A 142,490-nucleotide genomic window follows, 5' to 3' on the forward strand; every position below is an offset into this window, starting at 1 on the left:
TTTCTGACTCATTACTGTAGCACTTCATTCCTTCATTCCATTTCTTTTCTTCTTTCTATTTGATTTGTAGAACTGTCGAAAGCAGTCTGTGTAAATGTAAGCCTGTCACAGTGGTGGTTAGCCTCAGGTCATCACACTGTTGAAGAGGACTTATTCTGGTCTATTCAGGTCCTGCTGTGATATTAAAGGTTGCGTAGGTGATTTCATTCTGATGCACTTTTAGTTAAATTAGTGTAACTTCTCTTTACAAGCAACCGATCAGTTCGGCAGTTTCGCTTTAAAAAGAAGAATATGAATCATCTGTGGAAGCTATAAAACACTAACAACATCAGCCAATCCTACGAGGCGCCCCTGCGCAGAGTATTGGCTGGTTGTCACTGTCTTCCTGCTCTGTGCACCAGAGAGGTACGTGCATGATGGCCGAAGTCACAGACTGGTTGGGAGGCGTGGCTTCGGGGTGAGCTCCGAGAGAAAGGGGCGTGTGTTTACTTTCAAAATCTGGCTGACTCTCACCGAGTTTACAAAATCTCCTACCCTACCTTTAAATAAACACAAATGAGCACAGAGTGGGTAATATAATGAAACTGTATTGTTCATACAATATGCTACAATGCCCATGTGAAGCTATAGTGCAAACATGTGTCTCCCCTCTCTGGTGGTGAGAGTAATTACACAAACACTGTTAATATGCATTCGGGTAAACTCTCCCCATTTGCTCACAGACAGCCCATTGTTTCTAAAATGTATAAATACATGAGGGTACATGACAAAATTGTTTTCATTTAAAAATGTTTTCCATAAACACGGCATCATTTCAATAAATATGTGTGTCCACATACTGTATGTGCACTGAGAGTGTGTATATGCTGGGCATGTTTCACTACTGCCGAAACATGCTGAAAACAGAAAAGAGTACATGGGGCATGCACACAAAACTCACAGAGAAATCACAAAAGATGCGTTTGGGGTGTAAACACTGAAACATGGAAATGGCATTCTGAAATTTATCCACTCTGGGACCCACAATGTTACATATTTAGGCTCCTTAATGTCAGTTCCATGTGGAGGAAACACCCATAGAAACACTTTTGTGCATACACCTAAGCTTGTGGTGGACAAGGCCACAGTCAGTGGTGCAACGGGCCACTGTGTAATTCAAATAGTAAAGAAGTAGATGGCTGTAAATGGCTGATTTTTGAGGATGTCTAATAAATCCATCAATACATATGATCACCAATAATCTTTTCAGCTGTTAATTGGCACAATAAACCATAATGGGTGAAAAACAACAAGTAGTGTTTGTATACATGATGTGTCTTTCTGTATTTGTACAGCTTTAAGCTGTGACAGCCACATTTCAGCAGCGGTGTTAGTCCCAGTCAGGTCGGGTTACTATTCTAGTTTAGACACAGGTCTCTCCCGGCTGCTGTCATACAAGTGGGGTTTGCGTTGCTTTCTCCGATTCATTTTGGACAGGTCCTTGTCAAACACCTCTCCAGACCGCAAAGCAGACACCAAGTCGTCAAAGTCCCCACCCTCCTCTTGTTCATTCTCTTTGGCTTTCCTCGCCTTCTCCCTGTCTTTCCGTAGCTGGGGAAAAATGCACACAGATGATTATTTTCAACATATGGCATGTAACATCTTGTTTGATTTCTGGCAACAAAGTTCAAATGTATGCATGGTTTGAAATGAATAATTCTAGCCAGCCTGTTTACCGTAGCCTCCATTGAAGCCCGCTTTTCCTCCTCCTCCTTACGCCTGGCCATGTTTTCGTTGTCCTTTTTAGTGTCTGAGAAGGAAATGAGGAAAGTGTCGAAGATTCCAAAGAACTCATCTGGCTGCAGGTTAGACGAGTCTTCTCCAAAGTGTTTCAGTGCCTTTCCAAACTTCAACAGTGGACATAATAGGTTAAGGCTGACATCCATTCTCTCAAGTCTCAAGGCTACAAACAAACTTTGTGCTATTCTTATTGCAGCTTTAGATATGCAGAACTATAGAACTGATGAAGCTGCTTGGAGGAGCAACAACACGGCTCCACGAACTCTACAAGCCCAGTTGCCTTACTACAAGCCCTTGAGTGAAAAATGATCTCAAAGACTAACAATATCAACATATTAGTATTATTCAGTTGTTGGCCAGAGAGAGCCAGCATGTCAATGAAGGTCATATGTGTGACATGTTATATGTAAGGATATGAATCAGTTGTCAGTGTGCCCCCCACGGCCTCTTAGTGCTGTGGGTTATCGGTATGTGATGATGAAAAGGACACACTCACCAGTTCCTTGGCCTCACTAAGTGACTCTTCTACATCAGTAAAGCTGAACGAGGCCATAGTGATGAACTGGCTGACCACAGGGACAAACTTGTCACCAGGACCCTGAGAGGTCTGAGCCTGCTGGTACTGCAGCTCCTGCACATCAGCAAAAACAGAATAATGATCCTGAATCATACATGAATACATTTTTTTTTGCCGTACAGTGGAGGTACAGGAAAGTGAAACATACTCACCGCTTCAATACTCTTTAGGCCAGATCTCAGACTGCTGATGTCCTTCTCCAAATCTGTCATACTGGATAGACAGTGTCATGTTTGTCAGTCAATATAGTTAGGGGGAAAGGATGGAACCAAACTAAAATAGATACAGTTTGTTTTTTGATAGACTTGTATGTAACCAGCCATTTTCACACTGTGTGTATCTGTTCCTCCTTACTTGACTTTTGAAGCTTCTGGCACATTCTGTAGCTCTTCACTGAAAGATGCCACCTTAGGGTACTTCTTTTCTAGGACAACGATCATGTAATGGAGCAGAGTGATGTTTCTGCAGCGACAAGCACATTTATAATTTATCACTTTTCCATTCTAAAAATTACTAAATAGTTGTAATGACTGAACCTAACCACAAGTAAATAGCCACCTCCACCCCTCTCACCACCTGTTACTTCCTGCTGTCCATGTGTGAGGATGTGTGAAGATAACACAACACTAATACTATCATTATCAAGTGAGGAAGCATATGTCAGAAAAGGTTTGGCAATGATCATACTTATCAGTGCTCGACTTAGTGTCAGCGATCTTGTTGAGACTGGACACTTTAAAGCCATAGGCATTTCCTCGCTGTCCTTTGTTCATGTAGTTTCCAAAGGCCAGAACGAGCTCTAGGAGCTGACGCAGTGATCTGCTCTGTACCACCTCCATAGATGCAAGACTAAGAGCTGTAGAGGGGAGAGAAAGAAATATCATCCAATTTCTCCAAACATAGTGTATTTTCAGCAGAATAAAACATAGCAGAAGATCAGTATTTGATCAACCTAAAAGCAATGGGAGAAATGCATCCTTTTGATAAGTGCCTCTTATGTGACCATTTAGTGCAGACAATAGTACCTTTGATTTTAGGTTTGACCTCAGCCAGTCTTTCAGCAAACTTCTTCTTGAAGTAGAGAGACTGCAGCCTCTGCTGGTAGTGGTTGATTCTGGACAGAGAAGAAAATGAAACCAGTGAATGAATATCCTACTCCACAAATGTCATGTATTCTATTAAAGTGCACATGTGTGCAGATCTTGCCCGTATAAACAATCAATGTTTAAAAGGCGATGCCTTTTCCTTCTTTGGAAGGTGGTATGTTATTGTTTAGATATGGACACTGCTGGGTACATTTACCAACAGCTACCCAGTACTGTAGTTTCTGGTGTGTACCTGCTCATGTCATACAGGAAGCGGTCAGCTTTGGCCATACGGTCCAGCTCATGTTTGTGCTCTTCTAACAGTTCAACATCACTCTTCTCAGGAACAAACTTAAGGAGCTACACACACACACACACACATAATTCAGTTACAATCATTTCATTTCCCCTCCTGTGTTAATGTTCTTATTGCTCTGTTAGATTTAGGTGTGAGTTTCTGATACCTGCTCCAGCATATCTTTGGGAAGATCCTCCTGTTCATCCATTGTTAGGATTGCATGACTGATCTCTTCATTGGTCAGTTTCAACCTGTGACCGCAAAATTAGGTTTGTTTTTTAAACGTGCAGTTTTTGTAGGATGTAAGGACGTTTTATATATAACTTAACTGATAACAGGGTAACACCTGATATATATCATTTAACAGTTTTACAGATCATTGTAACACCAATAAACTAGTATGTAGGATGTAATCACATCATGCTCACACTGACCTTGAGAGCAGGATGTTACAGTTCTGTGCTCGGCGACCATCAACCACTGACAGCTCCTTGACTTTCCTAGATAAAATGTAGTCATCCTCAGTGTCCTTCTGCTGTAGAAAGGTTTTAGATAAGAACTCATTCAAAAGCAGGAAGATACCACAAGAAATGGAAAATTGAGGAATTTGCATTCTAATAATTTCAAAATCACAGAAAACAAATCTGTTGAATCATATACACTACCGTTCCAAAGTTTGGGGTCACCAGGCCATTCTATAGCTTCTCTGATCAGTATAACAGTTCTGTGTGCTAACTTCATTTCACAGACGTTTTCTAATCATCAATGAGCCTTTTTAACACGATTAGCTAACACAGTGTAGCATTAGAACACAGGAGTGATGGCTGCTGGAAAGGGCCTCTGTATACCTTTGTAGATATTCCATTAAAAATCAGCCTTTTGTAACTAGAACAGTCATTTACCACATTAACAATGTCTGGACTGTATGTCTGATTACTTTAATGTTATCTTCATTGAAACTTTTGAACGGTAGTGAATGTTGTATTGTCTAACATAAAATATGAGGAGAGCAATTTTCACATGTATACAACTGTTTCCTAGAGAAGTGTCAGTGAGGCAGAGATGTTACATGCTCAGAGTGAGTAGTGATGTTACTTGAGGCTTTTGGTAGGCTGAGAAAGTCCTCTGGAACTCTTCAAGGTCCAACACTCGATATACATTCAGATCATCAATCCCTTTCCATATGGTTCCTTCTATTTTACTCTAAAAAAAAAACCAATATCCCAGTTTATTCACGGTCCACTTACTAATCAATAAAATGTATTACTTTTGTTACTTGTGTGTAAGTTTGTCACTCATTTGCATTATGAACACAGAAAAATTACAAAACGTATTGCATACAACAACAGCATGCGTTTGATGTGGATATATGTGGCGGCCTGAGCAGTGTGTCTATGTGTGTAGACAAATAAACAAGCAACACAAAGCTGAAAGCTGAATCCTATTTACTTGCAGTCTTATGTCTGTACATAAGACACATAAGATACAATACCTAAGCAACGGTAAGCTTTGAGAGCCCTGACAGTTAGTGTACCTCAGGCAGCTTGCTCCAGTTGAATGACTTAAGTGGGTTCGATGGCTGAGGAATATTCTTCTTCTCCACAATTCCTAGAGGTGCTCCCGGTGGGGGTGGGGGGCCTATTGCAGGAGGTGGAGGTGGAGGTGGAGGTGGAGGTGGAGGAGGAGGAGGGATGGATGGAACAGAACCAGAAGAAAACGAACCACTAAAAACTGGAGGCCCTCCTGGAACTCTGGAGGTCTGACAGTGGAATGGCAGAGAAAATAAACACTCAATTGACCTTATTATTTAGCATTTAATAACTCTTCTTCATCAGAAAGAATATACAAAATAAAAGTTTATGTACAGAATGTAAGACTGTAAAGCTGATAGATCTTTTTTTTTGCTCACAGGTGCATCTTGTGTTGAGCTTAGCTGCTGGAGTCGGGCAGACAGCTCTGCAACTTGTTGTTTAGCTTGCTTGTGGTCGTTGCTTTCTCTTTCCAGCCTGTCTTTCATCTTGTTCAGCATCGCCATCATGTCTTCTTTCTCCTTATTCTTGGCTTCACACTCCCTCTCTTTCTTTTCAAAGCGCTGCTGTAAGTTGTGATGTTCTGAGAAGAGAAGATGAAAGGTGAAGTGATGGATTTATAGGTTGATGAAGGGTGCTTAGATGACTAATTTAACATTTTTGATTTTGAGTGTACAAAAAGGGCCAATGTGTACAAATGTTAATAAAAGTGAGTATCCAGGGTCACTGACAATGACATTTTGTAATGGAACCAACACGACATGCAGGGACTCAGTTAGTTCATGGCTGTATGTGCTGTGCTTACCTTTTCTCATTTTATCAGCTTGTTCTTTCCATTGTTTGACCTCATTCTCCTTGACCAGCCTACACAAATACACACAAACATGACTTAGATAAGTTTGAAAAGCCGATTCTCCAACATCTGTAGATTATATATGCAACATATGTCATGAATCACTTTTGGTTATTTAAATGTACTATTCTGTTGATGGGCCTAACCCACTGGGTCTGGATGTGTATATTGAATGCCTAAAAGTCCTTAGACTCTCTAGTATCAATATAATCCCTTGAAACATACATGGAGACAATATTTTTAACGTTAAAGTCCTCCAGCGGCGCGACATCAGGGTTTTCACCTTTCTCCGTCTGCAGAACCAGCTGCTGAACAATCCGGTCCAATAACACCCAGTACTGAAGTGTTGTATTGTTATGTTTATCTGCAGGCAGAGGAGGATCACATCAGGGATGATTTCATGGTCAAAGACAAAATGATGAAACACATTTGGGGAAGCCAGTCTTACATGGTATCATCAGACAGTGCTGCAGTATGGACAGGAGGTGGGGATAAGCTTCACTGTGGTTCAGATTCTTCTTGATCAGCTCAAACATCTGGCTGGCACTTTTGGTTTCTATATGGCCCTGAAACAATAAACGGGGTACCATCACATTAACACATTACTCATCAGACAGCATTTTTATATTTGGTGTAAAAGTTACATTTTAACTTTATGGAATTCATAAAATACCTCTTTAGTGAAGTTTGAAACCAAAAATGAGTGATCTGTTAAAGGATGTGATCTAATGAAAGTCTGAAGAGACATAATTGATTTTTAAATAACATACAGTGTCAGTAAACCGCTTGGATATTTCAAGCTCATCTTCATTCCTCAACATCTCAAAGAAGTCCAGATGCCTGAAAGACAATACCCAAAATCAATACATGTACAAATAAGGTCCCCTAAACTGTAAGTTCCACTTTCTAATATGTTCCAAAGGTTTTTGGTGCACCTGTCCAGGGTGGCATTTTCATGAGAGCGTAGTTTGTCAATGACCGGCTGAATGCCCAACATCAGAAACTCATAACGCACATGAATACGGAACTCCAGTCTAGTCTGAAAACACATATATATACTTGTTATTCAACTTTAATTTACAAGACACGTGACAAAACAGGACATTTCTGTGTAGATGAGCAATTGAACTCATTTTTCTAGTGCTAATAACATATTGCCACTGTTGGTCACCTCTCCTGCTCCCTGGCTGAGTATAGCATTGATGAAGGACATGATGGCAGTCTTTAGATTAACCTCATCTCTGTAGCGCCCTGTGGACCTGTCCAGGTCAGTCAGCAAGTTCTGTACAAAAAAAGTGGTATTATTAGAACATATTGTTTTAATGCTTCATTTTTAAAATGAGTGCCAAACCTTTGTTCATGTTTGCAACAAAAAGCAGTCTACATATTCATCAATTTTCCAAACCATTTAATCCATCTAAGTAACAGGGGAGCAGGGGAGCTGAAGGTTTACACTCACATGCATCTATATTTCCTTCCCCATTGGCTAAATAAGATTGGAAATAAGGTTCAGGGCTGTGGCACTGAACAAGTGGAGACTGAATCCATAAAATCCACACACCATGCCAACACAGTTTTTATCTAAATTTGGTGCTCCTGCATGGGAGGCTCATCAATGGGGTCCAAGAGTTGCTTAAAGTTCTTATTCCAACAATCAACAATGTTGCTCGAGTCGAGTCGAGGTTAGAGTGCTCTGCTTTTGTTGAGTGTCTCTGCATTCTCTCCTGGGCAGTCAAATCTAGCTTCTGCCATGCTGTAGATTTTGCTTCCCAGAGCAACCAACTTGACAGGCTCTCTCACCTCTGGTGTACGAAACCCCAAAATTGTATGCCTTTGGGCAGGACACACATTAAAAAAAAAGAAGAAAAAAAAGCAAACCTGAAATCGAGTTCTCTCAGAGGCATATTGCTGGTAGTGAAGCATGGCTTGTAATACTTTTTTATGGCCTCCTGGCACCAAACATACTGCACCAAGGATCTCTAAAACTGCAACCTATGAAAAAAAAAAATAATGGTTAATTTAAGGGACACTTAGCAGCCAGCTATTCACATTTTCCCAAGTCCTGGCAGTTACGTCATCTACAGGACCAGATGCAACGTTCTGGTTTCCAGATCATTCATCTGCTCCTCCTTTCCAATAGAGAACTAGCTTTTTATTTTGTTTGTACTGGGTTGTTGCCATTTCCTCTTAGAGCAGTAATTCTAAGTAAATGCACAAACACTCATAGCTATTTTCTATCATGTTCGTATCATCAGGCTGTTTTTATGAATCTAAATCTACCAACAATCTCATTAAGTTCTTACAGGTGTATTACCTTGGTTTTGATGTTTTCACTGGCAAGACTTTGTGCAATAATGTTGATACTCTCACAGTGTCCCAGAACATGTGCTCTTCCCTGAGAGTTGTTCATCAGAGCTTTGATGCAGCCGATCAGTGAGGTGTGAATTTGAGATTCAGTTGTCTCGTAGTCCATTGACTTGAGGAAATTTAGAATACAAGACAGGCCATCCAATTCCATGAACCGCATCACAAAACTGGATTACAGTAGAATGGGAGATAATTCTTGGGTTATTCTACAGTACACGTCAAATGCAGGACAAAAGTCTGAATAGAATTTGGGTATCACCTCATTGGCTGTGTCCTTAGTGCTGTTTTCAGACCTTCTACAATCTTTTGCCTTCCCTGATCTTCCTCATCCTCAAGAGCCAGCAGAGTCTTCCTCTAAAAAGAGAATAACTCAACAACTCAAGTCATGCATACATATACAAATACAACCACTTGAGGGTGACAAAACTTTTTCATGATTTATATTATTATTTATATATATTTTGGTTAAATATTAAAAGACTATATTTTAATAAATGTAATATAGATGGAAACTTACAGCAGCCATGGAACTGAGCCAGTCAATGTAATACTCTGGACAGTTGGCTGCTCCTTTATTCTCCTCTGCGTCCTGAAACGCATGCAGGTACAGACAGGATTATGATTCTCATTAGTCTGATCAGTCAAGCTGAAAAAAACCCACAGTTGTCATCTAATAGCTTTATAAATCAGCAGCCCCTGATGTTAAACATTAATGAAGTGTAGTGCACAATGACTTTTTTTTTCAAGAGGCTGCATGAAGTAATGCATTTCACTTATCCACAACAGCTAGTAAAGTACAAAATACTCTACTCTTTAGCAAAATTAAGCAATAAGTGGAGGCAAACATGGTATCATAGGTGAAAGTTTACTGCAGGTCCAAACCCCTCTCACCACCTAAAGCAGCCACATCTGTATATAACAAAAATGAATAAGTATATGATCCACATTGGTGTGAAAGAAACAATATATCTCCTTATGTGACTATTTCACATGCTGTAATAGTAACATTATTTTATTATACATGACAAACTCTTGCAGTGAGCATTATGTTAGATATAATACTAATATAGAAATCAGAGGTTGGGGTAAAATAGAAAGTGAAAAGTCTTTGTGTTACTGAGGACAGTGGCTGAGACACCTTTCCCCCTGAACACGTATAATATTTTAATAATGATTTCTTTTACTTAATAAGCTGTGAAATGTTGATGGCAGTATGTGTGTTTGTGTGTTGCCCTGTGATGGACTGGTGACCTGTCCAGGGTGTACCCCTTTCTGCATGATTCTGTCAGTCCACAGGGTGAGAACACTATCAGCAGCACTGCTTTTTAAAGTAAGAAGACAGTTTACAGGTATTGTTACCAATGTCTTTACCCCTTCTCACTTTAGGGTCGCTGCCACTTTCTCCAACAACCACATAATCACCCTCACTTTACACATGACTGACAAAGATTTTATTTTTATATAACACAGCACCTGAGAGCTGTGCTCTGAGAATATCTGTCAGTATACTGTATTTGCATGACTGTATGAGGATTGTCGATTGGTATGATAAGTACTGCTGTTTAGAACAGGTTAAAGCTTTTTATCTTTGTATAAGTATATGTAAGTATAGGACGCTTACCAAAATACAAATGAGATATAGTTATTCTTACCATTTTCTTGCTACAATAGATGTGCCATTTTTTCTCTGCTGGCAAAGCAAACATTGCAGCTCGGTGCTCCTCTGTGAGGTCCAGTTCATCCTGGGAGAGAGAGATGAGACAAAAAGTAAGCTCAATAATCCTGGATGTTTTTTACAAAAATACAGATCGTCATTGACATTGTGACTCACCACCAGTTCAGTAAACATCGAGTTCAGCTCCTGGGTGGGAGGCATGGGCAGGGTGGGCTCCAGTACAGCTACAGTGTTGATGCTGTCATGGCAGTAAGTGATCTCTGGTTGGTCACTTTTTCTGAAGCAGCATGAAAACAGAGCTGACAGGCCACGCCCCTCAGGCTGCTTCACCCGTGTAACCATGGTTCAAGCAAGGACTTCACCTGAAATACTGACCATAAAGAGGGTGATGTGAAATGTCTGGTTAGCTGATGAAACCAGTTTTGAGGTTTTTGGTGCAAAAAGACTGCAGCCAAAGAGACTTTTAGGATAATACAGATTTTAAGAAACCACACAACAAACTACCATACATTAATCACATCCACATGTATGTGTACTGTTTGTGTATGTACACACAGTACATGCTGGGCGCCATTAACAGGCCATAACAGCTCCAAACAGGAGTGTTTTTTTTGTTCAAAGCTGCGTCATGAGGTATGGCTCAGTGCAATGACACCTGCGTTCTGACACTGATTTATGATTGAAACAGCCTTTTGGTATGTTGCACCACAAAGACTCTATCATAGAGGTGATATGTAATGATGACATTTCCAATTTTCCGCTGAAAGTAGTCTTGGTGACTGCATCTAGTTAGACTGACTCATTTCTCACTGACATGAGAATCTTAAACAACAGAAGCATAATGGCTTATGGCCAGGGCCCATGGATGATTACATAACAGCATGTCAATAGTCCCTGTGATCATGTCATGTATAGATTGATGTTAACTTCATTTGTTTTCTCACTCAGCTCAGAGTGCAAAGGTTTGATCGATATATTATATTTATCCCTGTAGAAAACAGAGGTCAAAGGTCTGTGACTACAGCTAGAGGGAATGCACAGTTTCACTCAAGGACAGTCCAGGCAGCCACTGTTTGCCTGAGCTTCATCTTTCCCAGCATAGAAGTGTATTACCAATGTAGCTCTTGTTAATGTGTATACAAAGATAACATGTTACATGTTACTATAACCAAACACATTAATGCTGGTATTTACCGTATGAACATTTACACTACATTTGAAATAGAAAGTCATTCTGGGTTTATCACTAAAGATGTGTCCAAGCAGCACAATTAGGTGTGTTTTAGAACTATTACCCCTCTGGTGTCAGACTGATGATCTTTAAGACTATTGTGTATCCAGCTCTAACCTTCCAAACCTCTTTAAAATTATTTTGCTGAAACTGAACCTCACAGCCACCCTGCTTACAGTTTATCTGCTCACCAGATATTGTCTTAGACAGAGATGAAGACAACCAAAAGAGACACAAGACAGAACAGCCTTTTAGATTACTGTCAAAGACAACAAAGTACTTGCAAAGAAGTATCCATTTGTCTTTTGTCACATTTTGTGTAATAAAGACATTTCAGCAATATTGTGTAGTTCAGAAACTGAAACAATACATGAAACATGAAAGCAAGTGAATCCTGGCTACAGGACAACATGGATCTCTCCACACAGTCTGTGTGACGAAGATCGTGTCCTTCTCACCTCTGTGTAACTTCTATGTGATGCAGTGTGATGACATTGTCCAGCAGTCAGTTGTCAAATAATTATTTGTAGAGTCAGGGCAGATCAAATTCAATCCACCATCATAACAGCTGATTATCACTGGAGACCACTTAGAACTTCTTCTTAGAATACATCGTCCATTTAGACAGAGTTGGAGATTCACAAATTATCCCTCCTACAGAAACAACACCATCAAGGTAAAAACAAGGCTGAAACAGGGTTGGTCACAGTCCACAGTCATGATCCACAAAAAAACGTGTGCACTTACAAACCGGGTGCTGATTCCACAGAAACTTCACTGGTTTTTAGAGGGATCTTCCTGATGATGGTCTGACTGTCCCATTCTCTTCAACTGTTGTCACTGTGTGTCCTTCTGTCCCTCTGCCCCTCTGTCTGTGGAGTGGAGCAGAGAAACTGACAGATCAGCCCGGCTGAGAGTGTACAGGGTATGGAGAGCACAAAACACACATAACCGCATTCCTGCTGGGGGCAGTCACACCCAGACCTCACCTACTGCATTGTGTGTATGTGTATGAGTGTGTGTGTGTATGAGTGTATGAGTGTGCGTGAAAGAGAGAGAGAGAGAGAGCAAGTGAAATAGAGGGAGATGGTGTGGGTCAGCAGCTCACCATCTAAATGGTCAGATAATAACCAGTGTAGTGTAGTGCTTTACTCTCATGTTAGTCCTTTGTGTTCTTTCCTGCAAACCCTATTTGCTAATGAAGACTGGGACATATTAAAAATAATATCAAGTTGAAAACCATAGCAGCTTCTGGGCATGCCTGTACAATGTAAACAAATCCGTCAATGTTGTCAATGTCTTTTACATGTCTTTTACCAATGTATATACTCATTAGTGTTGTTGATTGGTTTAAGTCAGAGGATGACATCCTTCCTGAAGAAGAATTTGATTTGCATGATATATGTGCACAGTGCTTGCTGATGGTGGGGTAAATGGAGGCAGCATCACCAGGCTCAGAAGGTGACATAATAAATCATTAAATCCATATCTCTCCAGTCAGTCTCTCTGTGCACATGTTGGTCTTTGTTTTCTATCAACAGCTGCCTGTGCTGTTCATCTATGTAATACTGGTATAATTAACCCAACAGTATGTCAGACAAAACAATAATGTATGTAATATATAATTATTCTGCATTTACCATCAACAACCTGCCATGTTTGTCCTCTGTAATGTGTGATGTTCCTCTCTCTCTCGCTCTGTCCCGTCTCCCTCTTCTTCTATGCCTTTATCCGGCCGGCCTTCCTGTTTGAAGGAAGTTTTTCCACTGCATGCTCTTAATGTGGTTCAGGCTCTGAGCACCTTGAAACAATTCAGAGATTACTGGTGACCAACAACAAATAAATTGTGTAATTGTTGTTGTTGTTTGTTTGTGTTGTGTAGTATAAGTGTATTTTTCCTATTTAACTCATTTTTACAATGCTACATAGACAACAAAAATATACTCTTATGCACAGAATCGCCTGACGTCAGGTCGTTTTCAGATATGCCCCATTAAACTCTCAAGTTTGAGAACATATCAGAATGTCAGCTGTTATCTCTCTCTTACATCATCAGTGTGAGAGTGCCATAAATATCTACAAGTGATCATTCACTCCCGCTGTCTGTGTGAGGTATGAAGCCAGGTGACATTCCAGGCATGTTGTTGCAGACCAGTAAAGGGTGTTGTTCCTTTGTCCTCGGTCAGCTGAAGTCATTATCTCTGAACCTGTTATGTAAAAAGTTAGTTCTTCACTTTGTGATGTGAGTAGTTAACCACTGTGTAATCAGCACAGAATTCTCTGTAATGTATCCTGTTTGCTGCATGTTTGTTCCTCTCTCTCTCTCCCCTTCATTGTCTTCCTCTTCCTCCTGTATTAGTCTGTGTGTTTCCCTGCACTCCCTGCCAGATTATCTTGTGTGATTACTCAGTGTTTAAGCCTTTGTTTTCGAGTTTAGGTATCAGTGGATGACTTTGCCTGGGTCCTGGTTTTTGCCTTAGCCTTTTTCATTGTAGGTACTGTAGCCATGCAGTAGGAAGAAGGTTTATACCTGTCACTACGCTACAACTGATGAAAAACAATGACAATGCATTCTCTCACTCATCTCTCATGCCAAAGATCATTGACATTGGTAGCACTTGCTCCGTCTGTGATACATGATGTAGTGGCCAAGTTAGCACAGGAGGTGGCAGCAGCTGTGAAGACCCCCTGCTGCTTCTGACCAGTAGCCCAGATTTGGGTCAGGAGTACTGGTACCCAAATGTACCAGGAAGTTACTTAAGTTACAACTTCAAGCTGTTCCATTTCACTTTGGAATATGATCTCTGTCAATGCATTGAAACAAATTTTGGCCACAGCAACAGCTGACAGTTTGGGGCTTGTTAGCAGAAAAAGCTCATACTTTCTAAGAAGCATGGTGGCACAAAAAATAAATACAAATTTGATGGGTTGGGTTTGTTTCATAGCCTGAGGACTGGACAACCTGCAGTTATAAACTCAACTACAAAACCTGCATAACAACAATGAGAACTTAAAGATAATATGACTGTCTGTCTGTCTGTCCAGGATGTCTTAAAAGAATAAAAAGAGGTTATGAAAATGGCTTGAATCCTGCTAAAATGTTGTTGAGGCATTTCAGAGGGGTAGTGCTTAGTTTAATTGTTTTAACAAGAAAATATGAGGGACTGGTGGGGACACTTGCAAGGATTCACTATTTTTGTTGAATAAAAACCACATGTTCTTGTCGGCCTCAGGCCACTGTTTGAAAGAGGATCAAATGTTTGCTTGAAAGAAGCCAAAAACAACAATGGCATATACACCATGTACATCCATGTGTTACTATTGTTATGATACTGTTATTAAGGGGTAATTAATGTAGAAATAGATGCCTATAGCTATAGATACAGAATTTCATTGAAATGAAATGGTTGATATACTGACAGCTCACAAGCAGTCCTGTAAGTTAAACATTTTACATTTACATTTAGGGTCATTCTTAGGAGTTAAAGGTCAAGAGGTAGACATGAATTAAAACCTGCCCTCATCCATACAGCTGGCTGTGTTTATTACTAACAAAACACTGTGTTACTCTCTTCTATCCTTTATTTGATCTCCTGTGTGTGTGGGGTCTGTCTATAAATAGTGCTCTACAATAACAGTCTTCAAACACAGATGACCTTTAGGTACCTTTCATGACCAAGACCTATAAAAAAATAAATATAAAACCCCGTCTGGGTTTAAAATAAAACTAACTGCTGTCTGAGTGAACAATCTAAGTAATGTGTAAGTGTTTGTTTCATTTATCTGCAACTATGGAAAGTTACACAAATTAAGGTGCATTATTAGCTCATCTCCGGGGAGTAAAAAAATAGATGTTACATGACAACATACATCTACAAGAATAAGGACTGGATGTGAGTGTTGATGAGGACATGAACTCAGAAAGAAAACCATTGATTTATTTTTCATTTAGAAAATGCATTTTAGTAAAGATGCTCATTTCATTGTAAAATAAAAGACAGACATCAGGCTTCTCACATATAATGGCTTTTTATTTTGATGCTTTCCAGGATGACCTGTTTACTCTTGATGCTTTGATATGCTAATTAAAGAATGAATAAAATCTGGTATTTTGTACATAGTTTGAATGAATTTCTTTTGGAAATGTGTGCATCTGTCCATCTACCTAAGGGGTTTGGGTACAAAAGGCAATCAAAGGCCTGTAAGCACCACAAGATAACGATTATTTCACCTATATGTGTTTCCCCCAGCCAAAACAAAACACATCACAGCATTGACAGCTAACATTCACTGATATGACATAAAATGCTGATATGCTACATATTTTAGGCTCAGAATGTTTTGAGCATATGTATGTGTGGCTTGCAGAGTTTCAGTGGCTGGGTTGAATATTGATCACATGTTCTATTCAAATGTAATGATGTAATTGGTTTTAAAATGCATTGGTGCATTTATGATCCTGATTGCACTGCTGTCCACATCTGTCTCTTGTCATGTATGTGGATTGAGCTTTTGCTACTTCCACTGCCTCAGACCAGCAGCTGTGTTTCAAAAAGGCTCACTAACAGCTATTAGAGTTGGCCCATTCCAACATTCTGCATTGCCCTTCTCCAGCATTGGATCTCTGTCAAAAAAAAAAACCATCATGTCCTGATCTGACTGATTTTCTCTCTTTTTATTTTTACATTTAGGGTGAATGATGAGCATACAAGAGAAAAAAATTACATTCCAGATGACACGGCAGCACAAATTTGACCGTTTTGATCACAGTGTAGGTGGGGGTTTAAATCCACTAGTCTTAAGTCTTTTTAAGCACATGTCCCTATCTGTCTCTCCATGGTCCATTATCTTTCTAATTTCTACATGCAAGCATAGGCGTCGCTACCATTATATCAGAGGGGACGTGCCCCCCCCCCCACATTTTAAAACAGCCTGTTTGGACCCCCCAACATTTAGTGAGTAGGAAACTCCACCTAACGCTGTTTCGATTGCTCGTGAAAAACTCTGTTCCACCCGGTTCATAAGAGAATAACCTCACCGCTGAAATCCACTCCATGTTTGGTTACCACAGCGCTGCAATACCGTTACTATAGTAACAGACCTAACAAAGCCAGTGGCTTTCTTCAAGTGAGCATAAAACACCGTAAAGAGAACCGTCACTGCTGGTCGAAGCTGGAGGAGGTAACGTCAGTGTCATCCCACAAAGTCCAGCTCATGCTGAAGTCTTACTGCTTTGTCACATGGCCCCAGGTGAGGTTAGGTTGATGTTAAATCAACTTAGAAACATTGGGAGGAAGCTGCTGTTTACTGTCAGTTACAGTAGCGGTATTATTTGTCTGACGACATGTTGTTGCCTTTTCTGCTCCCTCCCCACACACAATGGACATGAGGAGATTCCAACAAAGACACGGAGAGTTAGAGTTGTTTTCAGCATTAACCCATATTGTAATGAGGCCAGGTTAGCCCCTGTTAGCCTGCTAGCTTCAGCCTCGCCGAGCCAGTGCACACAGACACCTGCTCCTATTCTTATCAGCAAGAATAAAACACATGTGATGGACCGTCAGGACACAGTGGAGCATTATATGAACAGGAAACACTGATGCAGCAGATGAGGCAGCGCATCATTATAAACACATCCACAAGGTTTGTTGTGAATTGAGCAGTTTTATAAGCAAATAAAGATAAAGACATGCATCTTTTTGTAAGTTAGTATTTTTAGTGTTTCAGTATTATCTGCATTAAGCAGTTTGGTTCATTTTTCTATAGGATTTGCCAGTTTTTTGTCTCTGTAAATGCGAGAAGGCCTCAGATATGGAGGCTGTTAGTGTAGCAGCACCAGTATGTTTGACAAAACTGTTGTTTCACTTGGAATTAGTTTCTGTTTGTCACAGAGTTTTTGTTGAATCTGTCTCTGAAATAGTCATTAAGTGTTTACTTCTGTAGGTAAAATAGTTTAACAACCTGTTAAAATCCACAGGAAATCGCAACTACTTCATATTATTATATTTCATAATATACTGATGTACTTTTTTTCACCACCCACCCACAGAAGGTGTCCCCCCCACATTTTTAATGCTTCCTACGCCACTGCATGCAAGTGACGTGATATACTTCATAAATCTTTAACTTATTTAAATATAATGGCCTCTCTTGCCTGTTGATTTAGTATATCAACACCCAGAAAGATAAAGATAGAAAGTTAGAAAATGTTTTTCTACACATTTTCTCTGCTTGTGTATGTGACAACATGCTATCAGTCAAATATATTTTCCAGAATCAATTGGAAGATGTGTTGCCACTATACTACAAATAAAAGCTTATCTAAGTATGCCTTTCCAAATCATTACTCTAAACTCCCTGCAAAACCCAGCTAAAGAGAATACTCCTACTGTTGGTGGCAATACTGCGGTGAGACAGTCTTTGCTTATACAGTAGGAGACAAAAGTATTGGCAGCCCTTTTAATTTAACATGTTTTGCATTAAGCATTAGTTTAATGCAAATTGTTTTTGAAGTAAACAGAGTGTTCTCTGTACAGTTCTTGTGTGTACGAGTTGTATCAGATAGTTTCAACTTTTTCCTGATGTCCCTGGCTGTAAGTGCAGGATTCTTTTTGACCTCTCGCACAATTTTTCTGGCACTGCTGTTGTCAATTTTTGGACCTCCACATCTGGGCTGGTTTTGAACTGTGGCAGTCATGTTGAACTTCTTTATAATTCCTCCTACTGTTGACTTAGGGGTTTGAAACTTTTCTGTAATTTACTTATAGCTGTCCCCTTGCTGGTGGTCAGTTACAATACACTTTCTAACTTGCAAATAGATTTATTTAGACTTCACCATTATGCTTAGCTAGTGGGCAAGTTGAATGAACCTTGGCTGATTCCCTTTTTATCTCCAGGGAAAGCCTTCTAACAACCTCTGACAGGTGTGTCAACAATTACCTGACCCTTCCACACCTGTCCGCATGATTTAGTCTTGAAAAAGTAACAGAATATAATGAGTGCCAATACTTTTCTCACCAACCAATTATGTTTTTTTGTAAAAATTGTAAAATAATGTATTATTTTTGATCACATAAATGTTTATTTAGTTAGCTTCAATAAAAAAAAAATAAAATTAAGTGTAATTAAAGCAATGCTTCATGCAAAACATGTCAAATTGACAGGGGTGCCAACACCTTTGTCTCCTACTGTGTGTTACCTTGAATCATTAGCTTTATTGTAGCATTCTGGAACAGCTGCATCATCAGTTGTGACTTTTTGTATTGCGAACAGTGTCTACTTCTGCACCAGCCTCTTGGCTGGATTGCACTTCCACTTTGTAACACACTTTTGCAAGACTACTTCCGACAGAGTATAGCTCAGAGACAAAGATTATTGGTGTAAATCTGTCTCAATGAATCATATTGACAGGAGCAACATAACAATACAGCATTAGGTCCATATGAAAAAAACATAGAAAAATAAATGTATAATAGTCAAACAATAATAAGACATAAAATACATTTACAAGGAAAATCTGGGACATATTTTGATATGACAAAGTTGCCAATTCGTGAGGCTACATGTTGCTTTTTGTAACTAATCAAATAATCAAATCATACTTTTAGATTTATTTATCAAGAAAAATACTAGTGACATTTGGAAAATGTAGGTCACATGCATTTCAAGACACAACATATTTTCTCTGTGGAGGACAGTTGTGAATGTTTTAAGCATGTTAGATGTAGGAAATGCAGTCCCTTTATAATGTTTATATCCATATGCTGTATTTACCTATAAGACTTCCACACCAACCAGTTACTGTTAAATGAGTCCAGAGGTCTCCAGGTGGCTGAAAGATGTTATTTTCTTACAAGACTAATGACAGATGATCATTTTGATTCTTGTAGTAAATTGTGATATCATTTAGTCTAATCTTTAATACTTCTTGGTATTTAAAACTTTATCTGCACCAATCAATAGAGAATGCAGAGTGTCACAGGCTGGTGTCTGCTGTCTTCATCTTTGGAGCACATACAGAGTTGGGTAGTGTTGTGGTGTCATGTTGTGCATCCCTGCAAAAGAACACAGCAGGGTTTTTACAGGCCCACATTGCCACCTCTCCTCCTCCTGCTTTTCCAGGACTGGAACTGGAAAGTCGGCTGTTATTATTCACCCCGACACGACTCACATAGCGGTCCCTTATCCTCTCTGCTTGGTTAAGTCGGATCTCCCGGTTCTGTGTTTGGCTAGAGAGGTATGCAGCAATGTTTCTGGTCCGATAGCCCTCCTCTCTGCTGCGCCCCAGTAGCATTGATATGTTGGGGTTTCTCAGAGCATAGATCAGAGGGTTTATGGCTCCGTTAGCCCAGGCTAGCCAGATGGCCACCATGTCCATTACAGGGTTGAATGTGTAGTCTGCTATTGCTGTAACCAATCCCATCAAACAATATGGCCCCCAGCAAAAAATGATGAAAACAATCATAATCAGAACGGTAGTGGCTGTTCGCATTTCACTGTAAAACCGCAGCAAGTAAGCGTAGGTGGTGACAGGTCTGACTCGTATTTCAGAGAGCCGAACAGTCTTACAAATGTTGTAGTGACAAAAACACATAAGGGAAAAGGGCAACAAATAACACACAATGATGAGGCAGATGCTGTATGCTGTCCCCATGCGTGAGGTACCAGAGTGGAACACATACATGCAGTGGTAAAAACCTTGCTTGTGGATATCTGTAGGTGTATGGACCAACAGATACCAAGGTAGGGAGAAAATGACTGCAGTTAACCACACTGCTATCAACAACTGAGTAGCCTTCTGGCGACCTATTTTGGCCTGTGGCTGCCTTACTATGGCATAGTACCTGTCAAAGGAGATCAGCGTCATAGTCAGGGTGGAGATGATACCAAAGCAGGTGTTAAAAAAGCCGTTAGCAACACAGAATTGATCCCCAAACATCCAGATCCCATCCTTACTGAACAGCATCACAAAGGAAAATGGTAGACATAAAACAGCCGTAAGAAAGTCTGATAGGGACAGAGACATGATGAAAGCATTGGTCACAGTTCTGAGCTGTCTGTGTTTGATGATAACAATGACAACAGCTGAGTTACCCAGACTGGAGAGGAGAAAAATGGAGAGCAGCACCAGGGCCTGAGCTGCCACTGTGATTCCCTGTAGCAGAGAGTTACTCTCAGCAGCAATTAATACAGATGGGGTTGATGCTTGATGGGTGTGACTGAACTCATCCCCTCTTTGGTCCCTGAACGCTGAAAGGTTTCCTGTGGTTTGCACTGTAGCCTCTGTAGTGGCAGTCATCAGGCCAGTCACTATGGAAACAACCCTAAAGAAGAACAAAAAGAAATCATAAACATGAGAAAGCCACTGTAAACAACTAAAAAATGTGCCTGTGCTGCACTGTTGTCAGGGTGTAGCTAAGTGCCACCATCTATGGGCTGTATTCTCCTGGATTTTAAACAGGCCCATCATGGGAGCTTGTTCGGAAGCCTTCTCTTATATCTTATAATGTGTTTAAAATAAAGTTTCTGTTGTCTGGATGGAGGTTGTGAGGTGTCAGCATTATGAAAATGAGTAGCAGCCTGGTCAATCATAATGCAAGTCACTGCAACCACACAATACATAGCACTGCTACTTAAATAGAATGAAAGGGAAGTGTGTGAATGACAGATCCCGCACGCCAGCCCCAGTGTGAAACAGGTATACCGGTGTAGGCATTTAAAACTCAGAGAACTCAGTTCTATGAGCAAATGAAAAAAGAAACTAAATGTCAGCCCCTGCTAATGTTTTGTCACATTTTGAATTATTGTTGGTGATTGTAGCACAACATTTGGCAAATAAAGCAGTGGTCAGTCCTTCGGCCTGGCTGGTCATATAAGCTCATGTCCACGTCATTCATGCTAAAAGAATGTGGCTGATTAGCCAGTTTCTCTTGTATCTCTAGGTTCCACAGTGTTGCATTTACTTTTATGTACTTCATTACAAGTTGTATTATATATGTATATATATATATATCAGTCTTCACTTGCCAGGATTTTACTTGAATGTGTATTAATGTTTAGAATTTATTAGGTTTTATTTTTATCTTACGCTTACTACTTTACCTTATTTATATTTCTAACCTGTCTTTTTGAATATACATGGAGCACCTGGAATGAAAGCAATTTCCCCCTGGGATCAATAAAGTATTTCTGATTCTGATTCTGATTCTGATTAGAACCCCTCATGAACAGCAGTTCAGCATGTGGCTATATTCTGGTGCCATCCAAATCATTATTTGCACAGTTAGGTCTTAAAAGATGGAACTGTAGATGGACAGTGTGTTACCTTGGTGAGGCAGTGCCCAGCTGGGTGATGAAGCTTGAACCCAGTGAGTCAGCTGTGTAGTTGTGGCCACCGCTGCCCTGCTGGGCTGTGCTTACAGGTGGATCCATTGATGAAGCGCAGAAACAACGCAACAACACTCATGCCTTGGCTTATACACATTGATTCAAATTAGTCCGTCTGTGTTGCTTTCCTGGACTCAATTGCAACCACTTGAACACACAGAAATGACAGGAGAGGTCTGTCAGCACAGGACGACACCGGCAAACTTATCACATATGAGGCATACCAGTGTCTAAAAGGGTCCATACCTGGCTGGTGAGTTACTATATTAATTTCCTCTTTGGTATGCATAATTCCACAATACTCCCCAGTGATCTTCCTGTATTGAAGGCTAGCTCAGACTGAGGGCTCATTTCTTGCTTGACCCACAGGACCCTACCATAAAAAAGTATGTGCACAGACTTAGTGGTAACTGGGCCACAAACTGGTTTGATTAGAGTATAGGATCCTGTTTATAAGCAGTAGTTAACAAATAGTCTATTAGTAATACAGTATACACCATACATGAATTAGTTATATGTTTTCTACAGTACATGTATCTGGAAGGTAAACAGCAGCTGTACTGTGTTCACGGGGTTCAGTCCTTTGTTGTCATCCCCTCTCCTGTTCGCTCAGTCTGTCCACGCACCTCTGTCAGCGTCCCCTGTGGCCTCCGTGGGATCACCGTCAGCCCGTGTGTGCTGCTCAGATTTCGGCCTTTAGAATCCTTTGATGGGAAAAGAAAACGAAGTCCGTCCATTTCTTTTTCCTCCGCGCCACTGGAAGTAGACAGCGGCTCCCGGCCTGTTGATGTGGGCTGTGTCTGCAAACATCCAGCCTCGTGTTTGTCTTCACCTTTACGGTGCGCAGACAGAGCTGCTGCTTAAACCACACGGCTGAACAGAATCCTGTACGCGCTCATGCACATGCATCTCTCTCTCGCTCTCAGCTCTCCTCCTGAAGTCACGCCTTCTGTGTGTGCTCACATTTTCTTATGACGTTGAATAAGGTTGCCATAGCAACTGGCGAGTAATTATATTGTGTGTCCCTGCAAAGTGACACTGTCAGTGCTCATCATACATAATGTGTGATCAGACCGTCTTTCAGTGCTGAACATCACTGGTTTCTGTGGGTGCTACAGGCAAGCTAGAGGAGCTGTAGCACCCAAGAGACCTTATTTAGCCTAATCAAACATAATAGTCAGGTGTGTTTCACTTATAAATGTATAAAGAGAACATTCAAGTAATTCAACTGAAAAGAATACAATCCAAGTCTCCTTTTTTGGCCGAAGATAATAAAATAGAGCAGCATGCAGATGGCTGGAGAGCAAAGATCACAATCTAATCAATCATCCAATGATCATGGAGCAGTGTACGGGCATGAACAAGGAGGCTCAGCTACATGGCATCAAGGCTTATTAAATGTATGTATATAAGTTATATGAAGTATTATATTTAAATTCTAGGATAACAAAGCAAGGGAAAAATGTAACATTCATGTGGGTGAAACACATACAGGAATCCCAGGAAATGAAAAAGCAGACAAACTAGCAAAGAAGGCAGTTAAAAGGGAAAGAGTATGTCAATATCAAACTCTAAAGGAAATCGTAAACAGACGGCAACATCTCTGGAGAAATTAAACAAAGGGATGATTTGTTCAGTATTTAAAATAAAGCAGGAGGGGCTGAAAAGAGGAACAGACAGGAGGGAGCCAACGTTTTTAGCAGATTGGCCACAGCACACTCTTTGTCATGAAGAAGCATCCATCTGGCCTCTGTGATCACTGTGAGGAAAGAGAAACAGTGCAGCATGTGTGGTAGAAGGACTAAGCTGAGGAAGAAGTGAAATCTGAGTTAAAGATGTTGTGGACTGTGGGGACACAGGCTAGTGGAAGGGAGCAAACGGATTTGTTTCTTTCTGAATGAAACGGGTTTAATAGAGTGTAGGATTAAAGGGATGTAGGCTATATAGCAACAAGCCCAAGAGGGGGCAGTAATGCGCCATTGCAGATGCCGGCTTCCGAAGAAGAAGAAGAACTGCAGGATGCGTCCGCAATGGTCAACACAACAACACATTTTCATCCGCTTCCGGTTGGGTACCGGGTGAAGACACGGTGGACCAGGGAAATCACTTCTAGGTCCTTGTGGGGCCAGAATGGGTAAGATAAAGTCATGCACATTCGCCTGCAGGCTGTTAGCTCGTAACGATGGGTTAGAGAGTCTTACATAATATCGCGTTGTTACGAGACTATTCGTGAAAAAGATAGCTAAGCTAACAACTATCCATTGTATCCGTCATAACCGAGCACTGTTTTGATGGCAGCACAAAGACTAAAGTAATAATGTCTCCCAGCTTTCTAAACGTAGTATTGTTTTCCTCGTGTGATGTTAATACCCTTTCCGTTTTCCCCCATAAACTCTTAATGGGCTATTCGTGTGTTATCCATAGTAGGCCCCACGCAGAGCATCATCCACTGTCCTAGTCTCAGGATGTGAAGGAATGGAGAAGACATGGACAATGGAAAGATGTAAGAAAGACGGTGTGGACAGTGATGTTGAATTGTGTTTACTGTGTCCTTACAGCTGTGGCAATGAGTTCAACTTGTCCAGGACTGTACTGTGGCAGGATCCTGGTCAACGGATCGGTGGAGGGAGAGTGTGGAGTGAGTATTGAACATGAGTCTGGCTGCCGATGGGTAGCTGCGCTGTGTGCCTGCCTTTCACTCACAGTGTAAAAGAACCACATGAATGGATGTTTTACAGTGATTTCTAAATATAAGACCGAGCGCCCTACCGTAATGTCTAATTTAGGCGCTCATCTAAAATTATACGTGCGGCTGACGTGACTGCAGTGGGATAGGGGTATAATTTTGTTTTCATGGGTTTGTACTAGGTCTTATGCAGATTTAAGAATGTTGTAACATCTTACAGATGTTGTAACAGGTTCAACATACCTACAACAATGTTTCTTACAACAACACAATCACACAAAAGTAATACATGACACAGACAAAATACAACATCTTAGCCAAAAAGCTAGAGCTCTGATCTTTGGGCCCACTGCACAACACAAGTGTTTCCTAGCAGATGATCAGATTTATTCAAATTTTACCCAAACAAAAAAAGGGAACAGGCATTATAGCAGGCACACAGGTAGGAGAAATTAGAGATGTCCTACTTCCTATTTAAGCTCATAATTTATCTCCTTTTTGGCCAATACAATATTAAGCAGAAATTATGAGGATATGGTAAAGCCAGACATCCTTTAATCTTTCTGACAGGAGGTGATTTTGACCATAACCTGCTGCTAATATGCTGCTCAAAAAATAAAGGGAACACTAAAATAACACATCCTAAATCTCAATAAGTGAAATATTCCAGTTGAAAATCTTAATTCATTACATAGTGGAATACGTTGAGAACACAATAACATAATGAAAGCTGCAAGTAGCATTGCGGGCCCTCTATACTGTCCTCTCCTCTCCTCTCCTCTAATTTCCAGAGACTTACAACAAAGACATGTTTACAACAGAAATTTCCTGCTGCCAGTAGGTAGCGCTGTGACCGTATCATCCTATTAGCATATATATATATATCTGTTCAGACTCGGGTCCATAGCAGTACTGTAAGATTTTGTCCACATTGCATGAAGTATGTTGGTGGTACTGCAGAAAATACAGTGTTCCTTTGTAATGGCGAATGGTCAATTTTGAGGCCACGCCCCTGCCACACCGTAACTCTTTTGAAAGAGTTTTGGAATGCGTCTATTCCCTATGGTGTCCTGAGTGGACACAGTGAATTTCAGCTCAATTGGATGAAGTATATGAGGCGTGACAAGTTTTATAGCAGGGTCAGAAAACGACAATAATGACCACAAAATTCAAGATGGCGGACTTCCTGTTGGGTTTGGAGGGGATGTCCAAGAGACTTTTTTGAGCGTCTAGGTGTAACACACAGGTGTACCGAGTTTCATAATCCTACACAAAACAGGCCACAGGGGCAGGCAGAAAAACCTATGAAAACACAACATTTTGTGTAACCAGTAGGTGGTGCTCTGTCAAAACCTCAATATTGTTAAATAGATGTGTTTAGGGTCAGACTCTGATCATACATGTGACATTTGGTGCAGATCAGACAGTGAACTCAGAAGTTATAGCGACTTCCTGTTTCCTGTGAAATCGCCAAACTTTGAGGCCACGCCCCGGCGTGGAATGCATCTATTCCCTATAGTGTCCTGAGTGAATTTCAGCTCAATTGGATGAAGTATGCGAGGCGTGAAAAGTTTTGTAGGAGGGTCAGAAATCGCTACGCTACGCGTTAGGTGGCGCTATAGAGTCATTTTTCCATGTGCATTTCAAAAGTCAGCAATTTTCAAAATTTTTCGGGGGGATTAATTTTTCTTCCGAGTTTGGTGACTTTTGGGGCATGTTAAGGCCCCCAAAAATGTGATCAAAGGGGGGGGGGGGGGCGTAATCCCTAGGGTTTCAATAGGGCTCTTGCACCGTTCGGTGCTCGGGCCCTAAAAATGATTAATGTAAATCAAAATTATTATGCCATGGAGGTCTGGATTTGGATACATACTCAAAATAAAAGTGGAAAATCACATTACAGGCTGATTCAGGCAGTCAGTAGTGTGTGTGGCCTCCAGGTGCCTGTATGACCTCCCTACAATGCCTGGCCATGCTCCTGATGATGTTTTCCAGCCTTAGCTCCCCAGGACCTCTTTGTTTTTGAACTACTTATAGGCTTTTAATGGAGTAATGTGGACATCCTGATAAAAGTGAGTTGCAGTAGTCCAGTCTAGAAGTAACAAGAACGACGAAGAAGAAAGACGAGCTTTTCAACATCACTCTGAAAGAGGAGGTGAAAGAAGGCGGTCTTAGAGACCTGTTTAATATCAGAATCAGAATTACTTTATTTATCCCCATGGGGAAATTCTTTTTTGTTACAGACAAATAGAAATCAAAGATAAATTGAAATATGAAATTGAAAAATATTATATTTAAACATAATAAATATCCCTCTCCTCCCTGTACTGGACAGACAATGGAGCGCCTTTTCCAAAAGGCTCAGACAGCTTCGTTGTCACACAGAACGCTACAGGAAATCTTTCCTGCCTCATGCTGTAAGACTGTACAACACCTCATCTCTGTGCCAGAGATAACACAGACTCACTGCTGTAAGGGACACGTTCTGCACAAGGTTTAGGTTTTCTTACTTCCAAATTGCACACTGTTGTTCTTGTATATCATATCTTATCATATCTTCATACCAAATTGCACAATCTGTGTCAGACTTATATGTATACCTGCACTACAAACTGCACACTTTTGCTTCTGCACCTGTGTTTATATTTATCTTGCTGTAAATAATGTTTATACTGTTTAATTTTTACCGTTAGAGGTATGTTTGTTATTTTTTTGGTTTGCTTGAGTGACTGTATTTGGCTGCTGCAACAGTGAAATTTCCCAGCTTGGGATGAATAAAGTATTTCTATTCTATTCTTAATACCTAGATAGCGTTTAAATCCCTGAGCTGTATCTAAAGAAGAAGAAACATATTTACTACTGTATAAAAACCTTTACATAGTAAAGAGCACGAATGAATGAATATGAGAGATAAACGACATGTCTTGATCGAAGATAACTCCGAGGTTCCTCACAGTCGTACTGGAGGCCAAAGTAAAGCCATCCAGAGAGAGAATGTTATCAGATAATCTAGTTCCAAAAACAATGATCAGAGTTTAACAGTAAGAGATTGGAGGTCATCCAGTCCTTTATGTCCTTTAGACATGCCTGAAGCTTGACTAACTGCTTTTTTTCTCAGGCTTCATGGACAAATTCAGACAGTGGGACTTCCTGTCATGTAGAATATCTCTGGCAGTCTACTTAAATTATGATTTTGCCAGAGTATTTTATTATAAACATAACCATATGTCTGTTCTGGCAGGTCTGTCCTCGGGGAGAGCGAGCCAACATCCAGAAGGTGTGTGAGCGTTGCACTGAGTCCCCTGAGCTCTATGACTGGCTTTATCTGGGCTTCATGGCCATGTTACCTCTAGTCCTGCACTGGTTCTTCATTGAGTGGTACTCTGGAAAGAAAAGGTGATTACACACACCACTCAATATGAGTGACTGAAGAGTTTTTGTTTATGGCCTTGATTGCATTTGCGATTCATTTGTTTGTTATTAGTTGTTTACAGTGTATTGGTTTGTTGTGTGTTTGCGGTGTCTGTTATGTAGTTCCAGTGCTCTGCTCCAGCATGTGACAGCGATGATGGAGTGCGGTATATCTGCAGTAGTCACTCTGCTTGTCACAGAGCCAGTGGGGATTCTGAGTATCCATTCCTGTCGTGTCCAGATGCTGTCAGACTGGTACACCATGCTGTATAACCCCAGTCCAGACTACATCAACACACTACACTGCACACAGGAAGCTGTCTACCCACTGTGAGTACTAAAAAAAAAATAGTTTTTAATTTAAAAGAAATGATAATAAAACAAAATATATGATATTTTCTAATAAAACTATTATTATGCAAAGTTACATTAAAATGGAAATAAAATTGTTAGAAATTGAAAGAGTGTAAGTCACATTTTATAGATGGGTCACTTAGACCCCGTTCACACTGGGAAAAGTTAATCCAGTTAGAGTGAGATAGAATCCAGATATGTTCAGACCTATTTTCAAATCTGACTGTGCACTCACGTGTCCGTGCTCTATCCAGTGTCTTTGCTATCCTCCAAACCACTAGATGTTGCATAGCAAAATTCAGACCCCTTCAGACTGCGGTAGAACTGAGTGCATGCATGGTTTTGTATCGTTTTTTTTTTTCTGGTCCAAAACACAGTATATTCCTTTATAGCCATGTTGAAAATAAACTCCAGGCAAAGCTTGCGTAGTTGAACAAATGTTTGCACACTGCTTTTGTACATGACCTGGATACTGGTTTTTACTGTTTTTTTATACTGGATTTATTCCCATAGTTTATATTTTTTTACCTTTTTGCTCTTCAAATTGCTCTTTTGCAAATTATTCTATTTTGACTTCTTAAAACTTTATGGCATTCAGTGTGAGCAGCAAAGTAAGAATTTAATTCAGGGTTTTGTACATTGTACAGTTTCTATACTGTGCATATGACAATAAACGCTTTGAATCTACTGTCCCCCTGAACCTGGACGTATGACGTCACTAGCCAGATTCAACGTTGTGGCGGTCGGAATGTCCCGGAGCCTCCAACCGAGCCTCAAAACAGCTCTTCAGAAACAAACGGGTGACGTCACAGAAGCTTTTAAGCGAATTGGGTGAAAACTGGCTTTAACAGGATTTGTGCTATTCAGACTGAGGAAAAAAACAACAAATTCAGCCCGAATCCCGCTTTAGCCAGATTGATTAAACAAGTCTGAACAGGGTCTTAGTTGGAAAACACCATATTAAATGTATTAATTAGACAAAAGGTGGCAAAATGTATTGCTATATGCTATGTTTAAAACCAGAGGTCTAATCAACGGTTTGTATATGAAATTTTGCTCCTGGTTATGCCTTATTGATCAAATTGTGTTGAGATATGGTAATGCAGGCAAAACAAGTACAGATATGTTGATTAAATTACAAAAAGGAGCTATTAGAATAACTAATAAAGTGGGATAGTGTGCACCAACTAAAATCATTTATTCAAAGAAATGCTTTAAAATTGAGGGATATTGTGTATATATATAAAATAATGGAAATCATCTACATGGTATTAAATCTGAGCCCATCAGTTTGCATTTAGGAATTCTGTCAATTAAGAGTAGATCATTATAATTTAAGAGGTCTATTTATGTTTGAATGTTTAATAACTGTTTTCAAATCAAGATGTGTTTTAGTTCTGGTGTGAAATGATGGAATGAACTAAATGATGAATAAACACTGTACTTGTCTCTTTCTCAGATACACTATTGTGTTAATCTACTATGCTTTCTGCTTGGTGCTGATGATGCTGCTACGTCCTCTGCTGGTGAAGAAAATAGCATGTGGTCTGGGCAAATCTGATCGCTTTAAGAGCATCTACGCTGCTTTGTATTTCTTCCCCATCCTCACTGTGCTGCAGGCTGTCGGAGGAGGACTGCTGTGTGAGTGTTAATGTGTTACTGTAAGGAAGAGAAGTTATGCATCTGCTAGATAGATAGAAAGATGTACTTTATTAATCCCTAGCCTTTTTTTAGATACTAGATACAGGGTTCATGTCAGAGACATGTCTTTTAACTTTCATATATTATAAGCAGGTTACAGTTATTCATCAATTTTGTTAAAACAATAATGTTTGTTACTTGATATTTGCACCCCTGTCTCTTTGTATGTTTTAGACTATGCTTTTCCCTACATCATACTGGTGCTCTCTCTGGTGACCCTTGCTGTGTACATGTCTGCCTCTGAGATACAGGTAACTATAGTCAGGGCATTGTGGGTAACTTTTTAATATTTAACAGAAAGCTCATCTTCACCCATCTGTACAGCTCACCTGGTAGTGATTTATACAAGTACATTATATGTGTGTATGTGCAGGCGTAATGGAGTAAAACTGTCAATTATTAGTTTAACCTGAAGGCAGTTGAACTCCAGTGTTCCTCAAAGAAGCAGCGGTCAACAAACACTGACATGTAGCCAGAATTTGACTTCCTGACATTCCTGACAAAATTGTTGTCAATACACTTGGCTATTCTCTTTTCAGATTTCAGCAGTCTGAAAAACAATATCTCATGTTTCATGTTGAAACTATTTGTACAGTGAACTGCACAATAGCTCTTTATCTTTTAGATGTGTGGGCAAAATGCTTATGATTTTTCATTAGCCGTGGTTTGAAACGCACTTTGTGCCACTCAGTGGAAGTGCTTTCTGTGATGTCATGTGCATACCTTCTACTTAAATGACCGTGGCCAAGGACAATTAAAGTGCTGGCTTGTATTGAGATTTGTGTAGGTAGACATCAGGACCAACATGGAAGCAAAACACAAAGAAAAGAAGAAAGAAGTTACCAAATTACAGTGGGTTGACTAGTGACCAGGCATCCGTACAATTAAATTGTTGATTGTAAAATTAGGTCACATATTAAAATCATACATCTTTTTGGAGGTTATATCAGGAACATTAGCCCAGTTTCAATACAACTCTGTCTTTTGCTCTTTTTTTAAAATAAGTTTTTAAAAACAGGTCTCTCATTATTGGTAATTCTGTCCCCTCTGTGTGTTCCCAGTCTTTTAAGAATCTGGTCACCAAGAAGAAGCGTCTTGTTGTCCTGTTCAGCCACTGGTTGCTGCATGCATATGGCATCATCTCCATTTCCCGGTTGGACAAGCTGGAGCAGGACCTACCGCTGTTGGCTCTCGTGCCAGGTCCTGCCCTGTTTTACATCGCCACAGCCAGATTCACAGAGCCTAGCCGCATCCTGTCTGAGGGTGGCAACGGACACTGAGGAATCCTACAGAAAGGATGTTCTATTCATCTTATAATGTTTAAATATATTGACTGAGTTTCAAAGAAAAGCTGGACGGCTGACCCCAGACAATGCTGTTTTCTGTATGTAAATAATGTAAAGTTGAATGGATTGTACCCCTTCATTTAAATCCTGCTTTTGGAGTAAAATAAAAACATGTGTATTGATGCAGCCAGAGAATGACTAATCAAGCTCCAAATGATGTATGATAGGCATGAGGTGGAGCTGTTAAACCTAGGACCATGATAATGTGAGGTGAAGGTAACATTATTACATTATCACCGCTGTGCGCCTCACTGAACATAATCATGTTGGCTTCTAAGGTACTATATGGTGATTGCATATTGTAAATATATTTATGTCAACATAAGTTTAAATTGCAAATGAATATTAGGGAATCTTGTCAGCATGAATATACCCCTGATCAGTACGCTTTGTAAGCCTAATAAACATACACCTGCTGTCAAAGTCAAACGGTAACAGCAGAGATGCTTGCACTTAATAAGGCAAAGGTCAAACTGGTATTACTGTTGGCCTTAGCTGTTACTGCAGCTCTAGTATCTATTATATTTTTTCCATCAAGGTGAAGTTCTCCGGATAACGCCAATCAGGCTTGCAAAGACTCTGCATGTTAAACATGTTAAGTGATTGTGATGTGATGTAAGATTCATTCTCACTCTGTTTTCCTCTCCTTGCCTTCTGCCGCTGCACATTAACTCTGGATACCACAAATACATGATAAAAAACTTGTCTGACTACAGTGTGCTTTACTGTGGCTAAAATCACAAGCCCCACATGGCTTTTGCGATTGAAAAACCAAGAAGTTCAAATTTCTTATGAGCTGTGTTATATAGATGGCCATATGATTTACAAACCGGTACTCAAGCCCTTCTCTGGATAAATTACATATCCAAAATTCTGCATATATTTTCTCAATAGCCAATGGCAATGCCTTTATTTATTTCTGCTGTCCAACACTTTCAAATGTTGGATTCTTCTGCATAAATCTCAAAGTTCTTGATGTTAGGTGACTTCCTTGCTGTTACTCTTTCAGGTCTTTCAACAAATTTTCCTTTGGGTTCAGGTCTAGACTGAAGATGTTGATTCTGTTCTCTGCCAACCATTTCTTACCACTTATTTTGGGTTGTTGTGTTGGAAGGTCCATTGTGTCCCCATGCAAAGTTTTTCTGCATATTATCTGATGTTTTGTTTCAGAATTTCGATGTAGACCTCTTTGATGCCGTTGACTTTAACACGGTTCTTTGCCCTATTGGCTGAAAAACAAGCCCAAAGCATCGTGCTCACTCCACCAACAATGACTGTAGGGATGATGTTGTAGGCGTGTTTTTAGTTGCTTCCCCCTTTCTCTTCCACACAAAAGCAACATCCCTGTGTCCAAACAACTGTAATTTTGTGGAGACCATTGAATCAATGGTCAAAAGCTTTTGTCTTTTTCTATATGCTTTTGCAAAGGCTAGATAAGCTTTGGTGTACTTGTCTCTAATGAAGAGTCCTTCTGGGTCGGTGTCCACAGAGGTCAGCTTTATGCAGTGTCTGCCTTGACATTTTTAAACCATTATCACTAAAATCATTCTGAGTGGCCTTGGTGGGGATCCCTTTGTTTCATTATTAAATATTACATTATTTTGTTTCCTTCTGCCAGTGCAGGGGTGGCTCTTGACTAGGATTTTGTACAGTGTGAAACTTCTCTAACTTTCTAATAATGCGTTGCACTGTGGCTACTAGTACTAGAAAAGCTTTGGAAATATCTTTAGATCCCTTTCCCTTCTTGTGAACAGGGCCCTCACTAAGTTACTTTGTCTTAGTTGTGACTTACAATTGAAAAGAGACTGACAGTTTATGGTTGATATCCTAGCACATGCTAGAAAGTTAGGATAATTTAAATTGATGCAGAAGATTGCATAATCTGAACATCGGGCAGTATGATCAAGGGTATAAATAATTGTGTCAAAATAAATAGTATTTTTAACACAATATCTTAGTCCTTTGCCATTTAGTTACGGTAAGTCATTTTCTGCTGGAACAGATCCATTAACTGAGTAGATAACACCTTAACACTTACTTATTATTAAACACAGCTCTGCCCTTACAGGTTTTTTTTAAATCTTTTGTACACTTAGAAGTTTTAACATCACCTCTTTAGTAGTTTCTTGGCGTGATGCAAGCCAAAAATTACATTTAAACCATTATTATTTATTATTTCAACATATTTGAAAAAGATTATTTTGCAAGAATGAAAATTTAGATGAAATGTTTATAGATAAATACAATTTAGAGAAACAGCCTTACAATCATGTTTTATATAACAGACTAGACTCATCGGTTAACATGCATGGTGGTATGACCACAACCAAAACTGATCTCAGAGAACAGCTGATATGGACACGTGGTCCCCTGAATCTGCCGGAAAAAGGTACACACAGGGAATATGTCTACCTCCAAAAGCTGCCAGTGACCAGAAAGGAAGAAAAACAACAATACCCTCTGTTAGTCTCATCCTGATATTCTGCTGTGATACAATCTTCAGCATTTTTAATGTTAGATCCTGGAATCATTTGTTATGTTTCAATTCTGAACAAGTTATGAACATCTGCATTATGTAATTAAACTCATGTCTTAAAGCTTGTTCTTTTGGACAAAATGTAATAATCCATCCACTGTATTCACAAATGCAATGTTTCATTGTAGAACTTCCATGTCACACTTGATATATCCCAGTGATTGTTGGCTTATAAGAAACTTGGTTGAACTCTCCAGTGTGACTGTATGCAGTAGTAATGCAGCTTTAATAAACTGGAAGATCGGACTTGTTTTGTGCATCCAGTGTGGATGATTAGTTTTGTTGTATCATGATACCATGCAAGAAATCTGCAAAACAATGAATAAAGAACCCCACACCATAACATTTCCACCACCTGCACTGGCTTTAAATCCAGTGGCTGGTGGAACTTATTTAACTGCAAGATAGGTTGTACTAACTGCACAATACACTTTGCAAAATCAAAAAACACAACTGTATTTTTGGTAGACACGGAATACAGACTTCTCAACTTGACAAAAAACTGGCAGACTATTATTTCCTGGCCAGCAGTCGTCAATCAGATGGCTGTAACCTAAACTGTATGGAGACTATAAAGCTACTGTCACCGTGGACACTGGGCACTGAAGACATCTTCTTCTTATCATGATCATAATAAATCATTAATTTGTTTAAATATTACACTTAAAATTATATATTAATTATATTATTATATTAATATATTATATTAATATTATATTATATTATATATTATCTTAAATTTATTACACTCAAATATTTTAATACTAATACCGCTTGTAGTAGAGGCAACAGTGTGAGTCTTTTTGTGTTTAGAGTTCCAACCATTCTCCTACAGATGTTTAAATATTTATTTTAGAACTGCATTTATTCTAGTAATTATCATTTATTGTGGGGAACTCAATTACTTTACTTTTTTCTAACCACTGTATTATCTGAAGTGATTAATGCCTGCTCAGTCATGTTATACTTTGACAGCTGCATGTGTGGTCTTAAAACAGTGTGATCTGATCAGATGTTATTTGTCTGTTTTTGTCTGTGATAATTAATTTATAAGTATAGACTAGTTATTTGCAGAAATGCCTTGAAGGACGAGTTTGACCCCACTCTGTGCCGTTGTCATAACTTCTCTCTATCCATTGCTACCCTACTCTTTTTGCTGTTCACTGTTTACCACACACTGATACTGTGCAACAACAATGTTTACATCCATTTTGTTTTTTTCCCAATACAGTTGTTTTCTTGAATTTGCAAAGCATTGTGAGTATGCAGTTGAACCCGTCCATCCCAGTCACCACATGAGTACAGCAGCATCAGCAGCATCTCAAACTTAGATTTACAGCAAAGATGTTTCACAAGAACGCATGTGGAGAACTGCAGGTAAGCTTTACATTCATTAACATTCACACACTTTCTTTGATTGATTACTGAAGTTATTCCTGAGTGCTGGCTTTTCCTGCTTTTGCAGCTTGCTTGGAAATGCAAATGTCCAGCCCAATGTAGATTCTTTTGACTGAAAAACCTCCACACCCTCCATATCTACAGTACCGCCCTGTCTACGGCTGCCTCTCTAAACGCACAGAACCAGCAAAGAGCATGAGTCTTACATGTGTTAGCAGTGCAGGCTCCACTCTAATCAGCATTATTTCTGAATATAGATGATGATGATGCACAGAGTTCCCACTAATCCCAAAGCCTGGATACCCAGGAACCAGAGCAACAGCCAGAAGAAGACAATCACTACTGGTTCCACTATCTTGTCCCCAAAGTACATCTGGCTGAAGCCTATTCCCCGCAGACACTTGTTGAGCATTCCAAACAGAGTTCCCATCCGCTCACAGTCATCCAGCTGAGGCTCTCTGGTGGTGGGGTCATCCAGGTGGGGCCATCTGGTGCTGGGATTGATGAGAGGTCGAGGTAGGGTGCGGCTGACATCGACCTGTGGATGCAAGCTTTTTTGTCAGTTACACTGAGACACGATGACTTCTGAGGTACCACCTTATTTACTGGTCTTTATAGCCTTGATTTTTTAAATAATAATTAAAAATAATTATTAATTTAATAATAACTTGATAGTGCACATACGTTTTTCAAGTTAACAGTTAGCTCCTATGGCCTTGATGGTTTTATTTGGTCCCTGTATTTCACAAAACAGTAGTGTTTATCATAACATAGGTTTTCATCGCATTATTTCTTTTAAAAGTATCAATTTCAGCTATTTTATTGTCAACATTTGTTTCATCTGTGAGATCTGCTTGTTGCTGCTTGAGATTCGAATTTTCTGATCTGTCAGTCAATATTTGTTATGAAAGTTTCATTAGTGGTTACACTACAGCTGTAACAGGGCTGACACTTCACTACACAATCACTTCAGAAAGCTGACGCAAGCAGAGAAAAACAGCAGCACATTAAGAAAAGAATCATCAATTTGGAATCACCACACAGCACAACAGAAATGTTCTCAAGGATCTTGAAAGGTTCTGGACTTGCCAGGAAACTGTATAGTGCATGGTTGTCTTTGCTGTAATAGCATGCTGTTATAGCAAAGACCTCATCTGTGGAGATGAAAGCATAAACATTAACCTCTGCTGGATCATCCAAGCCCTGACCTGTAACAGCAGGTATATTTTGTTGCTGCCTACAATCCACTCTGTTTGAGGCTATCTACTATACAACTGGATATATATTCATATAAAAATTCATGTAAAAAAAAATGCTAATACATATGTATCATATTTTTTAAGATAAGATAAGACTTTATTAAATGCTGTAAATGAGAACTGTCAGTGAGTGGCAAATGAAACACTGAACGATGAAATGGTCACTTTGTGTGGTGTTTTTCATTTTACTTGTGGTACTCTTGTGGATATGTAACTTTATTCTGTTATTTTTATTTTATTTTTATTTTTTTTTTTGGGGGGGGGGGGGTCCTTTTGATAATGTCACAGTCAGTGAGTGCACGACAGGCACATATTTCAGCGTCTGATCCTAAACTTCAAACAAACAATGTCAGGTCGCACTAAAAGACACGAACCTGCCACTAAGCTCGTTCTTACAGCCATCAATGAATGTGCAGTGCCAGAGGAAACGCCGGCTCTGCTGGAAACAATGTTCGCCTACAGCCACTGACGGAGCGGCGGCCGCCCTGTGGCCAGCTTCACTGTGTACCTGATGTTGAAGTGCAGTCTGCCTCTCCACGCTCACGGGCTGAGAAGTGTGCCCTCTTCTCTGATTTTCTGACGGCAGTTCTTCAAGTGCACGTCGATGGAAAACACACCGGTTGTTTACAGGCGGTGTTACGGTAGACATGTTCCAGCCGGGACCCTGACAGTAACTTTAAAGACAACTATTGTAGTGAAGTCACGTGATTGAGATATTAGTCCGAATTTCATACTACATACACACGGTCACCAAGCAGTAAGTAGTAAGTGGCGAACTTGAAAATATCCGGTATGCTCTGGGTACCCGGATGAAATCTGCATCCCATGGTGCATAGGGTGAGCCACGCCCCTTCCGGTGGACTCCGTGGCGCTTTCATTCCGAAGCACTAACTGGGCTCCATTCTGCGCCACATTTGTTTGACTCTGGTCTGGTCTGCAAATGTTCTAAGCTAAGACAACAACGCAAAGAAAATAACTTTCAAAATGCGGAATAACATTAGACTGATGGTGTCGCATATGTGACGACATCATATTACCAAGGGCACAGTGCTGTCAGACAGACAGTAGAAGAACAATGATGTGAAACGTACGATTGCCATGTTCGTGTCAATGACGTAGATTATGCGCGACAAAAGATGTAGTTCACAATACTATTTTCATACAAACACTTTTTTACAGTTTTGCAACAAACTGCCACCCTATTTTCTTTTATATTCAGTCAGAAGCAGCGTGCACCCGATCACTGTCGTTTTTGTCTGTTTGTATTGGTGGACTTCCCTTTAAAGAGGCATACCGCCATCTAGTGCTCAGAGAATAAACTTAAATGAATATATTATTTCTGCATTTTGTGTTATTCCCATCAAAAGAACAACGGATTAAGTGACTTTCATGAAAACAAACACAGCAATAACAGTTGCTGTGTTGCTGAGTGAGAACCTATCACGCAGTTTGCTGTATTTAAGGTTTGTAAGATGTGACTCGACAGTTAGACAGTTAATCTGTAGTATGTCAGAAATCTGGGCCCTACAGTAGCTGTAAGGTTCACAATACTGTTTCATTTTCAGTTATAAACTACTAAAATATCAAAGTTCAAAGTTTGGGTTAGAGGACTGGTATAGTGCAGATGATCATACCTATTGGTTAACTAGTGAGCTAATCTGGAATTTGTTTCTTCTTCATGTTTTAGGTAATTTGCCCAGTGGCTGTGATATTGTGATTTGTTACTCTGAAACTGAGGCATGGGATTACATGTTGCTTGCGGTGTAATCCCAGCTAATCTGGGATTCACTGTGCCATGGACACAGTCTCAGACTGGATTGCACTGGGAATATGAAGATTGATAAAGCCTGAATGAGGCCAGAATTTGTTTGATGAAGGATGTAAAGATGTATCTGCTGGTCTTGGTTCATATTTTGCATTCCTCCTTGCTGGGAGTCAACTCCTGCCCGGTCTTGTGTGCCTGCACGCCTTGGAACAGTGGAATAGCAGAGCTCAGGTTGAGTGAGGTTTTATTTTCCATTGTCATTCTTTTTGTTTCCTGTGTGTAATTATCTGAAACGTACTTATCACTTGTCTTAACACGGCATCTCATTTTGCTAGAAAAAGGTAGTTTAGACTGCTCCAGAGTGCAGTTTTTGTAATTAGCATTCAAAGGACCAGGACTACCGATGCTGGACATAAGAAGTGTTGAGTAATGTAGTTATTTAGTAGATCATATTCCATTACATACTGCTGATTCTCAAAATAAATACATTTAAAAAAGGCTCTTCAGTTGTGTAGGCTGACAATTTTGTAATGGAATAAACACATTTATTTTAAGTAAAACAAAAACAAAAGAAACACATGTTAATGGTAATTTAATTAAGTCTGAACATTTAAATATTTCTGTTTTGAAATTTTCTTAAGACATAATTTTCATTTTATTAGGCATATTAAATACATAATTAATTTTAAAAATTAATGTAATTTTATTACTAAATTATACCATATTAAATTCATTTAATTTTTTAAAACATGGCATATACAGTTAAATTTGCCCACAAACAAAGAAATGATCAGTCTATAATTTCAGTGGTAGGCCTTCGACTGCCACCCAATCCACTACGCACCGGCCTCTTATGGTTCCTCCCACCAGAGCTGAGCCCATGGGAGGACTTTTCTAGTCAGTGGTGTTCAAGTCCGGGTTGAGTTGCAACTTTTTACATTTTACAAGTCATCAAATTTGCATCTTTAGTCAAACCTATGTGACTCGAGTCCACACCTCTGCTCTGTGGCATACCCATGTTCCATAATAATGATGCATGCTCTTCAAAAGTGTAACCAGTGTTGCATTTCATTACAGAAAGGCATCTTGGAATCACCTTGTGTGCCAGAGCTCTCCGATTTTAGAGCACTCGAAGTGCTCGGTTTTTCACGTTTTTTTTGTGTTTCCCTCCTGGTGAGCCTCCATGATTGGTGATCTGTTCGCCGTGCATCCACAGAATGCAGAGGCACGCGAAAGATTGGAAGTGTACAGAGCCCCTCTGATAACATAGTCAAAAAATAAATAAATTGTGGCCACAAATTATATATAACTTGCACAAGAAATACTAATTTGTGGCCACAAAATACTAGTTTGTTCCCATAAAATACTAATTCATAGCCGCATGGGAGCGGGCTGCCCGGCCAAGAAGCACCCTTTCTGGGCAGCAGGGAGCAATGATCGTCCCTCTCCCTGTCCATCGTGTCACTTTAACTCCCCTAATGGCTCTCGATCATTGCTCCCTGGTGTGTCCTGGCTGGGCACTGCTCCCCTGTGCTCCTGGAGCTCCCATGCGCCCCGTCAATAACAATACTAATTCATGGCCACGAATTAGTATTTCGTGCAAACAAATTAGTTGTTAACACCTATTAAGTAAATTCTAAGTAAATGCTTAACTCAATAACTGTTTCAGACATAGCTTCAATGTGCAGATTTTGTCAACCTATTGGTGGTACAACACTAGCAGATTATTATATCAAAATAGGTATAGGTGTAGGTATAGGTATACAGATAGTAATATCTATTACTGTGTGCCACCATCATTTTAACCACAAAAATTATATCACTGCTTCACTGTATTCCAAATTACACCATCAACTGGACTGTTCAATGTTAGAGAGAAGACTACACAAAACAGATCAGATTAACAGATTAGAAAACACAATTTTTTTTGTTACTGACTTGTAACAGTAACAGCACACTTCAGTCCTCCGTAGACTCCACTGTTTCTTCATATTGGAATATGACAGCTAGTATGCTGCTAAAAGGCTTTACTAGTGACACACAGTTTGTCTTGTTATATGTAAATACTGATGACTAAAGACTGATCCTGAACTTACCATCTGTTTCCAGATTGTTCTGCCAAAGATATCACTTTCTGGCTGACTGCACAGAGCCCCACAAGTGACTTGCAGCAGATGTGTAGCATATCTTTTTAACGCAGAGCTGTCTGCAGCTGTCGGCCTTACCCCGGACGTGTCCATGAAACGGGTCCTAATTATTATAATACACAAAATCTGTTTCGTTGCATACACAACTGTATAATTTCCTGTGTTCAGCTTTAAGTTTAGGGACTCCACCCCACCTTTCTTCTTCTCTGGTGCCCCCTAAAAATGATGGCAATCCTTCCGCCTCTCTCTTTTTGTAGTTTTTGTGTGGGACAGGTGCGTGCCTTATTTTCTGATATAAACAAAAAAAAGGGAACACTTAAACAGCACAATGTAACTCAGAGTCAATCACACTTCTGTGAAATCAGCCTGTCCAGTTAGGATCAACACTGATTGTGAATCAGTTTCAGCTGCTGTTGTGCAAATGGAACAGACAACAGGTGGAAATGAGAGGCAGTTATCAAGACAAGCCCTATAAAGGAGAGGCTCTGCAGGTGCTGACCACAGACCATTTCTGACTCTAGCATAAACTAAAGAAAAGAAGGACTTGAACTAAGGTAACAAGGTAACAGAGAAACATGGTGTCAAGCTAGCCAGGGTACAAACATGGCTACAGACACATGACCTGAAAAGACACAGACAACAAGACACAGGTGAAAGCAATCAGGGCAGGCAATCACAAAAGGCGGGAAACACGGGGGAAGTAAAAAAACAAGGGAATACCATTGACGGTAAAAACTATGGACAGAGCTTCTGTGATGTCACCCGTTTGTTTCTGGAGAGCCGTTTTGAGGCTCGGTGGGAGGTTCTGACCGCCGCCATGTTGGCAGCGTCACGTCTACCAAAACTCCAAATATGGACAAAGAGGGGGAGCACGAGCGGGGTTTAGGGGGGCGGGCGATCGTGGAAGCAGGAAACTCACGCTGTGATACGTCAACCGTCTGTCACTCAAGCGGCAATGCCCATAATTATGCGTAATTTTAAGTCAGAATACCATTGAAACAAGTGAGTTGTAAAAAAATTCACCCCCCCTACAATTGACACTAGAAGAGAACCTATCATCTGAGACCAGAATGGTTTTTTGTACCAGGCTGTAAACATGTTTATTTCTGCTGTGAAGTCGGCCATTTTAACATGGGAGTCTATGGGAAATTACTCGCTTTTGGAGCCAAACCCCAGCAGTTGCGGTGTGAATTACAAGTTTTGACACTTCCGCATGGGCTTCAACTTTGAGCCCCGAAGGCTGCCGCTTGGGGAATACACAAGGAAGACAGGACTTTTAAAATAAAACAGGAAACAATACTAAACCACAGGAAACAAAACACACTAGACAGCCAGAAACAAAACAGGGAACATCAACACATCCAGGAAAACCAAACACTACAAAGATAACAAGGCAACAAGGAATGGAATCCCAAACATGGAAATAATCAAGAAACAAGAACATGATCTGTTTAATTAATTGACCAATTTACGTATTTGTGTATTTATTTATGTATTTATTTGGAAATGCAATTTTTGAAAATTAAAATTATGGATGTCCTACAACCAGTCAATTAACTGAGGCGTGACATTATAATCCAACTATTAAACGCTACTCTGATTGGCTGAGGCAAGACGTTGGCTCTCCTCAAAAACTCGTCTTTCAGTAAGCTAATTGTACATCCACTTGTTTTAGCTGAATTTGCTGTGGCTATGACTCGGCCAATGTTTAGCTAACGTTAGTAATCACTTGTCTTTTTCTGCTCGTGCAGATGGACTCATTAAGATTGATGACACAGCCACAGAGGGCTTCATTAGGATGTGTGCATCAGAACATCTGAAGCATGCACCACAAAGATGTGGAGGTGGAGGACTCAGCCATCTCTCAGGACTAGAAGTGTTTTCAGTACAGTTACTGGTTGTTGGCAGGTGTACATGTTTTTAACAGTGACTATTAAAAATGAAGATGGAAGGAATTGAGTGGGGATTGAATTGATTTATTTGTAAAGCATAACTGTAACGTTAACTAGTTCCAGAAGGTGGAGGACCTGTTAACTGTACCAGTGTATTTTCCTGTAGCTTCATGTGGATGAATGCTTATTCTTATATGCATTTCCAGTTATGTGCTGCTGAGACAATCAAATGAAGCTGCAGGGAAATTAACTGGAATGCTTAGCTTCTAAAATGGCACTACAGTAATGCACAGATTAGTAGGCCTATAAAAACGGTGTCAAAAATGAATTAAAAATGTATGTACAAAAGATGTCTACAACAACCTAATTTGGACTAGAATTAGTCCTTATCCAGGGGTACTGGGGACATTAAAACTGGACATTCAGAAGTAAAAAAAATACGACATCTGGCGTGACTTAAACACGCTGCATATGTCTCGACATGTGCGCACACAAACACACACAGTTTACATAATCAGGGAACTGTGTTTATTCACTCAAGGCTCATTGTAAATTTAGTTAAGCAGGTGGTAGTTTTAATCAGTCTAAATAGCCACAGCATTAGTTACCTTCTGACTAACAGGTTTACCACACTACTGTAATGTAGGTCAAGGCCTCGCTGAGACACTGTGGTGTTTTCATATGTGATATGTCAAAGAGCAGAGTTTTTCCAGACAGCACAATAACAAAAATGCAGCTCTGTTAACTGATTTTAATGGGTCATATAAAATATTTCAAAATAACTGCCAAATCGACACAATCTTGACAATAGCAGTTGCAATAGACAATATGCAGCACATAAATTACATTGCATGAAAGTAGTTACTTCCAAACACTGGTCACAAGCATATTGTATCTCAAGCAAAGTACAAATACTTCAGAGAGAATGAGTTTAAATGTTAGATTAAGTTGTTGAAGGAATGAACAAATAAGTCATTTTCTTGCAAAGTGGCCACTTTAAGTCTGTTTTGCTGGACAGAGCCAGATAAGTAGTTTAGAATTAAGGAATGGCCTTTACTGACATTGTGCTTCACACTGGTATTTTGGCAGTTGAGTGTTGGGAAGCTAAACATATAACAAGCATTAAACAAACACAATCATGTAAAAGTATTTCATGTGTATGGCAAGCTCATGCATTGAAGTGCATAACTGCATTTAGAAGGTACCCTACATGCCTGTGTGATTATCCAGCTTTCAATAATTCTGTTTAACTTGGCAGGCAGGTGCAGTGCAGTGATCCTGGAATCTCAGCTGTTCCCATTAACGTACCCGCTGACACAGTCAAACTTCGTCTGGAGAAGACGTCAATCTCCAGAGTGCCACGGGCAGCCTTCTACAACTTGTCAGAGCTGCGCTTCCTATGGCTGACCTACAACTCAGTAACATCCATCCACCCTAGCAGCTTTGTCAACCTGAAGGCCCTGCGGGAACTACGTCTGGATGGGAATCTCCTGACATTCTTTCCCTGGGAGGGGCTCAGAGACATGCCCCGCCTCCAGACTCTAGGTCTCCATAACAACCGTCTGTCTAGCCTTCCTGCCCATGCTGCTCTTTTTCTTCCAAATATCACCTACCTTGACCTGTCCAGCAACAGGTTGGTCAATTCTACATGAAGCTAATAAAATCAAGAGGGCTGTCAGTGACTATTATCTGCCTCTCTCCTGTGGCCAGGCTGACTATATTACCTGCTGAGCTGCTGGACCTTTGGTTTCCCTTTCCACGACAAGGAGAACCAATACAAAGACGGATTTTAGGTAACATAAGTTACATATTTGCCACCTGCTTTATGTGCAATATGGTATTAAAATGCTTTGGAAACGTTATGTAAACATTATGGATTACACGGATTGTCATGTCACCTCATTGACCATCCAGAGAGCCTCTTTGTTAATGAATAATACATATTGAACAGACAACAATGTAAACAAGTCAAATTATCCTGGACACCTAGGTCTCCATGACAACCCCTGGTTGTGTGACTGCCACATTTCCATGCTGACATCCCTGTCCATGTCCCTGGGGAGTCCTGTAGTTCTTGTGGACCAGGTCCTGATGTGCAGCAGGTCTTTGGGTGAGTCAGGGATGTTGACCCAGGCTCAGCTGTCCCACTGTATGAGGCCTTCGGTCCAGCCTGCAGCCACCAGGGTGATCTCTCCACTGGGAAGCAATGTTATCCTTCGCTGTGATGCCACTGGCTACCCAACACCAACACTCACGTGGATCAAAACTTCAGCCTATTCTGGTAAGCAAGTAAGGGGGATTAATGTCACTCACATTCAAGCACCAGTCAAATCACATTAATTTCCCCTACAGATTGTTGCCAACAACAAGACCTCATAGAAGATCCTGAACAACTTCCCAGGACTTTGGAGAGTTGTAAGTAAAGGCTGTTACATACTCCATGAGAACAGAGAAATTTGCACTCTCAGTGCTCAGACAGGAAAATCACATTGTTTACTTCACAGAGCACTGGTTTTGGAGTTCTCGCAACTTGCTCTCAACACCTCCTGTGAGCAGAGCTTTTTTCTTGGTTGTGTCCTTGAACTATTGTGTGATTGGTCAGAATTTTGGAGATAGTGTAGTGAACGCAGAAAGTGGAAAAGCTTCTCCATGTTCAGCATAGAATCCACACATTCCAGAGGTCAAACAATACTGTCTGCCAGACCTGTTGTACAATCTCCCTCCTCCTCCGCTGTAAACATGTTCATCTAAACTGCTACTTCTGTTGTCGTTCAGCCACAAAACGTTGTGTGTGTGTTTGAGTGTGAGTGAGAGAGAGTGAGCACTCGTGCTGTGTGCTGCAGTGGGAAGAGTCCATATGAGGAGTTCTGCACATATGTTTCTCGTTAAGTAAGAAAAGTCCTGGCTGAAACAAACTTTGTTTTTGTTCTTGCCACAAATTTCTCTGTTCTTGTAGACTATGTACCAAAGTCCTGCACCTCTTGAAACAACACAATCGTGAGTATTTGTAGGGAGAACTCAAACATGCCTTTGTGCAGTATAACCTACTTAGACAGAAAACAGGAACCTGGGCCTAGAACCAGTATGAGGGGGTGTACTACAAAGCAAGATAAGCTTGTTTGATCTGCTGAGCCTGAGAGTTTGCAGGGTTATGACCGTGGTTCTCTCAAAGACAATCTATTGGACCTAAAGGTACTGTACCTGCAGATCAGGCAAATACCTTGTTACACAATCTGTATTGTGCAAACGGTTTGAGTTTTTTAATTAGACATGTAGAATCTAGTAGCATAAAATAAGTTTAGAGAAAGATCACGATTGTAAAATTAAAGCTGCAAGCAGCGATGATGGGCCCTCGCACCCCTTGCAGCCAGCGCCTCCCCTATCGTCCCCTGACCTCTCTCCCCTGATACTGGCACGAGCTGTGGTCAGCAGGGCAGAAGAGAAGAAGAAGTCCTCCGGCCAGTAGGTGGCACAGTGACTGTAGCATATCAATGCATGCAAAGTCAGATGTCCAGCATGACTGTAAAGATTCATCCACATAGGATGAAATATGAGGGAGATACAGCCACAAAAAACATCTATTTCCTGTGCGTTAGTGAAGGTTCAAATTCGTGGTAGCACCACAGCCAGACTGTATGACGAAGTGCTGCGTTTTTGATAACTTTTTGTCCCTAATGCCTTAAGAGTAACCAGTCCAATTTTCAGGTGGCTTAGACAAATCCCCTAGGAGGAGTTTGTAAAAGTGCGGGGAGTGAAAAATGCAAACTGCACTTCCTGTGCCTTTTTAAAGGATACCTCCAAGAGACTTTTTTCCTCGTCTAGAGGTGATACATATGTGTACCAATTTTCATGCCTGTAGGCCAAACAGGGACTCAGATCTCATTCTAGTGGGTGCTGCTAAGCCATGTGGCCCATGACCGCATATGATGATAAGGTGATATGAAAAGGTGCACAGGGGCTGATGTCATGATAGAGTAAGAGGCAGGTAAGATTAATAAATCAAGAAACACAGCAGCTTTCTCTATGGCAGCGAAGGGTCATATTCGTGGCGTTGCCCCGCCCACATGGTGTAACGATGTATCGATCTGCGCTTTTGATTACTTTTGCTCAGCCATACCTTCAGAACCATGTGACAAAATCTCAGGTCTGTCAGATTATTTCCCTAGGAGGAGTTCGTTCAAATATGAGGTGTGGAACATGGAAAATTAGCCTGAACACAATTGATATTGGCAGTAGGTGGCGCTATGAGTGTATCAGCTCATTAGCATATCAAAATGTTCAAAATGACAGCCTAAGCATGCCTGATTTTTTTCATCCACATTGGATGAAGTATGTGGGAGATACAGCCACAAATACATCCATTTCCTGTGTGGCGAAGGGTCAACGTCGTGGTGGCACCACAGCCAGACCGTATGACAAAGTGCTGCGTTTTTGATAACTTTTGGTCCCTAACCCCTTAAGGGCAAGGGCACTAATTTTCAGCCCTATTGAGCAATTGCCCAATTGCCCCGCTGCAGAGGCATTTGGCCACGCCCGCCAATTGCGACTGTCAAGTCACGATTTTCATCGGGGGACAAATTTGGTGTTCGTGCTCGGGCCCTAATAGTGAGATATCAAGCATGTTCAGGGGTCAAATGTGCGTCGAATGACACAGAAGAAACATAGGGAATAATAATAAACACTTGCATTTCAATAGGGCTCTTGCACGTTTCGTGCTTGGGCCCTAATGAGCTTTGGTTTGATTGTGCAGCAGAACCACATATTACACATGGTGGCCTAACTGTACTGTTTGTAACTGTTTTAGTATCTGTCTGTGATGATGAATGAACTCTTTAAATATTTCCCACTAATAATTTTGGGGGTTTCACATTCCACCCTCTTGGACATGATCAATGTCTATAATAACAATAATCATGTTAAGAAGTTACACATTTTTTATATAAATTAAAACAATAAATGTCATCAAGTTGATGATGATTCTCTGTCATCCATGTCATATTTGTAGAGACGATTGAAGCAAGGCATCTGGACTTGTAGAGTTTTCTTGAAGACGCAGTGGACAACAACATCAAGTTCACCCAGGAGGACACCAGGGACAACAATCTGGCCTTGGACTGCACAGTACACATTGAGGAGGACAGAAGCCTGTGAAAGTGTACATGAAACCCACACACATGGTCCCGTACCTGCCCCCTCCGGTAGTCTCATAGTCGTCAGCCAGTTTTTAGACACACCAGACACAGACAGTCAGACCAACAGTCTAAGGTTCATATGGAGACATTTAGAGCTATTGTTGGTGAGTTTCACTCAGACTCACCCACTGAGGTCCTTTACCACATCTAACCATGATTCACCACCGAATAGTTAGAACTGATGAAGCTGCTTGGGTGAGCAGCAAAACATCTTAAAGAAAACGCTACAAGTTCAGATGCCTTGCTTCAATCATCTCTATAAGTCATAAATGCCCCCTTTTTTCTTTTATTATGTTCACCCCTATGGACAGCCCTTTTTGGAAAATCTTCACACCTCTTTATGTTTCAGTTTTACAGGAATCTCCTAGAGTGGGTGTACGCTGGTCGATAATTAGCCTTAATGGTTTATCGTACAAGGATGCTGGTGAATACCGCTGCCAGGCCCGGAACATGGCAGGAATATCTGAAGCCCCAATTAAACTGAAGGTTATGGGAGTTAGAAGAGTATCCCGTCTTCCAAAGAAGTCCCAAAAGACAAAAGACTCATCCAAATTGTCATCAAAATTCAAGGGACCTAACCAAATTCTTGTTACTTCCAGTGCAATATCAATGAAGGATGATCAGCTCACACCACTATCCAGTACACCGCTAACCAAAGTGTTGCAAGTACGCAGGTACAGTAAAAAGCACAAAACAAACTTACCAGATACAAAGAAACAGACTCGGACGTCAGTTACTATGTCAGAGCCCTCTGTCAACTCTACAAACATTCTGCAGCCAGACAGAATTGTGTGACATATTATTTTCTAAGCTTTCTGTTGTATTCTGTATGCAATTTGTAAAAAAAATGGCACTAAAACTTGGATATGATGCTGTTTCCTGAAAGGTTTGTTTGGGTTTATATAAGGAGTCTCAAAATGCCACACTTTTTTATGAAGCCTTCTTATTGTTTCTCTCATATTTGAGTGTCAAAAACCTGGTTTACTGCTGTTCGGCCTTATATCTTTTGTCTCTCTCAATCAAGACCAGGTGAAAACAGCAATTATTAAGTAAACTGTTTGTTTTGAACTTTGAAAAAAAAAAGAAACAAGTCTGCATTCTAATGTCCTAAACCAGCCACCAAGACAATGTTGCCATTGTATGTCTCTGCAAATCCCAGGCAGGTACATTTCGTACATTTTCACAAGTCATATCAATTTATCAATACTTTAGATGTCGCTATGTCTTTTTAAGGAATTTCTGAGCTACCATTCAGTCTGCAGTGAGATGTATATTAAATGTTCTACTACATTCAGTTGTGTTTGATGTATAGTCTTCTAGCCATTCTGACCCACAGTCTTTTGTTGGGTTTTTGAACTGTGCTCTCACAGACTCCTGTACTGTTGCCACTGTGGACTGATATTCTGTGTACCAACCCTGGTTCATATTAAAATCTGTGATTATTTCTTACTGCCTGTGTCTGAGATCTGCTTCCGGAGTCCTGCCACAATGGACACAATGTGAAGGTGAAGGTGGGTGAAGTAGACAGCATGAGACCAGCATGAGACCACCAAAAAAAATCATGACTCGTGTCTTGGTTACTCCTGACATCTGTATGACAGGGATAGTACCCTATCATACAACTGGACAACAGGAGCAACCAAGACACGAGTCATGATTTTTGAAAACAGCAGGACAAAGTGGAACATAGAAAATGAAAACAACTCATGAAGTTGCAAGGCACCTGACAAGGATTGAACCTGGGTCTCTCGGTTTAAGATCATTGGACTGATTCTACCAACACTCATGCACCCTAACAATGACCTTAGAGGGACTGTTGGGTGAACTTAAGGGCTAGTTGTCAGGGTAGTAGTGATTTTACAGGACCCAAATGCAGACACGAGTGCGAATAGGGGTTCAACAGAAGGTGAGCTTTTATTTAAAGCCAAAGTAAAAAAAAACAACAAAAACAAATCAAATACAAGAGGAGCCAAAATGAAGACAAAAAAGAGGAGCAGAACAAACTAATAACCAAGGTAATTCTGGGGAAGGACAGGAGGATGGAACCACACAGGAGGACTCAGGGACCAGGAAGAACATAGATGACATGACACCAGGGTAAACAGGCAGACAAACCGACAAGAACAAAGGGGAGCACAGGACTTAAGTAGACAAGGGAGACAAGACACAGGTGAACACAATCAGGGCGGAGCAGGTAATCACCAAAGGCGGGAAACCACAGGAAGTAAAACACAAGGGAATACACAAGGAGGACACAAGACAACTACAGACAAGCACAGGAGGTCAGACAGGACTGGAAAATATTAAAAATAACTAAGCACAGGACTAATACAAAGACAGAAACAGGGAACAAATGACAAAGAACTCAGGATCATGACACTACCATGGTCAATGATCATTCATATATGGTACAAGCACAGTGTTTTATCTGCATCACATATGTGATGCTATGTGTTCTCAAGTGTGAAAAATGTTTTATCAAGTGTAATGTCAAGTGAAGGTCAAAGATAAGGGTGCTATAACCTTTATGAGGTTATAGCACCCTTATCACCCTTATATTGGTTATGTCTTATCTCTATGATACTGCACAAACAATAAAGACACAAAAATGCTTATGCTCTAAATGCTTTGACCCTTTAGCTAAGGAAGCTAAAGTTAATATAGAGGAAGTGTTGGATAAAAACAACAGAGAATAAGTAAATATATAGAAAGCATTGCTTTCATTACAGGATATTTCAGGACTGCTCTATGTGAGTACACAGAGCAAGGGGTGAATACATAAGGGGGGTTTTAGAATGCTTTCCGTCATTATCCTCAAAATGTTTCATAGGATGTCTTTGAGAGGTGAGACTTGGCCTTGCTGCTACTGTGCTAAAGAAAAACATGAATATTTGCACATAGTTAATCCTTATTGGTGGTGCAACACAGTGCAGCTATTGTTTTGATTTTCTGTTTCTGTTGCAATAACATATGTTGCCCAAAGTCTGGGCACAGTTGCGTGCCTAACAAAAGTGCTATTCTCTCTTCTCGTGTATTCACGTGTATTCAGAGTCTTCTGTATCCAACTCAGTTTGATTATCCTCTATCGTTTTTCAAGGTTTGTTACTGATGTGTCAAGTTAATGTTTTATTTACAGTTAATTACACTGAGAACCAAATGTAGCATTTTTTGCAACACATTGAAAGTTTAGCTGCTGATTTACAGGCTGATTGTAGATGTTTTACAGGAGGAGGTGTGTTAACAGCACCAAGGACAGAATAAATGTCTCAGTCAGTGTGTAAAATTCTCTCTGCTGTCTGAGAGATTTCTCTCCTCCTCTTTCTTCTCTCCACCCCTCAGCACCACAGAGCCAAGCTTTGGAACAGCTCACAGAGCTAATTTAAATACTGTAGAAGCCAAAGCGTGCAGCCTTCACTTTAGGTCAGCTTTTAAAACAGTTTAAAAATCTGAGGGTTGGTCCAGCAAGGTCTTCGGGTTTAAGGGTATAATGGTTGAAAGCATGGACTTTGAGAAGCAACAGAAGCGCTACTGCGTTCGAGGTAAGCATGTAGTCATCATTTGTATGACTGTGGTGGTGTGCTCTGTTGCAGTGGGCCTTGGGGTAGGCCTTTCTAGAAAAGATACCACTACCACTCCCTCCCCCTCTACACCAGTCCCTACAACAGGACCTACCCAGCCCCCTCAACCTGGCAGAGGACCCTGCATGCCTTCCACTGACTCTAGTGGGGAATGGAGGAACTTCCGTTTGCCGAGCTCTGTGAATCCGATACACTATGACCTGCACCTGGAGCCAGAACTGGATACTGACACCTATACAGGCACTGTGGATATCCAAATGTTGACCAGTAAGCCCACCCGTTATCTGTGGCTCCACATCCGGGAGACTTTTGTCAGTGCCATGCCCAAGCTGAAGCTCCAGAACAGCCAGGGAGAGCAGAGGGAGATTGCAGTGAAAAGGTGCTTTGAATACAAACCTCAGGAGTATGTGGTGGTGGAAGCCACAGAAGAGCTGCCCATCACAGGACCAGGAGAGGTGTATGTGCTCAGTCTGGACTTCCAGGGTTGGCTCAATGGCTCTGTGGTGGGATTCTACAGGGTTATCTACACAGAGAATGGGGTCACTAAGTAAGTCCTGCATTTTAACACTTACTATCTCACATGTTCGTGTATGTGTTCATGTAGACCAGGCAGACATAGCAGCATTTAAGGAAAGGCTGCTAAAACTTTAACTTCCTGAATAATATCCCTTTCAGTTGTTTTTTTTGCATTAGAAACTTTCTTATGGTATAATTTTATCCCTGAAATATTATTTGGACTCTGGAAGAAGCTTCTTCTGTATGTAGTGCATGAATATCTAGATACATCTATCTATGTCCACACAGAAAGGACAGCAGAAATGTGGAGTTTTAAAAAAAAGTTGGTGCTGTATCTCATTTCGGATACTTCCATCGGTACACTTACTACACATGTACAGCGCACACTGTCCACACTATGCACTTAACATGTGAAATGCAGGAATTTCAACAGAAAAGTTTTGATTTAAATTGTTCAAGTTGTTCACTCACCATAGCTCACCCAGCTGACACTATCCACTGCATTTTCCAGAGGCAAGTCAATAAATTATGACAGTAAACAGTAGCTTCTATATTGCATTATAGTGGCTCTGTTGAAAATGAAGACATTTTTTGATTCAGATTTTATGCTAATTCTTCTGCTAAGTTCACACCTTTGAATAGTAGTAGTGATCCCTTCTTTACCACTGTGTAGCTTTGTCACTGAGCATTAATCAATTTATTAATTACTAATTTTGATTTTGTGAATGAAAACAATAGAAAAAAGGTGCGAAACATACCGTTTCAAACACATAAGTCAATAATCTGTCCTTTAACTGAACAGAAAGATTGCTGCAACAGATCATGAGCCAACAGATGCCCGCAAGTCCTTCCCCTGCTTTGATGAACCAAACAAGAAAGCCACCTACACCATTTCCATCACCCATGATAACAAATACGGAGCTCTGTCCAACATGCCACCCCAGGTAGGATTCAATTCATCAATGTCAGACAGTGATACCAAAAATCAAGCTGTGGGCAACCACACAAAATCAAATGATTGTGCTTAAGGTGGCATTAGTTTGGCATTCTGTTTCACTGGGTGCATCACAGCAATATAAGAGACAAAAATGCCATATACCAATATCAGCATTTTGGCATGTAAACTCATGCTATGTAGTGTTCAGTGTTGAAAATCTGCAGCTATATAGCAAGCAGGATTACAGGACAGCCACACATCAGCTGTTGTGTCTCTGTGAAATGAAAAATAAGGAAGGTGCAGCATAGGGTATATTATTTTATATAGAATAATATATATTATTATACATAAGTATTTGCTGCATGCCACTTGAATAGAAACATACATTTTTCACCAACTTTCAAACCACTTAGTGAATGTTGTTTCTGGCTCCAATCTCCCTGCCTCTCCTAGGGGATTCCCAGCTGCTGCCAGGCCAGCTGGGAGATGTAAACCCCTCCAGTGAGTCAAAAGTTGGCCTCTGGAATTTGTCAATTTGGCAATGCCTGCTAGACTTCTCCCTCCAGGGATCATCCTGCCATTGCTCCTTCAGACTTCTCACTTTTCCATTTGTGATCTTGTTTTTTCAGTCATGTTGCAGCTCTCTCTCTAGCCATAAATGTGCTATGATGTTTCATTGCCAGTATTTTGTTTCAGTTTGAGTGAACCACTAGCCATTTATTTGTATTTTGACACATAACATTCCTCTCAGTGTCTCAATATAAGAGTCATTTATGTAAAATACAGAATGTTGTTTTAGCATTTCAGGCAGAGATTGACCAAAGCTCACCTGTGGTGACAGCACTATGTACTAAAATTAAATATGTCATTTCAGCTCCAACAAAGCGCTTGTGTGACTACTGATGCACTGGAGCCAGTTTTATCCTCTCAGATGTTGAAATCAGGGACGTTATTGAACCTTTTAGTTTTGGGTAATCAGTGCATGTCGAACATACATTCATCTTGAGAAACTATTTTAAACCAGGTTTAAACTTTTCATGGCACTGTCATGTGACACACATAATAATATAATATTATGTATAAAAATATAATGATCATTATAGAGCATGTCTTTTTTCCATTTAAATTTAATGCTACAGTAAATAGCACCATGAAGTCCTAACATATTTACAGAATGATCATTCTCATGATAGTAATAGAGTTTTTACTGCTGTATTACAAAGCACAAACTTTACCTTACCCATTTTCATACAAGCTTTGAATTTGTCATGAAACAACCCAAATGTCTTTCATCTAAATATATATGACCAGAAAGTTTTATTGTGCAGAGCCTTACATTCTTCAGAAGAGGTATGTTTCTGATTCCAAGAAAAAAGACAAGAGGAAAGAATTCAGACTGGAAGTGAACTGCATAATAAAAGCACAGGGATCATTCTTTCGCCTGTGTTTTTGTGCCAGGGGATCCAACCAGCTCTACAGGCTGAGTGACGTCCTCATTAACCCATTAGCCTTTTGTTTTGCCTTTACAGGGTTCCCCTCAGCAAGTGTCTAATAACAAAGTGAAAACCTCCTTCCAGAAGTCAGTTCCAATGAGTTCCTATTTGGTATGTTTTGCTGTGCACCAGTTTGCTTTTGTGGAAAGAGTTTCAGCCAGTGGAATTCCTGTGAGTAAACCATCATGTGTCAGTGCCCTCACGAAAATGATGACTACTACTAGATGATTACAATAACATGCACTTGTATATCTTTGCAGTTGAGAATCTATGCCCAGTCAAGTCAGATAGCAACTGCAGAATATGCCGCTGACACAACCAAAGTCATCTTTGACTACTTTGAGGAGTATTTCAACATGACATACTCTATCTCAAAACTAGGTATGTTTCCACACACTCTGACGTATGCTTCATTACATATTCAGACACTCACTGCCTCCCTATTTCACAAGAATGAAGACCACGATACAATAAAAATATATAAAGGATTTCACAATTCCAGACATTACCAGGCCCAAATTTCTAGGCTTCTCTGTCATGTCTTCAGACCATTATTGACATCAAGAACAATTAGGTAGTAATTATTTGGACAATAAATGTTTTAAATCCTAACACATTACCAAGCAATTCACCTCTGTGAATGACCAAATTATCTTTGTAGGTGGGAGCAACCAAACCCTTGTGTGTGAGATGGAGAATTACTCACACATATGAACACAAGCACTAAGCAAGTTGTCCATGCAAGTGACACTGGCACATTGGTGGTTAATGGTGCTTTATTACACTGTTTACAAGACCAGTCACTATTGCAAGTCATCCTTGTGTGGGCTATGCCGACAATGATTTACTAAAATGGATCATCCAATCCGCTAAAGTGGATTTAAGCTGTGGTCTATTACACAATACACAAGATTTGTTATAAAACACCAAGTCACTCTTTTGAATTTTATATTTTACACAACTTTCTATTTTGTTTATTCTGATCCACACGTGGCAGTTACCAAAATCAAATGGACACTGTGTTGGAATCTGTAAACTCTTTGAGTGTTTTTGATTCAGATAAAATTGCCATCCCTGACTTTGGTACTGGTGCCATGGAGAACTGGGGCCTCATCACCTACCGAGAAACAAACCTACTGTATGATGAAAACCAGTCATCCTCCTACAACAAGCAACGTGTGGCCAGTGTTATCGCCCATGAGCTAGTTCACCAGGTAACAGCCTACAAATATGTACAAAATGTGCACAGAATATATAATTCAGAAAATCAACAATGCACCTTTTTTCTCCTTTTGGGCGAAGACTCAAAAGAAAGTGTCACCACCATGACTGGAACACAATGAACTAAGAATTATTCAAAGTATTTAAGTGACTCATATTTTCAAAATGTGGCTCCGACACCAGTGCTCCTTCAGACTTCTACTGTATGTGATGTCTTTGCACGTATTCTATTTTTGTTAACTACTTAAGAATTAGAAATATTTAAAGTCTTTAGGGTGTTGCTGTTCTTTGTGCCAGTGCCAGTATTTTACAGTGTCAGGAGACAGTCCATAAAGTTTTATTATCTCACCACAGTTTCAGGAATAAAGCAGCTGTTCCTGTTGAACTGCAGTAAACCAGGCATTGAAGGTCCTTTTACTTAGTTGTTACTTGTGTGATAAAGTCTCAGTCCACATAAATGGAGCACTGCCAAGACCACATTAACAGGCAGCAATATACTATAACCCTCTAAAGCTGAGTTGGCCTGTGAAAAGTTGAGAAAAACAAAACATTCCTAAGTGGCTACAGCAACTCTCAATAGACAACTTAATAGACAACTGACTAAATCCAAAGACATGGCTTTACAAACCTGTGTGATTTCATGGTGCCCATGTAAAAATGTTAAACTTAGTGCTTTTAGTGCCTAGTTTTAGGGGGGTGATGATGAGGGGCTTTCTTTGAAAATCTTTGTTTGTATTGGACTGTTTGGGGAAGAGGCAGGGAAGTGCGGTGCTCTGTTTGAGAAACTGATATAAGACAAGTGTAATTCTCCTTTGGAAAAACTATTATCCTTGAGCAGGTCTTAGAACAGGTTAGAGAGAAACTTCATGTCAGAAATCAGTGCATGTAAGTGGAGATAATCACACACAAGGCTCAAACACAGAGAACAAACCATGTTTAAAAACCCCTGTGCACAATACAGATGTTCAGTAGAATCTCCAATAATGTCATAACATGGCAGTTAGAGTAATCTTAAGATAGAAGCAGATGTGTTTAGTATGATAAAGTAGGAAAACAGAAGATAATGGAAACAAAGGCAAATTATAAATGTTGTAAATTATATAACTACAGTCATATTGTTTGTTGTTTTTTGCCTACCTGCAGTGGTTTGGGAACATTGTAACTATGGATTGGTGGGATGACCTCTGGCTTAATGAGGGCTTCGCTAGTTTCTTTGAGTACATCGGAGTAGAGAAAGCTGAACCTACCTGGGCTATGGTGAGTAAAGGCATAACAAAGATTTAATTTAGTACAGATGTAGTCAATATTATGATGTTTTTACACTTGAAATTTGCCTTGTGTCCTCCTGTGGATATACAGCGAGACATCATGGTCATTAGTGATGTTCTTCCCGTCATGGTTGATGATGCCCTCCTTTCCTCTCACCCCATCATTGTGAATGTGTCGACACCGGCAGAAATTACCTCTGTGTTTGATGCTATCTCATACAGCAAGGTGTGAAACTATAAAAATGTCAATGTAACAATTTTAGAAAGAGACACATTTTAGAAAGTTACATTTTACAAAATGTATAGAAGATCCATGGTATAAAAAGTGTGTCTTTGTCCAGGGAGCATCCATTCTCAGAATGTTGGAGGACTGGATTGGTAGAGACACATTCAGAGATGGCTGTAGAGTAAGTTACAGGTTAATGTGTTTCAAAATAATGTATATAGGAATGCCTAGTCCATCCATTTCCATTGAAATGATAATAATCTGTTTGCTATTCTTTCAACAGAAATATTTAAATGACTACCACTTCCAGAATGCCAAAACAGCTGACTTCTGGGCATCTCTTGCTGATGTATGTTTGGGGACTATGTGTGTTTAATGTGTATGCTGTCTTTCCTGCTTTGACATTACTTAAACTAAGCCTAAACTAGGCTAACCGTGTTCAGACTTTACTATTGTCACAGAACAAAAAAATTCCAAAAGTGTGCAATGTCAATGAACTTTTCTGAAGACTAAGCCAACTTCTTTCTGTGCCCAGGTGAGTGGTTTGCCGGTTGCACAGGTCATGGACACATGGACCAAACAGATGGGTTATCCTGTGTTGGACCTGTCTGTCTCAGAGACAAATGCTTTTCTTACTCAAAAACGTTTCCTCTTAGACCCTAAAGCTGATCCCAGCCACCCCCCTTCATCTTTGGGGTAAGTGAAACAACGATGCTTCTAACAAGTGGTTACTTACAGTTTTTTCTGATTGCTTAAGCACATTTCTGTAACTATTGGCTATTTGTGCAAAACTCTACACACAAATAAAAAACCTTACACCAAATCAGCAAAACATTGTAGATCTCTTGCAAAAGCTAATACATCTTGCTTAACTCTTCAAACCTTTGTAAAAATTGTATTTTTGTACCACACAATTAACACAAACCATCATATTACTAAGCACACAATGTGCCAACTACACACTGATGGTATTAACTGAAAACACATCTGGCTTTTGCTTTCTCTGTGCACAAGGTCTGTCCATTTGAGGTCAAACCTTTGTCATAAATAGTTCTATAAACACACAGGGATTCAAATTTCAAGTATGAATGTTTATTCACACACATCAAAACAAACACAAGAAAACATTCAATTTCACTGAAAGAGAGAGAGAGAGAGAGAAAATCATTGTCTCATTGTCTCTCTGGGTCCGGCCACAGAATTTCATCAATGTCGCATGCAATGTCTTCTAGTCCAAGTCACCGGGGAACATGTCTCCTGGAGTGCCATATCCAGGCCTGACATGATGCCTGGTCCATATCCTCACATGCCTCCTTCCAGATGCTGGATGTCTAGTAATTCTGTGGAGTAACAGTTTCAGTTTTACATGTACAGTATTGTTGTTTTTCTCATTAGAGTATGGTACACCTACAAAACTTAGAGTGAGGGAACTGTACTAACCCATTCTCATCAATATGTCCTTATGATGCTTGCTACAGTGTAGCGGCTCAGGCTGAACCTGTTGTCCAGCTTCCCTCAGGGTCATTCCATGGTTGCTCACATGATCCACTATTGTAGCTCCGATGACATCAGTAATTCTGTTTCTTCTTACCCTTCCTCCTTCCTCTTCACCTCCTCGTCCTCTTCCTCTAAATTCACCTCCTAGTCTTCGTCCTCCTCCTCTTCCTCATGTTCCTCCTCTAATTCTCACTCTTCTCAGTCTTCTTCTCCCTCCATTGTTCTCCACACTGAAGCTTACCTGTGGCTTATTCACAGAGCTCATGCTGATTGCAAAGTGAACTAATGATGTAAAACAGTTCTCACATGTGACAGTGTAGCCAGACAGTTGGCAAAATAGTGTAAATACCAGCCATAAATGTGTGTAGTTTTACTAGGAGTGTGTTGATCATTTGGAAGTTGTGTGTAAAGCAGTGAGTTGTGTTTACAGTTCAGCAAAAAGAGTGCTGTGAAGTGGATTATATTTATACATTTGCAAATTGTGTGTTACAAAAGTGCAAATTGAGTGTAAAGCAGTTTTTTTGCTTTTAGTTTTGCAAAATCAGTGAGTGATTTTGTTAAAACTATTAATAGTTTTAGAAATTGTGCTATAAGAATCATAGTTAGTGTTTAAGCAATCAGAAAAAACTGTAAAAGTAAAACAAAAAAGCGGCCACTGGGATCAGCTTTTTTGAGATGAATGTGTTAGAGTCTCAGTGGGGAAAATTGTTAACATGTACCTGCAAATTTTTTTTATAGTCACTGGAACTAATACAAAACTTTGGAGGTACTTTGTCCAGGCTTACAAAAAATCTCTGCAGTATGTTGGTTACTTTGACTTTATGCAGTTTTCACTATTACCTGCCATATAAAATAAGAATCGAGCCAAACAACTTCAGATTTGCTTGGTGTCAGCCACATAAATTTGTCATCCAATTAGGACATCTCCTGTAGAGAATAGCACATCTTTATTTCAGTCATTGCAAAATCTAGCAGCAACACTAAGTCAGCTTTAAGTAACAATCATCATCTAATGAAAATGTTTACATTTACATTATCATGTGTACATGATAATGTATACATGAGTACTTTGTGCAAGTGTTGTGACTTTGGCTTTGTGTTGTAGTTACTTCCTATTTTTAGTTTGTCGGTCACTTATCAGTGTGTCTGTTAGATTAGCTTTAGAATACAAATGGCCAATGTCAAAGTCTTTGAATGCCTTACACCAATGAGTGAACACAGCTGGTAGTTGGCTGGAGGCCTCCCACCACTGAGTTTGCTTGCCTTTTTTTCAGTTTCATTTTAATATGAGAAAACCAATAGAGGGAAACGGCCCAAATTATTAGAAATATTTAGAGAAAACCAGTGCACAGATCATAAGGTGTCCAGCTATCATTACATAGTCCTATAGTAGCTCCTACCAAGGAGTGTACAGAAAAACACAGATATAAGCATCGTGGAGAATTTTGAGGATTAAAGTAAAAATAGTACTGTTCTTACAGGTATAAGTGGACCATTCCAGTCAAATGGCACTCTGTGAAAAGTGACCAGAATATGTTGGCTATGTTTGACAAGACCAGCCCAGGTAGTATCCTCATCTTATAAGTATGTTATATACATACATACATTCACAATAATAAGAATACACTGCATTGGCTGACTTGTACCCCTTGTGGTACAAAATAGTATTCCATGAGGGCATGGGCAGCTAGCTGCATGTTAGTTAATGTTTAGATGTCTTTATAACAAGAGGTCTAAAAGGGCATAATGAGAGCTGTTACTTTGTAATGTTAGTACTTAGTTTGTAATCTTAATATCGTTTTGTATTTTTAATATGTGGTGTGTATAGCTACTGCTTGGTCAAATCTACATTGAGCTTCAAACAGTCTAAACAACTGTACCGTCAAACCTATTCCCACAGCCCTCTAGTATTCTATTATAAGCAGAAATGACTAATCAAAGCAAGATGTCCATTTTAACTCTCACATTAATACACTTTATGTAATTGCTTTATTGAATTGCAGAGCATGTCATCACTAACTACTCACTGCCAGAGGATGGGCTGCTGAAGGTTAACAATGATCACATTGGATTTTACAGAGTCAACCATGATGACAACATGTGGAATGTCATTAGTCAACAGCTTCAAACCAATCACTCGGTATATGGATTTATGTCTGTTTTGATTTGATTGTCACCTATTTATAGTAATACTTAATAAAAGTGTGTACCAATACTACCTGGAATACTATATGATAGTTGTAACACAACCATAAATGTAGTCAATGCAGGAAAATATCCCAGTGACTATGAACATAATCTTATCATAGCATTAAATTAAAAACCTGTAAACAGAACTATTTTGTATCCATTGTAAATAATGATCATAAATGAATAAAAATATTCTCTTCCCTTCTTTCCCAAATAGGAGTTTGATGCAGCTGATCGCACAAGCTACATTGATGATGTTTTTGCTTTTGCAAGGTAACACGCACACACATTAATTTGACTGATTTGACTGAATACAGACTACCGTATACATTGTATTTCATATCACTGCTCAGGGCTGACATTATAGATTATGGCAATGCCTTCAATCTCACAAAGTACCTGACAATTGAGTCTGACTACATAGTCTGGGACCGTGTGGCTTCCTCTATCGCCTATGTCCGGGACATGCTGTCTAACAATGCTGAACTCTACCCAAAGTTTCAGGTAAACACGCTCTTGATCAGCGGTATAGTATACATTTATTAATCATCTAAAAGCCATGACCTTTGTTTAGTTTTTTTCATTGGCCCTAATATTAATCACAAATCAAGTCTTTGATACAGCAAAATAATTTGTCTGCTAGCAAAGAGCTCAGTGTGCTTAGACTGTACATGTCAATGATATCTTGAACAACCCGTTGTTCCTAACCCTAACCCTAACTACCAGCATATGAGGTAAATGATATCCTTGCTACATGTATACAAAACAAAAAAACAAGTATGAAACTGAGTTGCTTACAAATACTAGTATACTTAAGAAAGTTTTCTTTTGTGTTCTTTTTTGCAGAAACTGTTCCGTGATCATGTTAAATCAATCTCCACCCAACTTGGATGGAATGATGTAGGAACACAAACACAGAGGTACAGCAGGAACACTGTATAGTTATACAATTAGGACTGAGCTCTATTGAGTTACCACCAGTGTAAGTTTTAGTTTGTGATGGCTGGCCATTGGATGTGTCTGGCAGGTTAATGAGGGAGACTGTGCTCGGTGTAGCTTGTCAGATGGGAGATCAGGAGGCTCTGAATGAAGCTTCCCATATATTTGACCAGTGGATTAATGGAGGCATAAGGTACCATGGCTGGTGTTTTTATAGTAACAAATGAACTACTGTAAGATAAACTGACTTGACTTGACCCTTTGACCTGTAGCAGTGTAGCAGTGAACCTCAGACTTCTGGTGTATCGATATGGCATGAAGAACTCGGGCACTGAGGAAAAGTGGAACACAATGTTCCAGAGGTACAAAAGTACATCTTTGGCTCAGGAGAAGGACAAGCTGCTGTATGGACTGGCATCTGTGGACAATGTTGAACTTCTGTACAAGTAAATACAATAAAATATATTGTGTATTAAGCAAGCATTGCTACAAATGTGAATATGCTGTAGAGGCATGAAAACTGACACACAGTTATTGTGGATATTTTTAGATATTTTGAGTTATCTGAGTCTGTATAAGAGCTAAATTCAGATTTATTTATTTATGAATTTGAAGCTGCACTTAGCTCATTCATTGGGGAAAAAGAGACTCCTTTTCTAATGTCCAACAGGCTTCTTGAGGCAACGAAAGATGGGAGCGTAGTGAGGAGTCAAGACTTGTTTACAGTGGTGCGATACGTATCCTTAAACCCTCTGGGACAAAGCATGGCCTGGGACTGGACCACACTTAACTGGGACTACCTGGTCAATAGGTCAGTGCAACAACAAGACACAAATTACATGAGACATCTAAATATATTGAATCTTCACAATGACATGGCTGCTTCAGCATGTTCCATGTTGTAATGCTTCCCACGGTATCTGTTGTCAGGGTTTGTGGTGTGGGAGGACACAGTTTGCAGAGCTGCAGGCAGAGCAGTTAAATTAAGTTCCTTTATTTATCACCAGGAGGGCAAAGGGCAAAAAGTAACAAACTAAAGATCACACTTGACGTGGTAAAAAGCCAACAACAGGACAAAAGCAAAAATCAAACGAACATGGCAAGGTCGAGGCCTGGCATAGTATAACCTGGATCATGTGGCTGTAGCATGGCATGGCAGAGACGAAGACGAGACTAAAACACAATCCCCTTGGGTGACGACGAGACAAACTGGCAGGGAGTGCAGGGAAGACAAAGACTAAATACCCAAGGGCCAGGGCAGACAACGAGACACAGGTGACACACATGGGGGCAGGGCAGGTAATCAAACAAGGAGGGAAACCACAGGAAGCAAAACTCAAGACAATACACAGGGAGGACAGGACTACCAAAGTAAAACAGGAAGCCCAAGACAAGACACAAGAACTAAACAAAAACCCAGAGAAACAAAACAGATTAAACTAAAAACCCGAAACAAGGAAAACAAAACCACAAACAAACACCAGGTCGTGACGTCTGTAGTACACATATGTGTTTTAAATGACTAGTTTTCACCCCTAGTGGACACTGGCCTATGTTAATGTTTATTTGAATCAGTTTATGATTTGTTTATGTTTGTTTGTCCTGTGATAAGATGTGACAGTTTATCAGCTTTTAAAGACTACGCTATAATAAGGAAGCTATTGATGATAAGAAAAGACAGATTACATTGTTTAAAGCTGCATGCAGCTTATGCACTTATGAACATATGCATTGGAAATGGAATCAAGGTCAGATCTCTTTCACCTGAAGCCCCTCCCCTCTACTAAACTAGTGGCTGTGTCCAGAATCACCCACTCATTCCCTATTTCCTTCTCCCTGCATTGGGAAATTCAGTGTAGGGCACTATATAGTAAATGATTAGCTGATTAAAAGATCACAGTATGACGTTTCTGTCTTAACAGGTATACCATCAATGACAGGAACCTTGGTCGCCTGCTGAATAGAATTACCACCACCTACAACACAGAACTCCAGCTGTGGAAAGTAAGTATTTTTTATTTGAATTTTCTTTTGCACCAAATATGGTTTCTGCAGTTTCTTTTTCTTTGGGCTTACTGAAGTGTCACCAGTAAATATTGTATGTATTCACAGTAACTTGAATAGATCTGAATGAGAACTGAAAACTGTGGACTGCTTAGATCAGTGTTCCCCAACACCTTATTGAGCCACTGCATATATTTTACATTACAAAACTCCCATGGTAGTTGGTCTTTGTCTTGTTGTTCTTTTATTACACTAACTAAATAGCTTCATGATATTTGTCTAATTTACATGAGTGTGTCTCTGTGCTGTGTGTCTCACTTCTCATTGCTCACTGATCTAACTCTATCAATTGTTCTGCCTGTCACTATACATTCAAAGACAAATTGTTTACAGTAAATGAATAATCATTTGGCACACCTGATGATCTCTAATGGCACACTGGTTGGGAAACACTGGCTTAACTGTGTGAACACAGTGATGACAGCTCTTTCCAATGCAACTAGGGAAAAACTAAGCCACATTCAAGCTTGATACAGATTCCAACAACAGTCAACAGCTGCTCTTGCAGTATTGTTTTGTATGTGTGAGGTATACCTCTTTAGATTTTGGATAGTGTCCACCGATGAGACACCTCCTATACTTTTTGGGCTTAGGCTTACTGTAGTTTACTGTTCTTTCAGATGCAGCATTTCTTCAGTCTAACACCAAATGCTGGTGCTGGGGAGATGCCCAGAAAACAGGCAGTAGAGACAGTGAAAAATAACATTGAATGGATTAGGAGGAACGAGAAGGAGATCAGAGTGTGGCTGGAACACAACGTTGCCTAAAATACTACAGGAATACAAACCATGAAGAGAACCGCAGCATCAGCAGTCCACTGGAGAAACATTTAGATATCCTATTTTCCAGTATATTCTGGCGAGTAGTGCAATTCTGAGTGACAAAGCAAAATATTATCTTTTTAACTATTTTAATGGGATTCAATGAAAGGCATAAAAATAAATGAAATTTTGCAGTGGAAAGAATCCATCTATCTTTGATATTTAAGTGTTTGAGGAGTCAGCTTGATTGATTTTAATGCTGCATTCCTCAGGAAGTCACTGTTTTTACAGACACCAATTTCTATTCAACAAGTCACAGGTGTACAGACCTTCCTCTGAACCTTTGTGGATATTATCAATATAAACATTTGTATAATTTGTGTGATCATTTTGGTGATTTCAGTTATCATTGCGCATTTACATGATAGGACATACTCTAAAAACTTGCCAGCATATGGAAACAGCATAGCATGCTCGTTTTAAAGCCAGAGGTTAGGTGCTAAGGTGCAGGATGGTTTTTCCACCTATTCTCCTAATAAAATGTCATTCACATTTGTATTAATCTTTCTCTAAAATACATAACAAAAAACAACAAAATACAACTGGACCTTAAAAAGTAAATTACTTTATTATTATGCAGTCTATGCCTATATATAACCTTTTAACCTTTTCACTATGGATTTTGCAACTGCTTAATAGTGGTTATACACACCTATAATGGAAAGGCTTATTAAACTTAACTAATAACGAAATAAACCAAATAAAGAAAACCTTAATCATTCTACATGAAATGCAAATCTTTAAATGATATGCTGTATATTAAAAATCATTTTAAATTTGTGTTGAAATGCAGATACTGTGATACTGTGCTACATCATGCAATGTGCACTTCCTGTTGTCACCTTTTTCTCAGCCTCTTTGAAAATTTTTACGGGCATATATTAGCAGGCTGTCTTGGAATCATTCAGGAAAATTGCTTTAAAACGTCCTTCCATTTGTTTATTACTGTTTTTATCTCTTCACCTGTCGTGCATGAAGATTTGCCAATAGAGGTGCAAAGTGGTCTTTTCCTGACTTGTGTAAAATTTGCAGGCAGTTTAACTGTGTTACTGTGCTTCATGTATAAAACACACAGGGATGAGTGGTAAGCGAAAAATAACAACAAAAACCACAATACAAATATCTCACTATTAGAATCTTACTTTCTTTAAAATAAATAAAAACAAACAAACAAACCCTGGCTAACTACAATACTCTGACTATTCAAAAAGGTAAAGAAAAATAACATCAACTGTTAACACTACAGTACTATACACATAATACTCGTTAACAATGCTATCACGAGCCATAGCACCTAATAAAGCGAAATCAATGAAACGACAACCACACAATGGGCCAGCTGTTGAAGGCACAGGGCTGGAAAAGACACATACCCTAAACCCAACAAAAGTCCTTTTGATTAACTCAATTCGGGTGTCATTTTAACCAGTTACCAGATATTTGCTTTAATAAACGTCTGCGGTGTGGCTCTTTTGTTTTTTTTTAGCAACATATTGTCAAAAAAATGATCTGAGAGCGATGAGGTACCGTAAGATTACTCTTGCTATAATGACCCGAGCAATAGTTAGACCGGCATATACATATTCAACTACAATTATTCTATTAATTCATTTTTTATTTACATATTATATCATATCATATCAGCCAGTGGAAGAACTTCCTAATTCTGCAATGTGAATAGAAATTAGAACATTCTCAATGACAAAATCTATATTTATCCCACATACCAATATGTAGAATTTCACAAAGATGTCATAAAAGCACTCAAACAAAAAGCAGTGTCCTGCTGGATAGGAGCAGGTGGAGGAAAGCAATCCATTCAGATCGATTTTTTTCTATACTGAGTTTGTTAATGAGGTAATTGCACTGTAGCATTGACTACAGTGTGGAATTTACACAGTAAACACCACAGTGCATTATATTATTCAGTAATATGGCTACACAAATTATTATTATTATTATTATTTGTGATTGATGTCATTACTGCAATGTTCTCTATAAGGTTTTCATGTTAAATTGAAGCACCCTAATTTTACTGGGTCAGAGGTTGTTGGGAGGTTGTCATAGGAACCTGGCTATTGATAGTGATTCGTTGTCTCGTTTGACATCGAATCATCCCAATGATGGCTCTCCTGAACCTGTTGAAAAAAATACATTCCACACCATTAGAGTGAAAGAAATAAATAAAAAGAAAAGAAAGCTCTCTTTTATATAGAGCATAATAGTATTATAAACATCATTATAGCACACTTTATTAAGGCTTTATGATAAAGAGACAAAACTCACTTTTTGTTGGCAATCACGTAAATGCATGGATTGTAAAAAGTGGAGGACTTGGCAAAGAGTGGAGCGATTATAGCCATGGGGGCAGGGATGGTCATAGGATCGCCAAACGATGCCCAAAGACACACCATGGAGTACGGAGACCAGGCAATCAGGAACATGACAATCATTACAATGGACATCTGTCAACAGCAAACATAACACAGCATTTATTCAATATCGGCAGAATACTGTAGCATATGGAGATTAAACAGTTAAAACTCATCCATTTTTCCCAGTTGGGGAACCACACATCCCTAGTGGTCTGAAATAAATGTAACAGTGGGAAATATGTATATATGTGTATGATACACTGGCAACAAACTGGCAAGATAGCTGCATTTAGATATTGATTATGCCTAAATTGATATACATAGGATCCTGTAATCCTGTGAGGCCTAGGTTTCACCTTGGTGACGTCCATCTGATCAGACCAGTCAATGTTGATGCTGTCCAGACAGTTGCTGGCTTTGTATCTTTTGACTGTAACTGACACATTGTAGTAGCAGTAAAACATGGCCGACAGAGGAATCACAAAGTTCACAGCAATCACTGCCATAGTAAAGGAGATGAAGGAGCTGTGGAGGAGAAACAGTAAAGTGATTTGTGCAACATCAAGGTATACAGTATGCATTAAAATTGGTTCAATATTAAGAATAGGATTTTAAATATGACACAGTTGAATTAACTATGGAATTCTTATAACAATCTGTACTGGTTGTCAATCTCAGATAATGACGGACAGTGAGGAGCAGCCAACAGTATCTGCAGGCCCAGGGGGATCTAGAGAGAGCAGTAATGTGGCGGCCCTTAATGCTCCAAAAGGACCTCATGGACAAGGTCTCAATTTGTCCTAATGTGCACTTTATGTACATTATGTAGCCTCATATGTAGCTTTTATTATTGTTTTGAAGCACATATTGCTGTTGGACGTTCTTTCAGAAGCAATAAACTTTCATTTGTTGATGATACCCAGCTGTATTATCCATGAAGCCTGGTGAAACAGAGCCATTAGTCAGACTACAGGGATGTCTAAAGGACATAAAGGACTGGATGACCTCCAATTTTTTACTATTAAACTTTGATAAAACTGAGGCCATTGTTTTTGGCCCAAAACATCTCAGAACTAGATTATCTGATAACACTCTCTCTGTGGATTGCATTACATTGGCCTCCAGTACGACTGTGAGGAACCTCAGAGTTATCTTTCATCAAAACATGTCGTTTTTCCCTCATATTAAATAGGTCTCTAAGACAGTCTTTAATATTTAAGCATTATATTAAAATATGTTAATATTCCATTAATATATATATATATATATATACACACAACAACATCGTCCATAAGTGGGGCTTGTGCTTACAGCCCAACACTGTGCAGGACATTTGCCAGAGAACACCAAGATTGGCAGATTCACCATCCTGTGCTCTTCACGGATGAGAGCAGGTTCACACTGAGCACGTGTCAGTTGTGACAGTTGAGTCTGGAGACACCGTGGAGAACCTTCTGCTGCCTGCAACATCCTCCAGCATGAGCAGTTTGGTGGTGGGTCAGTAATGGTGTGGGGAGGCATTTCTTTGGAGGGCCGCACAGCCCTCCATGTGCTAGCCAGAGGTACCCTGACTGCCATTATGTACCATTTTTGCTAGTTGATTCTGCCTTGTTCATTGGTGACTCAAGTACATTGTACTGTAAGTAGTAACTTTAACTCACCATATTCAAAAAAATGTGAAACTTACGCATCATTCTGTCTCCAGTTGATTGTGCATGTAGCTCCTGTAGGGTCAGGGGCATAACTAGCCCAACCCACTATGGGCATGGAGGACCAAAACACAGCATTCAGCCATGCTGCCAGAATAAGAAGGTTATATGATCGCACAGTCATTTTCTGCCCTGAAAAGTATGATATAGAAAATTATGAATGATCATATACACACATAATGACTAATATCAATAAATTTGAAAAAACTTCTCCAAAGGTTACGAGTATTTCTAATAGTTACATTCAGCTAATCTGGACAAAGTGGAACTAACCAAAAATAGGACATGACATCATAACTGCAACTTCAATACTTGCATAGTTGGACAGCATAGAAAGAATGTGCCATGTCATAACAGCTGTCCAATCAGGTTATGCCTGGGCTTGTGTCTAAGTAGCACTGTCTGTGTTTAGCAGCCTTAGGCTGTAAAAAGAGGTTACACTTCTTCCAGGACTAGCTGTCACCTGACCTTGTGTTGGGTCTTGATGATCACAACCTCAGCCAACATGTTACTACTACACCCATCAGCAGCACATGTTTCAGCTTGAACTCAGCCACCAACTGTCTGTTGCAAGAAATCTTGAACTCGAACTTTAAGGCTGCTGTTTATTGCTCTTTTCATAGTGTACTATACTGCTGTTTATAAGTTGCATGGTACAATAGTAATACCTACAATCATAACCTGCTGCTGATCTTCTTCTATATGGCCTCCTGTGTGGACATGTTCACTTTGCACACCAGAAAGGGGCCATAGGACATAATAATGGCATTGATGGCATTTTCACCAAAGTGTAGAGGACAAGATAACATGCCTGTAATAACAACACTTCAAGGGAAACAAATTGAACTGGTCAGCAGCTATAAATATCTTGTTTTTTTACTTGATTCAGAGTCATTCAAAGCACATATCTCAAACTTAGTCTGCAAACTCAAGGTGAAGCTTGGGTTTTATTTTCGGAACAAATGTTGTTTTTCTCTCAGCGCCCGCAGACTTCTGGTATCAGCAACCTTTTTACCACTGATTGATTATGGTGATGTTGTATACATGACGGCGTCGTCCAAATGCCGTCAATCTTTGAACACTGTTTACCACTGTGCCTTGAGGTTTGTGACTGGATGTAACCACCCCACCCACCACTGTGAACTGTATGCCAAAGCTGAGTGGCCTTCCCTGAGCACAAGAATGTCCACTCATTGGATGGCCTTGGTCTATAAGACCGTTGTTGGTTTGGCTCCACCTTATCTGTGTACTCTTCTTCAGAGAACTATCAGCCACTATGCCTTACGATCCAGTGGCATCAGGTTCCTCATGTGCGGACTGAACTGGGAAAACGGGCCTTTAGCTTCTCTGCTCCTTCAGCCTGGAATACCCTCCAGACTGAGTTAAACATTTATGAGCTTATCTCATTTAAAGCTTTTCATTCTTTATTACGCAATAGGCAAAAAGCATCCATCCATCAGTGCCTGTGTTTTTACTACTTCCATTTACTACTTTTTGATTCTTTTAATTGTTCTAATGTTCTTGACGTGTGCTACGGACCACTTGGCCAGGTTTTTTACCTGGTTAAATAAGGTTAAGTAAAAAAAATAAAAATAAGATGCCATGTTGGTATATCTGAGCCTTGTATCAGGCAGGTTGGCCTGAGACCCCTTTGGATTTGAGCTTATGAATGGTTTTTGCATTCCTGAGGGTGCAGGTAAAGTCTTTTCCAAGGCAACTGATCATATCATATCATATCATCATACCAAATTGCACAATCCGATTTAGACTTATATTTATACCTGCATTACAAATTGTTTTGCTTCTGCACCTATGTTTATTTTTTATCTTGCTGTTAATAATGTTTATACTGTTTAATTTTTACCGTTAGAGGTATATTTTTTTATTTTTAAGTATGCATGAGTGCCTGTATTTTGCTGCTGCAATAGTGAAATTTCCTATCTTGGGATGAATAAAGTATATTCTATTCTATTCTATTCTATTCTATTCTAACCTTTCTCTCAATGTCTGCAAAACCAAGGAGATGTTCATTGACTTCAGAAAATGTAAGGGAAGAGGTCATGCCCCTAATTTATTTTATTCATTTCATTGCTTAGATGACCCCATTGTCAATACTATGCATATGACAGATAAAATTCTTTGAATCTTTGAATATTTCCAGACTTTTGAAATGACTATTGTGTATGCCAAATGCGCTGGGATTCCTGACATTGGCAAACACAGAGGCAGTGGCAGTTTTGGGCACGAGCAGTATTTTGTTTTATATTATGATCATATCACTGTGTGGAGAAATGGCAAATTAGCACCCCCTGCAGCTGCAGCTGCTTGCTGAGAAGGTGCCGTACACAGAAGCTGTGAGAGGAGAGGAAGGGGCGCGGGGAACAGTTCACCTCTGGGTCTCCCAAATGGATCGTCAGGGAGTGACACTCTGTCCTGATAGTGTGCATCACTGCATGTTTGTGTATAGTAGCGTGAATGATTGAAGGAGTGAGACCTCTTACCATTAATACAAGATCATTAAACAACATGGAAGTGTTGGGGCCATGACAACAAACCAAACAGACAGCAGAGCTGCAGACAGAGGACTGTAGTCTGATGCTGGACTGAGAGTTTGATGTCTGTGTTTTTATAACGTCCATCCATGATGCTCTTCAGTTAGCTAACAGGGTAGCTACATTCTGCTAACATAAGTCCGTCCATCAATGACAGGCTGATTAACGTTAAACTAAAGTAAGAATACTGCTTGCTGTCAGCTGGTTTTATGAGTTAAATATGGGGTAAAAAGTGGGGAATGATTATTTTTCATCCATATTTTTCATCCATTCAGCAGCCTCTCTCTTCACTTGATGCCCACAGCCTGCACCATCATACACACAGGTATCAAAATGACTAGTTTCCCATAACTGGTCATGTGTACAACCGCCACTGCAGAGAGGTCAGATGTTTCTTGAAGTTTGTGCACATCTCAGAGGGGATTTTGGTCCACTCTTTACAGATAATAAATCCTGAATGTTTCAAGGCTGTGGCTTGGCAACTTGCAATTTCAGCTCCCTTCATAGATTTTTCTATAGGATAAAGGTCCAGGAACTGGCTAGGCCTTTCAATTATCTTAATGTAAGCCACTCCTTTGTGGCCATTTGGCTTATTGTCATTCTGGAGGTCCCATCCAAAACCCATCTTTTTCACCTCAAGTAGTAGTAGTGCAGTGTGGTCCATAACAGCAAAGTGTGTTACTAATGGTTTTGTTGGTGAGTGTGGTCCCAGCTTCCCTGAGATCATTTACAAGCTCCTCCAGTTCTGGGCCAATCCCTCACCTTTCTAAGAATCCCTACCGCATGAAGTGAGATCTTGCATGGAGCTCCAGTCTTAAGTTACTATAGTGCTTGCTGTGCTGTTTGTTAATTACTGGCCTAAATGGTATATATTGTTTTGAATAACTTACAGGAAAATATTCAAGATGTTACTGTTTTTGTGGCCAACAGGGCAAAATGCTGTTTACTGGGTATGATTCAGTTGCATTTTTTAACCCTGAATTAAAACTGAGGTTATTTATTTGATAATATTTTTTTTTATTTATTTTTTAAATGTATTATCAGTTTAACAAAAGGCTTGAGTTAGATTTATATCTAGATAATAGATACAGTAGATACAGTTAGGCTATGAAATTTATGAGTTTAAAAATGAAGACAATAGAGTACAAAGTACAGTATAAAATAATAAAAATGAGTCATAGCCTCCCCCCCTTCTGACCTACCAGCTCAGACTAGAACTCTTTTACAGCTCATGCAACAAGCGTTTTCACTGCCATGACTCACGTTCCAGTCCCGATCAATGAATAACTTTTTTGCAACCACCTATGTCACCTAGTACTAGTACCTAAATCCTAGTACTGTTAACTATAGAAGCTGACAGACCACCCTATAACCTCCATAAAGGATACCGCAGGTGGTGTTTGCTCTCTGCTGGATTTAATATGTTTACCTCGGACTGGCTGTGGATGAGGGAGTTCACACTTAAGCCAGAAGGTGTTGTCTCTAAGTTCATGTTCTGCTTGTTCAGCAGTTGTTCGATAAATTGATTAAAAACACATTCAAAAAGGATTTACATTGCTATCTTTATTCTCAGCTGATTAATTTTATTCCTTCAATTTACAAGATTAAGAACAGTGGGGTTAATTTACCATTGCTTATTCCTTGCAAAATCTTCTTTTTGCTGCTTTTTTGTGTGTGGCTATATTTAAGCTGAGTTGAATCCCCAGCTCTAAAAGTCACTGTTCACCACTGGTATATATTACACATTGTACATAAATCCTAAATGATAAAGCATACATGAGGAGAAGAAATGGTTACCTATGTCTGGTCTGCAGATTGTGAGGTATCGATCAATAGCCACCACAGTCAGCAAGCCAATACTGGCCATGCCAAAAAAGATGTTGAGAGCTGCATAGATCTGAAGGAGACACAGAAACAAAGAAAACAGTTGGTTTGCCATCTTGTTACCTTAATACCTGTCCTGATGTTACTTGCATTGTCAATAATAATTTGTTTGTTTGTCATAAACATTTAGATATTGCTGCACCACCAGTGACACAACAATATAAAAATATAATTGAGAATTGAGAAAAAAATGTATTTTTGTGCAAGATTTCTTTAACACATAACACATTCTTTTAAACTTTAAATTTGGAATGTAATTCTTGCATTGGTTTGTGGAAAACTGAATGGTTACTGGAGGGACACCTCTTAGAATAATATATTTTTCACTGTACTTTTACTGAAAGCAAACAGTGGTTTGGCTTCAAGTTCTAAACACTCCTTTGCTGCAGATTAATATCACATGGTTCAATGTCACAGTGCAAGTTGAAAAAAACCTAATCTGAAACACAGCCTTCTGCACTGCACTGGTTGAAGTAAATCTAAATTCTACCTACCTGGCAACCAGTATATCCAAATTTCCAGCTGCCATGGATATCTGAAGCAGCTGACATGGGATAACCAATACCAGCTACTCCAATGTCAGTAAAAGCCAGGTTGATTATGATGAAATTGGTGGCAGTACGGAGCTCCTTAAACTTCACAAACATCAGCAGCACCACAATGTTGCTTGCTAAACTGATGACACCTTGGAAAAGAAAAGAAGTGTTGCAGTGTGAAGGCCAAATGAAACACTTAATTCCATATTATAGTATATAATAAATAATAGTTAATAAATTATAGTTGTGGTGTGCTTGTCTTTTTGCAGTATTAAGTAATTAACATAAGCATTCTGATACCAAGTAAGCTGACTACAGAAAAGAGTGCCGAGAAGATTTTCTTCACTATTTACATTAGAATGTAACTCCCAACCTTGTATAGAATACAATAGAATAGAATAGAAAAGAAGCTTAGCACAAAAAGAGACAAAAAGGAAAAGGAATTAGCCTGATATACTGCAACTGCACTGCAACTTTATATATAATGCACTTATAATAAAACAACCATGTTGACCAAAAACATATAAAAGTGCAATAAATATTAAACATAATAGTTAACTAATTACCATCAACACTGCTAAACTTTTTTAACCAGAGAAGAAAGGAAATGTTCTAGCAAGTGTCCCCCATTTTATCTAGAAAGTGTAAGTAAACGAGTTCTACTGCAGGATTCAAATTTAGAATTTAGAAAAAAATCCACCATGAGCCATTTTTTTTCTTCCAGTCTTTCAGTGATCACTATAAATGTGATTAAATATCTTGGAATGTGTGTAGAACAGGCCACTTTGATTCAAATGATTAGTAATGAAGACTTCCTAAATCCAGAATAGAAAGACTGTTGGCTGAGAAGACATGTTTGTAGCATGCAATGATTATTTTTGAATGCATTCACTTCATAATGCATTTGTAATTGGGTTTACATAGAACTGTTGAAATATTGATAGCACTGTAAAAAAGATCATATATGAAGGTTGTGTTGTGAGAAAAAGATGCCACTAAAAAGTGCTTAAGCCTGAACTTCCTGGTATTGTATTCCTCCTTACTTCTCCAAACTCTAACATGGTTCTTTGTTTTGAGTGGTATTTGGTATGCCTTAACGAGGCCAACATCAAGCACATCTGTTTACCTAACATAAACAAATATCACCAGACAACATAATAACCAGTTAAACGGAGCAGCCACTAAAACCAATGAGGGATGCCACTGAGATTAGTACGTCCCACTCGAACATCTATACAAACTAATGTATATGTATAATGCAGTGCTAGATCAGACTGTCCAAGTGATCAAGTCCAAAATGGTCATTAAAGGGCTACTAAAACATCCCAAAAAACAGTAGAATGGAGCCACAAAGCGGCACATACCACTAAAACAGCAAGCGATGACACTTTAAGACGCGTACCACTATGTGAGTGACACGTACCACTCCTATATGACCAGACATACACTTTGGGATCTCGCCCCTACTGCAAGAAACACTGTTGTATGTGAAGAGCACAGATCAGAGAAATAAGATGGCTGTCATATTTGTTACCTGCAGTAATAAGATATCCAGCCACTATGTTGTGCTCCAGTTGGGTAAAGGCACTTTTCCCATCATAAGATGCAACGTCATCTGAAATATTTACTCCAGTGTCAATCCCCATCGCGAAATGTGTCAGACAATAAATTAAAATACTGGAAAATGTTATACTTTAGATCCTCAAGAGTTTTAAAATCTGAGAAGCAGAGAGAGTATTTTGAAAAGCTAACTAAAATCTGTGGGCTATTGTTGGGGTGGGGGTAAATGCGGAGGATTATTGCATACCAATGCTTCTCTGTCCCTCCTTAGCAGGCAGTAGTCTGCACGTAACATTGGCAGCAAAGCTCCACAAGAGAGGATTACCACTCACGAGGAGGTGCTTGCAAGTTGGCCTTTGGCATATAAGATTTGATATTTTAAGACTGAATTTGAATCTGAAAGACGGCAGACTGCAGGATATACTGTAAGTAGCAAACAGGGCATCTGTGTCAGAAACCCCCACCCTCAAGGTCTACGAAGACATCCTATGGGCCAATGTGCAGAGCGATAACAAAATCAATTTATTATTAACATACAATTACTACAATTGCATTATTTCTCTTTTCATACTGGACAATGTTTTACATATGGATTTGCTACAAATAGTCTCACCTTTTGATCCTGAATGATGGCCAGTCTCCTGTTACAACAGTACTGCTATGTCACGGAAACATGATGCCTCTGACCAATAAATTTACCTGTGGTCTTCTCATGGCTTTTTTGTGGTCTTCTTAAGCATCGGTTTGAAACAACACACATTCCACCAATAAACTGAAAGAAACTCAGAAACTGAGATCGGATCCATATCCCTGAGTGCCTGGATATGCAGTAGGTGCTGTGTAAGCATTTCATAAACCACCATGAAGACCAGGAAAAAGGACAGGATAATGTCTGTAAAATCATTGACACTGGCTGAATTCATGTGCATGGCATCCTGACTGCTTTGCCTGGTTGCTTACTTTATAACTCTCAGTTGTCCCAAGGAAGACATAAAAAAACTACTTTAATGCTAGCTAGTATAGTGCAGACTGCAAAGTCTTAACACTCTCATCTAAATTGCAGTGAAGGTGGAGGAGTAAGGGAAGTGTTAAGTGGTTTTAAAAATGGCTAATGCTAAACGTCATTTGCATGTAACGGTGGATTGGATGCATGCACAACATCTTCCGGGACAGTAGATGGCACTGTGCGGCTCGCTCGTTACTTAGACAGAGAGCGAGAGCGGGGAGGAAGTCCACTAAGCTGAAGCAGTTCCGCCTTATTCGAGACATTTTCTGTGAAGAAGACGGTAGCTTTCTCCACGAAAAACAAACATGTCGGGGATTTTGAGGACCGGCTTTAGACGCGCTGCTCCTGCCCTTCGTGGACACACCATCACACAGACAGCCAATATTAGAAGCAAACCGGCTAAAGCACCCATCAACGCAGTTGTAAGTCTGTTGTATGCCGAACCACCTTGAACACATGCTAACTGCATGCTAGCTAGCAGCTATGCGCTGTCCTTGACTAACGAGGTCGCCAGACTTCAGTCAGCGGGGACTGTAAAAAGAATATTGCCTGTTGCTCACTTCAACAGAAATTAGTAGGTTTACGTTTGAGACTTGATTCCTGTTGCATCAGTGTAACTATCTTGCATGACTGTTCGATGCTGTGCACTTCGGTCAATAGTGACATAACCATGGGGACAGTGTGTGAGACAGCCCAGAGAATTCTTGTCCTCTTGTTGAAGTCTTCCGCTGTCTGCTGCTTTTGTTAAAGGACATCTCCAACATCTGTTTGTGTGGAGCGAGATGTATATGTAGTACATAAAGATATGCGGTAAACTAAAGTACTTTGGAATTCAACCATACACATGCACATGTTTAATTCACTGGTATACTTGCTTCTTAAAATGGCATCACTGTTGTTTCTGTTAAACACTTCTGTCATCCTGGTGATGTGCTTATGAGGCAGGACAAGAATTTATAATTATGTCACATTTACCACACACAGTAATACTTATAGTTAAGCCTTTCCAAATTACTCACAGAAGTACTAAAGTTCTAAAAAGCACATGTTAATCTGTTGTGTCTTTTGTGTTTAGGAAACTACCATTGGCCTGGGCATGCTCTCTCTGGCCATCCTTGGACCCTCTGGGTGGATCCTGGCCCACTTGGAAGACTACAAGAAGAAAGACTAAAGTGAATATTTTAGCGGTCATACTTGGTGGATCAGGTTTCTGTCTCCAGCGACATCATGGGACCATCACCCTCATTTTCTTCTACAGAAGAGACTATAGAACAAACCTTAGATCTACTCTTCTACCTCTCCGGTTCTACTTAACATCACAGATTCAACCTAACTCTGCTCCAAGTGGGAAGTTGTATTGTATCATCACTGATAAGAAGTATGTTACAGAATTAAATTATAAACACGACTCTGTTGATGTGTATGTTTTGTCTTTTTTTTTGGATAGAGCCTTATGTTTAGAATATGAACATTTGTACTAATTGGTTGCAGAGTTTAAAGGTAACAGAGGATTTAAAAGGATTGGCTGGTTGTCAGGATAACTCAGAACATAGTAACTGTATTTACAATATAATTACATAAAGGACTGGATGACCTTGGAATTTTTTTATTGTTAAACTCAGATAAAACTGAGGTCATTGTTTTTGGACCAAAACATCTCAGAACTAGATTACTGATAACATTCTCTCCTCGGAACCTCGGAATTATCAGGACATGTTGTTTATCTCCCATATTAAACAAGTCTCTAAGACCGCCTTCTTTCACCTCCGTAATATTGCTATGATCAGGAGCGTCCTGTCTCAGTGATGCTTAAAAACTTGTCCATGCTTTTGTTACTATTAGACTGGACCACTGTAGGACCTGATAGTATAGAACAGTCAGATCTCACAGTGCAGGTCTGCTTGTAGTTCCTAGGATTCATAAAAGTAAAATGGGAGGACAAGCCTTTAGCTATCAGGCACTGCTACTATGGAACCAGTTACCAACCTGGGCCTGAGAGGCAGACACTGCCTCCACCTTTAAGACTAGACTGAAAACCTTTCTGTTTGGTAAAGCGTACAGTTAGCCTTAAACATAGTGTGAAGGGCTGATAGGTATAGATACAGGAACTTGTTGACATGGCCTCAGCCACAGGTAGAATAGAATACTAACTCGTAGACTTTAACCTTTTAAATATCTATGCTGCTCTAGGCCTACGCTGCCATGGGACACCACCACCATCTGTATTCTTTATTTTACATCACAGGATTTTACATGAATGTCCTGGGTGTGGATTGACCTCGAGGCAGCAGGAAGCATGTAGTTCTTCCAAAGTGGGGTGAGGTACCCGACTATCTTCTCAGCTGCCTCAATGACATTCTGCAGAGCTTGCCTCTGAGCTACTTCGCAGCTGCTGAACCACACACATACAGTACATTAGTACATACTATAAAAGGACATCAGCATCCTATGTGAGATGTTATTCTTCCTGAGCACCTTCAGGAAATGTTGTCTCTGCTGTGCCTTTTTCGGTAGGTCAGAGGCTCAAGACAGATCCTGCTGGATGTGGACTCCCAGGAAGCGGAAATCAGGCAACCTCTCCACACAGTCCCCAATAATATAAAGCATGTCCAACTCTCCTCCTGAAGTCTATGATGACCTCCTTAGTTTTCGAGGTGTTCTCGCCCACTCATTAATCACATTTCATTTTGAACATTTAAAATCTCATACCAGACATTTCTGGTGCCAGGACACTTCAGCTGTCTGCTGTGATGTGCGCACGTTATTTTTGGACAAAACGACTTCCATACATTCCACTGAAATCACTTGACCGGAAGTTGGTCATGTGATCGAACAGGCTCTTACTCTGCGTGTGGCTAACGGCACTTTGCAGGTAAAAGACGTGGTTGTATTTTTAGCGTCACGTTATTATTATTGGGAGGTTCATATTTATGTTGTCATTACCTGACATGGGAGCTCCAGATGTACATTCATGCAAACCGTCCACTCTCTGCGAGGCTTCGTTTGCTAGCATTAGCCACGGACCGTATGCACGGGTCCCTGACTGTTCTTCATAGAATCAACAGGTGTTTTGTAGGTGCGTTTAAAAAGGGCCACATGTTCAGTAATAGTTGTCACTATCAGCTGGTAGGGCGCAGTCGATTTGTGTAGTTTCAGCACAGTATGTGATCACATGACTATATCAGAGTAAACGCTCAGGTTGGAAGCGATAACTGTGTCTGATCATTCAGTGATGAGGCTGGTGATCCTGGACGAGTATGACCAAGTCAGTGAGTGGGCAGCAAAATACATTCGCAACAGAATCATCCAGTTCAAGCCCTCTGCGGACAGATACTTCACTCTGGGTTTGCCGACAGGTGAGCACCTTTCTATAAAAAGTCATGTACATTTTTATGTAGGCTACTAATCACAGTGTGTTTTCCTTTAGGGAGCACTCCTTATGGATGCTACCAGAAATTAATAGAATACTACCAACATGGAGATATTTCATTCAAATATGTGAAAACGTTCAACATGGATGAATATGTGGGTGAGTTAAATGAACACTAATGCCTGAGAGTTGAGAGGTTATTATTTTGTGTATTCAGTACTTGTAAAAAATGATATGCAAGTATTTCTAAAGTTCTTTATGAGTTATAGTCACCTTATTTCCTGATAGAGGATTAATGTGCTATGTCTTTTGCAGTCTTTGTGTAACATGTCACGCTCATACATTATATTGATACATTACGAGATCTTTGAGATGTAAATCAGAAAACTAATAATAATAATATAATAATGCATTGGTCTTATATTGCGCTTTTCTGCTCTGTTGGGCAGGCACTATTTTCAGATATTGTACTAAAAGCCTCATATAGTACTGTATGTAAGTGTTCCTTGTGTCTAATGATAGATATAGAATTTATGGATCTTCTCATTTTGGGATAGCTCACTCTGGCATTTGGGACCCATGTTGTATCACCTTAAAATTTTTAAATATTAAGTATTCAGTATAAGGCCCATTTTGATTTTGATTTTGATTTTTTAGCCTGCTGTTTTGTTTTTTAAAAAACAAGTAGCTTATATGTCCACATGTTTCCCAACCAAGAAATGAGAATGAGATGAAAATAACTTTAATAATAATAGTTAATAATAATTTAATAATAAAAGAGTATCAAACTCCAAAGCGCATAGAAACATTTACATGGCAGGATATACAGAGAAGTGTGTAAGTATGTATGAACAGAGTTCAGTAGTTTAATAGCAAATTCAAACAACATTTCCATTTCTCTGTTCTTTGTTGCTGTCCCCTTCTGGTGGTTTTTCATTTGTGCTGCTGCTGCTCCCAGATTGACCTTCACAGGGATAATTAAGTTCACCTCCAACTTTAAAGGTTTTGTTCTCCAGGTCTACCTCGAGCTCATTCAGAGAGCTATCACTCCTACATGTGGAACAACTTTTTCAAGCATATTGACATTAATCCTGCCAATGCTCACATTCTGGATGGAAATGCAGATGACCTGGAGGCAGAGTGTCAGGCCTATGAGCAGAAGATTACAGAGGCTGGCGGAATTGAGCTTTTTGTTGGGGGTCAGACATAATTTTTTATGTAGATGTTATTTGAAATCTTGTGGTTATAAAAATATGTTTATCTTTTGCCTTTTTATGATTCCTGTTCTCTTTCTGTAGGTATTGGCCCTGATGGTCACATAGCATTCAATGAGCCTGGTTCCAGCCTTGTTTCCAGGACCAGAGTAAAAACTCTGGCAAAGGACACCATTGTGGCAAATGCTCGTTTCTTTGGTAACAATCTCTCCAAGGTTCCCACCATGGCTCTGACTGTGGGTGTAGGAACTGTCATGGATGCAAAGGAGGTCAAATTGAAATGCAATGATATAATCCACTCTGCAAACCTGACTGTCTTTTCTGTTATTCTGTTGAAATTGCATGGTGTTATGTTTCAGGACTTAATAACAAAAAGTGATTAATCCTTAGCAGCTCTTAAATTAGGTAAATACAACCTCTGAAAAACGACAACACATAACTATACCATGTCATTATTAAACAAAAATTAAGCCAAAATGGAGACCAAAGTGCCCCTTCCATAGAGGTTGAGAGGGTAAATAGCTCCCAGGTACTGCGTATCAGATGCTCTTGATTAATTGATCATCAGTACACCCTGGGATTCAGTAGTTTGTAGATCCATCTTTAGCAGCAGTCACATGAAGATATGGTTTTCTGTGTGACCTTATCCCTCCCTCACATTATTGTAGAGGAATTTTGGCCCATTTTATTGATGTTTGTAAGCATATTCTCCTGCCACAGCCTTCTAATCAGCATTTCAGTTTATTGCAACACCCTGATTCTTCTCTTAGCTATACTGCTTGGGATCTCTGTCAAGTTGTGACCCAGATTAAACCAAGATTTAGTTGTCAGTAGATGGGATCACGTTTGAATCTAGAACACTGTAATATACAGAGGAGTTCATGGTTAATTCATTAACTGCCCACATCCTGGAGCAGCAGCAGTTTGTGCTGATATATTTGCTTTTGTTGCTGTCCTTTGCCTAGGTCATGATTCTGATCACAGGAGCACATAAAGCCTTCGCTCTGTACAAAGCTATAGAGGAGGGTGTGAACCACATGTGGACAGTGTCAGCCTTCCAGCAGCACCCACGCACCATCTTTGTCTGTGATGAGGATGCAACCCTGGAGCTCAGAGTTAAAACTGTAAAATACTTCAAAGGTACCGACAGATTCCTCCTTCTTTCTGCCAAGAGAAAAGTATTGATTGATTAAAAATGAGAAGATAGAGAAAATACATTTTTTTCAAACTGCCACAGTTTGAAAAAATGCTGATACAGCACTGGCTAAAATGTTTCTCATAATTCTCTCTACAGTGACAGCTGTTGTCTTGTTAGAATGTATTTATCTTTTGTTTTGCAGAACTCTTATCTAATCAGTTTTTTATGTTTTCATTGTAGGTTTAATGCATGTTCATAATAAACTGGTAGACCCAGTGCTCAGCATAAAGGACCAATAAAAGACAATGCTGAAGATCCGAAGATGGATAAAACCTGCTGGATGCAACGTGACAGATATATAATTCTTTTATAGACCTGAATACTGTTACCTATAGGCTTTCACCAGTCTAATGTGTGGTAAATGGTTTTAGAGACTACTTGTCTTGTATCTTGTAATACCTTTGCTTTGTCTGTCTAAGAACACGTGCTCTTTTCTGTTGTGGGTGGCCAACTCTTATTTTCTTAACCAGTATTAGAACTTTGATTTGGTCTAAGATACCTAATGTTAACTTAGAGGCTGTCAACAATTATTCATCCCTCAATTAGCAGTAACACTATATTACAAATATTAGTGTCACTTGCAGCATGGGATGCTGAAGATATTAAAGCACTAATGATCACTGAATGAATTGATGATTGAGTTTCTTCTTTCAGCATCTTGTGACCTAGGATTGACACATTTGAGGCACATGATGTGCATTGCTGACAGTAACAGGCTGGGCATTCTTTTGTACAAACATAAACCTTAGCAGTGCTGCCCTGCTTTGTTTACTGATTATTGTTATTCCTTTACAGCAACATTGTTGATCACTGCCTGTTGTCTTATTGTCTAATCAACAGTAAAAGTTCCTTTCAAGGCGATGAGTATCTCGATTGATGATGCAGCTACATATTTCAGTTTAAATTTTTATTTGTAATGTTTGATTATAGGATAGACAAGACAGAGAACTGACAGTACATACAGAAGCATCTTGTTTTCATTTCTCTTCAGTGTTGAGGCGTGCAGGTCGGATCACAGCTGACCCTTCTCACCCTGGACATGGACTCTATGAGCCACTCCCTTCAGGCAGAAGGTTACCGTCCATTTGGACCAGAACTTCACGCCACAAGAACACCTTCTTCCCCTCTGCTGTTGGACTGTTGAACTGTAATTAATACACTGCTCTGCACTGTCACTTCACAATGTGACGTTAGTATAGTCACTGCCAATGATGACTATTTGCACTGTTACTTCCATCTTGCCCTTGCCTTTGCACACTAGTACCACCTCACCGATCCATGTGGTACCTGTTACACTCTTATCATATCGGGTTTTTGCCGTACAACCACCAGTCATGTTCTGCTCTGTTCATTGTATGTCTGTAATGTCATGTCAATTTATAGCCTTACTTTTAGGTTACATTGTTTACCTTGTTTACTTGACCTTATTTTCCTTATTTTTATCTTGGTTTTATCTTATTTTATGTTAATTATTATATGTTTTATGTATGCACCAATCACTAAGGCAAATTCCTAGTAATGTGAATCCTCACTTGCATGGCAATAAACACGATTCTGATTCTGATTCAAATAACAACACCAGCAATTCAAACCGTAATTGTAATTGTAATCCGGAGATATTTTTGATGAACCATCTTTAAAATGTAAAATAACTATATGCAATACTGAGACTACTGCTTTATACATAAAGGCTCAATAAAACCTAAAAATCTTGTCAAATGTTTTTGTTTATTATGTCAGCAATCAGAAGGCAGGGAATAAAAACCCAGGGGTCTATGAATTCAGTTTGCCAAAGTTTGCACATTCTATGGGTGCAGGACGCTAAATAGAACATTTGCATTTTTAATTTTTGTTTCTTACAAGTACAACTGACTGACATCTGTGTCAAAAGAATGCAAACTGCTCTGTTGTTTGCTAAAATTAGTCTTGGATGCTCCACCCTGTCTAGTCTAAGAGCCACAGATATGAGTGCAGACTGTAGTTTAACCACCAGGGGATGCTTTAACAAAAATCAAAATTGAGCTTAAATGCTCCAAGCCTGGTTGGCCTGTTTTTATAATATGATGCTATCTTTTAAAATTAGAAGATACTTTACTAGATGTAAAGATAACAGAAGTGAATGTTGGAAAGCCTAAGGGCAGAAAAAACGCAAGCAAGAAGATCACTGCACCAAAAGATAAGAGTGATGTCTGGCAGGCCTCCTTTTTAGTTTTAGTTTTTTTTTGTTTTTGATTGATTGAGCAGGTTCAGAAGATGCCATCTCAGCCTTCAGTGGTATAAACATAGGGCACTGCTCCATCTGCTTCAGTGATGAATCCTGTTTCAGATACAGTTCTGCCTGCATCACATATTCTTCAAAGATTCAAGATTCTAAGAGACTTACTGTCTTATGTGCAGCATTGACCAAGGGTCATCTAAGCAATTAATGAAATGCTTGTAACGTAATAGGCAGACAACTCAATACTAGATTCAGTTCTGTTTTATTTATAAATTGTCTCTAGTTGCTTTACATAAACCCAGAGCCCAAACAGCTGAGCAAGCAGACAGTGGCAAGGAAAAACTCCCTTTTAACAGGAAGAAACCTTGAACAGGACCAGACTCATAAGAAGAACCTTCCTGCTGACAGTCGGCTGCGTAGAGGAGGAGAAGAAGAGGGAGACAGGACAGAGAGGAAGAAGGAGAGAGAGAGAGAGAGAGAGAGAGAGAGAGAGAGAGAGGAACAAACATGCATTTGCATTTTATCCTGCTCAAGGTTTCTTCCTGTTAAAAGGCAGTTTTTCCTTGCCACTGTTGCTCTTAAGAGGGTTCGGGTTCTGGGTCTCTGTGAAGTGATTTGAGGCCATTCTAAATGTAAAATGCACTATATAAATAAAATAAAATTGAATTGAATTGAATTTATAATTTGTAGTCTCCTGCAGTCTCTTCAGGCTTTGTTGGACACCTTTAAGCATTTGCAATTTATCTTTCAGTGTGTCCATCTTTCCTTAGTGTACAAATCTGTACTCTTGTTTCTTTTTTTTTCTAGAATTCATACAGTTTTTTAAGAAAGGGATTGTGAACACAAATTTGCAGTTGCTTCCAAATGTTTGGCTTGTATTGGCCTTGCTGCCAAACCTTTCCATGTAGTGTATCTATCCTGTCATTTTGAATAAATTATCTCCATACAGAGCAGGATTTGCTCTGATTTATACATCCCTGTGCTGGGTATGGAATGCTGCAGAGCATTAGGCAGGAGATTGTATTAATGGGATATTTCCACTTCATTCCTTAAAAAAGAAAGGGCACCTAATACAGCACTTCCACAGACATATATGTGTCATACATTGTTTATGAAGCATTTTACTAAAAGAAAGGCTCACTGTACTTTTCCCCTGGGCACCACATGAAGTAGGACTCAAAAAGAGATTTCTATTTAAATCTTCAGAGAAGTAGATGGGCTGCTAAGATTAGCTTTATTATTTATTAAAGTCGATAGATTCTAAATGTCTTCATGAAAATGTTCTAAATCTATTTTTATCTATATGAGGGTTCTTATATCGATGGCCTTGTAAGAGGGAAATAAGTTATAGGCCTTGCTTGCAATGGAAAAATTGTAGATACTTATTTTGTTTGCATGATACAAACATGCTACATGCTATGATAGAAAACGCTCAATACTTTCATTTCTGACATTGGTTTTATCTTTTTAACACAGCCAGTGATTGCATCGTTCCTTTATCGCTTCCTTGAACACCTCACCTTTGTTGCATCTCTTTATTACCCGGGGGGCAGACCAGATCCATATTGACTCATTAGAAAACATTTTGGTACAAAGTGGTATTACATGAGGGCAGGACCCAATTTGCTGGATAGCACATTTCAAATGACTCCTTCAATAAGTGTGTTGTGACCAATTCAAACAAAAGGGGGCAACAGTTGCGCAGTGGGATAGCAGGGTTGTCCAATAACCGGAAGGTTGGTGGTTCGATCCCAACTCACCCTAGCCTGTGGCGCGCCTTGCTAGTCATTGTATGACACTGCTTGTGCAGCAGCCGTAACGAATTTCCCTCTGGGATTAATACAGTATCTAAAATAAAATAAATAAAAAATAAAAAGGCCATGACATTTGACCCAGCGTTGTGCAGAGACAGTGTAATGTGACATAGTGATCTTGTTATTATTCTGTGTTTCTTTGATTTGTTTTCTGTTAAGCCTATTTTGATATTATGGTTTTTCATTACTAGTTTTCATTCCTGACCTCAGGCTTAGGTTGAACATGTGCTCAAAGATCACACAGCTGTTCTGTACAGGGCTTTAGAAACCTAGCACTGATGCCATCTGGACCTGTATCTTTCCTAGCCTTGATCTTTGCCACAGTCAATGCAGGCACTGGTGAGTGCTGCTGGGGAGACATGGCTGGGGGAGGGCTAAATGGCTGATCAAATCTATTAAAGATGTTCAGGTCATTCACCTACTTCTGGTCCCCAGTCGGCTGGAGGTTGTTCTCCTTGTAGCCAGAGATGTTTTTCAGGCCAGAATAGGGCCGATAAACCCTCAGCCTTTAGCATATAGCTATGATGTTATAGGCCTACACTGTCGAGAGACATGGCAACTGAAAAAACAATTGTCTGTTGAGAAACATCTAAAACAGTGTTCAAATCATGACTCTACTCTCTTCATCTGTATTGTCTTGTAATTTTGTATCAGACTCACTATGGCTGAGATGCAACAACCTTGACATTCACCACTTGGACTTTTCTCAGGCACTGCTTTAATTTTTCACAGTGTGTTGAGTTAGTAGTCACTATTGAATATAAGCAACATTTACAGAGAATGGCACTGTACACAGACATGATGTGTTTCTGTGGCATGTAGAATGGGGCACAATAGCAAACATTTTTGCTCTCTGCACATGATAATGTCACATGTGTTTGAGGTTGAAAAATGCAGTATTTAATAAAGTCTTTAGGTACTTACAAGGAAGGTTATGCAAGACAATGTCTTAACTCTTGGACTTTTAGAACAGTATGTAAATACATTTAAATGAAGAATTAGATTAATCAATAATGGCAAGCAATATACTTACACTTTTTTAACATATATCATTAAAACAATTTGGGGGAAGGAGATGACACTAGGCTTTGACAAAATGCTCTAAATTCTTTAAATTATACTTTACAATTGATATAGATATCAATATATATATACATTTTTTAGAAATGTATGGGCAATATTTCAGCAAACAGCGCAAATAGTAAAATGATCTTTTACATGAACATATGAGTCTTTAAAGTATGAGCATATTGATATGATAAAGTTTACAAAGAATTTTCTTTAGGTTCCCCAAGCCTGCTATACATGCTACATTTTTTCACATCAGTCACAAGAATAGTTTGACCACCAGCATCGAAACTTAAAGCAGAAAAAAAGGACCTATGTGCGATATTGGTTTAAGAGACTGAAGAGGTAATTTTCTTCTCAGTTTAGTTGAAAAGACGAAAAGATGAAAATCCAAAACAAAGGGCAAAAAAATATTTCAGGAAAAATACTTCAGTATTCTGTTTCTACATTTCAGCATTCCATCACTTCATACTGTCAAATATCTCTGAAGCTGCAGTGAGGTTGTGTGCCTTCAACTTATTATAAGACAACTTCGGTGTAGGTCATGTTTTAAACTGTAAGTGGGAAGTATATGAATTAAGAAATAAAATGCTGAACTTTAGTTTGGTCTAGCCCTCACTACGCATGACACCCTTCTCTGTTGCTACACATGGACGTCACAAACAATATGTAATGTTTTGCTTTGTACTAAATTTGAAACAATGGAATAAATTGTACAATACTCATTTAGACCAAAGAGAGTAAACTTGAGTTGACACAGCCAAATGTTTGCATAGATTGTGTCTTCCAGTACATTCCTTGTTACATACTGCATGGCTGAGAAGGACATTACTTTTAAATTGATGTGGGTTAATTAATCTCCATGACACACGATACTGATGGGAGCTTCAGCATGACATTTATACAGGGCATGCTACTGTCTGACAGTTTCTGAGAAATGAAGCCCATCTCAAAAACAAATTAGACACACAGTGTGCTCCAAGCAAACAAAAAGCTGCAGATGTAAAAGAAAGGCAGGTGTTTGAAGACTGAAAGCTTATATTGATACTGATATATTATTTTATAATGACACAGGTTCATTATTTCCATTTTATGTGTATGATTTCTATGATTTATTATGATGTATTACAAGGTAAAGAGGGGGTTGTCCCCTCTCGGAGGGGACAATTTAGTAATCGCTGGACACTGGTGGGGACGCGTCACCTCTGTCCATGCTAAAACTAAAACCTTGGCTCAGCACAAAGCAGAGAAACAGAATTGAAGTGCAGGAAAATAAGATTGATTGATTGATTGAGATTGATTGCTTTGCAGCAATCAAACTAACAATCAACATAATTTCCTCTTTGTAAATTGGAGACTGCATGCTACTTGAAGGCAAATTTAATCTTTTGCTAATGTTAAAGAAGTTATTTACTTTGGATGCACCACACAGATGTATTGTTAATCAATGATATTGACACAATACTTTTGGCAGCAGCCCTTTAGATGTTAAAATGTTGTGCAAAGTAATTCTACAAAGATGTTTAAAATATTTCAGAATGGGGTTAGGGTTAGCAAGTAGGGTGGCAAAAGGAACTGTAAAAAATAAAACTAAAGGATTGTAAAATCGCACTGTTTTGAACTCTGTCCAGGAAGGAAAAATATATTATGGATATATGTTCTTTTGCTTGGACAGTGCATTAATGAAATTCTCTTATTTTACTTTATATCAGAATATAAAATGTAGCTGTTGTAAAAACAGTCACAGTTGTTCATGGGGGTTTTATTTAAACGTTATTTAATTCATTTCTTTAAGCCCTGCTTCAGTCATCAAACTCCAGTTGTACCTAGTAGTTTTTTTTTTATAAATAGAGATAACCTATCCAATAAACCAAATTGAAAAGGCCAAAAGCAGTAGGAAAGAATATTCTAGAATAAGAATCAATTTTGGAAACCCGTACATGCATCCTGTTTTCGCGCCAGGCACCTGAGCGGCAGTCATCAAAGCAGCAGAAAAAGCTGGCACAGTCTTTTCCATCTAAACACTCATAGGCATAGTCATCGTCCTCATGGTAGGGCACAATGTTATTCATCTGCAGCAGGGATGTTCCAGGTCGGATATTCACCATGCTGGATGCTTTCTGCAGTGGGGGGAAATAGGCCAAAATATGACAGTATGTCAACATCATCATCATCATACATTGAAGGGATCTTGAAAAGAAAGATGAGACAAAGGGAATGCTTGGTACCTGTGTATTATTGTTAGCTTTGGCCTTCTTGGTCTGTCTGTTGCTGGTGAAGTAGTGTAAAGTGCCGTACTCCATGAGAGCAGCAAAAGTGAAAATGAAGCAAACAGAGACAAACAAGTCCATTGCGGTAACATAGGAGACTTTAGGCAGGGACTTCCTGGAGATGGTGCTTAGAGTTGTCATGGTAAGGACGGTGGTGATACCTGCATGGATTGTGAGAGACACATTTCTTAGTGTAATCTCAAAAACTGTGTGAAAGCACAGTTTCTGTAATGGGTAGTATGAAAAAGTTAGACTAGGTGTTTTAATTAGCTTGGGTATTCCTTGCTATAAGTTATTTATCTGGATTGTGTCTGCGGTGACCTAGGTGAGACTACAGTGCGCCACTCTGACATAGGTATTCATTTTGCCTGACCATCCGCTCCTGCTTCAAACATCAGTCCAGCCATTAGATGCAGCTCTCTACTTGTGACAGCACCCCTCCCAGCATGTGACGCCTTAGGTGACAGCTACCTGTGCCAAGATCTGGCTCTGTCTGGACTTACTGTATGCTAATGCATACAGAATGCATACAGTGCCACTGTACTTATCTTTAGGGCCCGAGCACAAAATATGCAAGAGCCCTATTGAAATGCAAGCATTTATTATTATTATTGGTTATTCTTCGTCCATCCATGGTATCATGATTTTTACCCCCTGAATGTGTTTAAAACTCACCAAATTTGGCACAAAATTGTCCCCCGACAAAAATCGCGACTTCACACTGTCACCATTGGCGGGCGTTGCCGCATGGCTCTGCAGCGCCCCCTAAATTGTGAAAATATTCACCGCAACTGCTACAGACTTGAAACTCGGTACACTGATGTATCACCTCTTGATGAGAAAAAAAGCCTCTTGGACGAAAATTCCACAATGTACAGGAAGTCCGCCATTTAGAAAAAAAAAATACCGGGGGGAGAGAGGTCGTGGGATGATAGGGGAGGTGGCGGCTGCGAGTCACATGGACCGCAAGGACTGCAAGCGCCTGTCATCGCTGCTTGCAGCTTTAATTTGTATTACTATTTTCTATAAATAATGTCTATACTGTTTACTTTTACCATTGGAGGTATATGCCTATATGCTGCCTGTATATTGCTGCTGCAATAGCGAAATTTCCCAGCTTGGCATGAATAAAGTATTTATATTCTATTCCATTCTAATGTGCATTCTTGTATCCTCTATCTGTCACCCTCCGTCAATCAATTTCAGCTTATTGATAGATGAGTTTTATGGCCTTTAAGCCATTTTATCATCATCCAAAAGACCTGAAATAACATAACGTCTTCTGGTGTTCACACTTAGGCCTATTAAAAAACATTCAAATTTATAGCAGAGATCCCATGTTACTAACCAGAGGCGATTCCCTTGGGGCCCTATGGAAAAATTCTCTGTACACTGTGTAGGCCTATGTGCATGCAAAAGCTTCCAAATAGACCGCTACAGCAACCTATAATTACTCCTTTGGACATCAGTTGACATGTTTCCCTGACTACATTCTTTATTATGTTGAAATATTTGAAAAGCTAATAGAAAGTTTGATTGTATGTGAAATTAAGAAAATATCACACCAAGAGATGTGCGAGCTGGAACAGCATCCTTGTTGATCCAGAAGGAGACCCAGGACAAGACCACAATCATACTGCAGGGAATGTAGGTTTGGATGGTGAAGTAGCCCATTCGGCGACTCAGGTCAAAAAAAATTGTCATAATTACATATTCCCCTGAAAATTGAATAAATGCAATGAATAAAATCTATTCAGATTTACATTTCTTGAAATACTTGTGTTAAACTGGAGATTTGGAACATGTCAGAGGACTCTGACCTGACTGTGTGTGTGCCACATCTGAGGTGTTCCTTAGCCCTACAAATGCAAACTGGTAGAGCCTCCAGTACCGCTGATCGGCCACCTCCACTGCACGTCTCTGCCACCGATACATGATCTCGTTCTTGGGATAACCATCTGTAAACCCAACAAAACCCCACACACAGACACATTATTGATCAGTTAGAAGCCCAGTACTTGCAACATCCAAACTGCGCACACCATCACAGGACACACTGCACCATGGCAAAGCAAAAGCAAGCATTCAAGATGTAGCTGAAGTTCCGTTTTCTTCAAATGAGCAAGATGTCATAACCTCCACTATTTTGGAAAAGTTACATAAATGAAATTTTTATTAAAATGTAAATTTCGTTAAACCATTCTAATACCTACAATAAAAACATGTAGTGATTTAAAATATCTCAGGTTATAGGTAAGTAAAACAATATTGTACAAAATCTCAGATCTTTAAGTAACATGCTTTGACTCAGAATGTCACTTTGCTTTCATCACTACGCCCAATAAATATGTACAGTGTACAGTGCTACATCTTAAGGGGCTATCCTTTAATAAAAGAATAAATAACACTCTTTCTCTGAAACATGTTTTACTGCAAATGTGTGCTCATTTGATGACATTTAGTGTGACTGTACTGCTTCTCACATTGTCCTCAACTGCATGGAATGTATTTTGCAGGTTTGTGAAGTTTTAACATCATGATAAAACAAAAGACAGACCAAAGCAAGATGCAAGAAATGAATGAAGGGTGGCACAGACATCATGAATCAGACTAGAAAAAAGTTAATTCATTAAGTCTGTCTGAGAAAATGGCTCTCTCTGCAGGTGGATCAGATGAAAGTCTGGTACAAGCTCAGAGAGGGCAGCCTCAAGCAGATGGACCACTGGAGATGGACAGGGAGAAAAGTAAGGACCTAGCTTCTATGCTAGCCCACACAGCCCCATTTTCTGTGCATTTTTTTTTAATCTAAGTCAAGATGACGGGTTAAAAAAATGACAGAGGATATATTTGACCACCTACAGCTTGAAAACTCCAGCGGACACGAGTGCTCATCCATTGGAAAGTTATGCAGCTTAAGGTAACACTCCGCATTAATAGTCAACCTGATAAAACAGAATTGTGACAGAGAAAATCAAATTTCAGTTTTTCCTCACCCAAGTATGACTGATCATAGTAAAGATACTCCATGTCCTCTCTATGTAATTACACCAACATATAAAATAATGACCATCAGATCATGTCTTCAAAAATCAGGGTCACTTGGTACAGAACTACATGACAAAATATACATGCAGCAGTACCGCTGCACAAACAAACAACAAATGTATTCACAGAGTCAACGTCAACACTAAAATGGCTGTTAAAAAGTTAGCAAATGGTTCCCTAATCATCCTACCTCAGTGTGTACATGACTCTTCCATTGCTCCACAGCCTCAGCAGGCGGTTGGGAGTGGTGATCCAGTGGGCATCTGACTTTCGGGAATTCCTAAAGAATGTGTCAGGAATCCAGATTTTTCCCACCATGTTGCTGTTGAGCATGAGCAGCTTCATTGAACTATTAAACTTCAGTCTGCTGTCATACCATGTCTGGGCAAAAAAGATATCAATCGTGTATTCCTGCAACAGAAAAAAAAAGTTAGATCACCATTATGTAAGTGACCAGATGGTCAAAAAACAGGCTGAAGTGACGAAAGAGAAATCCTGTTCATGTGTTTCACAATCCAGAACAACGCTGTGAACACTGTGTTTTTTCAACCTCGTGCTTAATCTGATGTCAGACTGTGAGAACCACCCTATATATGGGTTTTCTCCAAACTCAAGCATTGGAGTTTGCAGAAAATTCTCCAACAAAATGTGAATTCTTTCTGGGAAAAGCAAGTGTAACATCATTAATTTATTAGAAGAAAGGATCAGACAACCATGGACACACTTTCTTTTTGGAGACCAGTATAGAGCTAGAATTGTGACTATGATGCTTAGGAGCACTTCATCTGTGCACTGGCCAGGCTGAAATGTCAATACGGCAGGCTGTTAGTAACACTAACATGTTTGTCTTGTGATGAAGACTGAACCAAATGGCAATACATCCATTTGTGTGCTTGGCGAAGGGTCAAATTCATGGCATAGTTACAATAGCATAAAAACATTTTACCGGTGGGTAAATGGTCAAATTTGGCTCATTTTAAACTTACTACCAAATATTTCAAGTTAGACATGGTGGAACTGCATTAAACTCATAAATCTCAGCTCCCCAATGTTGTCTATTTATTAGCATAACCATAAAGTACAAGACATGCATGCAGCCATGCTTTAGGTTTAGCTTTTGTATTAACAGAACAGGTTTTCAACCACAGACTGCCTTTTACTGCAAATCCCACTGGTTTATCATTACTTTTCAGTCAGGAATGACAAATGCAGCTTGTTTAAAGTCACTTCTCCTTTGCTGCATCCCCCTGAGCTCAGAGTACTGCCCCTTCCAACCTTACCGATCAGAGGACAGCTAGACCTCAAACAGTCTGTTTTCGGCCAGAGGTGGGTGGGTAAGGGGGTCCATGAAGGATGAGTTTAGAACAAATATGGACTTTTTGGAGTTATACAGGGTGGAAAGCTAATCAAGAGGTGTCCAAGCTTAAAGTTAAACAGCATGAGGGAAGCATAATAGCATAATGGGACACTATACTTACTGTTAATAACTATAAATTCCAAAATTCCTACATTATCTATAGTTAATGGGAATTGAAAGCCCTGGACAGAAACTGGAAAAATATGGACTATCTCTTAAAATAACATTCCTAAAAAACAACAACAACAACAAATTAAAAAAAATACCTTTCAATTTGTTGGTTTGATACCATTGAACTTATAAAATGAAAAAAACGATAAAATAACAACTGTAAAAATGCCTGTTGCTTCATTGTTATAGACTGTATAAACACAACTAGATTAAACATTATATACACAGATAAATAAACTAATGATAAAAAGGTATTTCAAAAATAGCCTAGGAATATGAGAAGATGCTCCCTCACCATGTTGATTGGGTCCACTGGTCCAATGCTGTTTACATACACAGCTGTTTCAATCACTGTCGGCCTCACTGAAACACAAAGAAAAACCCCAAGCTTTCAAGCTTTTGGTAGAGGACCTGAGCCCGAAATAAAGAATGACTATCCACAGGAGGATGACATGGAATTTCTTTTATAGAATTATGAGGAGACATAGATAGCATAATAATTACTATACAGATGTGTGGCTGTACTTGTCAGGTTGTTTTGTCTGGATGTGTTTCACAAGTCACCATTTCCAAACAACAATGATAAATTCAGCTTGTTTTCACTGTTTATAGATGTTTCTTCAAACTTTAATGCTGAATGGAAAGCTGTTCATGCACTCAAGCTGCCTGTACCACTCCCTATGAGACCAACCAGAGGATAGCTTCATATTGAAGCATTGACATTGAATGTAGAGTAAGCACTTGCATAGAACAGTGAATAGTTAAAGCATAATTTAAATAAATGCTCTCCTCAGACTGCAGCAGAATTCATAAAGTCGCATGGACTGACTCACACATCATCCACATTGCCTAGTCACACAAACATATAGCCTTTACATATACTTAGGCGCTTTTTGTGAAGATGAACTTGACTTGCCTCCAATGTCGGGCCTCAGTTTGTTGTCGTAGCCCTGCAGCAGCTTATTTAGGATCAAAGTCACATCACTTTCATAGACCTTTGGTGATAAGACCCAGGTTTTATTTATGGGCACATCTTCATAGTCCTCTTCTTCTTGTTTACTGGGCCCAAAGGCAGAACTGTGGATTAAGGACAGACATTGTAATAAGTAAGTGTGCATGAATCACTCTGCAGTAAGACTTGTGCTATAGGTGAAGACACATCTAAGCCTTCAGTCTTTATTACAGCTCTGAGAGTAAATTCAAGTAAACTGGCATCTGCCTATACCTTGGCAGGAGCCTGTCAAGGGGATGTGTGTCCAACAAGGTTAAGAATTCTAAATATACTATATACTAAAGCACAGACTCTCACACTTATCTAAAGGACAACATTTCATTAAGCATCAGATTTCATTATTGCAGACAAAGCCTTTGAACATTTGCATTTACTACTGCACTTTGATAAAGAAAGAACACATTTGAACTTCTGTGGTATTTTTTCTCTTGTGGAGTGTCAGGGTCACTCTGAGATAATAATATACATTACATTGATGTGTACACACTTCTCTCAAGGGCACAGTTCACTAAGTTAAGAGAAATTTAAGAAGACCCTTGAAAAAGTTAAAGCTACAGACAGAGATCAAAACAAAAATACTCTCACTGCAGATATATGGACAAGTGTTGCCACACAGGCACACTTACTGTAGGAGGCACATGCCAATGGTCACATACTTAATAGGGTCTGAAGTCACTGATGTTGAAATTCTGCATGTTGAATACAAAGCAATGCTTCCTAAATGTTCCTGTAAGATCTGGCAGTACAGTTGCCCGAAAAGTTCTGTGAAACTGACCTTGCTGTTACTAAAATTTACAGTTCACTAGTTAGAGCCATTAGTTTAAACGTTTTACAGTTGTATACTGGCACATGAATATGATTTTACATCAATATATCAACATATATCTTTACGCTAATGCAGCACTATATGCAAACTAAATGACTTCAATTGAACTTCCTACCATGAGCAATGTTTGATCTTTTAAAAGAGAAAGAAACTGCAATGTCTTTGGTCAGGTTAGTTCATTTAGCTGTGAATATCAACCTGTCCCACGAAGTGCATGCATGATGGTCTTCTGACAGCTGAAGGTCTGACACACCACGGTAGCTTATAAAAGCTTGTGTTGGTTCTTTGTGCTTTCAAAGCAAATAGAGACTGAGTAGACAGAGATTTGGTTTGACAGTGTTACATTCAGAATGACGGATCATTGAGCTATAATGTTACTCAAATTGGTGAAATGACGTGACCACAAAATAATGTGACGAACTTGTAGTGCATCATGAAAACCAAAGTCCTGCACCGTTGAGTCAATTCCTGGCAGAGCTGAGTATTATTTAGTTAATCAATTAAACAGTTAAAATGAGATAGATAGGTTACATTGTAACATCGGTTCTCTGAGTGGAGGGCTACATATTCCATATGTACAGGGACTGACCCTCACAGATACAGCGCAGCCAAGTATTTACACTGGCTGCGTAGCAACACGTTTTCAAAGCATCCCAGAAGCGCAGTTACGCAGTTCTATTTTGGAGATGTGTCGCGCCCAAGACGTGTCAATTTTCTCCCAGGATTAATCTTCAAGCTAATGTTTGGTACCGTTTTTGCTATTTATTGAGAGACTGTAATGTTTGTGTCTGCCCTCTGTTGGTAAAAGGCCCCCAAAGGTTCACACAGGAGACATTATTTGACCGTCAAAGATTTTTAGGCTGCTGCAGCACCAGAGATAACCTAGAGTATGGTAGCTGGTGACATTAAGAGATGATGCGCATGTTGTCTGTATTACAGCAGCTACCTGTGACCCAAAGCATTGGGGGATGATTTGTTATAAGGGCTGAAGGAGCCCAACTTTTTGTTTGATCTCTCACGTTGTCATTTTTATTTATCAACTGGCACATCTGTTTGCTCCAGACACGATTAAAAGACGTCAGTTAATACTAAGCTTTGGCAAGTGAAAAGATGCAGGGAAAGCAGTGAGAACAGAAGAGACGGAAGGTGACTGAAATGGCAGGAAGAGCAGCTATTCCCCTCTCAGTCCAGGAATTTCCATGCCCCTGTTCTGTCCACAGTCAAATACAGAAGATCTCATAACAAATACGTACACTATAAATATATTTATGATAAATGCTATATCATCTGAACCTTTACCCTGTGATCTTATCTTGTCATAACAGGTGTCCCTATTCCTGTAAGTTTTAAATCACGAACCAAACCCATGAACTCCTAATTCATATTTTTTTTTAGTTTTCTTTTAAACAATACATTTTCAATTTGTACTTGGACCACAAACTGGACTGGAGTAAGAACGTGGACACTGTTTACAGGAAGGGCCAGAGTCACCTCTACTTTCTGAGGCAGCTGAGGTCCTTCAACATCTGCAGGACGATGAGGATGATCTGAGGATGTTCTGTCTGTGGTGGCCAGTGCCATCATGTGTGCTGTTGTCTGCTGGGGCAGCAGTCTGAGGGTGAGGGACATCAACAGACTCAACAGAATCATCAGGAAGGCGACTATGTTGTGGGAGAGGACCTGGACTCTCTGACAGAGGTGTGTCAGAGGAGGACGTGGTCCAAAGTAAAGACCCACTCCAAAGTGTGGAGTGGGTGGGAGGGACTGGACTGTCCCTCCCACCCACTCCACACTGTGCTGACCAGCTACAGGAGCTCGTTCAGCAACAGACTCTGACTCCCACAATGCACCACTGAGAGACACAGGAAGTCTTTCCTGTCTGTCTCAATCAAACTACTGAACTCTGAACTGTACATTCATACTGGTACATTCATGTCAGGCTCTTTACTATGTAAAGGTTTTTATACAGTAGTAAATATGTTCTTTAGATACAACTCAGGGATTTAAATGCTGTCTAGGTATTTAGATATTTATTATATATTTCAATTTCATACTTCAATTTATCTTTGATTTCTATTTGTCTGTAACAAAAAAGAATTTCTCCTCGGAGATAAATAAAGTGATTCTGATTGATAGCCCTGTCTAACACCTAAAATCTGAAAGTTGAAAAAACAGCTACACAAAATTAAAATAAATCACATTTTGACCTAACTGAGTGAGGATCAATGTCTGCATGAACAGGCAGAGTAAGACTCTTCCTACAGTGGACACTGACATTTATTTTTATTTAATTTCTTAGCTTGTTGTGGTCAAAATAACATGCACACACTTGACAAGCTAGAGCTGAAGCTGTCTGCCCGGAAACGACCTCCATCCTTACTTGCAGCATCTTTAGGCTACTACAAGAGGTAAATGAGTCTCCCTCTAAAATTTTAATAAAACATAATGAATATTAATGAAACACCACGTTACATACACGTTTCAATATATTAGACAGGTCAGTTTTCATAATGGCTCAGAGGATCTTGCCTCCTCACATCTTTCCTCCAAGGCCAGAGCTCTGTAATGCAACTACCAGAAGAAAACAACATCAGGATGATGCAAAAACATCTGCAGCCATTTGTCCTGACGCCTGTTCCTTCAAGGTACATGTTTTTCACCATCTTTTCATCGACACTTACCAGAGACCGAGTAGCGCCAAGAGCAGCCACGGATTCATGGCTTTGTCCTGCACGGCTCTGAAAAAGCGCAGCTTCATCCTCTATCCCCGCCTGGGAACTGATTTTAACGAGATTCACTGGGTTTCTGTTTCGGTTTGCGTCTAAATGCAGCCGATGATGATTAAAAACAGCGACAGTAGAACGTGACAAACAGCTCCATGGTGTGTGTGTGTGGAGGGGAGGAAATGAAGTGAGCGAGGCGGCTGGTGCAGGAGAGCTGACTCAGCTCCAGTGTATCTGCAGTGCCGCTAACAGGCTGCTGTGATACATGCTGCTCACGCTGAGGTGTCAGGAGGCCCACACTGCTGGTTTACGCACCACAGGAAGACGGTCATTCACGCTCTGGGTTGCGTTGTCAGTGATCAGCTCATCTCACAGCGGAAATATATTTGTCCTTATAGGATAATATAGCCTACTAGCCTAACCTAACCCTTCAAGCACAAAATGGGATGGAAGTGAGAATATAGATGAGGATGAGATGCAAGACATGAGCTCAGTTACATGGAAGAAAATCATTTATTCATTTTTATTTTATTTCAAAAAATACATTTTTTAGATGCAGATTTAGTTGACACACAAAAAGCCTCTTAGACATGATGACTTTATTTTGGCACTAGTTCAGAGGGTGCTATTTTGTCTAATGTAGGGATATGTTGAACAAAAGATTTAAACCTGACATTTTTACAGGATTTGAATGATGTTTTTGTGTATATATTTGCATAGAGTATATGCATTGTTCTATGACTTGGGGAAGTCAAACAGCTCTGCTACCAAGCTGCACATTCACAACAGTCAATAATGTTATTAATATGCTTGGTACACTCTCTTTTGCCATGATTCCATTCATCTATTTAAGTATATGTCTATCTGTCCAATTGTGGTGTGGCTACAAAGGGCAAACGTGCACTGGGAAAGTTTATTCCATCTTTAATAGATCTATATGTGTATTCCCCATATCTATTCAAGTATGGCCCCAATCTTTGTCCTTGCTCCATCCATTTTATTGAGAATGAGGGTGACTTCAGACGACGAAGTATCCCAGAATGCATTCTGCACAAAGCAGTAATGACAAATTCAACTGTAAGTTACTTCAAAAGAGTAATGTTGTGTCATACAACATACACTTGAAGACTGTTTCAGTGTAGGTTCTAAGTTTAATTATTTATAAATCAGCATTGTAAAGCCTAAACAGTTTTTGGAGACCAGTGTACATATGTGTGTGTGAGGAGAGAGATGTTTTCTGGATATGTTTTCTCTGGAAGGGTGTGTGGTGAAACCCTCCAAGCACCAGCAGGGCGTAAGTGTTGATAGCCCAGGCCTTGTTCCTTCCTTTCAGCTTAGAACCCTTCTTATCCTCTGCAGGTCGTTGCAGTTGTTGCTGTTTTCTTGTAGCTTCTTCAGGTATTTCATTTACCTGCTGGTTTCCCAGGGACTTGTAGATGTGCTCTGTGTCTGCTATGCTTCCTCTTGGTAGTTTAATCCCTTCAGTTTTGACCTCCTTTCCTCACCCTGCTGCCACCCGTACCATCCAGACAGAACAGGTGTCATCCCAGTGTCATTACTGTATATCCTGGAGTGTAGAACAATGAGTCAATGTCTTGCTCACTTCTGGCATACAGCTTGATGTCATCCATGTAGGTGGCTGATGGTGGCTCCATTCCATGGTTTATATCCATAGCCAGTCTTGTTGATGATCTGGCTGAGGGGGTTCAGACTATACTAACTGTATGCATGTGTACAGAACTGTAGCCTACTGCACTTGATGGTGATTTGGGCAGTTTGGTTAAAGTTAGTTATACTCCAGAATCCATGTGGGCAGCATTGAGTGTTAGACTTTCTTGTAATCCATCTAGGCAGTGCACAGTTTGGCTAGTCTGGTCTTGCAGTCTTGAGCTCTGTCTGCCAGTAGCTGGTGTGTGCTGTTCAGTCTCCTGTCTCAGTGGATCCACTTTGTGTTATTGATACCCATCTACTAAGAGTACACTTGGGATGGTTTTATACATCTACCGTATATTTATCTGTATCAATATCTAGAGGGAGAGAGAGAGAGAGACATGTGCAGATGCACAGGCAGGCACACAGGACCTTTCTGTTCTTTTGGGGGATGTGTCTTTAAAGGCTTGGTCATAGCTAGAGGGCAGAGCTGTCTACACTCATCTTTGTACTCATCACAGGAACCCCCCCCCCCCCCCCAAAACCAACAGAACAAACTGACATTTGTTTAACAATAGCCTATGTGGGATGATACTACACAGTACTCCTGAATGGCAAGACATTAGCAAAACCTAGGATATTTTAGTATTGATGATGTAAAATAAACACTTCAAATTCAAGTAAATAAGAATTTATTGTGTAATGAGATTCATCAAAAAAGTTTATGAATTATATTGTAAAAATATTCCCTGAAATGTGCACACTAAACAACTAGCCCACCCTGTACCCTGGTCTAATCTCACTTTGCAATGCTAGATGTTATCCTGTGCAACTAGTTGGTGTTGTTTGCTCTATGCCAACAAGAGAAGAAGCAGACAGGAAGTAAAAGGGTGAAGTATAGATTCAACATTCTATGAATGCTACAATATATTCGGCAAATTACTGTAGTCTATGGCTAAATAAGAAATGATCGAAATAAATCAAAAATGAGTGTAAATGATGGCACAGCCTTCTAGAAATAAGAAGCATGCTAAATGTATAAAAATGGCCATGCATGCATGATTGATAAATGACGACCATAATTAAAACAACTAAACATACTGTACAGTATAAATCAGAGCTTGACCTCTGTGTTTTTATGCATAAGTGATGCATGCAGAGTTTGAGGGTCTGAATTTCTATGTGAATGGACAGATGGTGCTGGCTGAAAGGACAGTCAGCAGTTGGGCTAAGGTGATGCCTGTGCAGATCAAAGACAAGTGGAAAGAAAGTGCAAACATGAGGGTAAATGTGCTGATGTGGATTCCGTGCTAGGTCTCAGAATAGCTTCCTCACCACTTGCCATTCAGCTGGACTGTACTCTCAGTAATAAGGCAAATACACAGTTGCTGACTTGTGTGTATAAAGGATACCTGGACTCCTTTGTGTAGGATAACCTTTAACTGGTTTAAAGATGCACATTTCATCTTTTTATAACACAAGCAAAGAGGAATCATGATTCCTCTTTGCTTCTGTTATCATGAAACACAATATGATATAATTCCAAGGCTCTTTCATATAGTAAAGTCAGGAGAGGTCAGGACATTATATCACCAAATTCTGAAGTGTGTTGACTAAAGTGGTTTGCAACTACCACAAATAAAGAACTAATGAACATCAATCATATCTGTTATGATGTCAAATGTGTTGCTTTCTCTGTGATTGTGAAAAAAATGTTAGTGAGCTTAAATGCTATTATGTCTATTAGTGTACTATTATTATAGTGTTATGTATCATGTACATGTGCATGCAACTTATTATCTTAGTACATATAATCAGGGCTACTTAATTTGACTTGAATGAATTCTAAAGCTTTAAGTGGATTGTATAACAAAATAAAAATAACTGCATAATTCCACTCATCACATAATGTGACATGTAATGTGATCATAATGTGGTTCCTGCTACATAGCCCACTAAAAATGACAAGAAAACTCATGTAACACAGACAATATGAGAAGGTTCAAGTTAAACTAACAAATAAAACTCTTGTACAGAAACTTATTCACTCATTACGTAGAGAACATTGAAGCAAGGCGCCTGGACTTGCAGTTTTCTTGACGTCTTGCTTCAATCTTCTCTACGTATTATTATGACCTGGATGACTAAGAATCTTCATCAACAACAAACTTATTCACTCAGTATTATGTCATACTTGTATAAAAATTCAAATCCAAAACACAACTTCTTCACTCTTCTTTCAAAGAACCCATGTTTAGACAAGTTTTAAAACCTATTAAATTATCTGTCCTGCTAATTTGATGCTGAGCAGGAATTGGATATGTTAATTATCTGTAATATCATTTTCTTTTAAATGAATCAAGCCTTACTGTAAATCAATAAGCCACAATTAGTGACTGCCTCTGTAATACTTTCTTTAAAAAAAAATACCATCTATAAGTGCAACATCCAAAACTGCATTTGCTAGGAATGAGAGGCGGCTGAGTGGGTTATGTGTTTGGAGCGAGACACCACAGTTCATTGGGAGTGATCTTCATCTTTAATGACCGACTCTCTGTTTAGGTAGGTTGCCCAGTAAACCAAATTAAAGCTTCCAAACAGCACAGGGAACATGATGCGGGAGATGCGGTCGATCTTGCTGACACTGTTAAAGGTTTTCTTACTCTGCTCAGGCTTCAGATCTGCTGTTGTCTTGTTTGCATCATTCACAGCACACTTGGAGATGGTTGACAGAGTAGAGTCTTTTGTGATGTTGGGAGCATAGTTAGCCACAGCTACAGCATAGGCATTGTTCTTCTTTATGACTGATGCTTCCTTTTTCTGCAGGGAAAATGCATCAAGGTTAGACAGTCTGCAGGGGCAGCACCAAAACACATTAGACAGGCCTCCTATGTACCTGTCTTAAAATGGACTTGTTCACATTGGCCTTTGGCACAACAGAGGCCATGCAGTAAAAGTTTAGAATAGAATAGAATAGAATAGAATAGAAATACTTCCTCCAAAGCTGGGAAAGCTGAGAAATAACGTTTCTGACAGCAGAGTGATGTGTTTACCACTATCAGTAAATGATTAAAGATTTACATTTAAAAAAGTTACAAAAAAGTAATTACTGTTTTTACTTTTACAAATAAAGGGTAATAAATAAGTTATCCACAGTGCTAATACCAAGACACCATAAGGACATCAATGTAGCTGAGCAAAAGAGATAGAGAATTCACCTCTTTGACATAAAGTAGTACTTAGCAGAACAACCCTAATACAGTTTTACCTTGTCATTGACAATACTCTTTCCATCCCAGGCCCAGCCTCGCTTGGTGAAGTAATTGACAGTGGCAAACTCAATAAGAGCAGAGAAGACAAAGGCATAGCAGACTGCTATGAACCAGTCCATAGCAGTAGCATAGGCAACCTTAGGCAATGAATTACGGGCACTAATGCTCAGGGTTGTCATTGTGAGAACTGTAGTTACACCTGGAAAGAGAGGACAGGGGTAAGAATAGTGATACTAATGCTATTTTTCATATAATACCTACACAGAAGAGCTCTTTAGGCTTAGCCCTGATGGAAAGTACACAACATTCAGTTCATTTCACTTGTATTTCTATAGCATCTTTTACAGTCAAAATTGTCTTTAGGTGCTTTACAGAAACCCGGAGGTAGAAACCTGGGGTAAAAACTCCAAACAAACATAGGCAAACATTAACAAGAAAAAAACGCTTTAAACAGGAAGACACCTTGAGCAGGACCCGGCTCATAAGGGATGACCCTGCGGCTTATACCAGGTAAAGAAGGAGAAGAAGAGGTAGACAGGACAGAGAGGATGAAAGAGAGAGAGGAGAAGAGGGAGACAGGACAGAGAGGAAGAGGGAGAGAGAGGAGAAGAAGAGGGAGACAGGACAGAGAGGATGAAGGTGAGAGAGGAGAAGAGGGAGACAGGACAGAGAGGATGAAAGAGAGAGAGGAGAAGAGGGAGACAGGACAGAGAGGATGAAGGAGAGAGAGAGGAGAAGAGGGAGACAGGGGAGAGAGAGGAGAAGAGGGAGACAGGACAGAGAGGATGAAGGAGAGAGAGAGGAGAAGAAGAGGGAGACAGGACAGAGAGGAAGAAGGAGAGAGAGGAGAAGAGGGAGACAGGACAGAGAAGATGAAAGAGAGAGAGGAGAAGAAGAGGGAGACAGGACAGAGAGGATGAAAGAGAGAGAGGAGAAGAAGAGGGAGACAGCACAGAGAGGATGAAGGAGAGAGAGAGCGCAACAAACATGCACAAACATCATGCATTACATAGAGCAAACATGACAGGTTGTTGATGTTACAAGGCAAGCAGTGTTGTGTTTATAAGTTACTTAGTAGTACTAGTACTACAAAGATTAACAACAAGGACAAGTATAGACAATAAACATAACTCTTTGGAATTTATGAATCATTAAACTGCAGAACTGTACATCTTTCTTGTCCATACAGTTAAATATTTCTTTCCCAGAAATGTTATTGAATGAGAATACAAACCTACCTAAAGCTTGTCAACTTTTTATATGCACTGTAAAGAATTTTCTTTCGTACTGTTATTTTACGGTACTTGTACTGTTGCGAAATTTAACAGTCTGTTACAGTAAAAACAATATGCAGTATACTTCTGTGATTACTTTATTTTACAGTAACATGGGAGTTACATTTTCACTGTTTACTGCAGACAAATATAACAAGGACCATGTTTACGACTTTAGAGTATCTAAAATGTCAATATTCAATGCAGTTAAAATTAACCTTGTTCTGTGGGCTACAAAGAAGTACTTAAATAACCAATCAACAATTAACAAAGGATATAAAACACACAAATGTTTATACAGGATGTGTAACATGAATACTTCAAGCCAAAGACATTCTGATTAGCAAAATAACATCAGCCAAATACCGTCTGCTGGGCGCCATGGCAAATGAAACTAAACTAAAACATGAAGACACAACTGTCACTGTTTTCATACAGTGTCTTATCTTACCATATTAAAAACTAATACAAAGGAAATAAGTGTTTAGCCTATAATGGAATGGGGGCCATTTTAATTGTAGAGTTTATAATTGTTAGGCTTGTGCATTACCTTAGTCCTGTGAGGTTTTTGTTTTACCTCTTAAGAGTTCAGAGAGGCAGGTGTTTATCTTTGTCTGAGAAGACAAGTCCTGATTCAAAGAAGAATGTACTGGGCCAGGGACCTTGCTGGTTGTTGTTCCTCTCCCTAGCTTTATTCCCATGGTGCTGTTCAAAAACAACAAAATAATCACAATAAGTCAGGATGTACAATAACCATTTACGGTATGCGTATATAGCCCATCAAAATCTTTGTTTAAATTTGCAATGTCATTGTTAGAACAACATGTGGAGTTAAGAGCTAGAGACAAGTCAATCATACCTGTCTTCTTGGAGAAAGCCTTTCCTCAGATGGCCTTTGATCCAGAGTACAAGCTGCCTCTTTTAGGTTGAATGTATAGTAGATCGAAAGACAGCAGCCAGTCCGTCAAAAAAGATGTGATGTGATGTCCTCAGATATGAAACTTCAGGGTGATAGCAACATCAACAGCATCATTTACTTTATGTACACATCTACAGTGTCTCATAATAATGACCAATGTGATGAAGCAGTGAAAACACAATGCTTACCGAGCAGTATCAGAGAGGGCTTCAGGGTGAGGGTTGTCTCCATGAGATGGAAACCTGTACGGAACAGACATAATGGGAAAAAAGACAATCACTGCTCAGAAACACCAGGTAAGAGTAACCTGCTGTAAACATAGATTTGCCATTCAATATTTAAAATCATAGCAAGAAAGAAACAGTGTGTGTCTGTGTGGCACGCAGGATGTAAACTAAATACATTTAAGATGGCAAGAAGACAAACCATCATTCAAAAATATTTACCTCATGTAAAGTTGATTACCGAACAAAGATTAATGTTAGCTTACTGGTTTTAACTCAATCATTTCATTCAAACTCGACATAAAAAACTGAAACACACTCCAACTATCTCTGTTGGTCATTTCACTGTTCCATCAACCACCAACCGCAGTTTGCTCAAATTATCCCTTAATTCTGCCTGCTGACCCTGCCTCGTTATGCTAACGTGCCGTGTAGCCTAATGCTAACTGAGCAGCAGCTCTCACTCCTCAGAACGAAGCCCAGTTTAAATGAACTAAATAAAACGTTAATAAAAACATATATAACGTTAGTCAGATCTTAGCTTTACCGATAAGTGGCACTGAGATAAGTGGCATCACAAACCCACTAGCTAGAAAACTTACTGAGCAAGTTTTGATCATTTAGTAGGATTCTTCTGGCAAAGAAGTAAAGATGAAGTTTGTAATTACCGTGTTTTTGTCGACAAAATCCAATCGATCCAGATGAAGCAGGACTTCTTCACTTCTCTGGGAGAAGAACTGAATTTTTCCTCTCGCGGTTGGCTCCAATTTTTAAAAAACTGTAGTTTACTGTATTTTGTAACATTAGCATACTGTTGTAGGTGGTGTGCAGTAACTTCATGTTGAACAGCCCATAATGCATTGCAAACTACAGTACACAACTGTATTATATCAATACAGTGTATTATTGTTAGAAAATGGCCATAAATGTACGGTTTTTGGTTAGAGTGTGTGAGTTAAAGCTTTGAACAACTGTGATGATGATGAAAAGACTCACCAAAGACAGTCCTGGCTGGCACTGACTCTCGATTTAGCCAAAAGGAGACCTGTGAGAGGATGACCGTCATAATACAGGGCAGATATGTCTGAATCACAAAGTAGCCAATTTTCCTCTTCAGATGGAAGTGGGCAGTCATGACTGTGTATTCACCTAAGAACAGGAAAATTGTAAATCCAGCACATAACGATCATAGTATAAGCAGTTTTATGTAACAAAGAAACCAGACGAATGATCCTCACCAGTGCTGGATTTAATGGTCTCCTTTCCTGCTGTCTGTCCCACTAAGTCATACTGATTAAGTCTGGATCCATCAGCTGCCACATCCACCGACTGGGAGGCATTTCTAGTCCAGATATATGTAACCTCTGTCTTAGTATAGGCATCTGATGCAGAATAAAAACACACTGATTAACAAATGTATTCCATAAATAATGGGGTCCCTACATACAAATTTATTTGCCAACATATTAAGTGTAAAAGTTAATCATACAAGTGCAATAAATATCAAATTCAGAAGTTGATGCAAGGCATGTGGACTTGTAGAGTTTTCTTGAAGTGGTTCCTCTGCTCCTCCAAGCAGCTTCGTCAGTTCTAACTGTTTGGTGGGGAAACATGGTTTATATGTGGTGGAGGACCTCAGTAGGTGTATTTGTGTGAAACTCACCAACTAGCACTAAATGTCTCAGTACTTAACTGTGTTGGCCTGACTGTGTGTGTCTGGTGTGTCTAATGACTATGAGATTACAGAGGGGCTGTGGTGGTGGGACAGTTTTTACAGCCCATTGTCCTTGCTGTGGAATGGATGGTAGCTGCATTGTATGTGGTAGAAAGATGATCATGAGTCCACCACCTCTGTTAAGGGAAGCTTTTTCTAGCTTGACCTAGATGGCTTCTTTGACTCCTCTTTCAAACCATCTGTCCTCTCTGTCTAAATTGGTGACCCCTGAAATTATATTAAATCAATTAAAAATACACATTGTTTTAAAGTGCAGTAACCAAGAGCCTGAACACCCAATCTGGTAGTGTCAAGGAACATATACCCCAAGGAAGATAAGGGATTCTCCAGTTTTTACTAGATTTAAACCATAAAAATAATGTCCATTGTTAATAAACAAAATGCAAATAAAACATGGATACATAAGACAGTAAGTTCAGCACAATGGATTAATAAAACAAAGGTAGTAAATAGATGGAGACGTTGCCTTTGCCGTTGTAACTATTCTGACCTGCCACTCTCTACCTTCTTTCCTAATCATTGCATTGCCCCCACCTTCCCATACTTACAGCTGCCAAACTTGAGTGGGCATGAATGAGAGTCCATGGGGAAGTCCTCCAGGTGCATGGGGCACTCAGCTTGAACTGTTAGCCTGGCAAAAGCAAAACATAGACAGTGTTCGTCGCATAGCACTGAAATATCATTATCTCCTGAACCACTGCATGGTAGCATGTAAAACATGATATGTAAAAGGGGCACTTTCAATAAATTTTAAAACTAGTAGATAAAAATATGTATAAGTTCCATAGCAACAACTATTTACTTGATCAGCTTTTTCATTTCATCAATGAGGCATTTCGTGTGTCAGCTCATGAAAATGAATGCTCTTTTTCTTCCTTTTTTAAAAAGCTGCAGTTAATTGACTTCAGAAATTACTTTACTTTACTCATTAATAAAATCATATCCAAATTTGTCATGAGACTGGTGTAAGATTCTCTATGCAGTCTTTAAAATACAGATGAGACATGGAACTGGCTTCAGTGTTGTCAATTTCCTTTAAAAGCATATAAAGAGGCATCAGCACATGCATCATGTTTAGTGGAGCTAAATTTTTTGCCATAATAAATGCATTGTAAAATAATAATACAAAAAGAAAGCAGGATATTAAATGAATGAAAAGGCAAATGAAACTTAAAGTGAATGACAGCACCTGGGTCAGTGGACAGTTCAGACAAGTTACCATGGTAACTTATAGACAGGCCAATAACAAGCTTTAAGCTATACTATAAAAAATCCCATAAAATGATGTTTTTGTGTAAGGTTATCTTACCATGACTCTTACCGTCACATGACTCCTCATGACAAACATTTATTTAAAAAAAATGGACAAAAGACGACTTAACTAAATTAATCTAATTAATTGAATTCATTAATCAATGAAAATAAGACATCCTACCTCATTGTGTAGAGCAGGGTTCCATCCTCCATGATCCTCAGCAGCTTATTGGGCATGGTCATGTTGTGGGCCACAGATTTCTTTCCATTATGGAAGAAGGTGTCAGGGGTCCATATCTTACTGGCCATCAAGTTGTTGAGAGGCAGAATGTTCATTGGTCCATGGAACTTCAATCGCTCATCCTTCCAACTCTGACGAAAGAAAACGTCTACAGTGTATTCCTGCAAGGAAAGCAACGTGTGTTAAATGGTTGTGTCAATGATTTCATTTACTTGTTGTATACCAATGTTGATGAATGAACATTTTTTGCACAAATGCCATTCTTTAAGCATTTGTTGTATATCCACATGTAGCCATGTAGTTTTCCAGGTCCCTTTAAGCATATGTATTTTGTGTGGTGTAACTAAGTTTCATTCAGTCCTCGCCCTATCTCTAAGGGAGCACCCAGCCACCCTTCAAAGGAATGTGATTTCGGTCGCTTCTATTCACGATCTCATTCTTTCAGTCACTACCCAAAGCTCATGACCATAGGTGAGGGTAGGAACGTAGATTGACCAGTAAATGCTTTTTCACCACAACAGACCGGTACAGCGACCACATTACAGCGGAAGCTGCACAGATCCGCCTGTCAATCTCCTGCTCCATTTTTCCCTCACTCGTGAAGGAGACCCCGAGATACACAAACTCCTCCACTTGGGGCAGGAGCTCTCCTCACACCCAGAGAGGGCAAGCCATCTTTTTCCAATTGAGAACCATGGCCTCAGACTTGGAGGTGCTGATTTGCATCCCAGCCGCTTCACACTTGGCTGCAAACCGTCCCAGTGCACACTGGAGGTCCCGGTTCGAGGAAGCCAACACGACAACATCATGTGCAAAAAGCAGAGATGAGATCCTGTGTTTCCCGGACCAGACCCCTTGCAGCCCCTGGCTGCACCTAGAAATTCTGTCCATAAAAATTAGAAACAGAACCGGTGCAGCCCTGCCGGAGTCCAACATGCACCGGGACAAGGTCTGACTTACTGCCGGCAATGCAAACCAAACTCCTGCTCCGGTCATACAGAGACCTGACAGCCCTTAACAGAGGCCCCCGGACCCCATACTCCCAGAGCACCTCCAACAAAATGCCACAAGGGACACGGTCGAACACCTTCTCCAAATCCACAAAACACATGTGGACTGGTTGGGCGAACTCCCATGAACCCTCCAGCACCCTGCGGAGGGTGTAGAGCTGGTCCAGCATTCTGCAGCCAGGACGAAAATCGCATTGCTCCTCCTGAATCTGAGGTTTGACTATAGGCCGAATTCTCCTCTCCAGTACCCTGGCATAGACTTTCCTCATAGAGGCTGAGGAGTGTGAGGAAAAGAGTATGTTATGTTATGGTATGTTATGTTAGGGTATGTTAACTAACAGTTCAATAAAGTGACATTTAAGCTACCATGAACTTGCAGTGTTTTAATAACACAACATTTTGAACAGCTGAATTAAGTGTGAATGTGAAACTGTGAATGTGCATTCATTTCTCCAGGCCACGAGCTAGATAATAATTGTGCGTTTTTTTTTTTCTCCAATGTCAATAGAGGGGCTCTGTACTTTTTCTTTTTGTCAAGAATGAGTTATTTTTACATGTGTCATTTATTCATGTAGGCTATATGCCAACTGGAAGCTGGAACAAAGAAATAAAATCATCTGTGGCATCGTAGTAGTAGTAGTAGTAGTAGTAATAACATTAATAATAATAAACATTTTATCACAACAATTTACAATTTACCCCACAAGCCCAAGCCCGTGTAAAATGATAGAAACTAAGCTCGAACCCGACCAGTCGGGAAAAAATCTTCAGCTTTACCCAGCATCCCATCATCCTCTTGTTTTCTTGGGCTCACATAGAGTTTGTGGCATGATTGCTGCTTGGCTGATGTGACAAATGGACAGGTTCAGAAGTCAGCCTCAGAAATAGATGTTCCCTAAGGTGAGTGCCAGCCAGAGTTTACATCAAAATTTCTAAGGCCTTCAGCCCACCCAAGTGAAAACATCTGTCTCTCCTATAAGTTTGTACCTAGCCATAGGTTCTGTGAGCAAAACCATGCGCCAAAAGCTTTGTTGTACTGTTATAAATCACCATCTAAAAGAATCTGGCTGCTGTGGACAGCAACTCCAACAGCTCTTCTTTGCCGCTCTGTATTGCTTTCCACACCACCACCTAGTTCATGACTCTCAGACCTAGGCAAATAGTGCCCACAGACTAGCCCTTTCAGACCTATCAAACCTTTTAATCCAGCCCATAGATCAGCCTGTCATGCAAATTAAAACAGAGCAGTCACATATGTTGTACCCAGCATTGCTGATGCCCCTCTCCCTTTCTGTCTCTTTCTCCAGCTGAAGCTGGCAGGTTTTGAGCTGTATCAACTGCTCAGGACTGCAACTGAGAGGACTGTGTTCGGTTAGTTATGATGTCTTTACTATTTTATAGAATTCTAAAGTATCTTTGTATTTTTGCTTTCACTGTGAGTGTGTATTTCACTGTGTGTGTATGAGCACGAGCATGTGTATCTGTTCTTAAGTGGGAGATGTGCATGCATGCCAGAGCAGAGCTTTCAGAGCCAGAAAAAAAAGACACAGACTTGGGTATGGAAAGCAATTATCTGCTACAAGTTTGATGGTAACATGCCATGTATAAAAGATGAGACATCTCTCTTTTTTCCCTTTATTGAAGGTGGAGTCTTAAACATGGCCACTTCCCTCCTTCTGCCTCTCAACTCTGTGCCACTTAAATATTTGAGAGGAGCCAGGTAGGAATGGAGAACTGGTCAGGAGTGTGATGGAAAATATGAGTAAATCTTTTAAGGCAGAAGTGTTGGTGTGCATGCATGTGGCAGTTCAGGGTAGGGTCTTCCTGTCAGCAATGTGAGTTTTTTCTTGTCAACTAGACTTTCTGTCCAATGAAGAGATGTTAAAATAAAATTCTACCAATTTCAAAACAATTCTATTTGTTAATTCCACATGCCCCCCATAACACCTTAACCTTATCTTTTGTATTTCCATCATGAGCACTGTACTAGTATGAAATACCTCCGCAGGCCCTTTCAAAAACCAAATGATACAAGCGTCTTCAATGTCAAAAAGCCGTAGGTGTAAAATGGGGTAGCGACAGTACACACATGTCCCTCCAAATATCCAGCAACACTTGATCTGTCCCAACTAAAATTGTGATCAAAATTATCCATACATGTGAAAACGAGCTGCTTTAGTTATAATTTCATGGTACAAAAAGGGGGGACTTCACTAATATAATTATAGACATGGATGGTGTCTGGCATTCTGAGATTGCAGGTGCAAAACTTACCATATCTGTGTCAGACACTGGTCCAAAACTGGTCACATAGATGTCTGTCTTGACCTCTGTTACTCGGTCTGTGAAGAAAAAGACAAATATTCTTTAGTGTGAAATTAATAAAAATGAAAACACTAAAGGCCGGTATGACAGGGAATGTGTTCATGTACATGGTTTTTAGGATGTACAATTATCTGCAACACGTTCAGACATCTTGTACGTACAGTATAAAGCTTTGGCTTTAATGTTGAAAGCAAGCTGACTTTTAGCAACTAAAGCACTTGCAGTGCAGGCAACACCAGTTGTTTTTTAAAATAATAACCCATCCTCACCAGGAAAAAGTAATATGAGGTTTATATTTCAGTCCTTAAAATCCTTAAACAGGTTTCACTGTATATTTGCAAAGTGTGGATGAAGCATGTGGATGTGGGTCCTCAGCCACAAGTTGACTGTACATCCTGTCCAAAGAACACATTATGGAGAGGAAATCCTGCAACCAATGGGCAAAGATAGGTAGAGCAGGCCAATTTAGAGCTCCAAACAGCTGGCTTCCACTCAGGTATTTGGATAACTAGATTGATCCACAATTAACTGGTCTTTTTGTAAGAGCCAATTAATATGTTTGGTTTGAGCATAGTAATTGTATGTTTGGATGATGTTTTATTTATCTAATGTTTGAGTTAATATGGCTTCTGGGTTTATTTTATTTGTACGCATATTTTTATTTAACTTACACTGCTGTGACAGCGTGCATTTTTATTGGAGCATTAATATGACGTATTCTACAGGTAGTCACGATATACAGGGCAGTGTGAACTGTAACTGCGCAGCAGAAAGTTGTTGACCATGTATATAACCACTTTGTGAAACCCTGTTGGAAGCCAATATAAGGAATATGTTTAAGGACATTAGGATGGATAAGCCCTCTTTTTGTGCTCGGTAGTGGATCGAGTTTATGCTCTGGATTATTGGATCAAAATACAGTTGTTCTTGGACCTGCAGGGCTTTGTTGTCACTTCAGTAGGACACACGTCAGAAAGTCTCACCTATACTACCTACGTGGCCGGGTGTGGTGAAACGGCCACTACGCTTATATTAAGAAATAAAACATGTGAATGAATGCACCTGTTTTGTATTAACCCTCTTTCAATAATGGCTATAATTGTAAATAATGGCAAAGATGGACCTCTTGGAAATCGATGCTACAAAGTGGGCTACTAGCACATGGAAAAATAGTCAATATAGATCACTTTTATTTTGAAAGATTTTTTACAAGCGAACTTCAAATCAAGGCTGGAGGACTTTTCTGTCCCAAAGGAATGTGATGCTTTGAAGCTTTTGTATGTGACCCTTTCATAGAACAAGTAAAAACCTCTCCTCCCTAGCAAAGGCAGTATTGCCTCTTTGGATGAGGCATTCAAAGCCACAGCGTCTGTGACAGATATTTGGGTTGCGTGTTCAGAGGACTACCGGACTGTAAAAGAACTGGCTATGTATGTGTTGCCAATGTTCCCCTCCACATACACATGTAATGTGGGCCTTCTAATCCATGAATGCTATCAAAACATATGAAAGGAATCGCCTGACATGTGAAAACCTGGAAAACTGCCTGCACATTTTAATCACATCTGTCACACCAGACATAAAAAAATTACTGCTAGTGGCAAATATCCAGTGTTAGAACCAATCTCTCACTAAATTAGTTTTTATATAGTGAGATATAGTTAATAATTTTTTTTTTTTTTTGTTCTTTTTTTTTTGTTCCCTGTTCTGACAAACTGAGGCCTGCCAGTCAGAAAGTCCAGGAGCCAGTCACAGATGATAGGTGTAGTCCAAGGGAGGTCAGCATAATTCTGTACACTGACAGAAGAGTCCTACTGAGTGGCTGCAGCTTTAAACACATCCCAGTCTGTAGCAGTAAAACAGTTCTGCAGTGTGCCCTCAGTGTCAGGTGTCCAGAGCCTTACCTGTGTCTTGGATTTGATTGTTTGAGTCTTTGTTTGTAGGCCAGATACAGCAACAAAGAGATGTGGTGGAGTGTCCAAACTCGGGATGGGGTGTGGCCCTGTACCTGTATGCACCCTTTATGTTGTTGTATAGATGATCCAAAGTGTTCTTATCATGGGTGGAAAAATCTACATGCTGGTGGTATTTGGGAAATACAGTCTGTACATTTTTGATTAAAGTCGCCTGCAGCAATAAAAACAGCATCAGGGTAAGCCGTCTCTAATGTGCTGATGATGTAATTCAATTGAATTGGATGTAATGGAGCTTTCCGAATGCTGCGGCAGTGTTGGCTCACGAGGAACAAAAACAGCAGCCAGAAACACAGATGTAAACTCCCTTGGTAGGTAATAGGAACGGCGCTTTAAAGCATTAAAAACTCCACATCAGGCGAACAGTAATATTACATTCCATCCTTCTGCAAGTGGTTATAATATTGTACAAGCCTACAAAACAACAAACCATAGCTCCCTGAGTTGAGTTGATTATGACCTTGTATTTTCTGTATAACTTTCCATAGTTGCATGCAGCTTTAGGACAGGCATGAGATAAATACCCTAACCCTTGTCCTTTGCTGAATAAAGTAAATGAACACCCTGAACAGGTCGCCAGTCCATCACACGGCAACACAGAGCTCGGTACATGTCAAGTTAAATTTTAAAGACTCAGGACAAACCTTAAAGGTTTGTTGTTTAAGTGGACTAAACTGCAACAACCATTCAGAGCTCGGCAAAATACTAATAAGTGTACAACTGACTACATACATACATGAGTACTCCAATACTTGTAAATTATTTGCAGTCATTTGTTTGTTGCAGGAATTTAGCAAATGCAAAGCAACAGCTCAAAATTATTAAAAATAAAAAGTAATCAATTTAGCATTTATTCAATTTCTAATCACGCATTTCATAATCACCAATTTTATTTTTTTTTACTTTGCTGGAGCTTGGAGCTGTCACATCTTTTTGGGAATAGAGAACACAATGCACACTCCGCCTCCTGCCTAGGAGCAAAAAAACAGTTTGTTAATATTATTCCAGGGAGTAAAAGGCTGTTTCCCATTTACACAAAATCTTTGACAATATTATTCTTCTCCACTAAAGACAGGGGCAAGGAACCAAAGTTCTCTGTTATATACATTCCTGCCTGACAGGGTAGAATCCATGGTGCACAGGCAATGTCCAGTGCAACTCTGTTCAGTCCTCTGACCACAGTCTTTTATTGGCCTTGGCTACACCATCCCCCAGTGACTACTCCACCTAGCTGCTCATGAACTTTCAGATCCGTCTGGTCACTGGCAACTTACAGAGGACAGATTTGCCACTTGTAACATGTTTAAAAATCAACAACTAATAAAACTGATTTGAATATGTTATCATAAAAATGTAGTCATCAACATGTCATATTTTGCCTTGCAGGAGTACTCTTAAAGGTATTACTCCTGTTATAAGCTTTCCTTTGGGGAAATTCATCTAGTATCACTTCTGCACTGTGGCCCTCACACTTGTATTGATGAAATTCTTTGAGCAGCTGGTCATGCAACATAAACAGTAAAGGTCGGTGCTCAGAGTATTGATCTCAGGCCTGTCCTAAAGCTGCATTTCAAACAACAATGGAAAATTATACAGCATTTTTTTTTTTAGCAGAAATGTATCTGCGCATTTACGTAACAAGCCAGACCTCCAGGCTTCTCACACATAATTGGTGTTTATGTTGGACTTTTCCACGGGAGCTGTTCTGCTTGGTGCTAGAATAAAATGGAAAAGGCTTTCAATAAATTTTTTATATGTGTTTATTATAATTTTATCAAATATGTCATATAGCCTTGTTAAGTCAAACAGCTTTGCCTTATACCACCAAGCTGCAGATCCACAACAGTCCTACAGTCTAGTCAAAATCATTCATTCCTTCAGCAAACTGCTGAATGCTGAGCAGTCAGAGGGGTAACTATGACATGAGGCTGTATTTTCTATTATCAGGTATTTTAATGGCAATACATTTTTAAGTACTTATTTTATTTGGTGATGTTTCTCAGATCCCACTATATTCTGGCTCTTTACACTTGGTGGTTGTTTATTTTACTTATGATCCTTGGTGTTGTGTGGATGTGTGTCAGTTGCTGATGGACTGTAGGAATTGAGTTGATTTTCTTAATTTTTTCCTGTATATGTTAATATAAATATGTCTGGGTTACCTGTCCTCTCCTCATTGCGACATTTCCATTCCTCCATACATGTCATTAGTTCATTTTTCCTAACCTGTAATGGATGTCCATACAAGACAAAACGTATCTGTTTACAGCAGCTGCTATTTTTACCCTAGGCTGCAGTCTTTTAAATGAAAGTTTGTTCAAATAAGGTAATATTTGATTAAACAGCTCAAATACACTCTAAAGTGAGGGAATCTTATTTGGTTAAATCATTTTTATTGTGTGCATTCATAGTATTTGTGCAAAAAAGCACACATGTTCAGTGATACCTTGTTGATGAATGTTGAGAACGTACGTATTTTTTTGCAAAAAACTGTCATTGGCAGTATTTCTTTGGCAACTGGGTTGGGCACATGATGCCATTTGAGACTTACTAATAAATTAACTCAGCCAACAAAGTTAACGGTTACATACACATTGTGAGTAAATTGTCAATTACAAACACATTCAAAATTAACAGCAGAAGAGATATGTTTGTGACATAAGAGAGGTGACTTTGTTTATAGGGCTATAATTCAGGACAGCATTGTCAGTTGAAACACAAAGACATTGATAGGATTACCAACAGTAGCACCAGACTGACGGTGGTATAACCAATTATTTTGTTGAAGAGGAATGTGTCTATTAAATCCCAGCACCAAGTTCGAGGCCTACTATTTGGAAAATGTACATACCACTCAGAGACTGGTATATGACCCAGGCATACCACATACCACTTTTCAATTTCACGCTGCTGGGACATTTCTAGCCTTACCTCCAAGACCAGGTCTCAGTCTGTTATCATATCCATCCAGAAGACTGTCCAGGATCTTAGTGAAGGTTGTGATGTCTTTGGTATTACGTGTTGTATTAGAATCAGCTTTTGACCTTTAAAGGCAAACATAAGATTAGTCTACAAAAAATAATAACTTTTCTTATTGAGCTACACTGGCTCTTGCAATTCTTGTAATTTGGATACAGGCTCCTCTTTTAGTGACACAATCAGTGTGTGTATGTGTGTTAGTGTGGGTACCGGTATGTGTGTGTGTGTGTTACTGTCTGACTGCAAGTGGACTTGCTATTGTTTCTAATTAATCATGCACAGTTATTACACAGTGACATTTAAGAAGGGTGAATATGCTATTCATTGCGTTTGAGGGAAAGCAGTCAATTGTTCTGGTGATGAATCCAAATCCTTGGATCTAAGTCTCATATTGTTTTTTTGTTTTGTTTTGTTTTTTTGTAAACAGGCTAAACATGAAATAAGTTCCAAACTGATCGGATATATTTTGTTGGGGAAAAAAGGGCATAATGGATACTGATGAGTACAACTACATTTCCTGCGTCAGAATTAGAGCAGGCAGCCATGTGTTTGATAATGCAGTGTGACAGGGCATGCACTCAGTGACATTTTATCTGCTGAGACAGCTTGTTAAAGCAATTTATACTCTTAATACTTGTTGGTAAATCATTCATAACACAACTTGAAATTATACAAGCACAAACATTTTAATATAAAAGTGTAACCTAACATTTTTTTATGTTATTTTTATTTGTCACTTATTATGTCCCTCTTGAGGGACAGTATGTAACAGAAATGCTTTTGGTTTAGTACAATAAACGAGCTCTGGCGTTTCGCTGTTTCGCGTTTCGCTTTGTAAAGGGAAATTAAACAAAATCTCTTATCAGCCATTAAGGACTATTATAACACGGGTTATTAATATCACTTACGGTTAAGGTAAATGGAAAGCCACATACCGTGTCTGCCATAGTACGACCAGGGAGACCAGCAGAGTCAAGGAATGTACGCTCCATTGTGTTCTCATTGCTGAAACCTGCAAACAGGACGGAAACCTGCTCAAAGCGCCACATCAACTGAAGAGCGGCGCACAGCACTAAGCGCTTTTGCGCTCAAGGAGAATCTGTTCACTTCAGAAGGCTACACGATTCTACAAACCAACTCCTGAAAGTAGCCTAACGGAACAATTCGCTATTCCGTCAGTAAATGTCATGATAACCTATAGTTAGTCAATAAAGGCTGCCTACCAGGGGAGTCCGTGAACACAGCAGCTGACAGAGTAGTAAACCAGGAGTATGGCTATTCCCGGTCCATTCTCTTCCTCCCCATCTTCCTCTCCAATATGGAATCCCCACAGTGCCCTCAGTGCTCTCATGCGCAATACATGACAGGTCGATCAAAGCCCTACAGCCTCTACTAAAAGGAAAACAGCCACAGTCTCTCCTGTTGTACTTTCTTTGTTTTGTATTTTTTTCTTGGCAATTTGACCATAGATCTGTTCTGCTTTTGGCCATTTTTGTTTCTGACACTGACACAGTATACATACTGTGCTTGCCAACTGTTGATATTTCTGGCCATTAGAAATTTGAGGAATTGAGGATATCGCTCTGCACTTACTTACACATATCATCCACGTTGTTGTCAAGTTGTAGTAGATTTCTTCTTGTTTCTGTTAAGTAACTGAGAATCTGGAGCTTCTTTTCATCATTATATACAGTGCTATACTATTCATTTTAGTGATTATTAATTCAAAGAGTCAATAAATCAATTAGCAATGTCAAATTAGTAAATAACAATTTAATGTGATCACATGAAAAACACAATTCAATTCTACTAACCAGTAGAAAATATATATAAATAAATAAATATAGAAAATATAGTAGTAAGTCAGACAGAGAGTTGCATTTTTGCTCCAGTCTAAACTGAGGGGAGGCTTTCAGAACTCTGAGACATGTCTCAGTAAATAGTAGGGTGTGCAAGTTATTCTATTGGTATAACAACTTTTTTTTTTACTTAGACCTTTTAGCTGTAGTCCATCAGCAGATCATCATACAGACTGTTGGCTAATTTCTAAAGAAGAGGATATATATAAACAGTAGACTGTGCCTTCATGTTGTCTGGTCTGGGGTACATGCTACATTGACATACTAGACCAGTGGGCACTGGGCAGATTTCTTGTGTTTACATCTCCTATAAAAGACAAAGCGCCAATATATCAGGCCAGGGATGTGTTAGAACATGTTAGAACACCTGATCTGAATGAAACAACAGTGTGCCATTTGTACCAGCAGAGGGACTGAAACTGAGAGAAAGGATAAAAAAGAAACCATTGGGAGAGGAAGCATCTGTGATTCTGGGCTCAAAATATGTCACTCGACCCAGCTCTATTGATTTTTGAGGGGGTCATTATGTCTTCATTGGCAGACATGAGGGCTGGTCCTTGCCCATGGTCCAAATTTTGCCCTGGTCTGTGCCAGACCACTTACAGGTACAAAGTACTATAACAATACAGCCTAGCAGATTAGTATTATTGCAATACATATTTGCGACAATATAGTTGTATTACATAAGCATAACTGTTACTGTACTGTTTTCATGTGTTTATAATGTTAGTTCATCCGTGAATATTAGCTACTTTGGTGAACTGCTTTCTTGAACATAAATAATAATAAACAGTTCAATAGTTGTCTTTTATAATGTCCTGGGCTTTCCTGAGACAATGTGTGCTGTGTAGGTCTACCAGTCTGGGGAGAGGGCAGCCTACAATCTTTTGAGCGTTGTTGATGACCCTTTGGAGCGCTTTCTTCCGAGTCACTGTACAGCTGGTGTATCAAATGCATATACAGTATATTTAAATACTTTCTATGGAGGCTAAATAAAATGACAGCAGTCTTTGTGTGATAAAGATTAAGAAACTGTTATGAGACGTGCAGAAATCGGACCCAAATGCAGACAGGGGTAAGTTAAACAAAGGGTGAGCTTTAATGAAAGCCAAAACCAGTCCAGGGTACAAGAAAAAACAAAACTAAACTATGACTTGAGCAACAAAAAGTACGAGAGACAAGGAAAATAAAGGAAACAACAAACCAGGGAGAAGTAATCCAGGGGAGGACAGGAGGATGACAGGACGGAAGGAAACCACAAAGACAAAGAACACGGCTCGGGGAGTGACAAACACACACACAATGAAGTGACGAAGACAAAGGGGAGCACAAGGGAAGCACAGGTGAAAACAATTAGGGAGGAGCTGACAATCAGGGAGGAGGGACAGAAGGAGAGAGGGAAGGACTGAGGAGCAGAGAACAGAAGGAGAGAGGAACAGAAGGAGAGAGCAGAGCAAGAGGAAAAATACTGAAAATTAAATAACAAAATAAACAATATGACAACGAGACAGGGATCAAAACTCAGGCTCATGACAGAAACCCTTTATTTGTCCCATAATGGAGAAATTGCATTGTTGCAACAGCGCAGATACAACAGTAGTAAAAAAGAAAGATAAATATAATAATAAAAGATAAAAATAAAATAAAAAAATATAATAAAAAAATACAGCATAAAATAAAATAAAACTACTCTGCTGGGCGTTTTTAAGCAGCTCAGAGGTGTTTATGCCCCAGGATAGGATCTCCTCTATGTGGACTCCCAGGAAGTGGAAGTCTGTCACTCTCTCCACACAGTCCCCACTGACGATTAAATCTCTGTCTTCTTTCTCCTGTAGTCTATTATTAGTTCTTTGGTTTTTGAAGTGTTGAGAAGAAAGTTGGTGGCTGTACACCATGTCGACACCTCGTCTCTGTAGGACTTATCCTCCCCAGATAAGCCCCACCACTGTAGTGTCATCTGCAAACTTCACAAAGGTGTGGCTGTGGTGGAAAGGGGTGCAGTCATATGTGAAGAGAGAGTAGTTCAGGGGACTCAGCACACAGTCCTAAGGGGGAGCTAGTACTAAGGCTTAGGGCCATGGATATGACGGCCCTCTCTCTCTGACTCTCTGTCTACGACCAGAGAGGAAGCTGCTGATCCACATGCAAGCGATATGTGGAAGCCCCATGTCCCCCAGCTTGAGTGGGAGGATGGTTTTGAATACTGAGCTGTAATCCATGAAAAGCATTTGCACACAGCACCCCTGCTGTTTCAGATGTATGGCATTGAGTGCTGTTGCAACAGCGTCTTCTGTGGATCGCTTTGTTGATCTCTCTGTATGCAAACTGGTGGGGGTCAGGGGTAGAATAGATTGAAGCAAGGCGTCTGGACTTGTAGAGTTTAGAGTTTCTTAAAGACGTTTCGCTGCTCATCCAAGCAGCTTCATCAGTTCTAACTGTTTGGTGGGGAAACATGGTTTATATGTGGTTACAGACCACAGTGGGTGGGTCTGGGTAAAACTTACACAATAGCACTAAATGTTTTCCATAGTTACCTGTGATATTCTGGCTGACTGGGCCAGGTGTGTAACGACTGGCTAACGACTATGAAACTGCCGGAGGGGGACTGGTTGACAGCCCTTTGTTCTTACTGTGAGTATGTGTAAACTTCCTGGGAATGGATGGAATCACTGCATTGTATGTGGTAGAAAGATGATGTCTGAGGCCACCACCTCTGTTAAGGGAAGGTTTTTCCAGCTTAACATAGATGGCTTCCTTGACTCCTCTTTCAAACCATCTGTCCTCTCTGTCTAAAATGTGAACATTGTTGTCCTCAAAGGAGTGTCCTTTGTCTCTGATTGGTTGAAAATCCTTGTGAGGACCCCAGCTGAATGTGTGTTCAACAGAATGTGCCCACAGCTGCTGTGTAACCCGAGGCCTGATCATATCGATATATGTCTCCACATATGTCTGCAGTAAAAGTTCATCCAAAAGTCCCTAAGTGTCGTCATTATCCATAAAACACAACACAATGCAGAGTCACTATTCCAATAGAAGGTTACATTAGCAGACAGTAGCTAACTGATGGGCCAGAGCACCAACATCATGATTGAGGGACATTATAAAAACACGCATGACACCTTCACTCTTACAGTCCTCTCTGTCGGCCTGCAGCATTCATCTCTCTGTCCAATTTGTTGACCAAACAAGACTTGTGTGTTGTTTAAAGATCTTGTATTATTGGTAAGAGCTCTTACTCCTTCAATCATTCATGCTACTATACACAAACATGCAATGACACACGGTCAGGAGAGAGTGGGACATCTGTGTTATAAAAGATCTTTGAAGCACCATGAGGATATTAAGGTGAGTGATATTGGTCCCAGGGGATGAAGTGTGGAAGATTAGAGGGGATGATTGTGCTCTGATGAGAGAGTGATTGCACCTGGAGGTGGGTGTGTCTAGGAGTGGAGAGAAAAGAGCAAGGAGAGTGGTGTGCAGGTTGTTTTGGAGAGTGGAGGTGGTGTAGAAGCAGAAACCCAGCCAGGTGTCCATGTGGATGGGATGTGTCGGGCATGGTTGAATGTTTTTGTGTTTAGTACTTGTGTTTTTATCTCCTTCCTCTTGGGGAGGTCACCTTTTGTTCCTGGGAGCTGGGCGTGGCTTCCTGCTGGCTGGTGCCTGGCGCACCTGTGACTCGTCTACTCACCTCACTCCTTGAAAGCGTGTGGAGGATGCCAGTTCAATGCTGGATTGTTAAGGGGTACAGCTTTATCCACCAGGCTGTCAGGAAGCTGAACTCTCTCCCTGCTGTGCCCCACTTTTCTCCCACCAGCCACTGTGTATCAGCCACTTTAAAAAAAGAAAAGAAACTGTGGGCACCAGCCACTTTACCATGTGCATTCTCTTTGCACCTTAGTCATGTCAGACCAGTCTCATATAAGCTGCTAATAAGTTAAACCATTCCCTGGACTGTTTACACCATGTCAACTGTACTGTCTTGCACTATTACATCTTTCTGCACTCTCAGTGCATTGTGGAACATCATTAAACACACGGAACGTAAAAGGAAAAGGAATCAGCTGGGACAAGGGCAACACAACAAAAAGCACAACAAGAAAACTTGAAATCTGCAATTTCAACAAATTCAAACGTTGGATTAAGGAGGCAATTGAAATCAGGAAGCAGGACGAGGGGACATTTACACTGTCCCTCACCTGGGACGCTGTACTGAGAAGACCAGATTTTTAAAGTAACAGTGTCTGCTAGGATCCTGTTGGACTGCTGCAGGGGCCTTAAATCACTGGGGTATTGGGTTGCAGTGTTGACTTGCCTACAAAAGAGGTTGTGGGCAGACGGTGATGGTGCATGCCCTTATACCTGTGTTTTACCACATGTAGTTCATTCTCTAGGGGGGATAGCTGGGTCGACGGTGTCCCATAAACTTATGTACAAGGCTAACTGCTGTATGAATTTCATGTTAATGAAGGTTGTTTCTATTCCGATCACGTGATCGGAAATCGGCCCGATTACGTGATTTGAGACTCAATCGGAATCGGATGTTACCTCCCGATCAGGACTCGGATATATATTTATTAGGGCTCTCAAAGTTAACGCCTTCTGTGCAGGGTGGCTCTGTGTCCTGTAGTGTAGGGGTATGACTAGGCCTGTCGCGATAAACAATAAATCAATTAATTGCACGATAAATTAAATGGGCTCGATAAGTTTTTCGCCGCGATAAATTACATTTGCATGCTGGTTTGTTTTCCTCTCTCTCTCTCTCTCCCTCTCGCTGCCAAAGAGACTGGATGACAAAAGGCGTCACTCCGGTGCGTCGTAGCGTATAAGGGCCGTCAGACTTTATATGGCCCGTGGCTTCTGTCTTAAAATGTGTCAAATCAACAGGTAGTTCTTATTTTTTAACTCATTGTGTGACGTTTACGGGATGTTCTGAGCAGACCACGGTCAGCTCGCTGTCTGCGTCGCCACGGTGCGTCACAGCGCTGCAGGGCTTGGACGTTACAGCAACACAGAGAGCTGTGAAGCTGCTCAACACCGTTTCAACACTTTGCCACAATTCACCACGACACTAAACATGCTCATGTATAGAACCTGCTCTCAGAGAGAGTCCGCGTTGTACGAGGGAAGTTCTCTGCCTTCTCACTGGCGGCACTCGCTGCAGCGCCACCCAGTCTAGTTCTCTTGCCCAGTCCTCTTGTGCCATCTCTGCTGTCAGTTTCTATGTGTGCTCATTCTAACCTTCAGCGTTTTATGAGTTCAGCATCATTCTTAGCTTGGAGAATGTTTCTCTCTGTCGCTCCATCATGCTCACCCTGTTCAAGGAACGATTAAACCACTTAAAAGTCCTCCTTTCCACTCTTAACAGTTTTTTACTTGAAGACCTCTTTTATCTTTACTAAGATTTAGTCTTAATTATAAGGGGAAATTCTTAGAAAATGTCATAATTTGCTTAGAATTTTACCACTAAGGGAAACTCCTAGTGCTAAGAATCTTTGTGAATACAGCCCCTGGAGCTGATGGGCAATTACTTGGCCACCACTGAGGACCTGCCAACTGGAGGGTGTCATGGACCATCTGATGACATCAGCTCCAGGCTGAAGGTCACAGTTGTTCTCTGTAGGATGTAATAAGCAAGCTGAAGCACCAGGAAGGCATCATTCTTCAGCATGAGTCTCTCCTGAATTACACACTTTCTTCAACGCACTATGAAAGGGTCATTTTGAAGGTATGTTTTTTTAATTTTCTCAGTTTTCACATTCAGACCAATGATAAATAAGTAAGTAAGCTCATCAGTGCTTCATTTTAATGAACAATTATTTAGATATTTAAAGTGCATTAAGAAAGATAGTCAAAGTTAGGCTGCCATCTTATGGTCAAATATTTCAGAAAAAGCACTCTGCCTTGGAGTGATAACTGATAGATATTTCAAATATTTTGATTGGTTTCCCACAGCAAAAGCACATTTCTTCATTCTGGGAAAAATTCGTATAGAAATTCTAAAACAAAATGAAAAGAAAAACTAAACTCAATCAGAAAAATTGTTCAAATCAAGGCAAATAACCACAAACAGCAGTCAACCATCAGAGCTTTCAAGCACTCATGAGACATTTCTGGTTTCTCAGACTCTGTTTAATTTCATCCTCATTTTCTGGAAAAACACAAGAGGTTACTCAAAGAGATACACTGCTCAAATTATTAAAAATTAACAAACAAACACTAAAATAACACATCCTAGATCTCAATGAATGACATACTCCAGTTGAAAATCTTACAAACACAATAACATAAAAATGATCAATGCAAATAAAAATTATTAACCCATGGAGGTCTGGATGTGGAACCATGCTCAAAATAAAAGTGGAAAATCACATTACCGACTGATCCAACTTGAGTGGAAAGTCCTCAAGACAAGTCAAAATGAGGCTCAGTAGTGTGTGTCCTCCACATGCCTGTATGACCTCCCTACAACGCCTGGGCATTCTCCTGATGAGGAGACGTTGCCCTGAGGGATCTCCTCCCAGACCTGGATTAAAGCATTAGTCAACTCCTGGACAGTCTGTGGTGCAATGTGTTGGTGGATGAACAAGACATGATGTCCCTGATTGGATTCAGGTCTGGGGAACGGGCAGGCCAGTCCATAGCATCAATGCCCTCTATGCAGGAACTTCTGACACACTTCAGCCACACGATGCATTGTCATGAATCAGAAGGAACCCAGGCCCCACTGCACCAGCATATGGTCTCACAATGGGTCTGAGGATCTCATCCTGGAACCTAATGGCAGTCAGGGTACCTCTGGCTACCACAGGGCTGTGTGGCCCTCCAAAGAAATGCCTCCCCACACATTACTGACTTACCACCAAACCATCATGCTGTCATGCTGGAGGATGTTGCAGGCAGCAAAAAGTTCTCCATGGCGTCTCCACACCCTGTCATGTCTGTCAAGATTTTTAACTGGAATATATCATTCATTAAGGTCTAGGATCACACACATTGCTCAAAAAGGGAACACTTTAGTATTTAGCATTAGCATTTGCAGACAATTTCACTATAAAGTTGCAAATAAATAGCTTGAACAGCTTGAACAAGGTTTTGATTTTGAAGCCACAATGCCTACCATGGTTGCGGCAAATGCATGCAACCTGGTAAATACATTACAGTTTTTCTGTTATGTGTGTGGTATTTTAGGACCCAAATGCGGACATGAAAACAAGTTCAACAAAAGGCAAGCTTTTATTAACAAAAGCCAAACTCAAAACCAAGTCCAAAAGGTACCAACAAAATCCAAACTAAAGACAAAGTTAAAAAGCAAGATCTAACCAACAAAAAGGTAATGCAGAAGATAATGCAGAGGAAGAACAGCAGGATGGAAACAAAAGGCAGGACTCAGGTACACAGAGGAACAGCAGACGATCTGACAAGATATCTGGTGTTCATTATTTGTGCAGCATTTTAAAATAACAAATGTAAGACATTGAATGTTTTCTGTAATAGACAACAAACACAGTTACAGTTTTTCAGTGAACAGATATTTATTCTCATGTATGAACAACAAAAAAAGTACAGAAGCACCAAACATATTAGAACCTGAAGAAATAACAGGTCAGTTCTAGGTGTGGGACGCCTCCCTGCTATACAGGCCTATGTGTGTCAGCATGAAGATGCACCAGTCACCAGGTTGTCCACAGCATCATCTGAGCCTGCAGCTCCCTCAGAAACAACAGCTGGCTGCACCTGCTGCAGGAGGACCATGGTGAGGAGGTCATTTGAATTCTGACCTGTCAATCAGTAAACAATAAACATTTATATATTGTCAATAAACAGAGCTTTACTGTTCTTGAGCAGGTCTTGTATATCATTGTTGTTCAGACTAAAGTAGAGCAGGTAGGTGTCTGGTGATGTGAGCTGAATATCTGTAGGGAACAGACTGCTCTGTAAACAACATAAACGCTGCACTGAAGATTCATACATCCAATGTTAACTGGCTGTGTAGCATCACTACCCTTGTTGATTAGCTTTACAGGAGTTCATTCATAACACAAACTGACTGCGTAGGATCACAATGTGCTGAGCATTCAAAGCAAAGACGGTGTAGCATCATGGCTAACATGGTGACTAGCTTTACATGACTGCTGTGGCTAGTTAGCACTGCACTCATTATTATATAACTAGTATTACGCACTGTTTTCATACACTAACATTTTTGCTTGGCAGATCTAGCTTGCAATAACTGCCACATATGTTGTTTATGTTTGTTATGATGATGTTACATGTTTTTCACCTGTGAATGAGTTCCGGCTGATGCAGGTCACAGTGATCGACCACCCTCGTCTTCTGTGAACACATACTGTGCGTCCGTGAGATTAGGAGGCGTGGCTTCAGGGTGGACTCAGAGAGAAGGAGGCGGGAGTGTATTTTCAAATTCTGGCTGTTACTCACTGGGTTTTCAAGATCTCCTACCCTACCCTCAATTTTTGCTACTATACTTTTACTCCATTACATTTTGCAGCTATTATTCGTACTTTGAAGGCATCACACTGCGTGTAGTGTTTTTATAATGTGCTTTAATCATGATGCCAGTGCTCTGGCTCAGTTAGCTAACCAGTTAGCTACTGTCTGCTTACACAAATCCATCCATGATTTTTACCATTCATTTACCAGCCTCATTTTTTTAACCTGATAATATATCCTTTGCAATGGAATTCAAATATATGTATTTGGTGCATGAGTACTTTCACTTTTAATACTTTAGGTACATTTAAAAGTAAGGACTTTTACTTAAGTAGGATTGTTGATGTCACGTCTACATTTACTCAAGTATATATTTTGCTGGGTATTTGTACTTTTACTTAAGTACCAAGCTTCAGTACTTCCTTCACCACTGGTCCCTACTGTCACCATTTCCACGGCCAACGAAGAGTAGGTGAGTCAGCCCACAATCCCTGGATTTTGAAGGAGCTCTTGCTGTCCTGTCTTGCTGGACAAAAGGAGGAGTGACAGGGAAGGAGTGATGGAGGCTGGATGGCAAGAAGGGATGCCATGCTGCAAATGATGGACCCCTGTGGCAGATTTCATGAGGACACTGCCACCACTCATGCATGAGATAGAGCTGAAAGTTTCCCAGCTTGTGGAGACAATGCAGAAATGTAGAAAGCTGCAATTTATGTCTGGTCCTCACTTTATGCAACTTTTTAATTATTTGTGTTACATTATGTTTTACATTATAAGCATATAAGTTTCTTGTATTCTGTGTATACTGGACAAAGAAAAGTTAGGGGGTGTGCCACCAATATTCCAGACAGCCATTCACACATACCAGAGGTCAAACAATACAGTCGGCTACACCTAATCTACTATCTATTAATATGCTGAGCACTGTATACTCTCCTGGGCATTGTAGGCTCGTTAACCATGCCTGTACACAATTTGCAATTGAATTGCATTGTCAACCTTAGTGGCAATAAGTGGTTATAAAGAGTAGCACAAAAACTAAATCTTTGTTATCATTACAACATTACATCCTCAGCATTGTCCTGCAGATGTTGAAGGATATGTATTGTTTTAGAGATTCATATATGTTCACATACCTCAGTTGGTGTTTTCATGTTATTGTACCAGTGGTATGCAGAATGTTAGGATAGACAACTCTATCGCACTATGAGACTCATCAGAGATTGTGACCATAAAAGCAAATGCAACAAGGAATGTTACACAAAGTTCCTTTGTTATGCCAGCCACCTATTAAAAATAAAATCTTAACAGGCCTGAACCAAGAAGGCTAAATATCATGCTCCTTCTTGCTGTGAGGCGACAGTGCTAACCACTGCAAATGTGACAAACATGTTCTGTGTTGTCGGAGTCAAGGGTGGAGACAACACAAAACAATAATAACTTTGTATTCTTACAAATGCAATACAATTTTTACACTGAGTGTAGTTTCTTGGCAATCACCAGAAGAAAAACAATTGTGTGCTTAGTCTAACTGATAAACTAAAGGTGATGGAAGATGGGGTCTCTCTTTGTACTCACCATTCCCTTAAGGTTAACAAAAAACCTTTTAAGTTCCCACTTTCCAAACTATGCCCACGTAACTATGGCACTTCTTCTGAAATCTCTGTCATCTTGTGAGAAGATCTTGGACATGGTCAAGTGTATGTTGTTTGTTGGCAGAGAGGGAGGAAGAAGAGTTTTATTTTGATGATTAATAATTGATTTGCATGGTGGTGTAGTTATGTTTGATGTGTGTAAAATGACTTGTATGTGCTTGTAGTTTAATTTGATATGCAAAATGATTATTTTTAAACATGTTTTATGGTTTTTATTGTAACATTGATCTAAATATCAGTAATAATTGAATGTGGAATGTTGTGTTTTGAGCAGAATTGACCTTTAATGTTCTCAAGAATGCTACAGTCAAAAATTATGAAAATATTCCTGGAGACATTCAGCTGGGTGAGAGACAAGAAGGCATTGAGCGTTTGTTTTCACCTGTTATAGAATATTTATGACAGCAATTATAATATCAGTAATAATGAAATTACCAATATAAGGTTTTGGCCAGAATTGACCTTTAATTTAATTTTGTGCTACAGTCAAAAATTATGAAAATATTCAGTCAGCAGGGTGAGGGACAAGAAAGCAGTGAAACTTCATCGTCACCTGATATAGAATATTTATAATAGAGATGATGATATCAGTAATAATTGAATGTGGAAAATGTTTTGAGCAGAATTGACCTTTATGTACTCAGGAATGCTACAGTTAAAAATGATGAAAATTTTCCTGGTCACAGTATTGTAAGTTTTAATATGGCATTGTTAATAGGTGTTTAACAACCTGCTAAAAAAACACTAGAATGCAGGACATGGCATCTACTTTAGTAAAAGTCTTTCCCCAGACCCCCCTTCCCCAGAGGTGGCCCCCCAACACCTTCAATAATTACCACCAAATGTAATAAAAAATATGCTACATAGAGACAAACGAGGTGGTGTAGACATTGTGAAAAGGAGACTGTCCTTCATTGCAACAGCTTAATTTGGACAAATTATTATTATTTTTTTGTATCTGGGTTATCACGACCTGTTTCATTTATTCCTAAAGGCAAATAAGTCCCTCTATATCCCTCCAGAGATCAAATCCACTTTGTTCTGGTTCTGTTCTTATTCATCAGTTAGTCGTTTTAACGCATTTCTGGAATTTTGAACAATTAATAAAAGCGGTGTGCAGCCCATGACGCTCAGCGTCCTGATCTCTCTCTCTCTCTCTCTCTCTCTCTCTCTCTCTCTCTCTCTCTCTCTCTGACCAGGAGTCATTCAGTGGTAATTATTTAACGTCTTCATGTGGAGCAACGGGGACACAATCTTGATGTATTCAGTTCCTGGCATTGCCGTGCCGGATGGAATCTGACAAGGATGGTGGAGGGTTATATACTGACCGCTTGAGTTTAGAGTCTCTGCTCTGACGCTCTGCTTACTGCGCCAGCCTTCACTGTGCAGGTTCAGCATCCAACTTATCAAATTGTCATTTTGGCCTGTCTTTGTCGCGGCTACATCTTTATCTATAGTCGTCTTCCCTCGGTTGCCTCTGGCACTTAGATTCTGCTAAACGCGTATGCGTTGCTGGTGGAATAATTCTGCAGGGTCAATTTTCATCTGAGATCTTGCGTCAAAGTCTTGGGAGGATAAGAATTTCTGGCTATGTGGATTAATCCGAACCGCAGGTGCTTGGGATTCTGCTGCTTCTCTCTGCTGCTCACAGGAGTCTGGGGGGCGCAGGGGTGAGATATGATAAAATGATAACGTAATCCAGACAGGCTCTATAATAAGCTATTTTCCTTATTGGATTTAATGTATTTTCTACCCTCAGCGCCAACGAGCCCAGCAATATGTCATATGTGAAAGCCACCGTTGACAAGTTGCTGAAGGGCTATGACATTCGTCTGCGGCCTGATTTCGGAGGTAAAAGCCGCAGTGCCCACTGTCTCACGATGCTCCGTGGACTTCTATAAAGCTGAATATTTTTCTACTATCATATTTTCACAGGCGCCCCCGTGGATGTTGGCATGAGCATAGACATCGCCAGCATTGACATGGTGTCTGAAGTCAACATGGTAAGTTCCCTCTGTCGGCTGCTTCCACGTGACATTTATCGGGCGCTTTTAAAATCTGAATCTCCAATAGACATATTTAGCTACTGTTAACAATTCGGCTCGTAGCTTTGGATAATTGTGCAGCGCCGCTGCTGAAAGTGAATGAAAATATGCCCTCCCCTGAACAGAAAAATCCGCAATGTGTCAAGTCTAATCCGTATGCATCCAGTACATCCCGCAGTATCATCCGCGGAACCTTATTATTAACAAGGCAGGGAGAGTCAGGAAGATGCACACGCAGAAGAGAGAGCGAGGAGAGAGAGAGACACAGAGAGAGAGAGAGAGAGAGAGAACGCTAAATTGCTTTGCGATTCCACACACACGGGCAGAAGCCTGTAGACAGCTGTTTGTGGTAAACGGACATATAGGAGAATAGAAAGCCACATGTATGCATTATTTCACCACTTTTACACTTAAAAAATCTGTCTGGAGAATGTGAATTGACCATTTTGTATCAAATTCTTATTCAAATACATAAGGCACAGCAATTGGGCACACAGAGACCTAACACTATGCAGACCCCCTGCATATAATCCTGTACAGCAGTGACTGTGGTCAGGGTAAATGTGAAGTAGTGTGAAGCGATTTGAGTACCCAAGTAGGTAAAAGCGCTATATAAGTACAGACCATATTACATGCAGCCGTGTTCTTTTTGGAGAGCAGTTACTTTCTCCATGTAGCTCTGCTATGCACACCATAGTTGTTCAGTGTTCTTTTGGCGGATTCATAAACATTAATGTCCTTTAATTATGCCATGACACACTTTCAAAAACACATCCATTTGTTTAAGTATTGAAAACACTCCTGAACAAATGGATTCTAATTTGGCTCAAGCTTAAGGCCTCTGGAAAGGACCTAAGCTTGATTTGACCAAGCTGGTAATTAGTCATTTTGAAAATAATTTGTAAACATAAATCATTTATTTTATTATTGTTCATTTTATTTTAAAATGTTCTACCTTGGCAGCCACAGTTACATTTACATTTTGGTCTGTAGTACTTGGTCTGTGTGTCCAGCCCACAGCTCAACATGATGTGTTAGGGTAACTCATTTTGTTGATGAAGATTCTCAGTCATCCAGGTTGAAGCAATGCATCTCAATTTTGCTTTAATCACTGTATCAGAATTCCTTTATTTATCCCAGAGGGAAAATTCTTTTTGTTACAGAACAAATGAAAGTCAAAGATGGCATGGAATTGAAATATATAATAAATATCTAAATAACTTGGTAGCAGTTAAATCCCTGAGTTGTATCTAAAGAAGAACACATTTACTACTGTATAAAAACCTTTACATAGTAAAGAGCACGGCAAGAATATACTAGTATGAATGTACAGTGTCTGAGTGACTGTTATAGTTCAGAGTTTAACAGCTTGACTGTGACAGGCAGGGATGACTTCCTGTGTCTCTCAGTGGTGCATTGTGGGAGTCAGAGTCTGTTGCTGAACAAGCTCCTGTAGCTGGTCAGCACGCTGTGAAGAGGTTGAGAGGGACAATCTAGTATAATCTTTACTTTGGACAACAACCTCCTCTGACACACCTCTGTCTGAGAGTCCAGGTCCTCTCCCACAACATAGTCGCCTTCCTGATGATTCTGTTGAGACTGTTGATGTCCCTCACCCTCAGACTGCTGCCCCAGCAGACAACAGCACACATGATGGCACTGGCCACCACAGACAGAACATCCTCAGATCATCCTCATCGTCCTGCAGATGTTGAAGGATATGTATTGTTTTAGAGATTCATATATGTTCACATACCTCAGTTGGTGTTTTCATGTTATTGTACCAGTCGTATGCAGAATGTTAGGATAGACAACTCTATCGCACTATGAGACTCATCAGAGATTGTGACCATAAAAGCAAATGCAACAAGGAATGTTACACAAAGTTCCTTTGTTATGCCAGCCACCTATTAAAAATAAAATCTTAACAGGCCTGAACCAAGAAGGCTAAATATCATGCTCCTTCTTGCTGTGAGGCGACAGTGCTAACCACTGCAAATGTGACAAACATGTTCTGTGTTGTTGGAATCAAGGGTGGAGACAACACAAAACAATAATAACTTTGTATTCTCACAAATGCAATACAATTTTTACACTGAGTGTAGTTTCTTGGCAATCACCAGAAGAAAAACAATTGTGTGCTTAGTCTAACTGATAAACTAAAGGTGTTGGAAGATGGGGTCTCTCTTTGTACTCACCATTCCCTTAAGGTTAACAAAAAACCTTTTAAGTTCCCACTTTCCAAACTATGCCCACGTAACTATGGGACTTCTTCACACCTCCAACTGCCATGAAATCTCTGTCATCTTGTGAGAAGATCTTGGACATGGTCAAGGCTATGTTGTTTGTTGGCAGAGAGGGAGGAAGAAGAGTTTTATTTTGATGATTAATAATTGATTTGCATGGTGGTGTAGTTATGTTTGATGTGTGTAAAATGACTTGTATGTGCTTGTAGTTTAATTTGATATGCAAAATTATTTCTAAACATGGTTAGTGTAGTGTTTTATGGTTTTTATTGTAACATTGATCTAAATATCAGTAATAATTGAATGTGGAATGTTGTGTTTTGAGCAGAATTGACCTTTAATGTTCTCAAGAATGCTACAGTCAAAAATTATGAAAATATTCCTGGAGACATTCAGCTGGGTGAGAGACAAGAAGGCATTGAGCGTTTGTTGTCACCTGTTATAGAATATTTATGACAGCAATTATAATATCAGTAATAATGAAATTACCAATATAAGGTTTTGGCCAGAATTGACCTTTAATTTAATTTTGTTGAGTGCTACAGTCAAAAATTATGAAAATATTCCTGTTTACAGTCAGCAGAGTGAGGGACAAGAAAGCAGTGAAACTTCATCGTCACCTGATATAGAATATTTATAATAGAGATGATAATATCAGTAATAATTGAATGTGGAAAATGTTTTGAGCAGAATTGACCTTTATGTACTCAGGAATGCTACAGTTAAAAATGATGAAAATTTTCCTGGTTACAGTCAGCAGTTATAGAATATTTATAACAGTGATAATAACATCAGTAATAATGACATTACCAATATAAGGTTTTGAGCAGAATTTAAATGTAATTAAGAAAAATAGTTTTTTTCTGTATTCTGAAGCGTCTTAGTTCTTTTTAGAAAATTACTGAAACTAAATCTCATGAAGCATTTTGGCCATTTCCCCAAAATCAATTACTGCAAAACTGGGTTTTTTTTAAGAATTTTTGCCATCCTGAGTATTCGTACCGTACTACCAAACTTAGTAAAAAGCTCCATAATGACGAATAAAACAGCGTAAAAAAACTTGCCATACATGACTTCCTGTCTGCTCAATGTAGTTGGTACGAATAGTCTTGGGCATGAACCATCTCCAAAATAGAACTGCCTCGTATAATTCGCGTAGCAGCGCGCAGCTGGGTGATTCTCCAACTACAGAGGAATTTGTGTATCTGGCAAACAAAAAGAAAACTAAAATATATTTGTCTTTTTTTATTTTTTTTATTTTTGCCAAAAAATAAATGATAGATCAATTATTATTTTTTCAATATAAAATATGACTTTGTATGATTTTTGATGTATTACCTTTGTCCCTGAGCCAGATTCCGGACATTCATTCCTTTATAATATTGATTTTAGTTTAATCCAATCATATCTATATGGACAAATGATAATATATGGATAATGATAAATGCCTTATTTTAATGAAATTTATCATGTGTTTGTAAGAAATATTAGTATTTAATGTATAATTTATTCTTATCTATTTTTAATAAAAAGAATACCTGTCCCTTGGGGTACACGTCATTTCCACCACACACCACAAAATGTAACTTTAGGAATTAGTTTTTAAACATTTACACCTGCAACCAAAGCAGTTGTCATGTGACAGAAGAGCTCATGGCAGGAGAGCAAAGTTAGCTCAATGGAAGCAAGTGATCTTTGCAAAACCAAGAGTAGGTTTATTGGTCGTCATTTCCAAACAGCTCATATTTCCTTTGAATGTACAAATAATGAGAAAAATAGCATTTTATATTGTGTATTTTGAGTACAAGTAACACTAACTCTAAATCAGTGATTAACATGTCATGTTATGTCATGAGATATTTAAAAAAAAATTACAAATTGTCATTTCAATCACATTGTTAAATTGTGATGGAAAAGACATGTTGTGATGGAATTGACAATGCCAGAGTTGTAAACACATTTATTTGTATTAAGCATATTATTAGTAATTATTAAAAACACATCATCAACCAATTCATTGTTTTGGTCGCCAGAGAGTAGACTTGGAAGTAACAGGTGATTCTGAGACTCTCAAATCCACAAGCACACCTGTCCCTACAACTCAGCCCATTGCAGACCTTCATTAGGCACTGATTGGGAAATGGTGTGTGGTCACATAGGATGGGGACTCTTACAGGATGTTGGCTCTGACAGCCATGCCAAAACCATAAGTCGTATTGGCAATAACAGTTTTTTTTGGCCAATAAGTGAGGACATAATCTGGTACCGACCTGAAAATGTTCTTAGACTTGTCCCAGAACCTCAACCACATAGAGGCATATTATGTTGGATCCCACAGTTTGGGCAGAAATATGCTCTGTTCTTGAACATGAATAATAAAGGAAAGTATCCATATGGAAGTCTGAAGTTTTAAACCACAATTTAGGCACAAATTTGTCCCCCGAAGAAAATCGCGACTTGACACTGTCACCATTGGCAGGCGTGGCCGCATGGCTCTACAGTGCCCCCTAAAGTAGGAAAATATTCACAGCAACTGCTAAAGATTTGACACTCGGTACAAATATGTATCACCGTGCAATGAGAAAAAAGTCTCTTAGAGGTATCCTCTAAAATGCACAGGAAGTCCTCCATTTTGAAAAAAAAAAACTGTGCCATTTCGCAGTTTTTCACGCCCCACACTTTTACGAACTCCTCCTAGTCCAATCCACCTGAAAGTTGGTCTGGTTACTCTTAAGGCATTAGGGACCAAACGTTATCAAAAACGCAGCACTTCATTATATAATCTGGCTGAGGTCCCACCATGAATTTCACCCTGCGCCAACACACAAGTAATTGATGTGTTGTTGCCTGTATCTACTACATACTTCATCTAATGTGGATGAAACTTTACAGTCATGCTGAACATCTGACTCTGCATAGACTGATATGCTGATTTGCTACAGTCACTGCGCCACCTACTGGCCAGAGGACCTGTCTTTTGTATATGTATATTTTGGTGCACTCCTCTGTCCTCCTGACCACTGCTTGTGCCAGTAACGGGGGAGAGAGGAGGATGCGGGGCGATAGTCCCACGGACTGCAAGCGAGTGCGAGGGCCTGCCATCGCTGCTTGCAGCTTTAATTTTATTTATTGGAATTTAAATAATGTTATGTTTCAAAATTGAGGTTAATTTATGTCAAAGATAATAAAAGTGAACATTGTTAAGTAATGTTCTGTATCACATGTCATTTCCAACACATGCTGTCTTTTCCACCACATAATGTCATCTCCATCACAACACATATTTTTACATAAAATTCATAATAACAACACAGTCACACTAATAATATTTAGGAATTTTAAAAGATTGTGCTCTTACGGTTATAATTCATGTTCTTTATTAAAAAACTTATGATTGTGCCATGAAGGAACTTGATTGAAAGACTTCAGTAAAGGAGTTTAAAGGTGTTTGTCATTAAACAAGGGTAAACAATTATTTTTTTAAATACTTAAAATCAATACAATTATACATTTTGGTACATCTACATGTGAAATTTCATTATAGGTTTCAAAAACATGGATTATATTATTAATTTTGTTTGAAAAACACATATTTTGTGGTGTGATGGAAATTTGAAAAAGAAGTTAAAAAATTAACTTTCAACCTGTTTTCAGGTGATGAGCCGGCCAATCAATGATGTCGTAGCTGCCTCGCAGTAGTTCTGGATACCAATGTCTGTGTTTCTCTTCCTTCTTTTACTGCGTCAGTGTCTCATGTGTGTATGCTTCTTGGAAAAATAGTGAGGACCGTTGTCTGTTGTTTGTCAGCTTGGTAAGAGTGAGAAATAATCTTCTAAATATGGCTAGTTTCATTTCCATAATTGTTGAGAAGTTGTTGACTCGTGTCACAAGAACTGACACCTGTTTGGGAATGTTTTGAGGGGAAACTGTTTGCTTGTTATTTTGACAACTTATTAGGAGAGACATGTCATAGAACTATAGCAACACACATGAAATTAGCTATTTGCCAGGGCTTGATTGTGTCATTGTGTGCAGCCATCAGCTCAGCTGTTGTCTTCACATTGGGAATGACATGAGCAGACAAAGACCAAATAAAGTCAGGGTGGTTTACACAATACTGGATAAAATTCATCGCATTTATGTAAAAACAAATACATAGATAGATATTGTATTACAAAATAATTCAGTACTATGTTTCTGATTTTTCAGGAGAACAAATTAAGGATTGATTGGGTGATTGGACAAATCTATCAGCTATAAACAATTAGATAAGTCCATTATTGGTTGGCACCAACTCCAAACAGCGAATGAAAAAGAGAAGTGTTGTTTGTAGTAACTTTTCTTCACCCTTTGTCTTTCAGGACTACACCATTACTATGTATTTCCAGCAATCCTGGAGAGACAAGCGCCTCTCCTACACAGGCATTCCTCTTAACCTCACACTGGACAACCGGGTGGCAGACCAGCTGTGGGTCCCTGACACCTATTTCATCAATGACAAAAAATCTTTTGTCCATGGGGTTACAGTGAAAAACCGAATGATCAGGCTGCACCCTGATGGAACTGTACTTTATGGTCTAAGGTGAGAGTTGTTTCTGATTTCTCCCAAATCTCTATTTAAGTATGTTTTGTAGTTGCCAGAATCCTGCCTACATACATACCATTTTAACTCAACTAGCTAGAACTACCCACATAATTCTTATAATAACAAGTGGTACAAATGTTGACCTTTAATTAATATCCAATAAAGTGAAAAATTTAATCTGCCAGGCAAGTGACATGGGCTGGCAAATATTAATGTACAAGTGAAAAATTACGATACAGGCTTGTTTAAAGTTACTTGCTTGGGCCTGTGCAGACTATTAGGATTTGCTCACAAACACCATCTGTTGGGAAAACAACATAGCAACAAAGAGAATAGGTTTAGGATCAGGCTGAGGGATTCTTTTGTGTCTGTGTTCTGTCTATATTTTCATTCATTTCAAATTGGTGTGCATAAACTGGACTGACTATCTAGGGTGAGGAAGTACTCCAATTAGAGTGGGCATAAGTCTGTGTTTTGTGAACTAACAATAATTTACTGCAAAAACAGAAGTCTGAATTGATAATTGGGAGGAGGCACACAACACAATGAGCAGGAACTTGAAACCTGCCTAAAGTATTACTCATTTAATTTTGAGTTGTAAATGCAATTCAAGAATTGAACAGAAATACACTCTATGGTAGTTAGTACCAGGAGTTAGTTAGTTTGCTCTGCTCTAAATCAACTGATGACATCTTTCCTTGGTTCAGTTTGTCTGTTTTCAAAGAGAAACACAAATTATATCCATATATCCATAGCCTGGTCCATCTTGGTGTGGATTTGGGTGGCATGGTGGTGCATTGGTTAGCACTGTCACCTCACAGCAAGAGGTTTCCCAGTTCGATTGTGACGGGGGCCTTTCTTTGTGGAGATTCTCCCTGTACCTGCATGGGTTTTCTCTTTCTAAAGACGTGCTTGTCAAAATTGGTGTGATTGTGAATGGTTGTTTATCTGCATGTTGCCCTGCGATGGACTGGTGACCTGTCCAGGGTATACCCTGCCACGCACCCATAGATAGCTGGGATAGGCTCCACCCCCCTGTGAAGCGGGTATCAGATAATGGATGGTGTGGTTTTTTGGTCTGTGGCATGTGTGATTACTATACCAGGGGCCTGTTTCATTAGGGAGATTCAACAAACTGTTTGTTTAAATGTGAGTTGATTTACTCTGAGATGGAAAACTGAGTTTCTGGTTTCAGTACAGATGAGCAGTGTTAGTTCAATCAATCTAAGGACAGGACTCTAAGTTAGGCGTGTGCACCATGACAAGCCATCATCAATGGAGCCCCAATACGAATCACCATGGAAACCCTGAAAACAAAGTTTTTATGTGTGGCAATAGGCGGGGGCCTATTACCACACATAAAAACGGGTGAAATATAGAACTTCCCTGGCGCCAACTACCAAGGTGGATGCTTGTTGCAGCATTTAATTTTTTTTTTGGCTCTTTAGTATTTCTGTTTTTATCTGTGAAGCACAACAACACACTCTAGACGGCTAAACTCACGACAGGATGCATACAGTGCCACTGCCCTTCCCCCTCTCAGCAAGTCAGATCACAACCTAGTCCTGCTCACACCAAAGTATATGTTTCTCTTGATGTCTGTAGTCATGACGTCATTTGAGTGCCTGGTTCTGTCCCACCTCAAGACCATCACTGCCCCCCTCCTGGACCCATGCAGTTTGCCTACAGAGCCAACAGATCTATTCAATTCAATTCAATTTTATTTATATAGTGCATTTTACAATCAGAATAGTCTCAAAGCACTTCACAGAGACCCAGAGCCTGAACCCCATTAAGAACAGCAGTGGCAAGGAAAGACTCCCTTTTAACAGGAAGAAACCTTAAACATGACCTGGCTCAGGAGAACCTTCCTGCTGACAGTCGGCTGTGTAGAGGAGAAGAAGAAGAGGGAGACAGGACAGAGAGGATGAAGGAGAGAGAGGAGAAGAAGAGGGAGACAGGACAGAGAGGAAGAAGGAGGGAGAGGAGAAGAAGAGGGAGACAGGACAGAAAGGATGAAGGAGAGAGAGAGGAGAAGAAGAGGGAGACAGGACAGAAAGGATGAAGGAGAGAGAGAGGAGAAGAAGAGGGAGACAGGACAGAGAGGATGAAGGAGAGCGAGAGGAACAAACATGCACAAACATCATACAGAGAACAAACATGACAGGCTGTTGACAAGCAAGAGGAAACAGTGATTATATTATAGTAGTTATCTAGCTATATCATCAGTCAATAAATAGTAATAGTAATTTAATAGTAATTAAGACAAAGATGAGCAGCAGAGACTGGTGAAGTCAATGAGCACTGGAATATTCAGGGGCCGGACTGCAGGTCAGCATGCAGGTCTGGAGGCAAAGACCTGAAAAGAGAGAGAGAGGCACAGAACTACGAGGAAGACAGCAAACACAGTTTATGACACAAATCACTAGTATGAACCAGACTAATGACAGTGGAGGAGAGGTGAGAGGCGGATTTGAGGGAAACTGCTCAATGGATCTTGTTTGTGTCGCCCGACAGCGTAGGTTGATATCAGCATAGCTATTCTAAAGGTTAAGATTTATTGGCCCTATGCTGTATCTATACCTATCAGCCCTACACACTATTTTTGAGGCTAACTGTATGCTTTACTAAACAGAAAGGTTTTAAGTCTAGTCTTAAAGGTGGAGGCGGTGTCTGCCTCTCGGACCCAGATTAGTAACTAGTTCCATAGTCCTGGTGTGCCAGCAACAACCAGCCAGTGGTCTTGAGCCTTCCATGGAGCCGGCGGGGCTTTCTTTGTCTGTTCCTGAGCCAGCCAATGGTTTGTGGATTCTATGGAGCCGGCTCTGTTCATCTCACCTGTTCCTAAACCAGCCGGTGGTTTCAAGCCTTCCACTCTGTGAAGTATTCTGAGTAGCTCCAACACTAGTCTGAGTCTCTGTTCTAGCTGGAGTTACCCGACTGTAGCCAGTGTGGACCAGTGGCAGGTCTCAGCCTCTGCTGGGGGCTGCTTTTCGACTGTTCCTGTGCCAGCCGGTGTTACTGAGGATTCTACAGAACGGGTTGGATTCTCTTTGTCTGCTTTATGTCCTCTTCCCTGGAGCCGCCTAGAGGTGGTCTCCACACAACGTCATCTTTCCTGGAGCTGCCAGGAGGCGAGCCCTGGGCAACGTTGCATTCTCTAGGGCCATGGAGGCCTGGGTGGGTCTTCTACAGTGACTCTCGAGGTTTCTTGCTCTGACTCTGGTGGGTCCTCTACTCCACCTCTGGAGTTGTCCGGCACTTACCGTGTTGAGACTTTTACTATGACTATGTAGTTTTTCTGCTCGGACCCTGGTGGGTCCCCATTGCAGTCTCTCTAATAGACACTTTTAATAGATGCAACAAGTCACCTGCCAATCTCATGCACATGTTTTGGTCATGTCCAAAACAGTTTAAAATATTGGTTTAAAATATTTTGGGATAGGCTGTGGTGGGGGGTGGAGGGTATTCTAAAAAATGCTAAACTGAAAATGTGAGCATTCTGTGTTTCATATGGGGATTTTCCCCATTTTCAATCTGTAGACTTGTATTGTTGATGCTCAATAAACATATTACAAAAAAAGACTGTCAGATTGCATTGTTCCTATGTGAATCCAAGCAATCCAAACAAAAGATAAACAAAACATTAAAGCTGCAAGCAGCGATGATGGGCCCTTGCACTCCTTGTGGTCTGCGGGACTTGCAGCCGCTTCCTCCCCTATTGTCCCACGGCCTCTCTCCCCTGGGTACCAGCATGAGCTGTGGTCTGCAGGCCAGAGAAGTACACCAAAACACACATATACAAAAGAGAATTCCTCCGGCCAGTGACTGTAGCTTAGGAGCATATCAATGTGTGCAGAGTCAGATGTTCAGCATGACTGTACAGTTTCATCCACATAGGATGAAGTATGAGGGAGATACAGCCACAAAAACATCTATTTCATGGTAACTTTTACTCAGCCATGTCTTCAGAACCATGTGACAAAATCTCAGGTCTATCAGAGTATTTCCCTGGGAGGAGTTTATTCAAACACAAGGTGTGGAACATGGAAAATCAGCCTTAACAAAATGCATACTGCCAGTAGGTGGCGCTAGGAGAGTATCAGCTCATTAGCATATCAATCTGTTCAGAATAGCAGGCTCAGCATGCCAATTTTTTTTCATCCACATAGGATGAAGTATGTGGAAGATACAGCCACAAATATCAACATCAGCGTACCAACTGTCATTGCCGTAGCTATTGTGCTGAATATTTTCAAATTCTAGGGGGCGCTGCAGAGCCATTTGGACAGTCACTGTTGTGGCGACAGTTTTGAACTTTATTCAGATAAGCTTAGTTTTTCAAATCAACCCACAACTGCAGATTTAGCAGTTATTCCTGAGAATTACAAAGCTGACATTCTCCTTTATTACCATGCCCGTTTTATAATATATCTAGGCTTGATAATGGTTTAAGTGTGTAAAGACAGTCTCAGAATATATTTACTATATATTTATTTATATATTTACTACTCTGACATATTTCTCTGACACTCCTGATTTTCTTATACAGACCATAGCTCTCAGCACACAATGCAGCTCTTTCTGACCATTTTTGTACTTCTCCATAACATTATCAGAGCAAAGATTAGTAAAATTTAAAAGTTAAAATGTTGTCCTTGGTAAAATTCC

General features: G+C 39.8%; 12 protein-coding genes across 16 annotated transcripts in view; 6 read left to right on the top strand and 6 right to left on the bottom strand.

Annotated features, from left to right (window-relative positions):
- Positions 1 to 567: 567 nt before the first annotated feature.
- On the bottom strand, positions 568 to 12,313 carry LOC114427058 (disheveled-associated activator of morphogenesis 1-like). 4 transcript variants are annotated; one of them, XM_028394790.1, is made up of 27 exons: positions 12,146 to 12,313; positions 11,853 to 12,048; positions 10,320 to 10,533; positions 10,141 to 10,230; positions 9,006 to 9,077; positions 8,748 to 8,842; positions 8,436 to 8,655; positions 8,000 to 8,113; positions 7,293 to 7,403; positions 7,057 to 7,160; positions 6,892 to 6,961; positions 6,570 to 6,687; positions 6,347 to 6,485; positions 6,074 to 6,132; positions 5,649 to 5,851; positions 5,274 to 5,498; positions 4,835 to 4,942; positions 4,174 to 4,274; positions 3,906 to 3,990; positions 3,695 to 3,801; positions 3,382 to 3,470; positions 3,044 to 3,212; positions 2,711 to 2,818; positions 2,509 to 2,569; positions 2,276 to 2,410; positions 1,716 to 1,886; positions 568 to 1,590 (listed from the first exon to the last, which is right to left on the bottom strand). In XM_028394790.1, the coding sequence occupies exons 3-27, from the start codon at positions 10,503 to 10,505 to the stop codon at positions 1,393 to 1,395; spliced, it is 3,138 nt and encodes a 1,045-aa protein (XP_028250591.1). In that variant the 5' UTR covers positions 10,506 to 10,533; positions 11,853 to 12,048; positions 12,146 to 12,313; the 3' UTR covers positions 568 to 1,392. The 4 variants fall into 4 exon arrangements, with proteins under 4 accessions (XP_028250591.1, XP_028250594.1, XP_028250590.1 ...); XM_028394793.1 differs by having other exon boundaries at positions 4,174 to 4,271; positions 12,142 to 12,313; XM_028394789.1 differs by having other exon boundaries at positions 12,142 to 12,313.
- Positions 12,314 to 19,218: 6,905 nt separating this feature from the next.
- Positions 19,219 to 22,641, bottom strand: gpr135 (G protein-coupled receptor 135). Its single transcript, XM_028395718.1, has 2 exons — positions 21,719 to 22,641; positions 19,219 to 20,717 (listed from the first exon to the last, which is right to left on the bottom strand). Exons 1-2 carry the CDS (start codon positions 21,823 to 21,825, stop codon positions 19,370 to 19,372), a joined length of 1,455 nt encoding a protein of 484 aa, XP_028251519.1. The 5' UTR covers positions 21,826 to 22,641; the 3' UTR covers positions 19,219 to 19,369.
- A 1,151-nt stretch (positions 22,642 to 23,792) lies between these two features.
- Positions 23,793 to 31,979, top strand: jkamp (jnk1/mapk8 associated membrane protein). The gene is made up of 7 exons (XM_028395460.1): positions 23,793 to 23,914; positions 24,339 to 24,418; positions 27,705 to 27,859; positions 27,998 to 28,204; positions 29,688 to 29,869; positions 30,104 to 30,180; positions 30,991 to 31,979. Exons 1-7 carry the CDS (start codon positions 23,911 to 23,913, stop codon positions 31,207 to 31,209), a joined length of 924 nt encoding a protein of 307 aa, XP_028251261.1. The 5' UTR covers positions 23,793 to 23,910; the 3' UTR covers positions 31,210 to 31,979.
- A 1,506-nt stretch (positions 31,980 to 33,485) lies between these two features.
- On the bottom strand, positions 33,486 to 37,291 carry fam241a (family with sequence similarity 241 member A). Its single transcript, XM_028395461.1, has 2 exons — positions 36,977 to 37,291; positions 33,486 to 35,747 (listed from the first exon to the last, which is right to left on the bottom strand). The coding sequence occupies exons 1-2, from the start codon at positions 37,115 to 37,117 to the stop codon at positions 35,451 to 35,453; spliced, it is 438 nt and encodes a 145-aa protein (XP_028251262.1). The 5' UTR covers positions 37,118 to 37,291; the 3' UTR covers positions 33,486 to 35,450.
- A 2,323-nt stretch (positions 37,292 to 39,614) lies between these two features.
- On the top strand, positions 39,615 to 48,259 carry lrit3b (leucine-rich repeat, immunoglobulin-like and transmembrane domains 3b). The gene is made up of 5 exons (XM_028396074.1): positions 39,615 to 39,763; positions 43,531 to 43,905; positions 43,983 to 44,065; positions 44,263 to 44,553; positions 47,814 to 48,259. Exons 1-5 carry the CDS (start codon positions 39,615 to 39,617, stop codon positions 48,257 to 48,259), a joined length of 1,344 nt encoding a protein of 447 aa, XP_028251875.1.
- Positions 48,260 to 50,768: 2,509 nt separating this feature from the next.
- On the top strand, positions 50,769 to 65,783 carry enpep (glutamyl aminopeptidase). Of its 2 annotated transcripts, XM_028395582.1 has the most exons (21): positions 50,769 to 51,003; positions 51,118 to 51,589; positions 52,361 to 52,502; positions 54,025 to 54,159; positions 54,249 to 54,369; positions 55,048 to 55,202; positions 56,353 to 56,466; positions 56,569 to 56,703; positions 56,819 to 56,884; positions 56,987 to 57,052; positions 57,239 to 57,399; positions 59,682 to 59,764; positions 60,204 to 60,340; positions 60,608 to 60,663; positions 60,744 to 60,894; positions 61,237 to 61,310; positions 61,418 to 61,522; positions 61,602 to 61,775; positions 62,000 to 62,140; positions 63,252 to 63,333; positions 64,014 to 65,783. In XM_028395582.1, the coding sequence occupies exons 1-21, from the start codon at positions 50,952 to 50,954 to the stop codon at positions 64,158 to 64,160; spliced, it is 2,769 nt and encodes a 922-aa protein (XP_028251383.1). In that variant the 5' UTR covers positions 50,769 to 50,951; the 3' UTR covers positions 64,161 to 65,783. The 2 variants fall into 2 exon arrangements, with proteins under 2 accessions (XP_028251383.1, XP_028251382.1); XM_028395581.1 differs by having other exon boundaries at positions 50,769 to 51,589.
- A 463-nt stretch (positions 65,784 to 66,246) lies between these two features.
- Positions 66,247 to 74,916, bottom strand: rrh (retinal pigment epithelium-derived rhodopsin homolog). Its single transcript, XM_028396027.1, has 7 exons — positions 74,805 to 74,916; positions 73,229 to 73,419; positions 72,648 to 72,747; positions 68,277 to 68,430; positions 66,946 to 67,114; positions 66,501 to 66,679; positions 66,247 to 66,352 (listed from the first exon to the last, which is right to left on the bottom strand). The coding sequence occupies exons 1-7, from the start codon at positions 74,914 to 74,916 to the stop codon at positions 66,247 to 66,249; spliced, it is 1,011 nt and encodes a 336-aa protein (XP_028251828.1).
- Positions 74,917 to 76,045: 1,129 nt separating this feature from the next.
- On the top strand, positions 76,046 to 77,249 carry LOC114427660 (cytochrome c oxidase subunit 8B, mitochondrial-like). The gene is made up of 2 exons (XM_028395837.1): positions 76,046 to 76,258; positions 76,912 to 77,249. Exons 1-2 carry the CDS (start codon positions 76,142 to 76,144, stop codon positions 77,005 to 77,007), a joined length of 213 nt encoding a protein of 70 aa, XP_028251638.1. The 5' UTR covers positions 76,046 to 76,141; the 3' UTR covers positions 77,008 to 77,249.
- A 1,391-nt stretch (positions 77,250 to 78,640) lies between these two features.
- Positions 78,641 to 82,477, top strand: LOC114427011 (glucosamine-6-phosphate isomerase 2). The gene is made up of 7 exons (XM_028394697.1): positions 78,641 to 78,708; positions 79,067 to 79,192; positions 79,264 to 79,365; positions 80,223 to 80,405; positions 80,505 to 80,689; positions 81,386 to 81,560; positions 81,799 to 82,477. The coding sequence occupies exons 2-7, from the start codon at positions 79,069 to 79,071 to the stop codon at positions 81,855 to 81,857; spliced, it is 828 nt and encodes a 275-aa protein (XP_028250498.1). The 5' UTR covers positions 78,641 to 78,708; positions 79,067 to 79,068; the 3' UTR covers positions 81,858 to 82,477.
- Positions 82,478 to 86,482: 4,005 nt separating this feature from the next.
- Positions 86,483 to 98,344, bottom strand: gabrg1 (gamma-aminobutyric acid type A receptor subunit gamma1). Its single transcript, XM_028394696.1, has 9 exons — positions 98,081 to 98,344; positions 94,478 to 94,638; positions 93,857 to 93,924; positions 92,224 to 92,444; positions 91,848 to 91,930; positions 90,809 to 90,946; positions 90,554 to 90,706; positions 88,947 to 89,149; positions 86,483 to 88,838 (listed from the first exon to the last, which is right to left on the bottom strand). The coding sequence occupies exons 1-9, from the start codon at positions 98,155 to 98,157 to the stop codon at positions 88,560 to 88,562; spliced, it is 1,383 nt and encodes a 460-aa protein (XP_028250497.1). The 5' UTR covers positions 98,158 to 98,344; the 3' UTR covers positions 86,483 to 88,559.
- Positions 98,345 to 102,289: 3,945 nt separating this feature from the next.
- On the bottom strand, positions 102,290 to 118,329 carry gabra2a (gamma-aminobutyric acid type A receptor subunit alpha2a). The gene is made up of 10 exons (XM_028396075.1): positions 118,231 to 118,329; positions 117,914 to 117,990; positions 116,931 to 117,043; positions 111,976 to 112,043; positions 108,632 to 108,852; positions 107,745 to 107,827; positions 106,700 to 106,843; positions 106,458 to 106,610; positions 103,041 to 103,243; positions 102,290 to 102,592 (listed from the first exon to the last, which is right to left on the bottom strand). Exons 1-10 carry the CDS (start codon positions 118,327 to 118,329, stop codon positions 102,290 to 102,292), a joined length of 1,464 nt encoding a protein of 487 aa, XP_028251876.1.
- A 12,368-nt stretch (positions 118,330 to 130,697) lies between these two features.
- The window catches only part of gabrb1 (gamma-aminobutyric acid type A receptor subunit beta1), a 22,356-nt gene continuing 10,563 nt past the window's right edge, over positions 130,698 to 142,490 (top strand). The window contains exons 1-3 of the mRNA XM_028395024.1: positions 130,698 to 130,794; positions 130,879 to 130,946; positions 137,596 to 137,816. Coding sequence (XP_028250825.1) covers positions 130,722 to 130,794; positions 130,879 to 130,946; positions 137,596 to 137,816 — 362 coding nt within the window. The 5' untranslated portion in view covers positions 130,698 to 130,721. The remainder of the gene's footprint in view (positions 130,795 to 130,878; positions 130,947 to 137,595; positions 137,817 to 142,490) is intronic.

Source organism: Parambassis ranga, chromosome 22, assembly GCF_900634625.1.
Source record: "Parambassis ranga chromosome 22, fParRan2.1, whole genome shotgun sequence".
Lineage (NCBI taxonomy): Eukaryota > Metazoa > Chordata > Actinopteri > Ambassidae > Parambassis > Parambassis ranga.

Bases quoted from the DNA above. Each gene is read 5' to 3' on its own strand.
- enpep (XM_028395581.1), top strand. From the start codon at position 50,952: ATGGTTGAAAGCATGGACTTTGAGAAGCAACAGAAGCGCTACTGCGTT. The intron at 54,370-55,047 runs GTATGTTTCCAC...TTTTTGATTCAG, and splicing joins ATACTCTATCTCAAAACTAG to ATAAAATTGCCATCCCTGAC. The intron at 60,895-61,236 runs GTAAACACGCTC...TCTTTTTTGCAG, and splicing joins AACTCTACCCAAAGTTTCAG to AAACTGTTCCGTGATCATGT.
- gpr135 (XM_028395718.1), bottom strand. From the start codon at position 21,825: ATGGATCCACCTGTAAGCACAGCCCAGCAGGGCAGCGGTGGCCACAAC. The intron at 20,718-21,718 runs GTAACACACTGT...GTTCTTCTTTAG, and splicing joins CTGGGCACTGCCTCACCAAG to GGTTGTTTCCATAGTGACTG.
- LOC114427058 (XM_028394790.1), bottom strand. From the start codon at position 10,505: ATGGTTACACGGGTGAAGCAGCCTGAGGGGCGTGGCCTGTCAGCTCTG. The intron at 5,499-5,648 runs GTGAGCAAAAAA...TTCCACTGTCAG, and splicing joins GCTCAACACAAGATGCACCT to ACCTCCAGAGTTCCAGGAGG. The intron at 4,943-5,273 runs GTACACTAACTG...TTTTTTTTTTAG, and splicing joins ACTGGAGCAAGCTGCCTGAG to AGTAAAATAGAAGGAACCAT.
- jkamp (XM_028395460.1), top strand. The intron at 27,860-27,997 runs GTGATTACACAC...TCTGTTATGTAG, and splicing joins TGGTACTCTGGAAAGAAAAG to TTCCAGTGCTCTGCTCCAGC. The intron at 28,205-29,687 runs GTGAGTACTAAA...TCTCTTTCTCAG, and splicing joins CAGGAAGCTGTCTACCCACT to ATACACTATTGTGTTAATCT.
- gabra2a (XM_028396075.1), bottom strand. From the start codon at position 118,329: ATGAGAGCACTGAGGGCACTGTGGGGATTCCATATTGGAGAGGAAGAT. The intron at 117,044-117,913 runs GTATGTGGCTTT...TTGCCTTTAAAG, and splicing joins GTCGTACTATGGCAGACACG to GTCAAAAGCTGATTCTAATA. The intron at 102,593-103,040 runs GTAAAACTGTAT...TTTTCCCTGCAG, and splicing joins AGAGTATTGTCAATGACAAG to AAAAAGGAAGCATCAGTCAT.
- gabrg1 (XM_028394696.1), bottom strand. From the start codon at position 98,157: ATGAAGCTGCGCTTTTTCAGAGCCGTGCAGGACAAAGCCATGAATCCG. The intron at 90,947-91,847 runs GTAGGTGGTCAA...TTGGGTTTACAG, and splicing joins TCCGCTGGAGTTTTCAAGCT to ATGGTTATCCCAAGAACGAG. The intron at 88,839-88,946 runs GTACCAAGCATT...CCCCCACTGCAG, and splicing joins AAGCTAACAATAATACACAG to AAAGCATCCAGCATGGTGAA.
- fam241a (XM_028395461.1), bottom strand. From the start codon at position 37,117: ATGTCTACCGTAACACCGCCTGTAAACAACCGGTGTGTTTTCCATCGA. The intron at 35,748-36,976 runs GTACACAGTGAA...TTGCATCCACAG, and splicing joins AGACTGCACTTCAACATCAG to GTCGATGTCAGCCGCACCCT.
- LOC114427011 (XM_028394697.1), top strand. From the start codon at position 79,069: ATGAGGCTGGTGATCCTGGACGAGTATGACCAAGTCAGTGAGTGGGCA. The intron at 79,193-79,263 runs GTGAGCACCTTT...GTTTTCCTTTAG, and splicing joins CACTCTGGGTTTGCCGACAG to GGAGCACTCCTTATGGATGC. The intron at 81,561-81,798 runs GTACCGACAGAT...TTTTCATTGTAG, and splicing joins AACTGTAAAATACTTCAAAG to GTTTAATGCATGTTCATAAT.
- rrh (XM_028396027.1), bottom strand. From the start codon at position 74,916: ATGGGGATTGACACTGGAGTAAATATTTCAGATGACGTTGCATCTTAT. The intron at 68,431-72,647 runs GTAACCATTTCT...CATACTTTTCAG, and splicing joins AATCTGCAGACCAGACATAG to GGCAGAAAATGACTGTGCGA. The intron at 67,115-68,276 runs GTAAGTTTCACA...TCTCCTCCACAG, and splicing joins AACTGGAGACAGAATGATGC to CTCCTTCATCTCCTTTACTA.
- lrit3b (XM_028396074.1), top strand. From the start codon at position 39,615: ATGGGAGCGGGCTGCCCGGCCAAGAAGCACCCTTTCTGGGCAGCAGGG. The intron at 39,764-43,530 runs GTGCTCCTGGAG...TTAACTTGGCAG, and splicing joins TGGCTGGGCACTGCTCCCCT to GCAGGTGCAGTGCAGTGATC. The intron at 43,906-43,982 runs GTTGGTCAATTC...TCCTGTGGCCAG, and splicing joins CTTGACCTGTCCAGCAACAG to GCTGACTATATTACCTGCTG.
- LOC114427660 (XM_028395837.1), top strand. From the start codon at position 76,142: ATGTCGGGGATTTTGAGGACCGGCTTTAGACGCGCTGCTCCTGCCCTT. The intron at 76,259-76,911 runs GTAAGTCTGTTG...TTTTGTGTTTAG, and splicing joins AAGCACCCATCAACGCAGTT to GAAACTACCATTGGCCTGGG.